Raw genomic sequence first — 116,769 nt, 5'->3', positions numbered from 1 at the left:
AGGTTGCAGTGTCTGAAGGGGTTCTTGGTCAGGGTTTGAAGGAATAGGATAAGGAGTAATGGATTCACATTCAAGGGGGAAATAGATACACAGAGGGAATTCTTTACTGTGGTGGGGGTGAGGCACTGGAACAGGTTGCAGATGTTCCCCCAACCCTGGCAGTGTCCAAAGCCATTGAGCATCCTGGTCTAGTGGATAACAAAAAATTGCAGGGGAAAAAAAAACCCAACAAACCAAAACCAAATCAAACAAACAAAAATCGAAACAAAAAAACCCACCCACCTGGAACTGAGAAAGCGATTACTGGAAACAGGATCAAAATCAAGGGATTAGTATGGAAAAGGATATTATAAATGCATATCATATTCTTGGCTTTTTGCAAGTATTATAATGAATATTATATGCATAAGATTAGAAAATTTAGCTGTAATAATATAGTCTTCTTTATTTCTGTTATTAATGAAACTTAGAAATAGTGGTATAATACATGTATGTTAAGCTATGACACAGCATTAAAACAAAAACTACTTTTGTTTGTGTAACCCAAAGACTGAAAAATATAGCTGGAGATCTTTTTTGCTTTTGTAAACTGTCTTATCCAGATAAAGACAGCAGTGACCAGAACTCTGGGGGGAGGAATTTATTGCATTTCTGGTATCAGGGAATGTAAATCTCGGTGGTGCCAAGAAGATTGATCTATTGGGAAGGGGACAAGAGAAAACTAAACAGAAGAACACCGAAGATCCTAAGAAGAATGTATGAATATGTATGAGAATTTATGGATATGTAGTAGGATTCTGTTTTTAAGGGACAATCCTTTGTTAGTAAGGTGTGCTCTCTTGGCTGAATGCAGACAGCCGGCTGTATCTGTATACTTTATTTTTTTCTCCTAATTGTTTTTTTTATTAAAATTTTAAATTCTATAAAAATTATGTGAACCTCGTTTTTCACAAGGGCAAATCTCACAAGTACAAGCCACCAGGTGTTGGGTTTGTGCCTCTGGGGCCAGCTGGTCCCATGAGTGATGCTCATGGAGCAGTGTGGAGTGATGGAGCCTCCTCCTCACCAGCCTGCGAGGCAAAAGGACCTCCAGATGCTGGCACGGAGATCCCTCCAAATGCCTTAAACCCAAGTGGCCGTGCCTCAGCTCCCTGCTACCCTGTAACCACCCTGCCACGTCCACCAGAGCCAGTCCTGTCCCCCACCCTGTGCCCCACAGTCACCTCTGCCTCCACTACACCTGCCACCAGCACATCCACGTGTCCTGTAGCTCTCTCTACCCATCTAAAGCTTCTTTTCTCCCGGGGAGACTTTCCCTGCTGATGGCAGATTTTAGTCTCATATTGTCTCTTTTTATACCTGTTGGATCTGGCAGTTTCACATGCAGGAAGCTGAGATTTCCCTGTGGAAATGGGATGACAGCATGTGCTGCCAGGAGAGCCCAACGCTGCCATCTCTGTAAAGGTGTGGATGCTCCCACTGTTCACTGCTGGCATCCCCTCCCTCAGGGAAGATGCACAGAGGTGTCTGCAGCTGTGGGAATCCTGCAGAGAATCACAGAATATCCTGAGATGGAACACACACACACAAGGATCAGAGTCCTGGCCCTGCACAGAGACCCCAACAATCCCACCCTGTGCCTGAGAGCATTGTCCAAACGCTCCTGGAGCTCTGGCAGCCTTGGAGCTGTGACCATTCCCTGGGGAGCCTGGGCAGTGCCCAACCACCCCCTGGAGGAAGAATTTTTTCCTAATATCCAAACGAAACTTCCTCAGACAGCTCCAGCTGTTCCCTCGGGTCCTGTCACTGGTCAGCAGTGAGAATAGATCAGAATGAAGGAAGAAAACATCCCTGGGCTTCATGAGCCATTCCTCATCTAAAGGAAAACTCTGCAAACCCCCTCTGTTTTGGTGACATTAAAAAAACCCTACTGTATTCACGGTACCCAAGAATACTGGAATTTCTCCTTAACACCCTTACAGTTACTCAGATCTTTGCAAGGTGGAGAGTGCACCAGGGATGGGAGAGGAAAGAAAAACAAGGTGGGCTCCTGGGCAGAGTACATGAGGAGAGCTGCTGTGCAGGGAGGGGACACATCCCAGTGGGGTTCAGGTGGTGTGAGCGTGGACATCTCCACACCCCACCTTGGAGCAGCCCCTGGCTGCCTGTGATTCTCCGTCTGCCAGGTTTGGAGGTGTTGCTGGGGCTGGAGCCATTCCCCAGCACGATGCTCCAGGCTTTGGTTGCCATAACAACTGGATTCAGGCTTCAAAAATAGTAACTTATTTTTCATTCAATTTGCCTTTTGCCCTCTGAGATGGATCTATTTTGGGATGGATGGTTTGCTTCAGGTGTCCCTTGCCAGCACTCTTGGCTGTGGCCTGGGGGCTTTGGGAATGGGGGCTGTTTTGTAAAATGTGATTTGTCGTCCTTTCTTCTTCCTCTCCTCTTCAGGCCCAGGGAACAGGTACAGCAGGGCACAAGAATCATGACATGGGCTCTGACAGAGCCCATCGTCTGGAGAAGGAATATGAAATAAAATCTTCCCAGCTAAGTGGCAGAGCGTGGGAGAGGTTTTCAGAGATGATCTCACTCTGCATCTTAGCTTGGACCTGCCACTCTCAGCCAGGGCTTGGCTGTCCCAGATACCCTACTGAAGATGGGGTTTATTTTGTTGCCACCAGCCTGGTCCCCGTTGGTGTCCTCCATCCACAATGGGAATTGTGCAGGAAGGCTGAACCTGGGGTGCTTCTTGTGTGCCCTGGAGACACCCCACAGTGCAGCTGCACCTGCAGCATCCCCTGAGGAACTGAGCTGCTTTTTGGAAGGGGTTGGAGAAAGTGCCAGGATTAATTCATGCCTTGAATTCCTTCCTTTTTTGTCTGCTTTGGCTTTTGGAAGACGTACGTGTGCTCGATTTCCCATGGAAACGGCTGTACGAGCACAACCCTTCCCGTCAAGATGTCCTCAGCTGTTCCACCTTCAGCATCACCACGGCTTCAGCAAGGAGAGGTGGTGTTGGGGTGAGCAAGACTCTGCTCCTCCGGTTGTTGCCCACCTCTCCTTTCTTGTCCCTCGGCTGCTGGCCTGAGGGTGCCTGCAGCCCCTGGCACAGCAAGGGCAAGGATGATGCCCATCTGTCCCCAGACAAGCCCCCACCACCTCTTGTGTCCCTTCTCTGAGCTGCCCAATCTCAGATGCACCTCGGGATGTCACCTCCTGTGGGACCCTACCTGAGGGATGTACAGGAGGGAGAGGTGCAGGCTTTAGGGTGGAGATGGGCTGATTTTGGGGTCCTTAATCCTTGCCTTGCTGTCGTGCTGCTTTACCCCCCTTCTCCTGAGCCAAGAGGGATGCTGGGGTGCTGGAGTTGTGCCCCCATCCAGTGGCACCACTCAGCGATGGGGCTGAGACAGAGCCACCCACCCGAGCTGGGGCCCCTGGAAAAGAATAGGGGAAAAAAAAAATCATTAAAGCCAAATAAATATAAGCAAAGCCAAACAAACCAGCTCCTTGGGGATAGCGCTGCCCGGGGTGGGCGGAGATGCTCCGAGGACCCTCGGGGGGACCCTGTGGTGGGCAGTGGGGCCGTGGGGAGCAGGTGGGTACCAGGGGAAGCGGGCCGACTGCCGGCACTCGGCGCTCTCCCCCTCCCCGATGCTTTAATCACATTTTCAATTCAAATCTGCTGCTATTTGATCCCCCGGGGGTGGCAGCGGGGAGGGTGGGGGATATTTTTAGCTGTGCTTAAAGCTGCCGGGGGGCGGAGGGAGATCGCGCAGGTTGCTGTGGCCGGCAAGAGTTGGAAGGGATTCCCCCCGTACCCCCCTTTCTTTTTTTCCTCCTTCTCTTCCTCCTCCTCCTCCTCCTCGTTGCACATCTGAGGGCGGCAGCGGGGCTGGCTCCCCTCTCCCGGAGGTCGCCTTTGTTTTCCCGGTGTCGCTTCTCCCGAGCAGCCGAGGGGGCGGGAGGGGGCCGGGGCCGGGCTGGGCTGTGCCCGGCTGGGCTGGACCGCCTGCCCTTTCTCCTCCTCGCCCGCCGGAGCTCGCCGAGTTGCTGCCGCTCCCCCGGGCGGCGTTTTCCCCCCGCCCCGGGGCTGAGCAGCCGCCGCCCCCCGGGACCCCCATGGCACCGCCGCGATGTTCGTGTCCCGGCTCCTGGATTTCCAGAAGACGCGCTACGCCAGGTAAACCCGTCCGTGCGGCCGTCCCCGACCCCCGGGGCTCACCGAGCCCCCGGACAGCCCCAAACCCTCCCCGGGCTCGGCTCCGCTGGGATGGAGCCCGAAAGGATCTTCGAAAGCTGCTGAGCGCCTCAAAGCACAGGGCAAGTGCGGGCTGGGCTTTCGGCTACCTGCTTTCCTGCATCCCTAAAGGATTCTCAGCATCCTTGGGAGCCTTTCGCTGCTTTTCGCTGGGTCTAACTTCACTGCCGCTCTCCCGCTGCCGGGGGAGCAGGATCCTGCCTTCCCGAGGGAACAGACCCTGGCGCTGGCTCCGAACCCCCCTTGGAGGGATCATTGAGCTCCGGGGTCCCGCTGCAGGCAGGTGAAACCCCCTCGGGGTGGCTCTCCCAGCCCGGACCCGCAGGCTCAACAGGGCTCCCATGGGATGCACCGGTGCTGGATCCTTCTCTCCCCTCCATGAAATCCCCAGGGAGGTTTCCCAGCAGCAGCTAGGACTTGTTTTAACAGCTCAGGTGTAGCAGGAAACCTCGCGGCGTTACCTGTGCAGGGGGAAACCTGAGGATTGCTGAGCACAGGTCAGAGGGCACTTGGCCACACGCGCTGCTGCGGGATCAGATGTGGCCTTTAGCAGGGAGCTGGCAGGTGACACGGGGACAGCATCTGCCGGCAGCCCGCTGTCCCCCGGGTGGCCGGGATGGGTCCGATGGCACCGGGTGCTGCACAGATGGGGACCAGGGAGCTGCTGGGGGTGCTCAGCTTTGCACCGAGGACACGCTCCCAGCTCCCTGGGACTGGGCTGGGGATGTTTTACTGCCTGTGTAGGGTCCCACGGAGCTGGCACAGCTCCTGCGGGCACTGAGCTCTGTGCTGACACTTCCAGATTCCCAGTGGTCCTGTCAGGGGCAGATAGCAGAGAAAAACTTGTGTGAAAAGAACTTGTGACAGTGTTTCTCGCCTGCTGCAGGCGGGATGATGTGTGAGGGGTGTTTGTCTGGGCTGGGTAAGGAAAGGAGACCATCCTCCGACCCCCTCCAGCCATCAGCTCCTTTCCTTCCAGGTGTCCCATGGGGAAAATCCATGCTTGCATCTCCAAAAACCTGCCTGAAACATGGCCACTTGCTCAAAGACCGTTTTGATGCTGTAGCTGCCTCCTGATAAGCTTTGCTTGGGGGAGAGGCAGGAGGAACCCAGCAGATCTGCACAATGTGCCTGGTACAAAACCTTGTGAAAAATGGAGAATTCAAGACTTTCCCCCCCACCTCTCAGCTGGCATACAAAGGACAGAGCTGGGGGAAATGGAGCTGAGCAAAGCTCTGTACCCCCCAGAGCAGGAGGAAAACCATACCTTTACCCCATGGCAGGGGTGCAGAGGCTCTTTGGGAGCTGGGCAGAAGATCAGGGGCTGCTCCACTGACACCAGGCTCCCCCAGCAGAACCCACCTGCCAACCTGTTGCTTGATTTATCCTGAACCAGCTCCAGCCTTGCTGTGGTCCTTTCTGGAGACAGATTGTTAAATGGGATGAGGCAGTACAGGGAGCCGTGCAGGGACGGTGCCCACATGCGAGGCAGGGGCTGTGGGGCACGGGAAGGGGCAGATCCACAGGGAATCCTCCAGCTCTCACTGTGTGCCAGGGCTGGAAGGGGAGCAGCAGGAGATGGGTGCTCCCTTGGATTTCACCCCAAGAAAGTCCCCAGCACGTGATGCTAACCCAGGGCTTCCTGTATCATCGCAGAGATCCTCTTAGCCCAGTGCTCAAAAATAACAGTGGGATAATCCCCGTCCCCCCCGCACTCTGTGCACACCAGCTCTGCTCTCCATGGAAATGCTCTGCTGGGGAATATCCCAAAAGAAACCCTAAAGCTGCTTCTTCCTTTGTGCCAGGGATGCTCTTTCAGCTGAGCTCTGAGGTGGGAATTGGGGCAAGCAGAAGCCAGGGGACTCACGGTGGCACGTGTCCTTCATGGCAGCAGAAGCAGCTCAAATCCTGTGTTCGGTTTGCACTACAGGAAAGATGTTGGAATGCTGGAACAGGTCCAGAGAAGGATAATGGAGCACAAGCCTGATAAGGAGCAGCTGAGGAAGCTTTGGGGGGCTCAGCTTGGAGAAAAGGAAGCTCAGGGGAGACCTTCTCACTGACCACAACTCCCTGACAGGAGGGTGAAGCCAGGTGGGGGTCAGGCTCTGCTCCCAGGGAGCAAGGGACAGGATAAGACAAAATGGGATCAAGCTACACCAGCTTGAGTTTAGATTGGATATTAAGAAAGATTAAAACAGGCTGCCTAGAAAAGTGGCTGAATCACTATCCCTGGAAGTTTTCAAAAACCATGTGGATGTGGCACCTGGGGATGTGGTTTAGGGGTGAACATGGCAGTGCTGGGCTAATGGTCTGACTCCATCTTAGAGGTCTTGTCCAACCTTAACAATTCTGTGATTCCATCTTGCAACATCTTTTCAGAGAATGTGGCCTTGCTTATGGTGTTCCTTGAAAAAACAAAAAATATCAAAGTTTTCCTTGTGATGGAAAAGCCTGGAACAGGCTTAACTTTTTTTTTTTTTTCATGTCATTTTATCTAATTTTGAGTGAGGACCAAGAAGGGAGGAACTTGGCCATTGATACATCCACCAAAAGGAATAAATAAAACAGTGTGGTGGTGAAAGACCTGTTGTGTGAGAACAAAGAGATGAAAAGCAGTGATCAATGCGGGAACGTTCTGTGAACTGCCAGGAGAAAACTCAGGGCTGGAGGGTCACTAGGCTGTCTCCAAATCCCTCCTGGCTGGGTTTTGGAGGTGCAGAGGGGAAGGAAGCAAAGGGAGGAGCAGGGTGCAAGGCACCATTTGAGCACTAAATGGTTATAAATGAGAAACTCGGTGGTTTCTGCTCTGCTGTGGGGCCCAGGAGGCTCTGCCATCACTGACACCACGGAGAAATGGAGTTTCAAAGCACAAGGTTTCAAAGCTGCAAGGTTTTCCCTGTCACTCACAACCTGCACCCTGACCAGCAATATCCATCTCCTGCCCAACAGGCTGGGTTTAACCAGGACACCAGCACAGCACAAAATGTGAGCTGATGTGATTCCTCCTGCTTAATCCTGCACTCCCCCTCTACCCTTCCTCCCAACTCACCAAAACAGTGTTGGGTCCCTCCCAGACCAAGGGATCAGACCAAACTGCAGCTTTATCACCAGGCTCATTGGTCAGGTTACACTGACCTGGTAACCAAACCCTCCTCGCACCTCACCACCAGCTTTGACCCTATTTTGGCCCAGTTTTAACTCAAACATGGTCTGGTCCTTCCTGCCCACGTAGCTGCCATGGGGCTGAGTATCTCCCTGTGGGGACACTGAATGCTTCCCAGACTTTGGCCATCCAGAGCTGTAATTGGAAGGAAACATGATTAATCAGGGAGCTGCTGTATCCGGCCAGCTTCAGCATCTCTGGAGCAGCAGTGGAGAGGGTTTTGCTGGGAGCTGCAGGGCACTGAATCATCCTCACAAACTGATAGCAGCTCCTTTGATTTGTTCATGTAAAAGGCTCCAAACCTTGCTGTGTTTGTTTGGCTTGCCCTGCATGGAGTAACACAAAGAAGAGCAGACGGGAAAATCCACATTAATGTCTCAGCCCAGGAGCAGGGGCCTCTGGGGGGATCTCTGTGGGTGCATGGTCCAGGCTTGTCCTCACCTCCCTGTGCCTGCAATGCAATCATTGTCACCTCCTCACCAGCATGAGGGGATGGAAGTCTGAACTGTACGCTTGCTTAAACCCAAATCCTCTGAATTTGGGGAAAGGCAGCTGTGAAGACCTTCCTTGTTTCTCCCTGCACCTGCAATTATTGAGCAAGGAGACATTCATCAACAATTCCACCATCTCTGGCCAAGATAGGAAGAGGAGAACCAGCAGAAATAGGAAATGTTGGGGTGCTCAGACCCCAAACACAAGGAAACCACATTGGGGAGACCTGTTCCCCATTGCTTTGCCATGAAAACGTGAGCAGCCCTCGCCTGCTTCCACACACTCCAAGATGCTTCCCAAGAGCTCTGCTTTCCCCACAGCCCACGTGGGATGAAGCAGTGAGAGGGGAAATGCTTTCAGTGTTGATACCACAGCCTGAAGCTCCTCGAGGGGCAGGGGCTGCTCACCTTGCAGGCACCAGCCCCATCAAGACCTGTCTGTCCCCAGCTGGGCAGACAGAACCCCCCGATGCAAAAGGCACTGCTCCAAGAGATGGGGAGGCCCCCAAAATACCTGGGAAAACCGGGATCAGCTGATGTTACCAACCAGTTCCATGCTGGTTGCTTTGTGGAGCCAGGTTGACTGAGATACCCTCTGAAAATGGCACCAGGAGTTACCCCATGTAGCTCAGGGTGCATAAGTGGAGCCAGGCATTGAGGACAGGCTCAGGTGGGGGCCACCACACTGAAGATGTGCATAAATGGGAAAACCAAGCCCCATGCCTTGTGCTTTTGGGTGAGGGATGGTCTCTTGTCTGCCTGGGAAGCACATGATCTTTCCCCTCCTTCAGCTGGTGTTGGATATCAGCCTGATGTGATTCTTTGGCACAGTTTGCTGTGTCCAGCTTCACGAGGTAGCAGCCAACACATCCCATGGGAAATTCAAGCCACTCTCCAGCACAGCAGGTCAGTGGCTGTGAGAAATGGGGCTCTGCCAGGACTGCTCCTGGGCTCGCCTCCCTCCTCCTCCTCCCTTCCCACACCCCCAGCTCCCCAGTGAGACAAAGCCATGCCAACAAGTACAACTCCCAAAGAAAGGAAGGGAAAAGAGCACATCTTATTCCAGTCCTCCCCTCCTGAGGGGTGCCTGGCTGCAGCTGCACGAGGAGTTTTGTTGAGTCCCCAGAGATGCTGCTGCCAGGGGATGGATGCTCAGGGCTGGGTCTGAGAAAGGCAGAAGAAATGTGGCCAAACACAGATCAGGTCTCTCCAGGTGTGACAAACTCAACATTTTCATGCAGTGGGAGTCCAGGGCCTGCTGGGCTCTCTGTGATATCTCTGCAACCTCTCATGATAACACGATACCACAGTGTTGTGTTCCTGGTGGATGAGTCAGATACCACTGAGTTGAGCCAAGCAGTGCTGACCTTCAGGAGAATTTGGAGTCAACTCTGTGCTCCTGTTCGAGTTTACAGCCCAAGTTTGCTGCTGCTGAGCAAAGGATTTTATGCAGAAAGAGATCATCAGGTCAGGGCAAGGAGCTGCCTCCTGTCTGTGCTGAGCAGCACTGGCTGGCACAGCAGCATTAGACACAGCCCTGCTCTCTGTTGTAAGTAATACTAATGGGAATCTTACTATCTGCATGCTTGGCTGGTGAAGTACATGATTTTCCTTCTGTGCCTTCGCTGTCCAGAGGCATTTGCTGAATAATTTACAGATATGATTTGTACTTGAGCAGCCCCTGGAATTTGGAAGCAGAATCCAAATGAAAGCCTGGCTGTGTCTCTCAGGCCATGCTGTGGGGAGATTTTATGAACCTGGGACACGGTCACCCGCTCGTGTATTTCACAGTGACAACCAGGGTCAGAGGCTGGGGAAGCTCCAGCCCTCAAACCATCCAAATCTACTGCCAGCAGGCACAGGATCCAGTGGTCACACTCACTCCTGCCCACCTTGGGCTGTTGCAGTTAAATAGGCAGAGCCAGCTCAGGATTTATCCCACTAACTCCTTGCTCAAGGCAAGGCAGCAAGGAACATGCACAATGACTTTCTGAACAAGAAATTAATGAATAATAGAGGGTTTGCAGTTCTGGAAACAGTCCTTCCAACAGTCACAAAACACCTGGGACATCAGAGTCATTTTGTGACTAATCAGCTGTTGTTGGATGTCTCATGAGTACCAAATGAAACAAGAAGTCCCAGCTCAGAAAGTAATTTGGGAAACACTCACCAATCCCATCTGTTGTGCATAAACAAACAGCTCTGCTGTGGTTGCAGGGTCATGAATCGCCTTGGAAGAGTTAGAGATACCATCTACATAGAGAGCTGGGGGGAAGAAGAAATATCCCTGCCCACAGGGTGGGAATATGGACAATTAGCACCCTGTTGGGAATTATTGCTGAGTTTCCACCACCAGCCAAGCCCTGCTGGGTGTATATGGGCTCTTGTGGGTGCAGAAATGGTCAATGCCTGCATCCAGCATGGCTTGGAGCCTCCTGTGCTTGTCCCTGCTAGGCTGAGGAGCAAGAAAGGAATTGTGTATGCCCTTGGTGTGTTCAGGGGAAGAGCAGCATATTCCCTCCTGCACCCTCTGAGGCAGCAGGATGTGTCAGGGGGTTGCCTCCTCTGTCCCTTCTCAGGGGACATCTGTGCCTGTGGCTCAGAGCCAGGTACAACACGGACCTGGCTGAGTGCACGGTCCCTGTCTGGGAGCATCTCTCAGTCAGCACTTGCTCATTGTTTCTCAGGGCATGCAGGCTGTGCAGGGCAGGGATGGTCTGCAGCCAGCCCAGGGTGCTCACACACGTCATGGTGCTGGGAATGAGCAAAACTGGGATGGGAGGAATGAGGTGATGGGAATGAACAAAACTGGGATGGGAGGAATGAGGTGATAGGTGACAATTTGATCTGCTGCCCTGTTTTGAAACAGGGAAAGCAAGGCTTGCACCAGGGGGATCTGGGTGGGTTACTCCAGAAATCTGGTAATCTGCTAATTTACCCACAAGAAAGATAGGAAAATGCTGGCTTAGATAAAATACCTTCCATTTCCTGCTCCCTGCCAGCTCCTTGGGCTAGGAAGTGTGACAAAGGAAAACACTGAGTTGTCCTGCCCCTCTCCCAGGGGATGGGCTGGAGTCACAAGAGGGGCTCATGGACAGGTCTGCCCCATCTCCCCTGGCCCAGGAGCTGACCCCCAAGCTTCCAGCAGGCACAGCTCAGCTTTGCCAGGCGTGGGAGCGTGCAGGCACTGAGCAATGGGCATGGAAGGGAGGTTTCAGCTCCCAGTGGGTGCCACGCACGTGCAGCGTGGGTGGCTCTGCAGATGGCAGGGCTGGGCAGCCTCGGTGTTCCTGCCTCCCATGGCAAATGGGCAGGATTCCCACGTCAATGGGCAGGAAGGAAAAGAGGGATTTTGCAAGCACTCCTGGGCTGGATAAAGCAGTAAAGTCTGGGGGATCTCCTGGGCTCAAGGTGGGCCATGGGTGTTTCCTCGTGGTCTGAGCCCTGTGATGGTGTGCTGTACACAAACAGCAGCCAGGCTCCACGCCAGCACACACCGCTCCCCAGGACCCAGCTAATTACAAACCACAGAGCAGCTCAGGGCATTGAAGCCTCTTACCAGGGATGCAGCTGGAGCGTGAGCAGAGTCCGGATCAGAGGCAGAGCACTTGCCAAGCCCCAGCTTACGGGGATGCCACCACAGCAGCTCCCACGTGAGCACGAGCCCAGGACCAAGCCCTGACACCTGTGCTGGGTGTGCAGCCTCGGGGCTGTCAGAGCAAAGCCAGGCCATGCACTGAAGAGTCAGAGGCCAGTCTGCCCTGCAGGGACTCATCTGCTCCATCACTGACACCTCAGGCATCACAACACTCGTTCTACCAAGGGACAGCCCCAGCAGGACTTATCACTCACCACTGCTGATCCAGAAAAGCCTCAAGCCTTCCTCTCTGACCACCACCAGGATCTTCCTCTGTTGCTTTAGAAGCAGCTGTGACATCCAGTCACAAGAGGAAGGAGAAATAATCTCACCTTGCAGCCAGATCCCAGGAACTTCCCAGCAGGGAACACACTTTGGAAAAGCCCTTGTCCTTGGGCAGGAGGGTAGATGCACAACAAATCCATCTCCACAGGCATTAGGCCAACTCCTGAGCAAGCCCAGCCCTTTTATAAGCCATTTTCAGGTGAAACCTGTTGAGGTGAGCTGCTCTGGGAAGATCTGTATCACCTTGGATAACCTTGGGCTTGCTGACTGCTCTTTTGTCCCCTTGGCACCCAGCCTACAGTGCACAAACACATGCACAGCCTGATTTATGGCAGGGCTGGGGAGGGCAGGTGTTGGGCCAGCTCTTTCCAAGGGCAGAAGCCCAGCTCACACCTCCCCATCCACACCTTAATGGTGATTTTACACCCTCCTCACATTATCCACCCACTGGCTTGCCCAAAGGATGTCAAAATTGTTATCCTCACTTGGAGAGAGGGGAAAGGGGACTGAGAGGGACATGAAGAGATATGGCAGAGGCCAACCAGGGAGTTGGGTCAAAAGGCAGGGCTGAACCCCATCTGTCCCAAATTGCAGCCTGGCTTGGGTCTCCTTCGGGGCCATTCCTCACGTGTGCAGGGACAGCTTTCCTGCAAGTGTCCTGTGGCTCTGCTTGGTGAGCATGGAGTGACTGGTTCAGGTTCTCTTGGTGCCCTCAGGAGAGCTCAGATGGTCCCACGTGAGCTCTCCTGAGCAATAATTTAACTGTATCCCTTTCTTACCTTCTTTCCATCCCGGCAAAAACAAGAGCCACGCAGATCTGCATGATTTTTGAGGCTGGAATTTTGTTCTTGGATAGAAGTCTTTTAAAAACCCAGTAAAAACCCCTAAAGCTGTATTACAAAAACCCCAACCCAACAGAGTGGGAGAAAGAGCAGGAGAAAGGAACAGGCCTGGGAAGCCAGCTCTGTATTTTGCCCCGGTGCCCAAGGACAAGGGGCTCTTTGTTTCCCTGGCCAGAGCCTGCTGTACTGGCCCTTTTCAGGCTCCCTCCCTGGGAAAGGGGCCAGGGGAAAGCAGGCACAAGCAGGGCAGGCAAAAACCCTGGGGCTGCTGTGAATAACCCCTGGTCAGACCCTCAGCAGCCTCCCCTCTTCGTACAGGCAGTTGTAGGGAGTCTGCCAGGAGCAGCACCGGGAGGAGAAGGTGCCCGGGAACCCTTTGGCTCCCTGCTTCCCACACCCCATCCCTGGAAATGAACATGCTCCTGTTCCTGCTGCTCAGCTCTCTGTGGGCTTCTCTGTGTCTCTTGGACTTTGCCATCCTGGAACACCTGCTGAGCTCTGCTGGAGCACCCAGTGGTGTGTACACACCTGCTCGTGGCTTGCTGGACCCAAGAATCACAAGTGCTCTTTCCAAGTGTGTCCATCTGTCTGTCCAGGCTGGAGCTGTGCTTTGAGGCTGGTTCTGCACACTGGTGTCTGCAGGATGGGGATGCTGCAGTGCCCTGCCCTACAGCCACGCCAGCGGGAGCAGGGATGACACGAGCTGGGCCATAAAATCCCAGGAGGGTAGGAGAGGAAATGGCCTCTGTACCCCTGGGAAATAAGGTGCAGCCAGGGATTTATCCTGCTTTGCCAGGAGATGTGCAAACACCAGCTGATCCCATTTCTACAGAGCACAGAGGACCACAGAAATGTGCCAAATTAGCCCCAAAACACAATGCAGGTCTCAAAAGCAGGGCTCAGGTTTACCCAGCACGGTGCAGCCAGGTCCCACATCTGTGATGTTCCATTTCCCACCATCCACAGGATGATGCTTACTAGAAAGCAGGGCAGGAAAATAAGAGCAATCTCTCCATAGGTAAAAAAAATGTTCCTCCTCAAAGCTACTGTCCCTCTGGGAAAAGCAGGAGTTTGTGGACTTCAGGAACATAAATGCTCCTCAACCTCATTACATGGGGATGGCTTGGGTGGTCCTTCCCAGCTTCTATTTGGATATTTGCACCCCAGGGACACCTTCCCAAAGGGTCTGGGTGCTCCCCAGCCCTGGGGAGAGGGCTGTGGAATTGGTTCTATGTTGCTGCTCTGATCAGCACCAGCCAGAGCAGAGGGGAGATGGAGCAGGCTTTGTTAAAATCAATAAATTCAAGGAAAAGGCCTTGAATGTGTTTCCTCAGCAACTGTGACGTCACGTGGACGTCTGGCCTCCCCTTCTTCCCCCCCTCCTTCTTATTATTACAAGGGAAAATAAAGGGAAGCAGACAGTGAAGGGGAGCTGGGGACAGTCTCCTGGCAACGCTGGGGACAGCTCCATCCTCCTGCCAGGGGGACATGGCTCCAGCACAGGCAGCCCTGCCAGGCCTCGTGGCTGCACTAGTGGCATGGGGAAGGCATCCCTGGTGTCCCTGGGGTGGAGGTGACAGTGCTCTGGGCACAACCACGTCCCCAGGGATGCCCAGCTTCTTCCCAGCCCTGCTGAGCCCAAATTTACCCTGTGTGAGTCCTTGGTGAGCAGAGCAGTGGGGGCTTGGGGCCTGCATTCCCCCTGTAAATTGCAGACATTTTTTGGTGATGAGGACCATGAATCTCCCCACAGTGCCAGGGTCTGGCAGGAGGCATGGCAGGGCAGGGGACATGGCCCCTCTGTGGGCTGTCACTGACACCTGCTGGGTGCTCCTCACCCTGTTGTGGCTGCACAATTCCCCCCACGCCAAATCCTTGTCATTTGAGCTATTTAACCCACCCTGGCTCAGTTTTAACAGGCAGTGGCTCAGGGAGTGGGGCCAAGCAGGAGAGAGGTGGCAGAGGAGTCCACACAGGCGTGGGTGGCTTGGGGACAGGGAGAGGGGACTTTTCCAGCCTTTCCGAGCATCCCAGACCGAGGCATCCCCCTGTGCCCAGCAGCAAGGTCGTGCCAGCCCCTGAGCCCCTTTGCTGGGCTCAACTCAGCTGTGAAACACTGCAGATGGTGCTGGAGCTGGGGGCAAACAGGGTCACAAAGCAATTAGCCCAGGTCCTGCTGAGCAGCCCCACTCAGCTCGGCTGTCCTGACCTGAGCCACAACAGGGAAAGTCTTAAAAACCCTGATTCTCAGGACCAGAGAAGGGACCCTCTCCATTTCCCTGTTTCTCATTCCCTTTGCCAAGCCTCCACTGCTGTCTCCTGCTAGAAGAGGGTGGTGAAGGAGGCTCTGCTCAGAGCTCTTGTCCCGGATGCACATTTAATTTGTTGTTACATACCCAGCAATGGAGTGACACTATTTTTTATCTCTGTGTGTTGGCCCAGCAGGGGAAATCAATACATTCCTGTGAACGCCAAGAGCAAGCTGATGTCTCCTAAGACTAAGAGAAACAGAAATAAAGATGCAGGCTTCCAAGGGAGGGCAGTAAGCTTTCCCTCACAGCAATCTGTGTTGGGATGTGCAGCCCTGGGGGTGGATGCAGGTGGTACCCAGAAACCAAAGGCATTGCAGGGATACCCTTGTTGCTGGGGCTCTTCCCACCTCTGCCCACAGCAACTGGTAGAGCTGGCTCCTGCCTTCTGCTCTCCCAGGAGCTGCTTGAGCCTGAGCCATGGCTGAGCAAGACCTGGGGACCTGGTACTTGGGGACAGCCAGATGGACACGCTGTGCTCTGGTGGCACTTCTGCAGGGCAGCTGGAGCAAAGCTGAGCCATGGTAGGGCTGCAGGTGGGGGGTGGGCCTGTGCAGACCCCTCCAGAAGGGTTTTGCTCCATCCCTGTCCCCTGAGTGTGTTTCTCTCCCCGCTTCTCGCTGCAGGTTCATGAATCACCGTGTCCCGTCCAACTGCAGGTACCAACCCACGGAATATGAGCACGCAGCCAACTGTGCCACCCACGCTGTGAGTCCCTGGCCCTGTCCCTGGGTGAGGGAGGATGGTGCTCATCTCTCTGGGGATCCACTGAGGAACCTCAAGGGACACCTAAAAACGTCTGTGTTCAGCCCTGGGGCAGTCACTGGGAGTCTGAGGGCTGTGATGAGGCAGAGGTGCTCCTGAGAATTGGGATGTTCTCCCTTCTCCTGCCCTGGGAAGTTGATATGCATCTCTCTTGCTCTTACCCTCCGTGGCCCTGTGTCCCTGAGGAAGCTGGCTGTGGGCTTGGTGGGGCAGGGGTATTTCAAAAGCTCCCTGAAAATGGATTGTTTCACAGCAAGAACTGTGACAGCTGCCCATGGGGCTGCAGTGGGAGGGACCTCTCCCCCCATCAGGGTTTCTTTTGGGAGCTGGCAGTTCCCACTCTGAGTCCTGGGAGATGACTCAGAGACAATCATCCTCCTTGTGCCTTCCTCCTCCTCCATACCTTCTGGACAAACTATTTTGGAGCTGCACCACGCAGGGAGGGACCCTGCCTGCCCCTTACGGGTGGTAGCTTTGACCAGAAGCTAAAGAAACACCTAAAAGGAAAAGTGGAGGCTGCTCAATGGAAATGCAGAATCAAGAGTGAGTTTGCTTCCCCTTCCAGTTCTGGATCCTGCCCAGCATCCTCGGCAGCTCCATCCTCTACATCCTCTCTGATGACCAGTGGGAAACCATCTCAGCCTGGATCTATGGCTGTGGCTTGTCCAGCCTCTTCATTGTCTCCACCATCTTCCACACCATCTCCTGGAAGAAGAGGCATCTCAGGTATCGTCCTAGATTGCTCAGGGCTTGGGAAGGGGGAGAGGGTCCAGATGCCCCCAGTGCTGTGACCCATCTGTCCATCCTTCAGGACTGTGGAGCACTGCCTACACATGTTTGACAGGATGGTGATCTACTTCTTCATCGCCGCGTCCTACGCTCCCTGGTGAGTTGCTGGGGGCCTTCACCTGGCCCCAGTGAAGGGGAAAAAATCATCCTGGTTCCAGTAAATAGAGTTTCCCTCTCTGGCTTTGCTTCTTCTTGAGGCTGTACCTTAACCTCTTTCCACAAAACCTTCACCTTCTGTAGATTCCAACCTCCTGAAGCTGAAGTTACAAGTTGGGAAGACCCTTTGGTGGGACAGCCATGGGGGTGAGGGGGTGAGCCCAGCCCAGGGTCCTGTCTCACCACAGCCCTGGTTCTTGCAGGTTGAACCTGAGGGAGTTGGGTCCCTGGGCCTCCCACATGCGCTGGATCATCTGGATCATGGCATCCATCGGGACCGTCTACGTTTTCTTCTTCCACGAGCGGTGAGTGCCTGCAGCCATCCCCGAGCTTGTGGCTGTGTGGGACCCGGGACACGGAGCAGGGATGTGCTGCCGTGAGGTGCTTCCTCCACGTGGTGGCACCAAATAAAAAGCCAAAGGCCCCAGACATCGCCCCGAAGTCCCAAGTGCCCGGTCCCAAGCCAGTCCACACATGAGGACATGGGACCTGCCGTGATGGCACCGCCACCCCTTCCCCTCTAGCGCTGCTGTGGAAATTGCGAGTGTAAAACTCAACCTCCCCGTGTCCCTGCCCCAAGCTGCCTCTCTGTCTGCTGCAGGTACAAGCTGGTGGAGCTGGTGTGCTACGTTATCATGGGCTTCTTCCCCGCCTTGGTCATCCTCTCCATGGTAAGCCCCTGCTGGGGAGCACTCGAGCTCAGCGTGAGGGACAAACCCCAGGAGGGATTTGGAAACCTGGAACAGTTTGTCTCCAGGCTGTGTGAGGGATAAAGCCATCCCTGGTACCCCGTGGCTCACCTTGGTTTTACAGGTGCTTTGGGTGCCCAGCAGGCACCACCTGCATCTCTCCCAGATCTCCTGCCTGGGCCCCATTGTTTGGAAATTGTAGGATCACAGAATCATAGAATGGTCTGGTTCAGAAGGGACCTTAAAGATCATCTAGTTCCATTTCTCCTGGGCCTGCTGGGTCCCTGCTGTCTTGCTGGAGAGGAGGGGGTAGCAGAAGGCAGAGAAGTCCAGAGCTGCAGCTGGACAACCCTTCTGCTCTTAACGGGGTGGTGGGGAGAGGGCAGACGCCCCTTGGCCTCACTGAGCGTTCCCTGCTCCCAGCCCAACAGGGATGGCCTCCTGGAGCTGGTGGCCGGTGGGTTCTTCTACTGCCTGGGCATGGTGTTCTTCAAAAGCGACGGCCGCATCCCGTTCGCCCACGCCATCTGGCACCTCTTCGTGGCCATCGGAGCTGGCATCCACTACTACGCCATCTGGAGGTACCTCTACCGGCCCGGAGCTCTGGACACCAAAACCTCCCGGTAGAAGCCTTAAAGACATTGTTGGTGCCACCTGGCACGTGGGGACACGGAGGGCAGCGGGGACACAGCCTGCACCGTGGGCTCACCCCAAAGTGCCCCCTCACCCCATGGACAGCAGCCGCTGGTGCCCTTCCCGCACAGACAGGAGAGCCCAGAGGTTGATTTTAAATGCTTTTCTTTTTTAACCTCGGGAACTGTTTATTTTTTTAGGCAAAGGTTTCAGAACACAGTGACTGACTGGGCTGTAGGTGATAGGGGAGTGACCACTCGCTGGGAGCTTCGCTCACTCACCCGCTCTTGAGCATCCCACGGGACTGGGAACCTTGGCCCCACATGCCCCTGGCTATGACACCCTGGCTTTGGCTACTGGAGTCCTTAGTGTGTGCCACTGAGGGGACTGGAGGAGTCAGGATGAGGGGAGAGACCCAGTGGTGGAGAGGGATGTGGTGACATCCCTGCACCACCCGGACTGGCTCCTAAATCATCCCAAGTCCTGTCAGCACTGCCAGCTCCATCCCAAGTCCTTGAGGGGATGGTCCATACTCAGCAAGCCTTACAAGAGATTGAAACTTGAATCTCTTCCAGGGCATCCCAGTCCCTGAGCACTGGGAAACCCTTTCTCTAAGCCAATATTAAGTGCACAACTCACTACATCCCTGGGATCCCCCCATGGACATTTTCTCCCTGGTTTTCCTCTCCAGCCTCGGTGCCAGTGGCAGCCTGGAGCACAGCCCTGCTCCCAGGCCCTGCTGCACGTGTGCCTTCAGCAGGGAGCAGAGCAGGGACCTGGCTCCTGGCATCTCCCTGACTGGGGTCAGCCCCTCTATTTCATCCCTTTCTCTTCAAGGGAGGGAAGTGAACCTCCTTGGACTGGGATCACGGGGCGAGCTGCCTTCCCTGCTCCCATTTTGCTGATGAACCTACTGCTCATCTGATTTAATTCCACTTTTGGAAAGATTTCTGGCATTTTCAGGATTGCTGCAGGGCAGGAATGCATCCACAGGAAGCCTGGATGTGAGCTGGGACAGAGAGATCCTAGTGATGCTCAGTTTTAAAATGCCTAACCATGGCCACAGGCCAATGAGACATGGAACATCCATCCAGCAGAATGGGAAAACCACACCTGATGCTGCTCCCCAAACACCCTGACAGAGCTGCTGGAGCCAAGGAGGGTGTGGTGCGTGCTGGGCTGTGCCTGCACCTTCCCCATCAGCCCCCAAAAGAATCAATCACCTCTTTTTGGCCTTTGATTAATCACAGCCTCTGGCTTGATGTGGCAAGTGAAGGAGATCTATGGCCACCATCCCACATCTTCTGTTTCTCCAGCAGCATTCCAGGGAGCTGGGCAGAGCTTAGGGCCCCCAGCCTGTGGCACCCCAGGACTGGCTCTCCAGGGCTGTGCCATTTTGCAGCAAATTACCAAAGAGGAAGCATCTGGATACTCACTCCCCTCCTGATGTGCTGCCTGTGGTTGCCAGGATGGCAAAAATATCCGGAGGGTTTTCACTTCCATGGGCAGAAGGTTCCTGTAAAAGGCTCTGGGAGCTGTACCCAGCACCCCAGCCTGACTTGAGGCTGCTGGGGGTCAGTGCCCAGGGCACCCCAAAGCAGCCTTTGGGCTGGGGCTGCCCTCGGGGTGATGGGTGGTCTTAGGGGTGGGGGTGCACGAGCTGGTGTGAGCCCAGACTCTGCTGCTGCCTCTGCCCAGCCCTGGCCCTGCCACCTCCTGCAGATGGAGAGGTGGAGAAGGACAAGCTGTGAGTAACCAGCAGTTGATGGAGCATATCTGGGGTTGGAATAGCAGGATACAGAAGTCCCAGAATGGGAGATGCCATATTTTCTGTCTGGCAAGTCATTGCCCTTCTCTGTGCCTCAGTTTCCCCATCTGGAAAATGGGGGCAAAGACCCTGACCTACCTCACAGGGCTCGTGTGAGGACCCTGTGAAGCACTTGGAGGGCAGCCAGAGCTTCACAAACACCTGCTCCAATTTTCACTGAGTCTGGGGGGAGTAGGTTCCCAGAGCCACCGCGGGGCACGGTGACAACCTCGGCTTAGTGTGCCTGGCTGTGCTCCCTCTCTGTCACCAAATCCCACGGGGAGCCACCCTGGGGCCAGACCATGCAAACAGCAGTCCCAGCCACAGGCAAATGTCCCCAGGCAGGAGCTGAGGATGCCCAGGGACCACCAATGTGTTTTGCCCGTGGGCTTCATCCCAAGGGATTTATCTCAGAAACTGTTTTGCCATTGTGGTCTTTTGGCCCTAAATCTGTCCCAAGGGCTCCCGAGGCACAGGGAGGTGCCAGAGGGACCTTTCTGAGGTGGCTTCATCTCAGTCTCCTGCTGAAAATCCAGGGCAGGAGAGATGCCCGGGCAGGAATGGATGGTCGGGCTCTGTGGGGAACATCGCCACCCTGCCTTCAGCCCGGATTTGCAGAGTGAGCTTCTCTGTAACTGAGAGGCTCCCCCTCTTCTCTTGTTCCTAAATCCTCTCCTGGCAAAGCATGGGGGACACAGAGCAAGTTCTTGGATTGTCCTCCTATTTTATACTAATTTTAAATGACTCGTAACATTCAGGGTGTTTGTGGAGGAGGGCTCGAGGGATCTTTTTAGCATCTCATGTTTTCACCATCCATCCTTGTTCAAGCAGTATTTTATATTTAACACAGTATCGGGTCAAACACAAACAAATGTAAGGAAGATAACGCTAGTGGATATTATTTCGTGTGGAGTAGGATTGAAATAAAAACTCAAGATACCTCACTCTTGCCTGCTTGTTAAATCAAAATTAGTTCCCCTGCAGCATCTGGAAATAAACTCATTTTCTGTCTGACTCATCCCACATGGTTTTGCTCCCTGGTGAGGAGGGGAGCCACTCAACCAGCTGCAGGGTGCTGGGATGCTGAGCACTGACTCACCTTGGTGCAGGGATGGCATTGCCGGCTGCTGAACAAACAAACAAACAAATAAATAAATCAGTGAGTTTGCTGACGGTGCCCCTGTGCCCAGAGGTGGTGGCTGAAAGACTCATCAGCATCTCATCACAGCAGCTTCAGCACAGAGCCTTCCACGCCTGCTCCAGCCCTGCATTTCCCTCTCCTCTGTGGCTGAGTCAGAAGTCGAGGTGTGGAGCCCCAGGGCGGGCACTGGGGGGGATGAAGGATGCCAGAGCCACAGAGGAGAAAATCCGTGCCAGACTGGGCAGAGGGTAAGCACAGCTCACTGCTGATCCCACAGAGGGAAACCCACCCAGCAGCTCCCATCAGCCTCTCCCGTGGGCACTGGCTCCTCTCGGAGGGGGAGGATTTACCTCAGTGCTGGAGCTGCCTGCCCTGGCCTCTGCACATCCACTGTCTGCCCTCTGCCATAATTACACCAGGCTCAATTCCCCCAGGCTGCCATGCTCAGCGGCTTTCCCAGAAAGCCAGGAAGGGTTCCCTGCTTCCAGGGGCAGCCGAACTCACCCCAAAACCTGACCCACAACTTCCACCTCGCCCATCATTTCTTTGCTGCTGGCAATTGGGCTGGACTGGGAGGCCTCCTGACTTTGCTTTGGTGCTGTCATTCCCAGAGGGTGTCTGGGTGGTGGAATTGCTTTCCCACCCAGAGCACCCCTGGACAGGGAAACACCCCTTCACCGAAAGGAGACATTTTCACCAAGGAAAGCAGAGCATCAGTGACCATCTCAACTTCAGCAACTGCCCAGGGCAGTGAAGATCCATCCCTTCCTCCTTTCAGGCACCATCCTGTGTGCAGCCTCAGCAGTCTCCAGGTCAGCTCTGGAGCTGGTTTGATAAAACCTGTTTGGCCAAAGCCAGCCTGTGCAGCTGAGGTGCTGCTGCCTGCAGAGCCCTGCCTGGCTCGCTCCTGCCATTTTCATAGAATCCTAGAAAGGCTTGGGTTGAAAGGAACCTTAAAGCTCATCTTCCAACCCTTGCCATGGGCAAGGACACCTTCCTCTAGACTGAGTTGATCAAAGCCACTTCAAACCTGGCCTGGAACACTTCCAGGAATGGGGCAGCCACAGCTTCTCTGGGCAGCCTGTGCAGGGCCTTACCACCCTCACAGGGAATAACTTATTCCCAGTATTCCATCTAACCCTGCCCCCTGTCAGTGGGAACCCATTCCCCCTTGTCCTGTCACTCCATGCCCAAAGTCCCTCTCCATCTTTCTTGGCGTCCCTTTAGCCACTGGAAGAGGCTCTAAGGTTTCCCTGGAGCCTTCTCTCTCCATCCTGATCACCCCCAGCTCTCCCAGCCTGGCTCCATAGGAGAGGTGCTCCAGCCCTTGGAGCATCTTCACAGCCTCAGTCCAGCAGCTCCACATCCTGGCCTTTCCTACACCCCGACCCTTCCCCAAATCCTGACTTTTCCCAGTACCGACCCTTCCTATATCCCGACCCTTTCCCAGTACAGACCTTTCCCTCATCCCTTCCACATTCCTGACCCGTCCCCACATCTGACCCTTTCCCGCATCCAGACCCTTTCCCATTCTCGACCCTTCCCCGTTCCCGACCCCTCCCCGTTCCCGACCCTTCCCCATCCCCGACCCTTTCCCCGTTCCCGGCGCTTCCCCGTTCCCGGCTCTCTCCGGTGGCAGCGGGCGGTGCCGGTGTTTTCCGCACGGGGGAGCCGCAGCCGCGGTCGCTCCGCCCCGGCGGGACGGGACCGGCCCGAGGTCCCCGCCAGCCCCGGCGGCTCCGGGCGCTGCCGCGCCGGGGTCGCGCCGAGCCTGCCCCGCTCCGACGGTGAGTACCGGGGCGGCGGGGGGAGAGGGAGGACCCTACCCCAGGGACCCCCCTTTCCTGGGGGGCAGATCCCCGCCGCTGTGTCCCCGGACGCCCTCGCAGCGCCGGGAGGGAGCGTTTGTTTCTCGTCCCCTGGGAAGCGGAGGCGGGAGGAGCGCGGAGCTCGGGGCTTGTCCGGTTGCCGTGGGAGACCCGCGCTGCCCTCGGAGCCGCACCGGGCACGGCCGGCGATGCCGGGACCCGCAGCTCCCGAGGGTCCCCGTCCCACGGCCGGGAGCCTTCCCCACGCTGCCTGTCCCCGGGGATCCGTGTCCCATCGCACATCCCTCGGGATCGTCCCCGTTCCATCCCCCTCGGGCTCCTTCTCCCCACTGAACTCTCCTTGGAATCCTCGTCCCAATTCCATACCCCTCAGGATCCTCTCCCCACTGCAGGCTCCTTGGGATCCCCTTCCAGTCGCATCCCCCTTGGGCTTCTTCTGCCCCTTGCACATTCCTTGGGACCCTTTTCCCCATTCCAGACCCCTTGGGATCCTTCTCCCTGTTGTGTGTCCCTTGGGATCCTTGTCCGCTTGCACAGCCCCTGGGATCCCGCTGCTATCCCTCCATTTCACCTGTATCCAGCTGCCCGCCGCTGCGGTGGCATCCCAGCCCGTGGCAGGGAGCTGCTGAGATGATCTGTGCCCCTGTGAGGCTGGAGCAGTTTCATGCTGAGCTGTAACTTCAGCAGAGAAAACTCAGGGGAGTTTGCTACTTTGCTTGGGAAGTGCTTATTTTCAGCTCTCTCCAGGACCAGTTAATTATCACTGGAAAAAAAGAAAAAAATTATTGCTAAGATCTTATAATTAGGCAGCCTACAGAGACTGTGGAGCTCGGGAGGCAGCAGAAAGCAAATGCTTTTTGTGCAGTGTTCCTGGGCTGTGTGAATTGAGCTGCCCGGGCACAGGGCTGGCATTTGCGCTGGTGCGTTACTGGAGAGCTGGTGCACGTTGGCGGCTCCCTGCAAAATAATTACAGGGAAAAACAAAACCAAGAAAAGAAAACCTGCTGAAAGGACTCCTGTTGTCCTTGTGGAGTCAGGTCCCAGACTGTTACAATGTTTGTGGAGCTATAGATGCCTTTGGGACAAGCTGTTGGTGTTTGCGGGACCGGGGCTGCGGGGTCCAGGCTGCTGCGGGGTGCCTGCTGCTAATAATAACATGGTAAGGAGTTTACCCACCCTGATCCGGCTAAAGACGGCACCGGGGCAGGCATGGACATCATCAGCCTTCGGTCTGCCCCTAGATTAGATGGATAAAACTCGCACAAGGAAAGGCTGGGCTCGGGAGCGGAGACTTGATCCCGAAGGGAACAGAGTGGGGGGCTCCGCTCAGGGGTTTGGGTTTGCCGAGACGGGATCTGCAGAGGGGCAGGATTTGGAGCCCAGGGCAGGATTTGGAGCCCAGGGCAGGATTTGGAGCCGAGGAACGCACGTCAAAGCCACCGCTGCCAGGGCGTTCTCATTTCCTTTGCTCTCCGAGTTCTAATTTGTTCCACATTGCAGTGCCGGAGCGGCCTCTCCCTCCACTCGCAGCATCCAAGCTGCGGTCACTGCCGTTAGTCCGAGGCTGCCACTCCAGCGGTTTCCATAAAAAAAAATAAAAATAAAAGAAAGGCAGAAAAAAGAAAAAGAAAAAAAAAAAAAAAAAAAGAGAGAAATTTTTCAAAGATCTGAGGAAACAGCTTTTCTGGTTCCTGTTCTGGAGTGGTTATAGCTGAAATCTCACCACCCATCCATGTGCTGGGATGAGCCCCGGGGAAATTCCAGATGATTAAAAGGTGGTTTAATGGTGTTGTTGCTCTTCCCAAAAGGGAATAAGATGACCTGGTAGCTACAGGTTGATTGGCTTGATAGCATCCCCTCAGGGATAAGAGGGAGAAACCTGGCTCGGGCTTGAATTGATTAAAGACTTCAGCACCAGGAATAAATTCCTGCCATCCAACGTGGCTATATGGAAAATAACTCCTGGCAAGTAGAAATTATTTCAGTCTCCAACATGAGAGGTGACTCTCTGGCTGTAATACACTTCTGAGAAGCATTTGAGTTATGAGAGGTGATATTCTTGTAAAAATCTGCACTTTCCAGTATTAAAAAAGTCAATCCAGTCCAGTATTTAGAGCTGACATTGTACAGTGTCAAGAAAGCTGGTATTAAATAAACGTGATCCATTCTCAAGGCAGTTATCAGGGAGATTATCACTGCTGGGCACTGCTAGCTGGTAACATGGGCTTGGTGTTTTTATCACTAATCTGGAAGAAAGGAGATAGAAATGATTTCTGGAAAAACCTGGATCTGACCCAGAGCAGCTGAGTGTTAATGGTTTGTACAAATCTGGGTGGTAAGCTGAGAGAGGGAAAGGCATCCTAACTGGAGCAGAATGGAACATGGAAATCTTTTACACCCAAAAATAATAACTGTGGCTGTATGTGGTTTCCTGTCCCTAATCTGGATGGTGAATTTTCAGCTGGAGCTGCCTGCAGATGCTGGGAGAGGCAGCACAGGGGTTCACCAGGCAGCAGTTTGGGGAGTGGCTGCCTGTCTGTCCCCATTTCTGCACCAGAGAATTGAAAATTTTCAGGATAACATGAAATTTTCTCTAGGGAAAAAAAAAAATAGCAGTTATTTGCATTTCTGGTCAGAACTAAATTTGGGCTTATGGCAGCTCCTTCTCAGCAGAGGAGATGTGGAATCCCAGGGGAAGGGACCAAGGGGCTGCAGAAAGGGTCTTACAGCTGGAGAGGAGGGGGCCATCCAGTGAGTCCTCTCATAAATCAAATCAAAGAGGAAAGAAGAGGGCTTGGCAAAAGCATCTAAATACTCTCGCAGAGAAAGAAATACACAGTAGCCAAAATCTCGTTAATTAAGCAGAGAAAAGATGGCAAGAATCAGTATCTGGCAGCTGAGGGCAGGCACGTTGGAAATAAGGCATAAATATTTTACCAGGAGGAGAGATTAATCATTGGAAGACACGTGGAGCAGCAGAGGTGGGGTCAGCACCTCTTTGCCTTTTGCATCACCACTCGCAGAGTTTCTGCCACAGCCCCGAGGCTGGGCCAGCAAGAGGGACTGGATCGAACCACACTGAGGCCCTGATTAGGTGATTTAATTAGAGGATGATGCATTTATCTTTAATCATGGTGGAGCCATGGAAAAGAGTAGTTCTTGTGCCCTGATGGCTCTTTCCCAGGAACACTTGGCAGGGGCTTCGTTTAGCTTTGTCTCTTGGTCACCAGTGGTTGTATTCTTGCAGATCTGTGGTGGGAAGGTGAGGGGACAGTGCTTGGTGGCTCTTCTTGATGTCCAGAAAAACAGGCTGAGATTCAGGGAGACAAATCTCAGCAAGCACCCAGCATGCTGCTCACTGCTCCAGGGCTTGCTTGTCCACCCGTGGGTCAGAGCATCCCCAGCCTGGCATCCCTGGGGACACGTGTGCTTAGGAGAAAGAGATAAAGGCCACAGGGCTGTTGCTGGTTCCATCTCCTCCCCTTCTCCTTTCCTTTCTTTTCCTCCTGCTTCCTCTCCTTTCCTTTCCTTTCCTTCCTCCTGCTGTTCTCTCCTGGTCTCCCACGTGATGGGGTAGGTGCTGTTGGTTAAAGGGGTATAGATGTGGTTCAGTAGCCCACGTGCAAACATCAGGACCGTGTTGCAGAACCTCTGAGAGCAGCTGATGTCCGTGAGCAGCCCAGGACCTCTCCTCCTCTTCCTCTCTCAGAAACGTGACAGACGCCTACACAGGATGATGCACAACGAAGGGCAAAGCTTGTTTTGAGAAGGAGGATGAATGGAAGGGAAAAAGGCACGTGAGAAGGATGGCAAGGTAGGGAGAGGCTTTTCCTGAGCGCTGGGTGGGGGCACTGGGAAGGAGCTGCTCACACATTATGGGAGCAGGAACCTCAGGCCCGAAGGAAAGTCCCTGGTGGTTGCAGGGTCAGGGTGATGGAAGGACATGTGGTGGCCACGTGAGTACCAGGGGCATTTGTCACAGCTCTGCAGAGCTCAGACAGACAGAGCTGGCTGTGGAAAAGGGCTGGTTTTGGTGTGGTCAGGCACTGGCTGTGCAGAGGTGAAGGATTCCTGACAGACCTCGCTGGGAGGCAATCCCAGGCTTTAATTCATGCGTGGCTCTTAGAGAGGCAATGCCCTGAACGCTGGAGAAAGGGACTCGTGGGAAAATCAGGGTCATGCTCCGTAGCTGCAGGCTCGTGTCCTTCCAGGGAACTGTCCTGCAGTGAGAGCAGGGCTCAGCTGGGCTGGGGATGCCCAGGAGAACGTGTCCCACTGGCCGGCTGGATGATGTGATGCTCTTGCTGGCTTGTCCCCTGGCAGCTGGAGCATCCCCGCTCCCGCAGCAGGGCTCAGAGGGACTGCACGTACCAGAGATTTCCTCCTGGTGGGAGATGCCGGTGCCCAGCGTGCCTGAGCGCACGGATGTGGGAGGAGCGCATTTCGTTATCACCTTATCCTGTCCATCAGAATCCTCAGGGGGATTAACACCCGCTGTGTTCAGCTGGCTCCAGGAGAAGGTTGTGAATTCTCAGGTCACCCAGGCTGGTGCCCGGTAAAATCACACCGGTGCTGCTCTAGGTGCTGAAAATTGGGGTGATCAGGCTGGCACCTCCTCCTGATCCAGGCTTCTGAATTTTCCCTGTGAAACGTCTTTCCCCTGAACTCTGTAGGAGCTGCATTTGATAGAAAGAACAGAAAAATAGCTGAGCTATAAATAACACATTCAAAACCAGGCAGGGACCTGCAAGAAGCAAGGATGGTGTCTCTGTGATGTGGGCTTGGAGGAATGATTTTGTCACCAGCAGATGGTAAAAGGTTTCCCTTTTGTGCTGGGGGTAGCTCAGGGTGGAGCAGATTAAATCGGTGAAACCAGTGATTTGATGACAAAGTTTTGTCTTTTGCATCCTTGATGACAAGGTCCTGTGGGGACTCTGGGGCAGTTTTCCTTCTGGTCAATGTTAATGAGGGCTGGCAGGGCCGTGCTGCAGCCTGGGGCAGCTGTTCCTGAGCACTGCCAGTGCCCTGACCTGCTCCCCAGGTCGGGGCTGCCGCGGCACTCCCAGGAGATGTCACACAGCAAACATCAAGGGATGTCCCCAGGGATGTCCCCAGCGGGAGCAGCAGCTCCGGGCTCAGCTGGAGAGGGAGGAGCAGCAGTGTGGGGGGAGCCAGAGCCCCAACCCCATCCTTGCCTCAGTTTCCCCACTTGCAAGGCAGGAGCAGGAGCAGCCTTACCTGAACCTGGCGAATTGGGGTGGAGTTCTGGGACAATATAAAACACAAGGTCCTCAGCCCTGCTGTCCTGTGCTGGGACTCCTGCCCTTCAGCACACCAGGAGTCAGTTTTGGAACCAGCAGGTTGGGAAGAAGGACAAACCCCATCATTTTCATGTTCCTGGTGGGGCTGGAAAAGGGGAAAGGGGTAGCATTGCAGGATTACGCAGCTCCCAGCCACATCCTTAGCACCTGCTGCCTCAGTTTCCCCATCTGCAGCATTCCATGGGCCTCTGGCTGCAGGATGGGGGGATGCACATCCTGCAGCCAGCCTCCACGCACGGCTGGGAGGTGGTTTCTGGGTTAGAAGGTGACCTCTTCCATTAGCAGCAGGGACGCTCTTTTTTCCTGAATTAGATGGTGGTTTGGAAGCTTTCCAGGCCCGACATCATTCTGCCTGATAGCGCTGAGCTTGCTCTGGAGGCGCGGCTGTGCCCGAGCCAGTCGGGGCTGCAGCTGTGGGAGGCTGCTGGCACCTCGTGTGTCCCCACGAGGAACACCCAGATCACCCCAACTGCTGCCTCCAGGCAGTTGGAAACACAGAAATATCCCCAGCTCCGATAGCTGCGGATGGGACATTTTGGGGTTTCTCTGGGTATGCAGGGAGCCCCTGCATGTTACAGATCCCGAGGTGAGGGAGATCCCAGTCCTGTCCTGATCAGGAATGCTCAGATTGTCTTTGCAGACCTCCCTGGCAGCAGGGGTGTGTTATCAGCACCTGTGTGTTATCAGCACCTGTGTGTTATCAGCACCATGCAAGCGCCAGGCACTGGTGCACCCAGGATGGGATTTCAAAGCCATTGGCAGATGGTGACAGTGACATCAGGCAGGAGCCCTACCCACCTAAATCCAGAAGTGATCTGTGACTCCTGGTCCATTCCAGGGGGTTGAGGAGCACTGGGAGCTGCCACACGGCCTTGGCCACATCTCCTCCGGTCAATGCCCACTCGGGGCTGCCCTGGGCTAACGTGACAAGGGCAGCCTTGTCAGTGATGCCACCCTGGGCCTGAACGTCCTCCACAAACAAGCAACAGCCAAGAGATTTGCCGGAGTCAGGACATTTTTAGAAAGGCTAATTAAAGCCCATTTTCACCCTGTGCCTCTCACTGAGCAAAAGCATTTAGCAGTGACCTCAGAGTGAGTGAATTTGCACTTGAGCTTTCCGTTTCACCTCTAAAAAATGGGATTGCTCTGTAAACTCGTTAGTGAAAGTAACTCCTGATAGTTTGGCTCCTCACCAGGATGGGCCCTGCCAAGTCCCACCGGGCTCTGCTCTCCCCCCACTGCATTTTGCCTGAGTAAGAGGGACCTCTTGGTACACACAATGGACAAATATGGGGTGTCTCCAAGCTGTGTTTTCAGAGGCAAATCGAGCTTTTCCACTGGTGTTTTGGGCTACACAAGGGAAATGGCCCTCCCTTGATCTGTCACCTTGGAGGTGACAGTGGCTCCTCCGTGGCCACCAGCTCGCTCTCCCCTGCTGCACATCTGGCCTCCAGAGCGCTCACCTTCCTCTCTGTGCTCTTCCCTGCCCAGCTGTGCTTCATGACGACCTCTCGCACCATGTTTTATGGGCCGTCCTCCACCATGGCTCCGCCGTCCAAGAACCGGCTGAAGCGCCAGAGCCGGCTCTTCTCCCAGGTCCTGTACCGCACCCTGAGCTACAAGGACCGCGGCTCAGCCTCCGCCTCCCCGGCCGCCGCTGAGGACGACCCGGCCGAGCTCTCCACCCAGCTCTCGGCCCCTGGCATCCTGAAAATCTTCGGGGGCAACATCTGCGCGGGCACCAACTACAAGAGCGTGCTGGTGACGGGCAGCTCCGGCGCGCGGGAGCTGGTGAAGGAGGCCCTGGAGCGCTACGGGCTGAGCCAGCTCAGCGCCGGGCAGTACGCGCTCTGCGATGTCATCGGCCGCTTCCAGGGCCCCGAGAAGCAGTGGCAGACAGAGGGGCTGAGGGTCCTGGGTGACCACGAGAAGCCGCTGCTCATCCAGGACCTCTGGAAGCCCAGGGAGGGCTTCTCGCGCCGGCTGGAGCTGCGCAGGAGGGCGGAGGTGGAGGAGATGGCGGCCAGGGACGTGGACACCACCACTGCAGGTCAGAGCTGGGTGTGGGGCAGGGAGAGGGGTTGGGATGCACCCCCAGACCGGCAGCTTTCACACATGGTTTGGGTGCAGGGGGTGGTGCAAGTGGGAGAGTGGCCACATTTCCACATTTTAGCTGCAAGGCTCCTGTGTTGAGGCAGGACTCGGCGCTCTCCTGCATCAGTTTGGTATCTGGGACCTCAAATATTTACCCCAGCCAGTTTAGGGGTTAATAACAAACCCTGCCCATGGCTGGGGAGCAGTAGGCCAGAGCATCAGTGCTTTCCTGCTCTTCCCATCAGTGAAGCAGAACCCCAGCTTCGTGCTTGGCAGAGCAATGCCCTGCTCCCCTGCATCCCCATCTCCCTCTGGGTATCCCCCAGGCCTCACCCCCCAGGCAAATCTGCAGGAGCAATTAAGGAAAATGAAAAGCTAATGAAGAGAGAGCAATGTAGGGCAGGAGAGCCCCTGCAGCGGTGCCTGATGGAGGCCAGGGCTGGCAGGAGGAGATAAGTGCATCATTAGGAACCAGCAGGTTAATAAGCGACCCCAGCACACAGTAATGAAGCTTTCCTCCTCCCACCCTCAGATAAAAGCCCTGTGAGGACGAGGGCAGAAAGGTTTAAAATCAGATTTTTACTTGTAGAGTGTGCTTGCTGGGTCAGACCTGCTGACAGAGGGGTCTGGACCAGGCTCCAGAGGTGTCAGCCACAGGGTTTTGCTGGGATGGGCCCTGAGCATGCAGCAAAGGGCTGTTATTGTCAGAAATAAACTGATGGTGATGCAGGATTACTCTGTGTGCTTGTCAAAGAAGAGCCAAATTTCTGCCCCACCAGCAGCAGAACAAATGGTCCAGCCTGTCCCACACCAGGCGGGAGCTCCTCTCCCACCCACCCTAACAAAGGCTGGAAGGAACCCGAGCACACAGTGAGGGAATCCAACCACAGGCATTCCAGGGAAGAGCAGAGGCAGCTGGAGCCTGCCCAGCTGCAATTTTCAACTGGGATTTCACCTGGTACTTGAGGAGACAGGGCTACCTCCATCCTCACCATGTCCAGTCTGTGGCTGCTCAGGGAGGAGATGCCACAGGTGGTCCCACATGTGGGACACAGAGGTGGCTCCTGCCAGAGCCTGGGCCAAGGAGGTGGATGCTCTGCTGATCTCTTCAGCTCTTTCTCCAGCCAGGATCAGAGAGATGTGAAGCACTTTGGGAGAGCAGTGACTCTAAAAACAGCTTCAGTTGAATAGAGGGAAGGGCAAGAGCCCTGTGTGGTGGTTGCAGCACATGGTGGGCAGCACCACGTGGCAGCTCCCTGCCAGAGCCCAAGGTCACATCCACTTGGCCTCAAATCCTCCCCCTCAGATGCAGAAAACAACTTTCCTCCCTGCGACCTGGATCCTGGGTGGGATGGGAGCCATGGGAGTGCAAGGCTCCCACACAGGCAGGGGGAGCAGCAGGGTCTGGGCTGCCCAGCACGGGTCAAACTGGCCTGGGACTGGCACCCTTCGGTCATTTCTGATGGAGGAGCAGTTCCTGATAGGATCCTGTGCTCTGGATCTGGAGATAAGCCCGTTATGTTTTCGTTATCACTTCATTTGTTTCAGCACTCCTGGGTGGGGCTGTGGAAATTCCTCATTTTTTAACCTTTGGGCATTTTCCATAGCTGACCAAGCTCTTCCAAGACAGAAGCTACACCCAGTCAGGCTGTCTGCTCTGCAGACTACACAGCCATAGCTGCCTCACCTGGTAAAATCTCACTCCTGCAGCCCTTTCTTTTGGTGGCCCCAGGGGCTCTGTCACCAGTCTCACCCTGTGCTGGTGGCCCTGGGACCCCCCTTTCCTGCCTCATCTGCAGACTGCCAGGAATGAATGTGAGTGATGCAGCCTGTGACTCAGCACCCCAAAAGACACAAAATTCCTGCTGTGGGGGGTATTGACTATGAGTGCCCTTCACCAGGGTCACCCTTGTCACCAGGCTCGGGCTGGCAGAGGTCCCCATGCTGAGCAGCAGCTGCCTGCCCAGGGTGGTGAGGCACTGGCGTGGAAAACACAACATCTGTGCAAAAATAAAGGGACTTTAGGCTTGCAGCTCCCTCAGAGAAAAGCAGAGGGGTGCTCAAATCATCCCCAGGGCAATACCTGCAGGCCCTTCTCCACACAGGGCATTGCTGGAGCAGCAGGACTGGGATGACTGGGACCAGTGGGGTCATGCAGGTGCATCACTGGCTGGGGGAAAGGCTCCTCATCCATCCATGACCTGTCAGCAAATAGCTTAAGAGTTTTATCTGCTCAGTTACCCATTATCCTAATTAGTTTATTAGCTGCTTCCCAGTGGGGAGGATGGTGCTGGCTCCTCATGCCACTAATTAGCAGCACAGGTAGAGCCCTTCTCTCCCTGCTACCCTCAGCCCTGCTCCTTTCGGGGAGCACAGAGGCAGCAGTTATGGAGGTGTAGGGAAAACACCCACAAACTGTGGGGTGCTGGAGGGAGGTGCAGCACTTGGCATCTCAGTGACATTCATTTTCCAAAATATCCCATTTTGTACCAGGTCCCATCCTAAGTGGAGCTTTCCCAAGAGGCTGGAGGCAGAACTGCACACACAGCTCCAGAAACTTGGGATTTGAGCCTGTTATTCTCAAAGATGCTCTGGCAAGTGCCTTTGAGGATCTGGCTTTGATATACCTTAGCACAACTGCATGCAGAGAAGATTCCCTGCAGAGTCTGCTGAGCAATTACATTAGGAAGGACTAGCCTGGTCTTAGTCCCTCCTGGGTATCTTCAAAGCATTTCTTCTTTCCTGGGGCCCACAGAGTTATTTGTTGATTTATTTCTCAGCCAGGAAAAGCGAACCTCTTTCCTCAGCTGGAAAAGAGGCAGATCCCAGGCACCACAACTAACAGCTTTCACCCTGGGTTGCAGGATGGGTTTAGAGGCAGCAGCTTGGTGGGGTCTGGTGGGTGCTGCCCACGGGGTGCCCAGCTCTCCCCGAGGATGAGATCCAGCCCTGTGTTAGGATCTGATTAGTGAGAGATGCCTCTGCCTCAATTGAGGTGCAAAGGAGACAAATGCTGAAGTAAACAATACAGATTTTATTAGCAATCAATGTGAGGTAGAGAGAGAGGGAAAAGAGGGGGGACAGAGAGAGCACTCTTGTTTTGAGCTGGTGGTTTCTTGGGTTGGTGGTTTTGATTCTCCCCCTGCCAGAATTGCCTCTTACCCAGTCAGGGCTGATTCAGCACAGTTGCTGAATTGCTTCTATTAGTTTCTTCCTTATCTTGGGAGTTCTGCCAAATGTCCTTGTGGCCTGTAAATTCTGTATTCTTTGTGCCCACTATCAGTGGTACATCCTTTTTCCCAAGCCTTGTTAACCTCCCCCTTGGCCTGAGATCATTGGAGCTTGTCTAGCCCTAAACTTTAGCAAGGCCTAACATCCTGACAGTAGAACCCCCTTTTCTACAGTCCAAATCCTGGCTATCCAGGGAGAAATGTAATATTTGTGGATGCTCTTTAACTCCTTACATGCTGTTCCCATCCCAATCTCCATGTGGATTCAGCAGCTGCTGCCTCTGCCCTGGTCATGCTGCACTGGAGATGTTCAGACCGAGTTTTGGGTGGGGTTACCTGCACCTGCTTGGGAGGACAAAACAGTACCAAAGGATGAAAAAAACCTAACCCAGTTTTATGGAGGAACTTTGTTATACTCAGGAAAAGAGCTGTGTTTATCTTTCCAGCTCAGCCCCGGGGATAGTGAGAGCCTGTGACGGGGGCTCTATCGGGAGGGAAAAAGCAGCTTTTTCCTACACAAAATAAATACAGAAGTTTCCTTTCCTCTCGATAAGGGGCTGGTGCTGGCCTGTCTCTGCAGGCAGTGGGACCCCAGTCCTGGCAGGCCCTGCTCTGTCCCACTGAGCTCAGCAGAAGCTGCTCCCCAGGATCCGGCCCCACTGCTGCCTGCTCCCACAGGGATCTGCATTGTCCCAGCCGTCCTTCCTCCCTCTGGCCCATTTCCACACTGTGGGTTGGGGTCAGGGCTCCTGGGGGGAGCTGAGCTGTCCTGCAGACACGTTTGGGGTGGCCTTTGGCATCCCCAGCAGCGCGGCTTGGGTGGGCTTCTGGTTCTCCCTGGATGTCCCGTCCGTGCCGTGGCCGATTGCCTTTTTAAGAAGGACACGGGGCACGGGACTTTGGGGTGGCTTTGACTGTGCCTTGCCCTAATCCCAAGGCATGTAAACAGCAGGGGCTATTTTCTCCCTGTCCCACCCCCCTCCCCATCCCCATCTCTTTGATTTTCCCAGCAAAGGAGCGCTCCATTTAAAACAAACAAACAAAAAAATGTATTTCTGAACCAGCAGCCCATTCCTCACCAAATAAGGCAGATGATTTTTTAATTTTTTTTTGGGTCTGAGCTTGTGAGTGTCCCTTTAAGCAGCCCTGGGCACCGGGCTCTGCTTTGCCGTCCCCAAATCCCTCCGGCTGTCCCCAAACCTCTCTGTCCAAAGCCTCCTCCCTGGTCAGCCGAGCCAGGAGCGGGGCTCTGGCTCCGGTGCTGCACCGACAGCGCTGCACTGCTCCTCCTGCAAGAAAATCCTTTAGGTTTTTTCCCCTCTCTTCGTCCTCCCCGAATGCCAGGAGGCTCCCAGGACGCTGCCCAGCTGAGGTACGAGCATCGCCCCTCGGACACACAACTTCCCATTTCTCCTGCGGAGCTCAAGCCACGCTTGCAGCGCGGAGGGACCCGCGGGGACCCCCCGGCTCTGGGGGTGCCATGTGAGGGGCTGCTTTTGCAGCTCGCCCAGGCCTATTCATTCACTCCGGCTCCTGTTTGTCTCACGGAGAGACAGCTCTGCCCGAATTGATGCTTGGGAGAAGTTAATTACAGCCTGTTCCTGCTGCAGCCGGGCTCCACTGCAGCTCCCATGCCTGGCTGATGCTCCGGGGAATTGGGGGGGGATCCCTGCGGTTCCCACTTGCTGCTGGCGACCGAGTGCCGAAGGGCTGAAAGACGAATCCGGGCTTTTTCTTTTTTTTTTTTTTTTTAGCAAAGATTGAGTGAAATTTCTTTTTCGGAGGGATTTCCTCTCCCCCCAGCCCTGCAGTGTGGCCAGGGCAGGTGAGGGATACTATGGACCGGCTGCTCTCCCTTCACTGAGGTTTGGGGGGCCAGGGAGGGCTGGGACATCCCCTTTTCTAGCGGTGGCATTAGGACACTAAACTCTCCGCGCCGGTGCCTTGGCGTCACCTTTCGGGGAGGGCAAAGGAGCAGGGACATCGAGGCAGGGTGGGTGCGCAGCGCCGGGAGGGCTCCGGCTGCTCCATCCCCGCTCGGAGCCGCAGCATCCCTCCGGCCGCGGGGTGCTGCGGCGGGGCGGGGGTGCTCCCGGGGGGGGCTGCAGGGGCTGAAGGCCGCTCTGTCTCCCCCCCATCCCCGCAGGCATCAACGCCCAAGCGCGGAAGCTGCAGCGGCACCGGGCGCGGGGGGCCCGGCGGGCGGCGGGGGCTGAGCGGCGCGGGCCCCCCCCGGCCCTGCGGCGCAGCCTCAGCGAGACCAGCCTGGGGACCCCGGCACGGCGGGCAGGGAGCGGGGCCGGGGCCGGGGCCGGGGCCCGGCTCCAGAGGCACTGCTCCACCCTGCCCGGCAGCCCGGCGGCGGCGCGGAGCGGCGGCAGCAGCATGCGGTACTCCCTCTACCAGTCCCCGCACCTCCTGCTCCTGCAGGGCTACAGCCAGCAGCATGTAAGCACCGCGCCGCCTCCTGCGCACCCCCCCCGCTTCCCTCCCACCCCCCAAAGCCCCGGGGAGCGGGGCTGCTTGCATGGCCGGAGCTGCTGGGGTCGAGGGAGGTGGTGGTGGTGGTGCGGATGAGCATCCTTTAGGAAACGGGCTTGGGACTTGCAGCAGTGTCCTCAAGTCTGTCCCCAGCCTGTCCCCAAGTACGGGGGACACGGAGGCAGGAGCCGTGACCCCCTGCGATGCCCCAGAGGGATGCGAGGTGATCCCCGAGCAGCATCCCTGCCCCGGCCCGGGGGAGCCCTGGTTCTGCGGGTGGTGGCTGAGCTGCCCCGTCCCCTGTCCGGCTGTTTCCTGATGGGATCAGGGGCTGCAAGGAGAACAGTGCGTCTGCTGGAGGCGCTTGGAGAACTGCAAAGGACAGGCTCGGCTCTTGCAGTTAATGGCTACTTTGTGCCCTTTGAGTATTCGGCTGTTCCAAGCTCCTTGGCAGGGTGACACCGGCACTGCGGGCATCCCGTTGGTGCTGCTGGGGAAACTGAGGCAGTTTTCTGGTGGTACCCTGAGCTGCAGGGAGGCTGCAGGGAAAGGCAGGGCCAGGGGTGGATGCTCTGACCGGGGTCCCACTGTCCCCCCGGGCAGGGGGTGCAGGCATCGCTGCAGTCTGGGGCGAGAAGGTGGGAAGGAAAAGCAGATGCGGAAGGGATGAGGAGAGGTTGAAGGAGGGCTCCATCTGCCCAAAGCAGCCCCATTTACTGCATTCCCAAAGTCCTTGTACCCGTTTATTGGTGTGCCCAAGGCAGGGATCCCAAGCCCAAGGCTGCTGTCCTGCTTGGCAGCGAGGAGAATAAAAAAAAAAGAAATGTTTTTGCCAAAAGAAATGTTTTTGCCATGCAAAGGTGCATGGGGGACAGCTGGGAACAGTGAGGGGACAGCTGGGGACAGCGAGGGGACAGCTGGGGACAGCGGAGGCTGCAGCACTCACTGCATGGCAGGGAGGACGGTCCCTTCTCCCCCCTCCCCGGTTCATGCTGCGTCTCCTCGCTTGGCAGGACAGCCTGGTTTACCTCCTGAACCGCGAGCAGCACACGGTGGGCCAGAGGACGCAGGCGAGCAAGCCCAGCATCAGCCTGTCAGCCCCCGACATCCTGCCCCTGCACTGCACCATCAGGAAGCTCCGGCCTTCCCGGCATCGCTCCGAGGAGAAGCTGGTGCTGGAGCCCATCGCCGGCGCTGGCATCTCTGTCAACTTCTCGGAGGTGGCCCGGACGGTGGTGCTGCGGCACGGGGACCTGCTGTCCCTCGGCCTCTACTACCTGCTCCTCTACAAGGACCCCATGAAGGCGCAGCCGCTGCCGGCGCAGACCCTGCTGAGGCTGCGAGCCCTGCACCCCGAGGGTCCCCACGTGTGCGGGGCGTGTGGCAGCCTGCTGAAGGACAAGGAGGCTGCCAAGAAGAGGGGCCCCTCGCCCGCCGGTGGCCCCAGGACACCCCGCAGGCGGCTGCAGCTGGAGTTCGAGCCGGCGGCCGAGGATGTGCTCCTGCGGCGCATCATGACCCTGATCGAGCCCGGCGGGGACGACCACAAGCTGACACCCGCCTTCCTGCTCTGCCTCTGCATCCAGCACTCGGCCACCAACTTTGAGCCAGGAGACTTCGGGCAGCTGCTGCTCAAAGCGGCCAAAATGATCCAGAGGACGGTGTGGGTCAGTCAGCGGTGGGATGGGGTGTTTGTGGGGTGGGGGTGTTGCTCAGCCCCTCCCTGGGGGATTCTCAGCCTGGGCTCTGGTGGCAGCGAGTGCTGATGGGGGTGATGCTCGGGCCACCCCATCCCGCTGGTTCTCACCGTGCTTTCCCCTTCTCTCCCTGCCCAGGAGCGGACACGGGAGCTGGCTGAAAAGCAGTCTCAGCAGTAAGTGTGACCCTCCTTGTTCTGCCTCAAAACGGGGAGAATTCAACCTGGTTCTTCCTCCATGAGTGAGGGAAGTCCCTGGCTGGTAAAAACCACATTCCCAGCCTGTCAGCAGCAATGCATGATGAGTTTTCCTACTACATCCCACACATTCTGCTCTCTGGTCCTTTAACCACAATGCCTGCACAGAATGTCTGGGTTTGGAAAAGCTCAGGAGAGAACAGGACCTGCAGCAGCTCTGGGGTTTTCTCTGATCCAAGACCTGGCCAAGGCTTTGTGGCTTCATCCCTGAGTGATAGAGTAGGAATGTCCCTTATGTGTGAGCCTGACCTTCCTCATGCTGGAAACCGCTCAGTGGAGCTGAGAGGGAGCTGGCACTGCATGTGTGCATCCAGGGGTGGTGGCACAGCATCCCAGTGCCATTCTGGGACAATCACAGTGGTACAAGGAGCTGTCTCCCCAGCCATTTCCAAAATGCCATCTCTAAACCAGTATCTGGAGAAACTGTTGGTGCTGGCTGTGAACCCTCCTTTAGGATAAACTTCATGGATGATTCCCAGGCCCTTCCTATAGCAAGAAAAAGCAGTTTAGCAGTTGAGAAATTTTCGCAGATGCTTTTTATTTTATTTTTGACCAGCCCAGGGCAGGTGAGCTGAGTTTAAGTGTCCAGAGCACATATCTCTGGGGAAGGGCTGCTCTTCAGACACAAGTATTTGGTGCAGTTCATCTCTATTAGGGGAAGTCTGCCCCAAAAGTGGCATCCCACAAAAGCCAGGTGGCCTTGGTGAGCCCAGTCCCCACAGGGTCCCCTCTGCCACCCCATAGAGCAGAAACCACAGAACTTTTCCTTGCAAAGGGTCCTTCTGTGGGGAGTGTTGCCTTGGGGGTGGGGGGATGTGAAAGCTCTCTGGCATTGCCCCAGGCTGGCTGTTTCCTCCCCAAAAGCCTGAGTGGGGATGCTGAGGAGCAGCAGGTGTAACACCTGCTGTGTCTCCCCAGCCAGGACCCTGCCACCCTGTCCCGCTTCACCATCACAGACCTTCTCCCAGACCTGCAACACATCGTCTTCTGGATGGCCAACGCCATTGAGATCCTCTACTTCGTCCAGCAGAAATCACCCACCTACATCCAGAGCATGGAGGAAGAGCTGGACATCAAAGGTAAGTCTGGATGCAGCATCCTGCCTGTTTTTCCAGCTGGAGCAACTCTGCTCTGCTAATCCCCAGTCACAGGTGGTGGTCAGTGCCCTCGAGATGCTCCATTAACCCTCTGTAATCCTCATCAGCAGGGACATCTCTGTGCTGTGGGCTGGGGAAATCTGTGGGAGGAGCAGGCTCACATGCTGCCGTGGTGCTGCCTGGCTGCAGAGCCAGGTTGAGTTGTGTTCACACACAAGGATCCCCTGCCACCACAGCAGCTTGTGGTTAATGACCTGGGGAATTTCTTCACCCTGGATTTGCAGGTAGCCCTGCAGAACTGCTCACTGGTGAGCCTGTGTTAATGCCAGCAAAAGGGGAAAAAAAAAAAAAAAGGTGTTAAACCAGCCTAAGAAACTTTTTGGTCTATGCAAAAAGTTAAAATGTTCTTAGGCCAGGCAGGTGCTGGAAGGAAGGCCCGAGCTGCCAGCAGTGACGGGAGCTGTGGGGGATGACAGGTGGGAGCTGCCCTGGGCCAGAGGAGCCTCTTTGCCCTGTCAAAGGATTCTGTGGGGATAATACAAACCTGGAAATTCTCATAACCCACACCCTGCGAGCTTGGGGGCCTTGCTGCTGCAGGATTGCTCCCTCATCCTCCTCTCCCTGCAGGCTCCAAGGAGTCCCTGTTCTCCTCGACCATCACGGCCAGCGAGGAGGCGATGACGGTGCTGGAGGAGGTGATCATGTACACCTTCCAGCAGTGTGTCTACTACATCTCCAAGGTACAGGCCACACGGGGCCAGCACGAGCATCCCCAGGGCTGTGCAGGAGGGGTTTTTTTAAGCTTTTACTCCTTGGCAGTTGCACCACGCTGAGGTGTTTTCCTTCGGGCTGAAGTGCCCCGATTTTTGGTCGCAGCCCAGGAAAAGTATTGAATTACTGCGGCGCGTTTCCTTGTCTGCAGTGCAGCGGCTCGGGGGAGGTGTTTGGGGAGGGCTGCTTGGCTCAGGCCAGTGCAGTATAATGGTGTGATTCAGGGCGTGATGGAAAGGGGCCCCTGGCCCGCTGGACCGCGAGAGCCGGGCGGCAGCAGGAACAGAGCGGGCAGTGTGAGGCACAGAAAGGCTGCCCTGTGCAGGACAGCTCCCTGTCCACTGGCACACGGGGGCTGCTCCTGAACCTCTCCAGAGCTGCACCTTCCTGCCCTGCGCCCTCCCCTTCCCTCTGCCCTGGCAGAAGCGAGTGTGAGGCACTGCTCTCCCATTTAAGCAATATGGAAAATCATCCCCATCGATGCTCATTTCTCTTTAACCCTCGTGCCCAACTGATTGGTTGCTGCCCTGGCTCACATCAGATTTTAGCTGCCATCACACACCATCTCTTCCAGCTGCTAGAAGTGACCAACATATTAATTTTTATAACTTCTTAAACTTTTGTACAACACCGGAGCCCATGGAGGCAGGGGGTGAATAAGAGCAGCTCCTCGCTGGAGCAGCACTGGCAAGGTTTGCTTGGCTTGAGGAGCTGAAGGAAAGGCTTGGCTCGTGCAAAAATAGAAAAACCCAACAAAGTGAGTTTGCTGTGAGCTTGCTGCTCTCCCTGCAGTGTCTGTATGTGTCACTCCCTGCCCTCCTGGAGTGCAACCCCTTCCAGAGTGAGTGCCGGGAGAGCTGGAGGGGGACCCCGCCGCTGCCCGAGGAGCTCCGCAGGGTCGTGCTCATCTACCAGGCTGTGCTGGATCTGCTCCACCAGTACGAAGTGCATGCTGAGATCACCTCCCAGATGTTCGCCTACCTCTTCTTCTTCTCCAACACCCTGCTCTTCAACCAGCTCCTGGAAAAGGGTCAGTCCTCCTTGAACTGGGTAACACGTAGGGGACTGAGTTATGGGGACGCCCTCCAGTCCATCCCAGTGCCACCTGAAGGGGTACAAGGAGGGAGCTGGAGATGGGCAGATCTCAGCATTGTTACAGGGAGGCCAAGCACAGACTCAGCTGCTAGCTCCCCATTCCCAGGAGAGACTAAACCCCACAAGGATCCCATCCCTATTCCACTGCCCCTTCTAGCCTGAGCAGAGGAGGCTAAGGGCAGTTAATATGGGCAGCTCATTAATAAACTAGAGCAGCCTGAAGTGCTCATTAGCCCTCATTAACACAGCTGCCCCATTTTAAGTGCCAGGCAAGGTCCAGCCAGCACCGGGAATTACAGGCACAGGATGTTGGGGACATTAACCCAGGGCTGGGGGACAGGGGGGGCTGTTCCCTCATATGGCTGATGGATGCTTTGCCTCCTCAGGCTCCTCTCTCGGCTGCTACCACTGGTCTCAGGGGGTGAAGCTGCGGGCCAGCGTGAGGCTGCTCCTGGAATGGCTGCGCAGCGCTGGCTTCGAGCAGCTCTCCCAGCAGTTCTTCGCCAAACTCGCCAGTGTGGCCAACCTGCTGGCCATGCCCGGCTCCCAGCTGGTGCAGGTGAGCAGTGCCCAGCCCAGGGCTCGTGCCATTGGGATAGGCACGGGCAGGAGAGCTCCTGCTCAGTGTCTGCGGGGTCCCTACACTGATGTGTCCCTTTTGTGACCTGCCATCAGCTGCCCTTCCCCAGGGTCCCAGTGGGCAGTACCCCGGAGAGGATGCTCTGGTTCTCTCCATCTTGCCTGACCTCTCCCTCCTGTGCCCCCTGCAAGCTCCTGATCCTCAGAGGAAGCAGTTTCTCATCTCTGCCATTTGCCTCCTGCTCTGTCTCCTCACACAGATGACCTGGCCATCCCTGCGAGCCGAGTTCCCCGCGCTGAGCCCCGCGCAGCTGCACCGGGTGCTGAGCCAGTGCCAGGCAGTGATGGACATGGGCTGCATCTCAGCGTGGCAGCCCAGCGAGGAGGAGAGCCCGGCCACCTTCCAGCCCGGTGAGTCCTGCTCAGCCTGCTCCAGTCACACCCCAACAGGTAATTCCCTCGCCCTTCCTGGGCAATTGGTAATAACCATAGCCCCGAAATTCAGATACTGCAAAGGATGCAAAGTGCGTGAGGCTTTTTCTGCTGTCCCAAGTGAGGGATGCTGCTGGCTCAAGCTCACTAAATCCCTGATCCCAGTTGGGAGACCGTGCGTGGCTGAGAGCTGGGAGGCAGAAGTGGGGTGCAGCCCGAGCCAGTGCTAACCTGCATCCCTCTGCCTTTCAGATGAGATGCTGGAGTCCTTCGACAACCACCCACCCATCATCCTGCCCAGCGGGGGCTTCAAAGTGGACCTGGAGGTGGAGACATTGGATGACAACATCTACAGACACCTCCTTTACATCCGCCACTTCCTCTGGAGCCTGCAGAGCAGGAGCCCCCACACCAGCGAGGGGCCAGCCTCAGCACTCCCAAAGGTAGCCCGTGTCCCACGGGGGGGTGTTCCTCTCCTGGGTGGGCAGGAGGGTACTGGGTCCCTCTGCAGACCCCTCCAAGCCCAGGGCTAAGGGCTTGCTGCCCTCGCCTGCAGCCTGGAGCTGTGGCAGTGCCCTCATGGAGAGCTTCTGGAAGGATTAGTGCTGCTAATCCCCCAGCATGGGGGGCACGGGAAGGTGAGCTGGAAGGACAGGCTCTTCCCAGCAATCTCGTTAGCAGGGAGGAAGGGGAGATGTCTGTGGGCAGAGCTCCCGTTCTCCCTGTGTGTTCCCTGTCCTCCCTGCACTGCACCCTGCCTGTCCCCAGCAGCCAGGCTTGCACAAAAGCACTAATTAGCTAATGCCTGTAAAGCACAGGGAGGGTGATACGTGCTGTGGGTGCTAAGCTCAACAGCCATGTGGAGGCTGTCCCTCCTGCAGGTCCCCTTCTCCTGTCCCATCCTGTCCCCGTTCCCTGCAGTGCTCACAGGCACCGCTGCCTCCTTCTGTCACCCCGGGGCCACTTTGCCCAGCCCTTGTGACACAGGAGGAGCTGTGCTACCCCAGTGTCCCCTTCCAGTGGGATCCCCCAGCAGGGACATGAGCAGGAGTCCTCTCCTGCCTGGCTGTAACATCCCCAGCACTGTCCTAGCCACCAAATGGGAGCTGGGAGCTGTGCTGGGAAGCCAAGCCAAGCCTGGCAGTGTCTGAATTGCCGAGGCTTTGGATGGATCTGGCAGCCGGGAGAGCAGCAGGGTGGTGGGGTACAGGTAGGGAGTGAAAAGCGCACGCAGGGAGTTCCACAGCATTTTCCTCCTTCTTAAGAAAGAGGCATGCACGACGCCGGAGGTGCTGGAGGTGAGCGAGGGCCCGGTGGCCGCCCTGGGGAGCCCCATTGCCCAGGAGGATTATCGCTCCCTGGGTGGCTGTGCCGAGCAGGAGGGGAACCCCCAGCTCTGCCTGACCCCCAGCCCCTGTGAGCCCCCCGCCGGCGAGCCCCAGCTCCAGGAGAAGCTCAAGCAGCTGCAGCTGGGCAGGAGCCCTGTCCCCAAGGCCGGCACGGCGCCCACAGACTCCTCGTGCCTGCTGACACCACCCACCACCCCCCTGAACTTCGACTCCGGGAGCCCGGGGTCCCCGCAGGGCACCGGCAAAGGGCCGCAGGACCCCCGCAGGAACGGGATGAACGGCACCAAGGGCAGCACCCCCGAAGGTACCGAGAGCTGGCGCTGCCCCCGGGGTGTGAGGCTGGGTTTGGGCCGTGCCAGGGCCGTAAGCCGCTCTCTCCGCTGCCAGGCTGCTCGCCGACCCCCTATGACTACCCCACGCCGGAGTCTTCCAGCCGCAGCTCTGCCACCGACGACTTCTGCTACGTCTTCGTGGTGGAGCTGGAGAGGGGACCCATCGGGCTGGGGATGGGGCTGATCGATGGCGTGGTGAGTTCTCAGCTGCTGCCCCTCACACAGCTGGAGTGGGACATGTGGGACGTGGTTTATACCCCAAGAAAAGCCAGTCAAGAAGCTGATGGCTTCTCACGGGAGCTAGGCTGCTTCTCCTGGGGACAAGGAGACACAGAGGGATCTCTCAGTGGATCTCTACTCTTAGGTCACTGTGCTCTGCATGCAAAGTCCACAGCTGTCCTGCAGCTGGGAAAAGCAAACACGCTCAGCTCTCTTGTGGAAGGAGAATGACTCAGCCGAGGTCTTTCCTCCACCCTTCAGAGGTGGCAGGAGAAGCAGAGAAGAGCAGAGAGGCTTACAGGGTGTCAAAACAGCTCCTCCCTTGCATAAGGAGAAATCTGGCATTGTGGGGTGGATCATATTTTTAAATGGTCAGTAGGAAACAGAGCATCACCGAGGCCTGGGACAGCGTGAGCAGAGCTCCAATCCCAACATGGCTGCAGGTTAACGATGCTTCCTTTACTCTTAATTAAATTGAACAAGAGCAGATTGCCCCCACATCTCCTGTGTATAAATTGTTATAAAACTAAAGGATTTAGGTTTTCCTTCCTGTTACTGTTAGCACCATCCCCATCATGTTCCTAAGCAAGGTCCCCCTTGCCACCAGGCTTGGTTGTGAGCCCTGGGGGAGAGTTACCCTGCCTGGCAAGCTCAGCCCCTTGGGTCACATAAATCTTTGTGTCCCTTTTTTCACTCGCTGCCTTCCCCTGCCAACAGCACACCCCTCTCTGCTCCCCGGGGATCTACATCCGCACCCTGATCGAGGACAGCCCCGCGGCTGCTGACGGCAGGCTCTCCATCGGGGACCGCATCCTGGCTGTCAACGGCACCAGCCTCATCGGGGCAGACTACCAGAGGTGAGCCTTACCTCTCCAGAGGGCCTGGGGTGGTACCAGCACTGCAGGAGTTACTGTCAGGTCCAGCTTTCCGGCTGTTTTGCTCTGAGAGTTGCCAGCGCTGCAGTCCTGAGGATGCTGCGGTACCAGCAAGCTGCAGGGAGAGGAGTGACCTGCACAGGACACCAGAGAGGGGGCAAGGCTGTGGGTTTGGAAGAGGGATTACAGAGCAAGAACTGGGAAGCATATATGGGAAATAAATAGAGCTCCAGAGGTGCGTGTCAGCAATGCAATGCTGCAGCCCCATCCCACCCCAGGTTTCCTCTTGAAGGTGTTGGGATGGGCCAGCTCAGAGGCAGAGCCCAGGTGCCCACAGCACAGAGCAGCTTTGGGCTTGTTTGGCTTTGTTCTGGCACCACTAACCTGGAGGCCAAGCTCTTCACAAAGCTACAGGCAGGAGAGAAACAGCCCCTGCTTGTAGCCCTGAGCAGGGTGATTGGCAAAGGGGGGTGTTTTGTGAATGTCCATGGCTCAGCAGGCTCCTGAGGGAACCAGAACTCACCTCTGTCCCTGTTGCTGCTCCCTGCAGTGCCGTGGACCTCATCCGCTCCGGAGGGAAAAAGCTGCGGTTTCTGGTTGCCAAGTCGGACATTGAAATAGCCAAAAAAATCAGTTCCAGCTCCTCTTCCTCTTAGTCCTTGTGGTACAAGGATCCTTCTGCAGCAGCTTGTGGCTACAGCTCTGGTAAAGGCTGACCTCAGGGAGCCTGGAGTGCAAGAGGGAGGACCAGGACTCCACAACAGCTCTCAATGTGCTTTTGGACACTTTGCCCCTGCACTGCAGCAGATGAAAGGACATGCAAGGATGGTGCACGCTTCTCCCACTGCACAGGCTGGGAGCATCGTTCCTGATCCATTGCCCAGCCTCACCTGATACCCAGCACCATCCTTCTCAAGAGTTTTCCTGTTCCTTTGTCCCCTCTGGCAGGGGGAGGGAAGGGAATGCTCCCACCATGGGGACTTGTAGGCAGGCTCCTCTGTTCCTCTAGGCTGGCAGCCCTGTGTGATATTTTATGCTGGCATGCAGAAGGTTTGGAATACTTTTGGGTTTTGGAGAGAGCACTTGGGGCAGGCCTGGGCTGTGCTGTGGCAGTGGCCACCTGAGGTGCTGGCACATCAGGCTGGAAAAGTGTGCCCAGCTCTGGGGGTGGTGAAGGCAGCACAAGCACCCGGGAGTGGGATCCCACACAGGATGCATTGCCAGGAGTTAATTCCCCTGGTGCCATACACTAGCTCAGGTGCCTTTCTGCTGCTGGGCTAGAGCCCTGCTTCAGGATGGGAAGCAGCTACAGCAAAGGGCTGACACCACCAGCAGCTCCTGTGAGAGCTCCCTGCAGAGAAGGACTCCCTTGCTCTTGCTCCACAGATTTATTGCCCGGCTCTGGCACCACAATCCCAGCTGAAGGCTGCCAGGACTGATGGCAGAATATTCCCACAGAGAATTGGTGCCTCCAGGAACCGGAGTGACCCAGCAGCACTCGGCACTGCCACCAGCCCAGGCAGACAAATGACAGCTTGGCACCACGTCCTGCTCCTCCTGCTCCAGCTTCGCCAGCCCAGGCAAGGCCAGCCTGTTTCGTGCCCTGCTCGGAGCATCTCCCAGGAGTGTGCTGCTGAAATATCGACAGGTGATGAGGGACAGCAGAGACTCCCTTTGGGAGGACACTTGTGAATACCCCAGGAACCGCTCTGCTCCTGCTGCCGACCCCGGTGTCGGCTCAGCCGAGGGCTCAGCTCCATCGTGTGGCTGCCCAGAGCCCCGCACAGCCGGCTCCTGCCCGCCGAGTCCTCCCTCTGCTTTTAGCACCATTAACGGGATAAACCCGACCTGATTTCCGCATATAGACAGATACTGAGACCTAGTTTATCTGAACCCTATTAAAACAGCCTGCAGCAAAGCCCTCCATCACACCCTGCCCGGTCCCGGCTCTGGCAGTGGATCAGATACTCACATGGCATCTCACAACAGTGCTCTGAGGATTGTGATGCTAAAACAGGGTTGGCTTTAATTACGCCTCGCTGCTGCAGTTTTGGTTCCTGTGCTCAGTCTTGCATGTCGCAGGAGGAGAGAGATGTCAAAACACTCCATGCAAGGGAAATGCTCCACTACTGGATTTCAACACAGCCTGGCCTGCTTTTCTAGGCAAGAAGGACCAGGCACCTTCTCTGAGACACGAGTGCCTTGCTGCTCTGCTGGGCCATGGGGTGCTGCCCCAGCACGGACTGGGAGCAGCGCATCCTCCTGCTACTGACTCAGCTCTAACAGGCAGGTGAGCAAAGGCTCAGGGCTCCTGGTGATTCACTTCACTTTCAGTCAAGTAGGTATGCTGGCCTGTCATCCTCCACAGAACTTGAAATGGGCTTCCTAAAGCCCCTGGGCAAACTGCATGCACTCCTTACTCCCCTCTGCCCCGGAGCCAGGGCTTGGTGGGGAGGTGTGGTTTGCACTAGACAGTGCTGGGGCTGCATCCTGGCACGTTGCAGCGGTACCAGCGCAACCCACTGAGCACCCCTGGAGCTGGAAAACAGCCCCAGAGCTGTGTGTCGCTCACAGTGCAGTCAGGTATGGAAACAGACTGTAAATAAACCCTGCTATTTACTAGTGTGCATGAGGGCTGGCTTCTCCCAGGAGGAGCAGTGGGATGGATTGACTTCCCTGTGTTAATACTGTACAGCTGAGATGTGTATAAAGCTCTGGTGCAGATACCGAGCACAGCATGGCGCCTGTCGGACACGGTGGATGTTAAGAAATGCTCTGTGTCAACAATAAACTGGATCAATAAATCTCTCTAAGCCCTGCTCTGGCAGCTGTCTCTTGGATCTCTCCATGTTCACTCCAGTGGTGAGGGCTCCCAGATGTGGTGGAGTCAGTCCTGCTTCCTCCAGCTGACACAGGCCTTTGCCTGATCTCCTGCAAGGAGAGGCAAGAAAAGCAGCACGTGCAGGTGTAGTGAGAAATACATCTCCCTCCAAAGGAACAGGGTGTGCTGGCAGGGTATTAATGCACCATTCACTCTCCTGCAACATTCACACAAATCCACCAGGATTTTCAATGCGTGCTCACCAGGAAGGGATAAGACAAGCTTAGGAGATAAAAAAGCAACAGGCACTAGGACACAGAAATACAAACAGCCTCAGCTCTCCTTATTCCTATTCTCTGTTTCATTCACAAACATTTGTTCCTCTTTTCCAGTTAAGATCAGGGCCTCAGCCTTGAGTGTCAGCGATGTCCAGTGATTTACTCCAGAAACCTCCTGCCCTCACACTGGCATGGAGCCTGGAGCAGGCTCCAGGAGCTGGGTGACCATCCTCAGGGCCAAAGGGAGGGAGTCATTCACGTCCCTCTGAAACTGTGTGCTGGCCATGGGAGGGGTGAACACAAACTGAGCCACGCTGGGCATTTTCAGCAGGTTCATGAGCTCTGTTGCTCGAATGAGGATCTCCTCAAGGTCTTCCTCACAGTAAACAGAGGTGACAGCAGGGCTCTGCACAAATGTCCTCATCTTGGACAGGAACATGGACACTCTGCAGGAGAGAAGGACACAGACATCAGACAGGTATTTTCACCCAGAGAGGTCACTACTTAAGTGTGTAAACTCCAACAGACTAGTGCAGGTGACAGAACATCAGCCAGCAGATGAATCCCAGTCCTCCAAACTGTGCCCTTCCACAGCTCACCTCTGTCCTTTTTCAGTTGCCAGCCTCAATTATTAACTACCACCACCAAACCCACGTTTGCACCCATGAGACCTGCACCTTTCAACCCTCTGCCAGTGCTCACCTGGGGATCAAGTCCTGGCTGCGGGCTGCCAGCTTGGTCAAGGTGGCCATGAGGACACTGATGGCACGGGGGGCACAGCTGGGGGTGCTGGCCTGCGGCCGGAGCTGGGTGATCTCAAAGAGCACAGCCTCGAGGGTCTCGAAGAAGCGCGTGATCTGCTCCACTGTGCAGCGCTTGTCGTAGGACACCGACAGGTACTCACCGATAGCCCACACCTGGGGCCAGGGCACAGGAAAGCACAGGAAAAGGGAATGGAGTGATTTTTAGGGAATAGAAAATCAGGTTAGATAATGCTAGGAGAGAGGAGGAGAGGGAAGGTGAGCAGCTGGGGCAGCCCTGCTCACCATGTGGGTGAAGATGGCCTCCTTGCTCTGGATGTTGCTGACAGCTCCAGAGAACTCCAGGATCTCTGTGGACAGTTCCACCACGAGCGCAGGGCGCAGCCTGCAGAGCATTGCCAGCTGGGAGCCCAGCACCCTGGAGCAGAGAGAAGGGCACAGCTCAGACCAGGAAAGGTGGTGATGCCCAAAGCCAGGAGGAGCTGGCAGCACCCAGCCACTGGCACAGGGCTGTATCCTCAGGATGTTCCCAGCTGGGATGAAGGTGCAGCCCCCATTTTGCACCCTTCAAAGATATGTCACAGTGGGGACTGGGCCAAAACTGAAAAGGCTCCTGGGCTGCCCTGGGATGCCAGGAGGAAGGGCTGGGAGCTGGGCTGTGCCTCCTGTCTCATCTCACCTGTACACATCCTCTTTGAACGCTGGGATCTCATAGAGCTGGTCACTCCTCTGCAGCAGCAGCACCACCAGCTGGTTTATCAGAGACTCATCTGCAAACTGAAAGCCAGCCCTTGTTTCAGCAGTACCAGTGACATCCAGCAGTCAAACCCCAAAATAACCAGCCAGGTGAGAGCTGGCAGGGAAACTGCCTGATCTAGGAGGGGAGCAGTGCACAAAGCAGGTATCAGGCTCTCACTGTGCCCTCATCTCTCTCCTTTACAGCTGGCTGAGAGCACAGAGTGAACCTGACACTGCTCCACTGAGCTCTTCAGTTCCTCTGGATCAAGTGGCCAGCTCAGTGCTGCCTCATGCCAGTACCAATCCCACCCTCCCCTCATGCACCCCTCTCTTTGAGCTGCAGCATCTTCACAAGTTTGTTTCTATGACTGCTCTTCACATAACAAGAGATCCCTGTGGCATAACTGGGAGCCAAACTTCCCCAAAAGGACCCACCTCTGCCACCACCCTGAAAAAGAGCTCCAGTAAGACAGGGACAGCCTCTGCACACTGCACCACCCTTGGGCTGCCAGCCAGGGATCCCAGCAGCTGCCGAAGTGGAACCAGACTGTGGGCAAAAGAAGAGTGACTGTTGAAGGTTTGTTCCCAGTTGCCCTTCCCTATTCCCCACAGGGCCTTTGAGTGCTGGCAAAGCTGACAGAGGGGAGAGAAATCCACCTCAGGCCAGCTCAGAGCAGCTGTGCCTCTCCCAGTAATCCCAGTGCTGCCTCCCAGAGCTGGATGGCTGAACCACACTCCAGGCAGGCTCCTACCTCTCGGGGGCATCCTGGGGAGCAGACTTGGTGCGGAGGAGATACTGGAATATGCTCTTGTAGAGGGGATGGCGAAAGGCCTCCAGACACGTGGCTGGCTTCCCAGCTGGGTCACCCCCAGCCTTCTCAGAGGCAGGAAGAGCAGCTGCCCTAGCAGGGAACACACAGAATGTGCTGCACTGTGAGAATGGGCCAGGGCAGAGCTGGGATCCTGAACACTGTGGTGGTTGAACATAAATTGGTCTAATCTAGGCTCTCTGGAAGCCAGAGGGACAACCTGATGAGCTCAGGTCCCCCATATTCAGGCAATAGTTCCAGACTTGCTTCTGTGTCATGCCTGGAAAAGGGAAAAATGACACTCTGTATCCCTCAGTCATCCAAGCCCACCAAATTCTGCCTCTTTTCTAAGCACTTGAGAAAGAACTGTAATGTCAGGAGGACAAGGTAGAGCAGAAGTAGAGCCAGTTCCAGTCCTACCCCATCTTCATGGAAACTCACAGCTCATAAGATCTCAGGAATTTAATTCTGTGTGCCTCCAGGAAAACAGAGCAAAAAACAGGGCTAAGAGCAGGAAAGGAAGACCAGATATTTCACCTCTGTATTGAGGTGGTAGCTCATGGAAGCCTCAAACACGTGGCAATCATTTGGAGTTGGACAGGGAGAGGGGAATAGTAACAGAGACAGACCAGTACTGAAATGTGAGAGCTGGTCACCTTCTCTTCCCATGTACAACACATTACTAGGAAAACTGGCTGACATCTGTGCAGCCTTGTGTTAACCTGACTGCAGTGATGTCTCTTGCTCTGTGACAGCTGAGGCTCAGAAGTGTGCACTGGGCTTTGGTCAGTGGTATGATGCTGATTAACAAGTGAAAGGAAAGGAAGGTGCATTACCTCTGCTGGATGTCCAGAGCTGCTGTCAAACAGGGCAGGTCAAGCAGCAAATGGAAGATCTCAATGGTTGTGCCTGGATCCAGCAGAAATGGGAGAAGGTCCACAAACTCAGAGATCAGAGGTGGGCTGTTCCACGCCAGGAACTGCAAGGAACAATCACAAACTGCTGCACTATCCCTGCTGCTCCATCACACACCCAGACAACTCCACACTGTGACCAGATGGGATGGGGAAGGGAAAGTCACTTCTGAAAAGCAAAACCAGAGAAGTCTGAGGGTTTGGTCAAAACCCAGGAGCCTGTTAGAAGCTCGACACAGGCCTCTGGCAGCTGGTTCAGTGGCTGGCAAGCTGCAACTCACTCAACTTTTCCAGAAACAAAGTGCTGTGTCCTGTGTTCACTGTGCTCCCCAGCCCTCTACAGTCCTGCCAACCCAGACTCTTCTCTCCTGGCAGTGCTAAACACACCCAGAACCCTCCACCCCTTCAAACTCACACTCATTTTGTAACAATCCTCCTTGCCTCTGCTCTCCCTAGCACTGCCATGGAGGCACATGGAGGGCTCTGGGGTGCAAAAAGGAAGTTCTAGGGCACAGAAGGGGATGTGAAGCAGACTCTCCCCTCTGCTGCTCCAACACATTGTACCTTGAAGAGATTTGGGAAGCTCTGCCTGAATATGCTGGAGGAGTCTGTGAGGAGCTGGCTGTTGTCTCTGCAGAACTGGACAAATTCGAAGGCCAGTGATGGGTTGTGGAAGAGCTGAGCTGGGATATCAGTGAAGAGGTGTTTGTAGATGGCATCCGAGTCCACAGCTGCCAGCTTGCCTGGGAGGACACAGCACCTTGCTGAGCACAGCTCACCCAGCAGCCTTGCCAGGGCTCCAGGGGCTAAGAGACATCTGGGTTATGTTCCTCTAAAGAGCAGGGGACTCTCCAGCTCCTGGGTCTCCTGGGGTGGGATAATTCATACCAGAGCACAGGCAAGACTGCCAGGACAAAAGGCTGTGCTGGAAAAGGCATGACTGAATTGTGGAAGAGGGGGTGGGAGCTGAAGACTTACTGTGGTTCAGGAAGAACTGGGCAATGGGCAGCAGGGCCCTGGCATAAGTGGCATCCCCACAGATCCTGCTGTGCAGGGTTTTCAGGAAGGAGACAGCACGGCACACGTAGGAGGAGTCCTGTTTGCAGATGATGTCCATGATTGTCACTGCCTCAATGAGACACTGCAGGAGAGCACAGAGTAAGACTGGAATGGGGGAAGCCACAACTCCCAGAGTTTGAGCCCCACCTCTGTGTGCTTACAGCTTTTTGCAGGTCTCCATCTTCTTTTTTCAGGGGTCCTGCAGGAGAAATGAGTCCAATTGAGCCTTGAGCTCACACAGGAATATGAGGCTGTCAGTTTGAGCACTAACCCTGGCTTCAGGGCAGGCAGGAATACACACTGATCCTACATTCAGGCCAATGAGAACCAAGTTCCACAGCCTCCCCTGTGGGAGGCAGAACATGACTGCTGCCTCCAAATCCTTCCCAACACCCCAGCTCAGGGCTGGACAGTGACTTGCCCCAGCAGCAGGCCCCATTCCTAGGAACCGAACTGTGGATTCCAGGGAGTGAGATCCCAGCCCAAACATGCAGCAAACCAGAAATATTTTGGAGAACACTCCCAAGAGGACTCCCAGGAGGGCTCATGGCAAGACTCACGCCGGTTGCTCTGCTCGATGAGGCGCTGGCAGTACTCGAAGGCTTTGTCCCGCAGACGCTCCCTGGGGGGAAGCAGCTGCCCAGCCGTGGCTGTAGTGGAGACCAGGGATGTCACACACCTGTCCACTCCTGCTTTGTCACCTACACAAGAAACATCACACATGTCAGCTCGTCACTGGCAATGTCACCCACGCAGCAGCCCAGCAACAGAAAGGCAGCTGACTGTCCCCAGGTGCAGAGTGAGGAACAGCTGAAGGAGAAGGAAGTGTTACAAGAACACTAAAGAGATGCTGTATCCCACCACCCAGGCCTTCTTTCCTAGGAATCCATGGGGCTTTGTCTGAAAACAGGAACTCACCCAACAAAGAGGGATCAATAAGTATCAGTCAGGAGGTTTAATGATATTCCTTCCCAAAATTTCCCTGCTCCTAGTACAAGATCTCTGAACTCTTGCCCATGTTCCTGTCACTTAGAATCACAGAATGAGAGGATGCTTTGGGCTGGAAAGGAATTAAAACTCATCCAGTTCCAAAGCTCCTTCTAGGAGCAGGGACACCTTCCACTATCCCAGGTTGCTCCAAGCCTTGTCCAATCTAGTCTTGAGCACTTCCAGGGATCCTGGGGCAGCCACAGCTTCTCTGGGCACCCTCTGCCTGGCCCTCCCCACCCTGAAAGGGAATAATTTCTTCCTAATATCTCATCAGTTTGAAAGAGAGATTGCTGGGTTGCTGGTACAGCCACCTCATACGACATCTGAGAGCACACAGCCCTCCTGGGGCTGCAGACCACAGTGGCCTGCAGACCTTCAATCCCTACCTGAATTGAGGGTGCTCAGCTCCTTGCCCCCATAGCACAGCAGCCAGTTTCTCAGCATGGAGAAGGTCTGCACGTTGAGCCACTGGTCCTGTGTGTAGTGCTGAGCCACTGAGAGCACTGTGAAGAAGTCTGTGGCAACAGAACCGTCCATCTCTGTGATAGGAGCAGGCTGAGAGAAAAGATGCAGCAGGTCAGAGCCCCAGGAAAAGGCTTAGAGGGCAGGGAAAACCCCACTGAGCCCACAGAGACAAGTAGCCCTTGTCTGGGTTCCAGAAGGAGGGCAGGTATCCAGAGAGAGAAAAGGCAGCTGTGCTGGATCCTTCTCCCCAGCTGAAACACTCAACTTTGCTACTTTGACACTGGTCCCAATCACCTTTAACTCTGAAGCACACGGTAACTAAAATACCCTTCTCTAAAAACTACTTCAAAGATTAAAGCTCTGGCTCTACAGCTGAACTCCTAAATCTAAGAGCTGTAAATCCCCCTACTTTGCTTTCCCATGTGTCTCAATCCCACAAAAAATGCTGAAGAACAGCAGCACTTCTAGGCTACTGTTTTCCAAAAGAAATTCCAAAAGAATTCTGGGAACCCAAACCAGCAAGTAACAGACTAACAAATGCCCTTGTGAGGTCACCATGGCAACTCAGCACTCACCTGTTTGGTTCTGGGACTGGAGAAGAAGCCTCCAGAGGGCTGAGCCATTCCTTGCTGAATGCTTGCATACCTCAGCCAGTCAGCCATTTTTTTACTGACAACATTGGTCTGCTCTGTACAAGGGAAGTGACAGGGTCATTGCTAGACTGGGCAAAGAAGCAGCCTCTGCAATATGTCCCTGATAACCCTCAACTGATGGGCTTTTTCTCCAGCCTGCATCACTCTCTCATCCAGCAATCCATAAAGAAATTGGTACCCCAAGGTGGATGTCCATACTCCTCACACTACCTCAGTCAGGGAATCAGTGCTGGAACCAAGGACTCTGCTACCAGATCACTCAAGAGATGCTTGTTCCTTTGTCTCCATTCACAGCTGCTATTAGGAGGAATGTGCAAAAACACTGTCACTTTATTCAGGCAGTGTGTGGCTTCAGCATTGCAGCCAAAGGCACAACTCCCTCGCTGGGAACTCACAGAAGCTGGGACAGGTGATCCTTCCTGCTCTGCCAGCCCATGCACCCAGCCCAACATCCTCCCCAAAGCTTCTCCAGCACACAAAACCTCACAGGAAACTCCCAGAAACTCATTCTTGCTCACAACTCCCCAGCATTTTAAGCCTGGGATGCTCTCCTAGGTTAACTCACCACTACCCATCCAGTGCTGCCTCTCTGATGAAGAGCACCTCTAGCTGTTTCTGCTTCTCTCTTGACCAGATGCACAGCCACATCTCTGTTTCTCTCTCTCTGCTTGATGCTCTTCAGGACAGCTACAGTTTCACACTCCTGCTGCATCTGGAGACCTCAGCTAGAGTACATGATCCTGTCATACAAATCCATGGCCAGGATTTGCAAGGCCCAGTCACAGTTCTGTGTGGTGGAATACATCCTACCCAGTAAGTTCCCTTTCCTTGTAGCAGAGATGTCACTTTTGACAGCAGTTTCCAGCTGAGAGCCTTCTGATCACTACCCAGATCACAGCCAGGTGGCAATCTCAGCCCTTCCTATAGATTTACCTTCTGTTAGAGATTCTGGTGAAAGGCTGATGACATTTGCCAGGACAGGAAGAAGGAACCGAGCACTCTGACCCTCGGGCAGTCTTCTTTCAAGGACTTTCACAACATGCTGCCCCACAGCTGCCATTTCACCCTTATTTTCCTGAAAAATAAAGCAGAGGTAAAGATTGATAATTTACCATTACTAGAGACCAATCTCCTCCATCAGGCATCGATACCAAAGTCAAACACATAAAGAACTCAAAGCACAGGGGATTTTACCACATTTTACAGAGATTCTCTGCAATTTGAATTCACAGATCCCAAACTATAGGGCTGCTTACGTGTGTTTTTACACTGGGGAACTGCAGGACAGTTTCAAGGCTGGATATGGGAGAGAGGAGCTTTGTGAGGCAGCATATAAGTAATACATTGCTGGTTCCTGTTTCATTTCCTTTAGTTAAGTAGACTCAGATGAATGTCACAAACACTGGAGCCATTTCTAAGCACACAGTGAAACTAAGAACGAGAAGCTGCACAAAAATATTTTAATAGGTACAATTAAAGTAAAAGAAGGAGAGGAAAAAGAGTAGTGCTCAAAAGTAGGAAGGTCCTCATGTTTGGTTCTCTCCATGGAGAATCTGGACCTTTGAAGTGTCATTTGCATTTACAGACTTACATGTTTTATAGGTTCCGTGTATGTTTTTTATATGTGAACATGAAAGCCAATATCATAAGAAGAATAAAAAGAATATCTAAAATATTTTTCTTTCCTCCCCAGGTTCAAGCAGCCCTCATTTGAAATCTATTCCAGTAGCCAGCTCTAAAGGATTCTTTTTTGCTTCCAGGACCTCAGTGTCTAAACATTTCAATTTTAAGCAATTTTGTTGTTAAGTGCTACACACAAAAATTTGCTACTTTTTTTTCCTATGCAAAATAGAATAATGAGATCCCTTAAATGAAGATTGAAATGCCTCTGCTTTTTCTTACATATTTCCAATTGATTTTCACTCTCCTTGAGCTCAAGAGCAGGGAACAATCAAAGAGCAAATCCATATTGACAAGGGAAGATCTCTGACTTGACAGGTCATTTACCTGAGCCAGAAGGACGGAGGATACCAGGCTCAAGAGCTTTGTATCTTGAATCTCATCACAGGAGAGGATAAGATCATTGCAAGGTGACATCTCTCTCAGGATGGCAGCACATAACACCTGGATCTGCTCAGGACTTTTGGGTAAGCACAGCACTGTCTGCAACAGCTCCACAAACTTCCCATCAAGCCTGCAAGAGTCCCAGTAAACATCACGGCAAGGCGAGAAAAGATCCAGATGTTTATTTCCTGCATATTTTCGGCTTTGGGATGATCCCCCTTGACAGGGACTAATGCCACTCATCACCTCCATTTCTGAGTGCTGCTCCTCAGTGCACTTCGACAGAGGGCTCAGTGACACCAACACTCGTTAATTTTGCTGCAAAAGGAGATGGGCACCTTCTGCTTAGCAAGGGGGTGAAAGGCAAAGCGAGGCGTTGCGTTTAAACTGACCTCAGGATTTTCAAGGCAGCGTGTTATTTTAAAAGCCTAACCCACGCCCTTCCTCTCTTTTTGGTTAGGAAGGTATCGCTCTGCTCCTCTGAACACCCGAGACACACAAGGGCACTCACTTGCGGGGGTACTTGGTGGCGGCCACGGTGAGGTGCAGCCTCTGCAGCCCATCCACGGCCTCGGGGCCCGGCTCGGGGCCCTGCAGCAGGGCGGACACACGGGCGGCGAATCTCCGCAGCTCCTCCTCCTGGATCTCCCTGCCGGGGCACTCGGGGCTGTCAGGAACCCGGGCCCCCATTCGGGAAGCTCGGGGCTGGAGGGTTCGTACACACCGCCCTCCCCTCAGCCCGGCTCCCTCCAGCACCCCCGCCCGGCCCGCGGGCTCCGAGGCGCTGTCCCGTGTCCCCCCGTGTCCCCCGTGTCCCCCCGTGTCCCCGGCACACCTCGCCTGCCTGAGGAAGCTCTCGGCAGCCGCCGTGAACATCCCGGCCCCGCCGCCGCCCGGGCCCGCGCCGCGGTACGCGGCCAAAGCCGTCCCCCATGGCGGGCGGTACAGCCGCGCCCGCTCCGGGGACACGCGGCGGCTGCTGCAGGAAGGTTCCGCCCGGAGGGAAGGCTCGCAGAGGCGAGGGGTGACCAAAATCCTCGCTGGTGGCTCCTCACGGACTGCTCCAGGTGCTGCTGTCATCATTCCCCACCTCAGGAGCATGAGGACAAATCTGGCTGCGAGGCCACCCCGCCCTAGGCACTCAGACCTATGGAGAACATCATTACACAGCAGAGATGAGGGTTGGGGCTTCTAAGGGTGTGATGGTAAAAGACGATTTATTTCCCGCAACCTGTTCATAAAACAGAGCTTTCCAAAACAGGTAGCAGATGTTAAACCCAGCTGCTCCGGTCTTCAGCACTCCCAGAAGTTAAAGATCCACCAGGCCCTTCTCTCCTGACTGATAACACGGCTGAAGCTCTAAGCACCATGCTGAACCTGCAAGGAGATGCCAGGGGATGGAACTTGGCACTTTGCCCTTTGGTAATTCCCTGCTCTGTGCTCTCCTGGCATTAAAGTTCATTAACATCATACCTGGGTAATCAGCCAGCAGAGCAGCAGCATGGGGGGAGCCCAAGATAGGATAATTTTAAAAGATGCCCCCCCCCCAAAAAGGGCTCTGGATGAATATAATTGCTCACTGTGTACTGTTATTAAAGTTTTAATTAGTTTGTCAATTAAAAAAAATCCTCCCTGTAAAAACTGAAGGGAGGCTACAAGAAAGATGGAGAGAAACTTTTACAAGGGCATGGAGTGACAAGACAAGGGGGAATGGTTTCAAACTCAGAGGGCAGAGTTAGATGGGATTTTGGAAAGAAATTCTTCCCTGTGAGGGTGGGCAGGCCCTGGCACAGGTGCCCAGAGAAGCTGTGGCTGCCCCTGGATCCCTGGAAGTGTCCAAGGCCAGGCTGGAAGGGGCTTGGAGCAACCTGGGATAGTGGAAGGGGTCCCTGCCCATGGCAAGGATTGGAATGAGGCAATTTTTAATGTTCTTTCCAACCCAAACTGTTCTGTGGTTCTAAGATTCTATGAATTACAGCTACTTTATGTCAGTTGAGGCCTTAGAAGATATTCCTATTTAATTCTGGAGCTAAGAGTGTTAGTCAAAATAAACCCAGAACTTAAATTGTAGGTGCATTAGGAGGACAAAGGAGGAAAAGTCTAACCACAAGACAGATAAAGTACTGCTTTCTCTCCTCACAGGTTTAAATGAAAACAATAATTATAAATTAAAGGGGAACGCACTGGAATAGTTAAACTTTCAAAATAACAATGTTTCACTTCATGACAAAACAAAAGCTGGAGCTGGAGGAACAGTTTATAAGCCCCAGGGGAGGCATCACGGATCTCAAACACACAAGTCCATATGTTCACTCTGCTGTGAGTCAACAGCTGCCCAAATAACTGACAAGGGATCAAAAGTGGGGTGTCTGAACTATAAACAGTGCAAGGTGTGCAGACACACACTTCCTTCCTACATGGACAAAAAAGGAAAAAATATTAAACATAGTCCCCTCACTGCTGCAGGAAACTCAACTCCCCTATGATGCCACACTGGAAGGATCCAAGTCTGTCACCCAAAAACAGTGAAGCAATTTCAGGGCATTTTCTCTTTCATATATAATTTTATTTCTGGTTATAGAAACAAATGCTAAGAGGAGAAGCAACATTCCCCAACCACATACATCAAATTAAGGTAACAGAACAGTTAAAATAAATGAAAAAAAAAAAAAAAAAAAAAGTAGAAATTTAAACCTTTGTTATAGCTTTAAAATATTAACGTTCTCGATACATTAGAAATCACATTCAGATCTCAAGTTACTTAAAAAATGTATGGCTCTATATTAAAAAAAACAAACAAACAAAACCACTGTATCCCATTTGATGTGGAAACACAGGTCCTGCTCCTCGGATGCAGGATCCCACACACTGGTGGGAGCCACGGCTGCCTTGGACATCTCACAGGAGCAGCGCTGCAAACATGGCCAGAGAAAGAACATGAACTTCACATCCACTGCCCCACATGGAGCTTCCCCCCTTGGGATACACACCTGCTTTTTAAAAAGCACTGATAACGAAAACAAGTCACAAAAAAAAAAAAATTAAAATAAAATAAAACAACAACTTTTGATATCAGCTGTAAAAAAAAACAACCCCACAAACCTCGAAATATCTGGCTGGAGGTGTCTTGCACAGGCAACACCAGGAACTGAAATGCAAGCATGGCTTTAGTTTCCCCTTTCAATCACCTTCTTATTTTATAAAATAAGTGCCAAACTGAGGTGAAAGGGGTAAGGCTGGCCCAGATCTCTGTAGCAAACCCTTCTGTGAAGCCATTGAGGTATTTCAGGTTCTCCTCTCAGCCTTCCCCGGGGACTCGGTGGGAATGAGCATCTGCAGAACAGGGGGAGAGTCGGATTTTTCTGAATTTTTTGTTTTTTACTAAGAGCAATTATTCAGAGTTGGATCTGAATTTCCAGCTTTACCATCCATTGCTCACACACAGCTTTTGATTTATCCCTAAACAGCTTTTATCAGTCCTTTGGATAACAGTCCTTTGGATAGCTACAGACTCTTAAAATGCTCTTTTTGGCTACGTGGAGGTTGGCTGGCAGGCTGGACAAGGCCAGCCTCCCCAGCACAAACTGCATGTCCAGAACCCAACACAACATATGGTCTTGTAAGATTTTCATATTTTAAAGCCATTTTCTGTATCACTGTATTTGAATGAGTTTGGTTTTGCTTTTGTTGGTTTTTTTTTTCTTTTTTTTACATTCTGTTTTCTATTAAAGCAAAAAGATCTTACAAACAATACTCTGGTTCCCTCTACTTCAAGCCCATTTGAGGGAGAAAAAAAGGAGAGATTGAGCAAGTTCAGGTTTACAGTAATTCAATTGCTACAGAGCCAACTTAGCAGCCTGCCCACCTCCCAAGAGCAGCATATAAATCAGCAGAACATCAGGATGTTCTGCACCAGACTTTTAGCAGCAAGACAGTGAAACAGAAGGAATTCTCACTTTTTCTGCTCCATTTAAATCTCATTTTTCTTCAGCTACCAGACATTTCTCCTCACTGTTGCCTTTAGCTTTAAGGAAGGCTCTGCCTCAGACTGCTTTAAGTGAAACTGAGGTGGGGCAGAAGCAGGACAGAGATCCAGATCACAGCATAACTTGGCAGCAGACAAGAGGCAACAACAAAATATTAGGGGAAGTCTGGGTTTCACAGGGGCTGTTTTCTGCTGGATGAGGAGGAAAGCTGCTTCCTTTCACTGCTCCTATTCTGGTCACTCTTCCTATCACCAACCCTTGTCCTCCCTGAAGCCCCATCAGCAGCCAGTGATTGCTGAGGTGAAGCTTCCACTCAGATCCTCATAGAGAATTTCTGCTTCTGGAAGAGCAATTAGGATTAGTCAAATATCACCTGCTTTTATTCTAAAAAGATCCAAGTGGTTCAAAATACACCCTTCTGTGAGTTTAGTGATCCTTGTGGAATTAAACCACACCTGAACTTTGGCCAGTTCAGTAAAATTTACTCCCTGTGAATGGAAACATTAGAAAAACTCTTCTGTGCTTGTTTTTAAGGGGATATAGACACCATCACCCCACAAAGAGACAGAAGCATGATAAAAGGAAAATAATCTCACCACAGAGGAAAAGAAACTATTTCCTAGTGCCCCATTGTTAGCTTAGCCACCTGACAGGGAGGAATTCCTCAGCCTTACAGCATCCTCGTGGACCACCCATCAATCTCTTCTGTTAGAAATAAGGTCCCATTACTTACAGAGCAGAATCTGTAAAGAACTCCCTGATACTGCATCTAGAGAGAACTGCAGACAAAAAAGGATTCCAGCTTTCACTAGTGCCATTTGAGGGTTTTCTTGCCAGAAAAGCAGCATGGACTGGGGTTGCTGAAAGCAGGACAAAGCCAGAAGCAGGGATCCTACACAAGGAAGATGCAAGTACCAAGTTGCCTCTTCTGCTCTGCGAGAGGAATGAAAGCAATCACTGAAGTAAAGCTGCTTCCACTGGCTGCTCACATTCATTACAAAAATAGGTTAATCGTTCTTTCAGAGTCAGTGCCTGGTACAGGAATTTACCAACACACTGTATAAAAGTCTGTGTAAGTACCATTTAAGAGAAAGAAATAGTCATGGACCATTTATATATCTACATTGACACACACGCTTACACACTCACACATTAATAAATATAGATTTTATGTTTACACAGATCTAATTTAATATTCTCTGAAAAAAAAAAATATCTAAAGGGTTTCTTCCTTAGCTGCCACCCATGAATTGTCAATGGTTTTTTTTTTTCTGTCTTGAGAGCAAAGGGTTAGATTTGGCACAACCACCCTCGTGCTCTGAAACTTAAAGTGACACATAAGGAGAGGACCAACCATACATTCTGAAAGGTTTTAATTCAGTGTTGGTAAATTGAAAAGGTATCAAAAGAATTTTCCGAACATATAAATACAAATGTCAAAAATTGATTCAAAATTTGGAATTTAAATATAGTGCTCCAAGAAAACCAAGTATTTTTCAAAATGTCTTGCTCAGGCCAAAGTAAAACGCTCCCTGGTGTATTATTGCCCCATGAAAGACACCCTAACAGAGAAAGCCCACCCTCACAGCTATGAAATTCCCACTGCTGATTATGGCATGGGGATATATCCAAACCTGCATGCACAAACACGTGCACTGAGCTGCAAACAACCCACCCAGCAGAGAGAGATGCTGATCTAACAAATCACAGCCCAGAGATTCCCCAGCTGTGTTTTCATCAGGTGCAGATCAACATGCAAGAAGGCATCGCCTCCCAACCCCATCAGCTCCAGCAATCCAGATGACCTTGTAGTGTAACTGTTTTCTGCAGCACAGCTGGCTCCATTGCAAGCTACACTTTCCAGCAGTAGTGTATGCTATAATAGCAGCAGCTAGGGCTTAATTTTTCACCCAGGACACAAGAAGTTCTACAACAGATTGTTTACTCATGTAACAGCAACCTAACACAAGAATCCTTGCCAGATGCAGACCTTCAAGCAATGGAATTAAATTAGGAGTTGGATTAAAGGACTCTGGAGTTGACAGACAAATAGAGGGGAAAAACTGATGAGGAGCAGAAACAGGAGCTGCCCAAGAGACTGGCTGGCAAGAGAAGACAGATCATTTATTGAAGGATGGCATTTACAAACTTGAAAATTCAGTGTGCAACTAAGGAAAATTATGAAGCAAGTCTTGTTCCTTTAGAGGTTCATTCTTAATGCCCTAGTCCAATTTATTAGCAGCAGGACCTAAAAACCTCGAAGATTTTGAAGCAGGTAGAAACTCAAGGCAAGTTCCACATTGGATTGAAACTATCACTTGATAAGATAAAGCACAGATATCTCTAAAAGTGATCAGGATCCTTCAGTGCTGCTTCCTGCTCAAAAAGACCCAAGCTAGGACTGTCCCTTGGAAGAGAGGGACAACATGGTAACATCTGCACAAATGAAATCCAGTTCACTCTGTGATTTGTTCCTTACTCTTTAAACTTGTCTTGCAGCAAGAGACCAAACAGGTACTGGGCTTTACTGGCAAAAGTGTAGCTATCAGGCCAAGAAAAATGATTTTCTTCCAACCCATCCAGCATTCTCCAGATCATGTCTGCAGCACTGCCTCTGTGTTTGGGCTCCCCAGTACAAGATTCACAGTGACCTCCTGCAGCAATTCCAGCTGATGGACAAGAACAGACCAAGACAACCAGGCTGGTTCAGCCTTAAGAGAAGGAAGCAAATTGGAAAAAATCTTACTGGAATCTTCAAGTACCTATTTGCAACATGCAGAGGAGGCAGAGCTGGGTTCTCCTCAGAGGCAAGGAACAAATGCAGCTGCATGGGGAATTCTTCTTATGTTGCTGAGAAGTTTTTACCTTGTGTGTGGATGCTCTAAGGAAAGGTACAGAACTACAGCTAAGTGAAAACTTTGTCATCCAAGATGCCCAAACCCAGGTATAGCAGGGAAACACTTCTCCTTTCACCCTACATTTTAACATTCACCTACACACTAGCACACACCAGTGATACCAAATAAATACCCCCTTGCTAACACAGATGAAAAGCTCAAACACCAAGTGAACATCCCCAGCAGGCAGGGAGAAGTGCTCCACACCACACTGCATGAGAGCTCAGTTCAGATGCTCTCACTTGCTTAGATACAGGTCCCTAGCCCTCTGTGCTCCAAGTTTCATTCCACTGTGGGCATATCCCTACTGAAAAAGGAAAAAAAAAAGTGGAAATTAACTCAGAATGACAACTCTAAGTCAGAACACAAGACCAAACATGCAAAATCAAGTTTACTCCCCACAAAATCTGATGCTAGACCATGACATTGATGGCAGAAGCACTGCAAGAGCTCGAGCTATTATTTTGTTCATCTTACAAAGCTTTAACATGTCTCTGAAAACACTCTCCTGAATAAGCTCTGCCCAACAGTAACATGTCTAGAACACTGCAAGAAAATTAATACCAGGTAACCAAATTGACCTTTCTCAACCTGCTCTGGAGCTCCTTGTATTCCACAGGTATTTTCATCCTTGAGTCCTCAGGTAGAGCTTAATGCAAGGTGCTGCTCCTGTCAGTGGATAAAAATGACTGGATATGCTACAGGGGACAGTGTTAATGGTATGGGGGAGGGAGGAGTATGGGAAGGAAAAAGAGTTGAAAAGAATATATGAGCTAATCATGAACTTCAATTTTGTGCTCAGCACTGTGCTGTGTTATCACTAAATCAGATTAAATTGATCTTTCTCTAAAAAGCTTTCAGTATCATAAGTGCCAAGGTCAAGACAAACATAGTGGAATTCCAGTGGAATAAAACAAAGAACAACTGCATTCAGCTCTTGCAAACTGGAGCAAAGAAAGTTGCTATAAACTAAGTGTGATCAAAGTAAAATTAGTCAATGTCATTGCCTAAGGTGAAAAAAAAAATCAATAGGGATTGGTGGAAAGTGAATTCATACATTAAGAACTTGGCTTTACAGTTTTTCCAGGTCTAAATTATGGCAGTTTAAATATTCAATATGCCTTGACCTTCATTACACAGACAGCAGAAAATCCAGTGAAGCCTCCACCTTCACTTCCCCTCAAACCTTCTTTAGTTAACATCATCAAAGATGAGATGCAACTTTTTAGACAATAAAAACAAGTCAGATTATCAATTTAAAATAATCCATGTACTGCTTATAAACATTAAGGTAAACATTTGCTTTCTAGCTGAAGACTTAATTCTACCACTACATTGATTTTCATGCCTCTGCAGTCTGGAGAATCAGGACTGGTATGAAAAAAAGAATGGTGCTACCTTCCAGACTGAGTAGTGTTGAAAGAATTCATCTGGAGGCCTGAAACAAGATGTAAAATGGATGAGGACCACACTTTTCCACAGCTCTCAACATGATTTAGCAAGAACAGTTATTTTACCTGGTACCAGGCAATGTTTAGGCAAACCTACAAAAAAAATTTGCGTGGCAGGACTGCTCCCTACAGGGATGCAGCAGACTGATAAAGCAAAAACCTCCTGACAGGATGAACTGACAAGTTCCAAGCAGAAAAGGTGACCAGAACAAAGACATTTGCTTATCCTCAACTCCCATTTGAACCAGCAGGCATTGTGAGCCATGAAAAGTAGAAAGTGTTACTCTATTCTAAATACTCAGGAGGCAGATCTACCCATGCAACCTGAGGACAGACCTTCAAGAGGTATCTATAAAGCAGCAGCTTTATGGTGGATGAAAACACTGTCACTTAGCTGATATCTTTGGTGCTGGATTAGTTTACAGGAGGTCAGGGCTTAATTATTTAGACTCTTCAAGAGAAAAGCATCAGTGAAGAAAAATCCACAGAATCTTGGCAGCTCCACATCCTGAACAGTTTTCTGTTGGTTTTTCATCTTGCTCTGACTCACCCAACATTCTGGAAACCCAAGGACTCTTGCTCTTCCGGAGTGCTCCCAAGCCTCGGGGCCGTTTCAGAGGCGGGCCTGTATCTAAACCAGCAGTCACCCCAAAGTAATGATTCACCACAGACAGACTGTGCTGCACTCTCACTTGTGCCTTCTGCCTTGAAGTTCATTTTATTGGCTCCTGGCTGTGCAAAGGCTACAGAAAACAGAGCTAATCCACGTGCTTTTCTGCTGCGCCACACCTTGCCTTCCTAGCGGGAGAAGGGACAGCTGGAGGCCAGCCTGCTTCAATTACTTTGTGGTCTCCAACAATCCTCCTTCACAAAACCATTTCAAAGCACTAAAATCCCATCTAATAACTTGTCACTAAGGGCACACACCTGAATCCTGAAAGCCCAGCTGAGATAAATGATCTGTCATGAATATTTTATGTGTCTCTCTCCGCAGAAGTAACCGCAAATCATGAGACCAAGAAATTCTTTCCTTCTTTCAGCAATATTTCTCACAAAACAATGGACTTCAGAATTAAACATGTCTGGGTTTTATTCAAGTGGTGGGACTTGGTTATTGAATAGGATTTGGCAAAGACAAAGGAAACCTAGAAGGGAACAAGTGATGCCAGCTGTTACCTTGTGGATTTCCTCTCCAGATTCCAGCAGGCACTGAAGGGCTGTGCCTTACCCCTAATCCCCATGGATATGCTGACAGTATCATTTACTGCACATTGGAGAAGGCTTTCTGCAATGTTTCTGCAGTGGGTTTTGCCTCTCTGCCTTGTCAGACTGCACAGAACAGATGGGGGATAACCCACCAGAGGCACAGCCCACCCCTCTCAAGTCTCCCTTGCCATTACCAAAGCTGTAACATTTGCTAAATTAAACAATCTCTGCTGTGCTGCCAGAAGACATGTTAGCCAAGGGGACTGCAAAGGGTGTAAGGCCAAAGGGGTTTGCTGGAGGCTACAGGCAGGGGTGGATTTCTTTGCCAGTCTTAAGGTGTCACAAGCACCCAGTGCTGCACATTGGCTGAAGTGAGTCAAATCTGCCTTCCTCAAAAGACATCTTTGTACTACGTGAGGAGCCTGGAATACAGTTTGAGTAAAGGCCTCCTCCTACTGGCCAACCCCAATGGTCCTCAAGGCAGGAGCGACTGCTTTAGTGCAGAACATCACCAATATATTCTCAAGTTCACAAAGACAGTGGCCATGCCTTCACTATAGTGCTAATTTGAGCAAAAGCTGGTGCTCCACACAAGCTGTGATCAATCAAATGCACACAGAACCCCCTGGAGACACCCTTCCCCACGTGATCCCCAGGCATCACGATACTTCGGCTGTTGTCCAGAGCAAGTGATGAATAATTGTAAGAAATTATTTGTAAAGATACAAACCCCTTTGTTTTTAACATCTTTACAGGAACCAAGTTAATACAGTTCCTCTGGCATCCTATTTATTCTCCCTCAGAGGGAACGGAGAGAAATTTCATCTGGAAATCCAGGTGGCTGAGCCCTGTAACTCTTCCTCCTGAATCCCCATATAAATAAACATTTATATTCAGAATTTTCTGGTTTTTTTTTAAGCTTGGTACCATGTTTCTTTAATGTTGTTGTGAGATACTGCACCCATCTTTCAGCATTTGATTGCCTTAGGTGACCTTTTTAAAATGGTCCTATGGTTGAAAGCTCTCAAAAGTGTGGTATTAAGGCATAGAACGTGAGGAGTTTTCTTTCCAGGGAGCAGACTGTATTTGTATTACATTCCTTTAGGTTCTGAACTGCAAATTCCATCCCCTCAGAGCCAAAAGGGGAAAAGACAGTTAAAAATATCCCAGCAGTCATACAATCAGTTGTCTGTCTTTTTCTGAATCTTAAAAAAAAAAAAAAAAAAAAAAGAGAAAAAGGAAAAAAATATCCCGTAAGTAGAGACAGAACAGAGTTCCAGATATGGGTTCTTGGGAGGGATTTTTCCATTCTTTTTGGCACCTTGTGATTCTAACAGCTGTTGCCCTCCCATTGAAAAACCTGCCTTTAAAAAGAGCTCTTTATCAGCTGTGTTTTGAGCTGTTACAGTTGTGGTTGGTTTCCTGTGAAAGCTGCTTTAGGGCTCCTGCCATCCCATGCCCACCCCGCCATCACTCCAGCTCCTCCCACCGGTTCTTCATTCACTGGTTGCCTGTCCTTGTGGCACTGTGGATGTGATGACTCCAGTCTGGGCTGGCACTGCTCCACTGGGCTCTTCTATCCGTGCTCTTTTCACCTCAGGCTCACTGGAGGAGGCTGCTGCCGTCTCTTCGGTCCCTGGCTCGCAGACCCGGCTGACTACAACAGGAGTGGACGAGCTGGCCTGGGCTGCAAGGAGCTGCAGTGGATTTGTAAGAGCTGGGAAGGAGGATGAGAAGCAGAATTAGTGGGGTGAAGCAGAACAAGCATTTGCTATTCCAAGAAAAGCAGGAAAACAAAATCACACCATCAAACGTGACAGCTGGCACACGGACAAGTGTTGTTTCCCAGTGCATTTGGAAAAGCCTGGCTTGCCTTGTCCTTCCCTTTCCCCCTCCACAACCTCAGCTTTTCAAGTTTACCAAATCAACAACAACCCCTCTCACAGGAGAAGTTCCTTCTTCCCATCCACTCTTCCCATCCACTGCCAAGCAAGGCATTGCTAGCTAAATACTTGTCCCCAGCAGGGGAGGATCAAGCTCTAGTTAAAATTACAGCACATCTCTCTGAGAGGTAGCTCTGATTGTAGGTGGCCAGAGAATTTCTCATGAACTCCACCATCCATGTGCTGGGCCTTTTATCTGGAGGTTTGGAGTCTCTCTTGAGCCCTGCTTGCACAAGAAGAACAAACCAGGCTGTTGGGAAATAGAATCCAAATACTGAGTGTACTGACATCCCACTTGTAAAAGGGGCAGGAAAGAGCTTACCCTAGACAGCCACATGTATTCCCATCAGAACTGGGATCAGAACGTAGGAATTTTTGGCTTCCAATCTTGTATTGCAGTACTGACACAAGGTCTTACCCTCCCATTAATAAAAGTGGTAAGAAAAAAGATGATTTAAGTAGCAATTCTCTGTAAAAATGTCTACAATTCCTAGTTCCAGACAGAGAATGTGCTTACACACTGACTTTGGCACACACCACTGCTTGGAAAACAAAACACATGCAGTTTTTGGACTCTGCATCAATCAGAGAGGAAGCCAAAGGGGACTCAGGAAACAGCACATCCTCTGCCCTCCAGACTCATTTGCAAAGGATGGAATGACTGAACATCAGTGCTGTGTTCACTGCTAAATGCATGAAAAAAAGGAGCCCTAGGATAAATAAACAAAGCCAACAGAACAAAGGCCCTCAAAGCCCAGTAACTTCTACCAAGACATGAGAAGAAAGCTGTAGAGTATCAAGAGGATGAAGAGAAAAAAAATAGGGTAAAGATGAGGGCAGTCAGCAATTATAGATTAGTGACTTAGGGAACTTAAATCATGTAGCTGAAGAGAAGTTAACTTAGTACAGATGAGAATCAAGAGACTCAGGCTTTATTTTGTGAACCAGAAAATTTACTGCAACTTACAAAAAAACTCAGATGCAACTGGAATACTTCCCACTTTGATGAGAGTTATAAAGTTTGGTGAAATCAAAATATTTTAACATAAAAATGCTAAATAAAAAACTGTGTGATTCTATATTAGACAGATGCTACTACTGGTTAGTAGAAGCTTGACCTATCTGATCTATTAATATCTTATAATAATTGCATAAAAATCTTATCATTATCACTTTTTTCATAGTTCCAATGAGATTCTTGCAATTCAAGTGCATGCCAGGTGATAACTGTGAAGAGTTATGGCAGGAAATTCTGTAGAATGCCTCATGAAAGGCATCCAAAGCCCAGCAGTGCCCTTCATTTTAAACTCGCAAAAGCACCAGCCTGAGGCAGCAGAACTGCTTGGCCTCTCAGTGAAAAAAGCTGTGAGAAACCTGGATATTCCCATTCCCAAATTAATAAAATCTGAGGTGCAGAGCAAGCAAGAGGAGGCTGCCAAGACATGGCTTGTATGGAGTTTCAAAAAACCATGCTTGACAAATGACTAGAACACATCCTGTGTATCCAAAAATCCTACATTTGTTCACCTGGTGAAATAGATCTTGTTTCTCTCAGGCTCTAAGACTGTAAGATGGGAAAGTATGTTATTTCTTATTACTCTACAGAGTCATGTTTCACAAGATCTAAAGACCACCATGGAAATTTCATTATTTGGCATGCTGCAAGCAAAGGCTGTTGGTCAGAAGAAAAGAAATTAAAACAGGCTCTCCACAAGAATCACTGACACTTTCAACAAATAACCTCAAGTGGTAGAGAGTCTCACTAGTAATAACACAAAGGAAGGTCAGGGCTTTTCTGCAGAGAACAGAGCTTTTCCCCCAGGAAAGGGAGCAGAGGTGGACAGAAAGGAACCTCCCACTGACTGACAGCCCTAGAAGTGGAAGCATTGCAATACCTTTGAGATGGACACATGGAATAACTCGACACACAGAAAGCAAGAGGAGAAAACACTGGCAGCTTTACACCCTGGCTGCTGAGCTCGGGGAGCAGTGCCAGACCCACCGTAGGCGCTGCCGGCGATGCTGTTGGTGGGCACGGCGTGTTTGCCGTTCTGGGTGACCGCCCGCACCGGGAGCTGGTGCTGGCCCAGGGCCACCGGAGCTGCCTGCTGCAGGATGGTGACAGTCTGCCCAGGGACACCCTGGGCCATCTGACTGGCCACGGTCTGGATAACACGGCTGGCTGTGGGGATGGTGGCAAACGCGATCGTTGGCTTCTCGTCCATGCCTGCGGAAGAGACAAGGATCAGCCGCTGCCCTGGCTTAGAGGCAGGTTTTATTCTCATTCACACTTCAGCAGGAATACATACACCAGGATTACAATACCTCAGCACCACAGAAGGTCAGGGATGAGTATTTGGAAACACTGAAGTACTCTCTAGTACACATTTACTCTATCAATATTAAGAACATTTTTCTTACCACATAAGCCACAAGAAAAAATAAAAAAAAAAAAAAAAATCAAAAAATCAAACCCATCAATTTGACCCTTTGCCCTAAAAAGGCAGCACCTCCCTTATTGGCACATCACAGCTGTGATATGGACAGCAAGCACTGCAAATCTCATAGCTTACTTTGCAATTTCAAACAAACTGGCCTGACTTTCAATACCACACAGCAGGAGAAGGCATTAAGATCTTAAACAATGCCTGGAGCCAAAAGTCTGCAGCAGCTTGCTGTCAGGCCTATATAGAGGCTGACTTACAAGGAGGTCTTCCTACAATTGCCAGGTTTTTGCTGTGGAAGTATAGGAAAAAAAAACAGGATGGAGGAAAAATAAAAAAATAGAAAAAGAGTGCAGAGTTCCTAGGCAGAGGTAACTGCTTGAGAGCACTAAACCACTTTTCTCACTTCCCAGGATAAGTAAGGGGTTAATTCAGCAGGTATGCAACAGATACAGGCATGCAGGAAAGGAGAGGAACCACTCTTCCAGGGGCTCTGTGAGTCTCAAAAGAGAGAGGGCAGGAAGCACAATCTCATTAGTACTGCAGGAAAAGAAGGCCTCTCTCATTTTTACATTTGCACACAAGAGTGGGACTAAGCACTGAGCTGAAACCTGCAGGCAAGCTGATGGGAATGGGGAGAGAAAAGGCAAGGAAAGCAAGGAGCTCAGGAAGGAAAATGCATCAAGCAAGGAAAGTAGAGACTACAAAAGGATATGAGTGGGATAAGTAGGGAAAGAACAAGTAACAGCAAGAACCAGTAAATGAAAGAAGGGAGCAGGTGACAGGCAGCTGCAACTGCTAGTGCTTCAGGAACATGTATGGGATCCAGACAGGAATTTCTACAGAATGCAAGTGAAACTCAAGCAAGATAACCAGTGCTGAACTAAAAATGCCAGTGGTCCTGCTGCTTCAAGAGGGGGAGCTCTCTGTCATTTTTTCCTTCCCTTAGAGAGAAGGACTACTGTCCCACCACCCACAAAAAAGCAGTCAGAGAAACCAGCCTTGCTGCTGGTACAACATATACTGACCTCGTGGCACTAAGACCTTCTGAAATGGGGAGCAGACAAGGTGTTGTCTAGATCACAGCAAGAGAATATTTAACTCACTAAATCCCCCAAGGCTGGAATTTCCAGCTTAGGGACAAAAAAAAGCCCTTTGTTCTAACTGGTTTTTGAAGATTGCTTTAATGGGGCACTGCCTGCACTTCCAAAAGCACATTCTTCCCTCTAGGAATCCAGGCCTGTAAAAAAGAAGGGCTCAATCATTTATTTACAAAGCCATCCTGAAGCAGAGTTGCAGCCTTTCCCAGCCTCTCTCTTTTGGCTGGAAAATACACACTCTTTCATAGCCAATATACAGGCATGATATTGGTATTTGGGATAATTACAAAAAAAAATGGAGAGACAGAACAAGGGGGAATGGCTTCAAACTGAAAGACCAGGTATAGATGAGATATTAGGAAGAACTTCTTTCCTGTGGAGGTGGTGAGGCCCTGGCACTGGTTGCCCAGAGCAGCTGTGGCTGCCACATCCTTGAAGTGTCCAAGACCAGGTTGGATGGGGCTTGGAGCAACCTGGGATAATGGAAGTTGTCCCTGCCTATGGCAGGGGGATTGGAATGAGATGATTTTCAAGGTACCCTCCAATTCAGATCATTCTATGATTCTATGGTAATAAGCAAATTTTAAGCACTGTATGTTTTCTCAGGCTCCAAAGTCTGTTAGTCTTGTTCCCCAGGAGACACGGGAACACAGTTTTTCTGCTCTCTGGTGGAAACAAAAAATGGATAAGCTCTCATTTGGTTTAAGTTTTACCTGAAGAAACATCTTTTTTAACGGCTCAGTGCCTACTGAGTGAAAATATTCAACCACTCTCTCTCCTAGCCTGCTCCAGACTTATTAGCAGAGTAGCAAGGGAGGTGAAACGCTACCTCGGTGGTCAGCAGCTAAGTCCAACACTGCTCCTGCAGCTTCATGAGCTCCTCCTGCTGTGCCCTGGTTTGTGAGGATGTATCCATTTGCAGAGTTTGCAGAGGAGGTCACCACTCGGACCATGGTAACTGTGGGAGCTTGTTGAACGACGTGGATTGCGTGGCACGAGGGCTGCTGAGAAGTCACTATGGATGCTGGCATGTAGGCCACTGGTTTGGCCACCAGGGTGGATGGTCGGGGAGGAACAGCCATAATCACTGGCTGGGCACTCACTGGAGATCCTGAACAGAAAAGAGAAGCACATGTAAACAGGAGAGGCAAAAATACCTCCATTTATTTCATCTGTGCACTTCCAGTCTACTCAGTGCTTCAGCACTGGCAAGAACGAAGGCAGAAACAAACAAACAAAAAAAATCAAAGCTTCAAAAATACCACCTTCAAACTTCTCCCTCACGTACAAAAACCTTACTTGTCATCTTGTATTCTATGAATAAAACCATACTAAACATTAAGAAAACACCCCAACCCAAGCTTTCCTTAATGAGCTCTGCCTTCCAACCTCATGCTACACTCCAGGTCAGCACAGACGACAAGCAGGTATTTACCAGGCCCTGGCCACAGCACCAGAGCTTGGTGTAGCCAAGCTGATCTTATCCAGAGGCTGGTAAATGAGAGCAAGTGAGCTGTGTGCTACTCTGCTGTCAGATCTTTACAGCCACGTAGCTCAAGGTTAGATCAGCTGTCTCTACACATTCTGCCCCTCATTCAAAGTGGAGTAAGAAAAATGGGTTGAAGTTGTACTTGCACCATCAATCTATAACAACAAAGTGGAAAGTGAGTCCTGGATCCTCCAAAAAGCACTTGCAGGAGCCTTCCTAGGGTGTCCTCAGCATGGCACAGGGGGCAAGTGAACAGCCAGCCTCTGGAACAAGAGCTACTCACCGGGTGCACTCTGGGAATACCGATACTCTGGAACTGAGGCTAACTTTGACCCAAAGTCGTGATCGTGTGGAATGGGTGAGCCCTCCCGTGACAGGCACTCTGGAGTCTGTAGGCCACTAGAGTGAGGGGACAGCAGGCCAGGGTGAGTAGGGGAGGCAGGAGCACTCCTGAAACACCAAAACATAGTGTTGAAAAGTGCAGATGCATTTTAACCACAGGACAGCAGCAGAGACACAGTTATGTCCAGTACAGGATTCTCTAGGAAGGACAGCCTTTCCTCCACACCACCCACTGCAGTCCTGCTGGGAAGAGATGAAAGGTACACAGGGACCCCACAAACACTCCAGCTCCAAATACTGTTGAGTTATTCCTTGCTGAAGGAAACTGGAGCCTTCAGAGAAGGGTGAACCTTTCATTGTTAGACCCACTGCTGACAGAGAATCCCCAAATCTGAGCCACATGCTCAGATCAGTTTTATAACTTGAAGTCATTCTCAAAGAATCTATGTCAGACTTTGAGAGTGACAGGGAGGAGAAGAAAGATGCAAGTAGAGTCAAGTGTCTGGTCCTGCATATGCTTACAGAGCAGTTGCTTCCCCTTCTCCCCTGTTGCCTCCCTCCCCAACCCCTTGGTTCCCATCTCTGGTCTCAAATATGTGAGGAATTGTACATTTCTTTAATGACAAACCAGAATAAAAAGCTGAAAAATTCTCCTCCTGTTTCCCCCATATTTTAACAGAGAAAATAGGAGGTGTGGGAGGAATGTTCCATGAAACTTCTCCAGCTAGTGCTGAATTCCAAGTCTTCTCCTCACAGCTACAGGGCTCAAAGAAGCTGTCACTGCACAAGGCAGCTGAGCTGACTGGAGCAGCCACACACAACTCCCATTGCTTCACTGCTGACAACCACCATCAACATGATCTTCCCTATAGGAGAGTGTTTTAAATACCACAGAAGTTATTCCCACTATGATCTAATCCACATCTAAACACAGCTTTCCTGAAATCAGAGATTGGGATCTGAAAACACTCACTCCAGTGATAACTGCTTTGAATTTCTTTGAAACGATGCCAAAACAGATATGTTATTTGATGCATTTTTGCAGTTTGAATCTGGATTTTTTTTTTTATTAAACACTTAAGAAGTCAGGACAATTTTCAGATTATGCTTCAGGACTAACTATATCACCTCTCAAACTATAAAGAGAAGCAAAGTTTACTCACTGTACTTCAGGAGAAGTTTTAGTTTATTTCCTTTGTAATGAGTTTGGCAGAGAGATGAGAGAAAACTGAAGTTACCTGGAGGAGAGAGGCCCAAAAGGTGTTCGGAAGCAGGACACTCCTCTTTGCCTTCTTTTTCTAAATGCTTGTTCTACAAGTTTGGCTTCAGAGGCAGGGTCAATTCGCCAAAAGGAGCCCTTTCCAGGCTCTTCTTGGGAGCGTGGGACTTTAATAAAGTAACGGTTCAAGGAGAGGTTGTGCCGAATGGAATTCTGCAGGAAGCAGAGGAATGAGGTGATTATTTTGCCATGTAGAAGTATGTAACAAAGACAAATGGGTTGCACCACACAGCTTGGAAAAATAAATCCACGCTGCCAGAATCAGTGTTGAAGGTAGAAATAAGTCACTCAACTCACACGGCTCCAAAGTCACAGGGGAACAGCAGGAGAAAACGTGGGGGAAAGTGTCAGAGTTTCTCCTAACCAAGCTGAAAGATGGGTTTGCTTGGTGCTAACCATTACTTAAATACATCTGGAGCCAGTCAGAGCAGTGACTTCTCTGTGGAAAGCCATGAAAGCAGAGCTTTTGCTGAGGCAGGGGGAAATCACTGTAAACCACATCAGAACTCTCTCAAAAGACAGGCTTTATTCTCGGCAAGTGGAAAAAGTTGTCTGAGCCTGTGCTAACTGCTCACCTGCCAAACGATTACCAGGGTGCCCAAACATGCCCTAGAGGACACTGCATCTCCCAGTAATCACAATGCAAGGCAGCCAACATGCCCTCAGCCAGCTCTGGGAGGAATCCATGAGCTCTGTGGCACTCTGTAGCTCTCTAGATGATACAAGACTGTTTATCCTTTCCATTGCAACAGGCCACCTCTGACAGGGTGTAGTGCTGCCTTTTGGGGCTGGGGAAGGGCTCAGCAAGCCCCTGTGTGCACAAACTCATCCCTCTTCAACTCTCAAAACAAAAATAAAGCTTTTCTAGCAGGTTTAGACAATCTCTTCACTGATGAAGCCTTACAATGCCACTGGAGGGGAGAGAAAAAGGCAACTTCACTCCCTACTGAAATACAGCTCTCTGAAGCAGGATGCAGCAACTGGTTCACAGAGTGCAACTCTGCAGAGCAGGTTAGGGCAGGAAGTGAATTCCACAATTAATTAGAACTGCAGGGAAAAGCCAGGGAGGCAGAAATGTATTTATTCCAACTGCACTCAAAGTGCACCAAGCAGTTCTGCTCCTGCCAGTTGCTCACAGTGAAATCAGCAGCTGCGAGAGCCTTTGCAGCTGTATTAGTGTATTACATTCAAATGCCAACACCCATGGCAGAGGTGTGATGCCAAGAAAAAGTCTGAAAGCAGGTGGAGTTGAGGCTCCTGACACTTTGGAAGCAGCCCTCAAGTGAACATTGAAGTTTGATTTAGCATGTGCTAACTACATCCAAGCTCTCCTCTGAAGTTGCTCAGGTTTCCCTGAGTACCACAAGGAGTGCATGGACTCCTAGTTTCCCAAGTTCCCACTCAAATTCAGAACTTGCAAACTGTGACTTAGGCAATGCAGTTGATACACTGGGAAAACAAAACATCTGTAATGATTTAAGGTGCTATAATTAAACACTGGAGCCTCAGTTTTAGGTTGGATATCCACTGCTTGGAGAAATCAAGCCAAAGATGAGGTGAAGGATTAAGCAAGTATCTGGCCAGAGGAGTGACAAGCAAGGACGTAGGGAAACCAAATACAAAATGAAAGACACAGGAATACAGCATTAAAAGAGGAACCAGAGAGCCCAACAGTAACACATTACATTGCCCTACAAAGTATTCAAAAAAACCCAACTAATCACCCACAAATGAACTAGTCAGCTTGTGTTAAACAAATTCACTCTGGGAACAGTCAAAGCAGCTCTATTCCCAGTGCCCCAAATCTTTAATAAATGCATTTCAAAGCAGATAAGCCATGTCAAAGTAGTTTAAAAGCTTGTCAGTGTCAAGAACTCACCTGCCAGCCTTTGTCAGCAGTCCTGTAATACGGATAATGCTTGGTAATGTGGGCATAGATCCCACTTAGTGTTAATTGCCTGTCCTGTGCTGAAGATATAGCCTGCACAATTAGCTGAGCATAAGAATAGGGTGGCTTGGATTCATCCTAAGCAAGGAAAAAACCAAACAAAAATTTAGTCACTAACAAAGAATTCTTACACTGCAGTGTACCACAACGCAAGCTTAAAAAGCACATTGGGCTGTAATTTTCACTGATGCCAAGAGAGCAGCAGGGCAAAGAGAACATCAGCTCTCCCACTGCTGTTTTATGCTGCCACCACCCCATTTAGCACAAGCATTTGTGTGCAAACAGAGCTACAGGGCTGAGTCAGATGAAAGTATCTCCTTCCATCTCCCCACAAACACACATAAACCCCAACTTCAATCTGATTCCTTTCCCCACCAAATTTCCCACACATGCTTACACCAGCACAAGGAAAGGGGTCAAGACAGGCAATTGGAATCAAGAAATAGAGTACAGGTACACTCATTGCTTTCTGTGTTCATGAATTAAAGCCCTCAGTTCTGCCCAGCTACAGCTCCACTCTGTTAGAAAGGTTTCAGGCAGTATGTTATCAGCCCTCCTCCCAGCAACAAGCCCAACATGAAACCTGATGCCACTCCTTCCCTTCTCCAGCAGGATTTGTTTCATTCTAGGAACTTTAATTTGCTTGCTAGATCTCGTATTTCCAACTCTTTGCATTACTTCATCAAGAACAACCCTTCTTGTCTCAAGGGAGAATTAAGTCTACCAAAAAAACCCATCTAGTAGTGTGCTCCTCCACCCAATCCCAAATCAGGTGGTTTTGGATATGGAACTTTTAACTTTGATCTGAAGATCAGCTCACCAAAATTACATTTTATCATTCTAAGTTATTTTTAAATCTAAATTCCACTTGCTACTCTCCTCGTTTAACGCCTACTTGACAGGCCTTCATGTTTCTTTCAAAGTCTGACTACAGACTTCTCATAACAAGGATCTGGGTTTCTTCCCCTGCTTCTGCTTTCTCCAACTGTGTTTTGCAAAATACCATTAATTAAAGAACAAAATGAGATGTTGAATTTTATGCGCCTCCTCTTTATGGGATCTTGATTTATCAAATAAGCAAAACAATTATTCTTGCTTAAACACTTCAGTGAGTGATTTGAATACATTTTGGGCAGCTAAGCAAGCAGAGACTACCACAAAGCCAAGGACAATTTGAAGGAATGACCTCAAACCCCTGGAGGATACTGTACACAGCACCCTTATGACCAGGGTGTTCTTAAACCCCTTTTAACTCTAACCAGGACTAGCAATAAAGCCCCAGGTTTTAATAATCCTCCCAAGGAGCACTGCTGGGTAAATAATGTTTGTGTGAACCTTTGGGCTGTCCCCGCCAGATGCATCTGCCTGCTGCTCTGATGCTGCCTTTGCCGCATACTCTGCTGCCAGCTGCAGATCCGAGGTAATGTTGTGAACAAAACGATATCCTGAGGATCCAGCACCACGTGGACTGGCTGGGCAAGAGTTGGGAACACTGGAGAGGCAAAAAAAAGAAAAAAAAGAAATACAGTTGTTACTTCATTTATTACCAAGGCACACAGTTCTTACTCTCGAAGGTACAGTAAAGCTCTCTGGCCATGGAGAACCAGATGCAATGGCCTTACTTTTACCCCTTTGGCTTATCCAAAGCCCAGACAGACTGAGAAAAAAAAACCACCAGAGATAAAACTGGAATTTCTACAAAATCCTGACACTCCCCGCCATATACACTTCCTGCAATCACAACAGAGCAGTGTTTCAAAGTATTAAATAACTCCTTTGTGTTTAGAGAAGCACTTAAAAGTTCAAACAACACAGAGAGTATCAGGGATGAATATTTAAGTAAATGAAGAGCTTGTTATTATGGAACAACACACCAATCTTGAAACACAGATCATATTTAATCAATCCTTCTAAAAGACAGTTCTACAGCATCAGAGCTAAAGCACCCAGAGCAGGGATCTGCCATGAAAGTCTCCAACATCAAATCTGAGCTTCACAGGACCATACCCTGACACCACACAGCTGGAGACGGGTGTTACCTTGATTCACCCCACACTCATGCAGCCAGCAAAGGGGAGCTGCACTCACTGCCTCCACACAAACACAGCCCAACATCAGTTTTGGCTGGAAAAGGCACATTCAGAGTGGCAGGGCCACCACAAGATGGCATTACAGGAACGGTGACTGAGCACTACAGGCTGCGAAAGGTGATAAAACGCTACAAACACATAAAAGGGGGCTAAAATTTGCAACAATCACTCAGGCACACAGAAATGAGTGCTACAAGATGAGAACTAATTAGAAAGGCTTGTCTAAGGATCACACGTCCTTGATTTGTAGGGTAGGAAGAATTAAAGAATGGCTTGGATTGGAAGAGACCTTAAAGATCACCTTGTTCCAACCCCCTGCTGTGGGCAGGGACATCTTCCACTGGACCAGGTTTTTCCAAGCCACATCCAACCTGGCCTGGAAGGATGTGAAGAGAGGGATGAGTCTGGGAAGCTGAAATTCCCTTTTTCTATCTCTCCCTTGTCCTGTGCTGTCCAGAATTGAGAGATTCAGTGCCAGAACAGCAGGATGCACAGCCAAATCCCAGGATTACAAATGTCTTCTAGGAGCAGAGAAACAGTAAACAAGAAAGCAAACCAATACACAGAAGATTTACATAGCAAAACAAGCAGTTCAAATTGTATGAAAAGATGCAAATTGAAGCTCACAGCTGGAACTAGAATTCAGTAAAACTGGCATAAACAATCCTCTTACTGGTGAAATGCCCAATAACTGACACACAAACTGACAAACAAATGCTGACACTCATCAGAGCACTGCACCAAATGCTGCATGAAAAAACACAGAACGTTGGTCCCTTCCTCAAAAGATGACTGTCTGGATAGCTTCCCCCACATGCACACAGGGATGGAGAGGAAGCAGTGAGACAACCCCTGTTTGCTCAGTGGGCAATACCTTGGGTGCAGAAGCAATTTGTCAGTGTAAGGAATGACCATTTCCTACCACAGTCCAGCCTGTAAACTGAGAAGTGCTGCTTCTCCTTGTGGTGTCTCTGCAAATGGCTGCAGTGCTGAGCTCAGCACAACCCAGACTGGTTTCTTTTAAAAGTGAATTACAGAATGGAGAGGGGGGGGGGCTGGAGGGCAGAGGAAAGGCAGCACAAATATCCAGCCACAACAAACCCTTCCAACAGGGAACCCAAGCTCACCCCTGTCCCATATACCAGCTTTGTACAGCACCTGGTAACCCTTTCAGTGCCCACCAATAGTCCTGGACATTCATGGGTGATGCTGTTCAGGAGCACAGCACAAGGTAAAGCATTCAGCTGGTGCAAGATATAAAATGTGGATGAGCCCATACTTACAGATCTCCCTTTGCCAGCAATAAAGGCATTTCTTACCCAGCCTTTCAAAGAGCAGAGACCTATTTGAGCAGGAAAATGAATGAAAATTTGCTACTCCAAGCTTTGGAAGTGGGTAATACTAAACCACAGAAGACACTCTTGATGTCTTAGTATTCACATGAGCAGTTGGTGTGAATTTAATTATTCTGCTGTCATTTTTCAATAGCTTCTTCATATACACACTTCTTATAATGTGCAGATAATTACAGCTGAAAGCCATTTTCCTACATGAAACAATGACAAACCAAAAACACAGCGATTCTTTTTGTGTTTGGCACCCGAGCAATTATTGTAACACACGGGCTAGAAATGGAATAGGATGAAACAGAGTTTTCTGATTTTGTTATTTGTCTGCAGAAATACACAAACAGCAAACCACAAAGACAGAAGCCAAAATTCAGGACAAAGATATGGGAGAGAAGTTCTCCAATAAATCCATGCTCTGCAGAGCTGTATTTCTTGCTTTTTATTTTCCTTTTTAATAAATACATAAATAAAAATAGATAAAAGAATTTATTCCTTTATTCTAAATCAGCAGAGCAAGCAGCTCAGTTTTTGTCTCTCCAGCTCTACCTTCTGCATTTTAAGAACGATCTCTTGCTTAAAAAAAACAAACAAACAAAAAATCAAAGGGAGAAACCATCCCTTGCAGGACTGTGATTCTCTGGAGTGTTGACAGAGCCCCTCCAAACTAAAGTGTTAATAACTTGTAGAAAAGCCAGCTGCCCCTTGGGAGAGCCACAGGCCAAAGATTTGGAAGAGATATTATCTTTTATCAGAACGAAGCACTTTTGTCCAGGTAGATCTGCTTCCTTTCAGCCTGGATCAATGAACAAATCAAGAGATGTGGGGACAGAACAAACACCAGCATTTAGGCACTCTGTGCACAGACAGGGTAACACATGCTGCTGAGTGTTCAAGCTCTCAGTCAATCATCACAGCTCTTCAGAGGGGAGGCAGAAAGAGCTGACTACTGGAAAAAACAAGGAGACACAATCTGTTCCCCTCCCAACATCGGACAGAAGGAGTGAAGAAACAGTTTTACTAAAAATACCCCTCTGAGGGTTAAGTTAAAATTAAACATTAGTGCAGTCAAAAGAAAACAAGCAAACACAATGCAGTGACATCAGTTTCCTGGAGTTCCTGGAATTCTCCTCACCACCCAAAGCCAGGGGCTGGCCAGGGATGCTTGCATGCACTCACACCCCCTTTAAAAATATTATGAAACAAAGAGTTTTCCCTACAAACACCTGTTTGTGCTATAAAATAAAAATCAACTGCAAGGACAGTAATAATGATTTGTTGGATATTAACAGGGCATCAATGCTTGGCTATAACTTGATCCATGTTGATGCTATAACCTTTCACTGAGAAAAGCACAGCAAGGTCTGCAATTTCACCCTGCTCTGACATCCTACCACACTGCTGTGATCCATGCTCACTGTCCATGCTGGCAAACCTAGCTTACAATCAATCCAATCCAATTTGGGTTAAGATTGCTTGTTATGGAAGAGAACATTCTGGAGAGGAAGGAAGTGTTTTACACCACTGAAAGGCACACAGAGCATGGAAGCAGCCCAGCTGCAGTTACCCAGTCTTAATCCCATAGTACCATGGTTAATGCCCCAAGTGCCAGAGATCTTTGATATCCACTGAGGATTCAGCATCTCAACTTGAAACAGTGACTGCAGGCAGCCACTGAGCCACAGTTCTCTAAATACCACGCTGAGAACTCAGCTTTAGAATCAGACTACAACCACGTGCTGAATCACACCAGACCTCTGCAGCATGTTTTCCACTTCAGACTTAACCCTTCTTTGGCAGGAAGGCCAGAAAGATGAGGGCTAAAGGCAGTGTCTGCAATACACTCACCCATGTAAGTGGAAGGATGCCTTTTAAACACGGGGCTTGAACGTTCTTTGTAACACCACGATTCACTTTCAACTCCTGCCAAGAGGAACCCGGCCTGTAAGTTCACAGCACTTGCTAGCAGCAATTAACTCTAAGCTGCTGGAGAGTGTGTACAACGTGCTGCATTGCTATTGGAATGTCTACAATCAGTTTGTTTAACCAAACAATCGGCCTGCAAAAATAGGGTGTACCACTGTGTGCATGGTGCATTCACACCAGGACACCGTGTGGTGCTTGTCTACTCTCATAAAAAAAGAAATGAAAAAGGATAGAGCAGATCTAGAGAAGGTACTGACAGGGCTAAGTAGGATGATTAGAGATATAGAATGGATTTTGTACAAGAAAAAATTGTTTAAGACAGAAGCTGAGGTGCAAAGTGACACAGCTATAAAAACAAGAGGAAGTGTTTAGCTCCAGACCTCTTACACCAAAAGAGATGGTGAGCACAAAATGAAACTAAGCAGCATGTGCAAAACAAAAGAAAGTGCTTCTACTTCTGTGGCTACACTGTGGAGTGACATGCTGTAAGACAGGGCTGGTGATAAAGACTGTGTGAATGGAAAAGACCCATACACAAGTTCTTAGGGTGAGACAGGGAAGTCACCAGGGGCTTTAGAAAACAGGTAGTCAGAAAGTCCTTGCTTCAAGGCAGTCTCCTGTCCAAGAAAATGGAGGCAAACTACACCTAAGTCAGCATTACTCTGTTTTTTGTGTTCTTATATGATCCCCAAGATACCCATGTCTGAGGCAGAACACTGCTAGAGGGATTTGTTCCCTGGGCACACTGAGATTCTCATGTAAAGACTTCCACAGCCTCACAATACTAGGCACGTTTTATGGACTAGGGGGTAATAAAAATAAAAATGAAGCAACAAGTGCTTACATTATTTATTTATTTATGGTCATATTACAAGTCTGTGAACAATCTGGAAACCAAAACACTCCCAAATTCCAGTGCCAACTTCCCCAGAAGGAGAGGCAGTAGTAGAATGCAGGAAAGTTGCCTTATTACTCAATCAAGGGATCAAGCTATAAAGGATAAATTTAAACCAGGCATAAGGAAAAAGTACCTATCCTCTCTATGACAAAGAGAGGATGGGACCTGGGGTCCCATAAAAATTTGTTTACCTGACTTGGAATCTGCACTGCTAAAGAAGAACAAAACCATTGCTGGTTTATGATATGGTATTCACATGGTAGTGCCTTTGAAAAATTCCCACATGCACATTTGTGAAGCAGGTACAGAGACAGAGCAGGGATAAGAGTTACAGCCTTGGTAATGCTGCCAATATACAGATTCCAGTCTGACTGAGCATTTTTTTAAGCCCCTGTTGGGCACTGAGGAAAAAAAAAAATATCACCATTTCTTAAAATCCTCTCCGGTCTCTTCCTCGAGTGCCAGCTGGAGGTGTGCTGCCCTGGGCACAAGGACTATGGTTAGGGAAACAGAACAAACCTCTGACTTCATGAGTACTCCACTTCATGAGCCTGCAAAAAGGGGCACAAAGATACAGGGACGCTTTTTATGTGCAATAAGCAAGAATCAGGTCAAAGTACAGCCCTTGGACTTGCGAAACAAGCCTTTCCACGATACACCAATCAGCAAGAATGGCTGAGAATCCTCCACTGCTCTCACCTTCCCCGGCCTAGCCCCAAAATCCTAACTCAAAGAAAGGCAAGTTCTTGCACGTTGCGTGTTTCAGACAGGTTTCAGAAGCAATCACAAGTGGTGAGACTGCCAAACCAAGCTGGATTTTGATGTGAAAGGAGAAATCTGAGAGCTGCCTGCTTAATGCTGAAGAAAACCAAAGCTGTCGAACAAGCCACAATTGAGAGAAAGTGATCTATCCACGAAAGGTGAAATTGTTATTACTCTTCAGTGCTCCAGTAGTTCCCCTGGAAAGGAAGTGACTTCACTCTGACTGTGGATTCAGTGAACATTTTATACTCATTGGGGAAGAGGAAGTGCTCCTGTAGCTGGTGACATCTGCAAGCCTTCCTCCAGCACATGGCTTGGCACATCTCCTCTAGCACTCAGTCCATTATCTGCAATAAACATGCATAGGAGCTCCCCAGCCCAGCACAGACTGTTGCTTCTCTTATGTGATGTATATGCATCATCCTCCTTGGCTTGTGGTTTGGAGACTGGGGTGATTAAAAATAATCACCTCTCTGTCCAACTGTGGGAGTTGCCTGAGCTGTGCATTCTGCCTGAGTGCAGGAAGTAATGTATAACTGAGACAATGCAAAAGAGCCTGCAAAAAACCTGCCTTGGAGCTCTTCAGCGGCGTTTCAGTTCAATGGCTCACAGTGCTCTGGGAAGAGGCAAAGCCTGAATGAAACAGAGCAGGGAATATTTATGCATCCTGCTCCAGTGAGTGAATGCATCCACTGAAGCCAGGCTTCATTCAGCCTCCCCCTATACACACCTTCAGAGTAAATGTGCAAATGCAGAGTAAATCCCAAGGGTTGTGAAACAGCAGTGCATGGCTATTCTAGAGCCTATAAAAAGCACCCCCCTTTTTCCCAGCCAAGTCTGGATCAAAGCAGAGCCAGCATTTGCAGGTCTGCTGGAACAGGGCTCACACAAACTCTTGTCATGCTTTATGGAATAAGAGCTCAATACATAATTTATCTACTACACACGCTTGTGAAGTAGTAATTACACTACACATGCATAAAAATCAGACAATGAATTTAAATGACCTGTTAAAGGCCACAAAACAAGTTGGTGGCTAAGTCAAGATAATTGCAGCTACTTCTGAGTAATCTGCTATCAGAGCATGCAATGCGTTACTGGACTCATTTCTCTTAGTGAAAAAAGTACCATATGAAACCAAGCAATTCAGCTCACACCTTCTGGTTTACTAATCAAGCTTATAGAACAAAAGAAGTTGATCTTTCATTATTCATACCATTAACTACACTGTAAACTAGTTAACAACCCTTCTAATAAGAGCCAAACATGGGCAGGCATATTAAGTACAAACAGTTAAAATACAAATTTGGGTTCACACACAAATATTTACCAGCTTAGCTGTTAACACTGAACCTCACTTTTCAAGCAGTGGCTCTCACAGGGCCCTAAGGACTCTTACTCCTACATGTCAGAAATTTTTTTACTGATAAAGACTGTGTTTGTGAACTAAGAATCCATGCCTTTTCTGTGAAAAACCCAAACAAGTACAAGACAAAACGTTCAAGCCCGAAGTTATTCTATTGCAGAGATAAGCCAAAAGAAGCACTTGTAAAATGTGAATAATAATACCGACCTTCATAGTATGACATTTAGTATTTCTGTATTGCAGTGTGTGTATCTATAAATCTATCTAGATATATATCTGACTGAGAACACAACTGCTGTTTAGAATAGGGAAGCAAGTACAAAGAAAGAATTTAATTTTCAAATATTAAAACCATCCCAGCTCTGAGGGGCAAGGCTGCAGAGATGCTATTTGGTAAACTGAGTTAAGTTACTGCTACAGGGCCATTAATAATGACTGGACTATGGTAAAAAAGAAACTAAACAATATAAATCTGAACTCCAAATCAGCAAGACTTTGAGACCAGGAATAGAGTCCTGCATCACACCTTGTCTCTGTAGATCTGATAATAACCCAAGCACAAGCCACTCTGCACACTGGGTTGCAACAGAGTGTCACATACATGTAGATACTGTGCATTTATCACAAAATCAGGTAAAGGTGTTTGCCTATCACTAAATCAGGCAAAGCTAAGTGTTTGCAGCATAGGTTAAGAAACTCTGCAGAAGCACTGTCACTCAAAGAGGATCCTCCAAATCAAAGGTGCAGAAGCTTAAAGCCATGTACTGACAGTCAGTTCCTTAAATCCGGAAATTGTGACTCAGTTTTATCTCCCAAAAAGTCAAACTGAATTCAACCAAACCCCACATGATTTTCACAGAGCCTTTCAATGCCTTGAACCTACTGAGGAGTGATTTGGTGCTACTCTGCCCTTTCATATGTTGTGTAAAATGGCAGGCTGCTTCTACTGAGTTCTTACAACCACAGTGGCCTTTTCCTTTCTGGAAGATGCAAGTCTGACTTTTTTGAAAAGGAGTTTTGAACTCAAAGCAGGAAGAAATAATCCATGCCTATTCGTAACCCTCACAGCATGCTGCCAACCAACATTTTCCCTTACAGCTGTACAACAGCATTCAAAACACATCCACACACAGCCCCTCCTGGAGACAAAACACCTAGCTGAGAAAACAGTGAGCACATTTCTCCCCAGGAATAAGCAGGAATCTTGCTTTGCAAAGCTGCTGAGGGTGGCAGGTTTGGTTTTGTTTAACTAAAGCTCATTCCCTCCCTAGGCACTGCACTTTGCAGAGGGAAAATAAATAGGCTGGAAAAAACCCAGAAGCATGCAGGGGAGAAGCTGCAGGGAAGCAAGCTGCAGTGTAAACAGGGAGGCAGAGCAGGGTTGGGGGTCAGGAGGGCAGGGCTGGATCTGGTGGGGGGAGTGCAGGTACAGCCCCTGCCCTACACCAGGGTGGAGGCAGGAAAAGGGGGCCAGGAGCCACTTTCCAAAAAGGAAATTTCACCCTGCCCAGGATTTCCAAACTGCAATAATTTTCCATGGGCCAATCAGGGAGGAGCAAGGCAAACGCACCAAATTAGGAAAGTAAATACTAGAAGGGGGAGAGGAAGGAGGAGGAGGAGAACCCAGCAACCACCTCCCAAAGCCAGCAGTGGGAGAGGGGTCTGAGTTTCATGCTAAGCCCCGCCAGCCCTCCCAGCTCTGCCTCTGGGAAGGAGGAGAGGACACTGTGCCAGGCTCACCCAGCAGTGTGAAGCTACCAAGAGAGCAAAGAACTGCCCTGGAAGTCAGATGGCCAGAATGCATAGCTACATGCTCCCAAAGGAGCATTCCCTTCTCAGGCAGAAACACCCAAATCACTTCCCAAAGCCTGGCCCACAAGAGAGAGCTGCAAGATCCTGCTGGGGGAGAGGGGAAGGCTGGAGGGGCTGAGCAGGGATGTTTACAAACGTGTCAGCCCCTCCTCTGTAAGAGGAACTCGGAAATGAAAGGGCTTCGGCAAGCGAAACCTCAGATGTCTTTTGAGGTTTTCTGAAGCCTTGGCTGGATTAGCTTCTGCTCAAGACAAACGGATGCAATCATTAATCATCCTTAGTAAACACTGCATTAGGGGCTGAGCACAATTCAACACTACTATTTCCACTTTCTCCTTATGCAAAAGAAACATTCTCAGGGAATCAAATATCGGTTGCAGGCATATGCCAGAGTCAAAAGATACAGCCTCTGTTAGTAACACAAACCACACTGTGCTGCTTTGCACAAGATGACTGAATGGAAACTAACTACCATATGTTGGCAAAGGAACCATCCCCCTCCCCTCCCAGCAACAAGCTTCATCTAAAAAGAGAAGGTTAAATATAAACTAAAAGCAGTCCCTGAACAGAGGACTAAAACCACAGCTACCTCCAGCCCCCTCTTTCTAGAATATCTGCACTGCACATCTGTGCAGCTCTGTAAGACGGTCGGAAAAACCCAAACAAGCCTCCAGATCATGCAAACCCAAACTGGCTTCATTGTGACACTGAAGTCTCGGTCTCAGCCACGCAGATTTGAATACTACTCACTGAATTAGTGCTGTCAAAAGAGATTTGCATATTATACCTTTTTACAAATGTACAGACAAGAAAACAACCCAAAGGCTACTATTATTACCAGGCACACTCTTGCTATTTTGATGCTCACACGTTTTAAAATTCTAATGTATCATTCTATACCGCGAGTCTCCTTTACTTTATAAAACGAATTATACTTCAAGTAACATATTTAACTTTAAAAGATTTCACTGAAATGCTCTTTCCTGAAAAGGAAGGAAAATATTCCATACAATAACTTGATGTTCAGCTGATTTCTACTGCACATCCACGGATCAGATCATTTACAAAACAGGATACTCGCCCAGATGTACATTTAGATTGCTACAGCCCCTCAGTACATGGTCAGCATCCTACCCCCATTTCCTTCCATTCCCAGGAAACTGCGTGCCAATGGCCACCCTTGTCCCTAACGTCAGATAACAGCAGCACCACCCAGCAACAACAGAATATTACTGAGATAAAAATAAAACAGGCAGTCTTAAGATAGAAAGTATATGCCTGCTTTCTTTTCTCCATGCATATAGGTAGCTCTCAATAAATATTTCTAATTCCACTGCCAAAGATAGACTCTATATGTAACTCTATAGTGTGAAACCAACACTCACGTTTACCCTTGAGCCCTCTGAGCTCTTAAACAACTCTTAAACAAAACCCTTGTGCCCTACTGCCAGCCACCATAGTGTATTTTAGCAGTCTTCCATTGTTTTGAACATCAGAGATTTAACCATCAGTTGTTTTTAATGGGGCATTTCTTGCACCAAGGATACCAAACAAAACAAGGGCTGACAGACTGATGCAAGAGAACACATTTTTTGAGAATTAACATCTTACCTGATAGTGCCTGTGGGGGATGGGAGGGGACTGACCACGCTCCGGAGATCCGGCTCCGGGATGTGAATCTTCAGAGGTGAAATTTGAGGGTAAAGTGGCCGAAGGGGATGTGTTGAGGCTTCCTCTTTTACTTCCTCTTTATGGTATAAAGATGTGAACTGGATCTTTATAACCGTGCTAGGAAATCGGAAAGTACATCTGGAAGGGAAAAAAGGAGAAAGTCAGTTTCATACATGATACTGAATGTATTTAAGAGGTTTTGTATGCAGTTGATGCATCATTAATTAAAGTCCACCATTCTCTACTGATCTTTCTGCCCAGTGTCTTGGGCAGAATTACTGATCACAGTAAATCATGGGTCATCTAGGGATGAGATGCAAGCTGAAGGTTAGGGTAAGTTCAGTGATTTCCTCAAGGCCATGTATTCAATCAGTGACTAAGCAAGATGCACTCCTGTAACAACAAACTCTTGGGTTCCTTCTATGTATCAAGCACTAGGAACTATTTTCAATTAGCTCACTGCACACATCTCAGGAAGATCCAAGTCACTAAAAGTATGAAACCTCAAGCAATAGGGAGCAAAACAGCCATGAAGTCCAGGCAGAGCAACAAACAGCCTCCAGGTAAGACCAGAGAGCGCTATTTAAAGACTTGTCTCTATATACTGTATAATTATTATCCATTTATATTTGTGCACATGATGTTAAAGGATCATCTAGCAGGTTTCAGATTAAAATGCATTCAATTACAAGTGCCTCCCTTTAGGGTTACAGCTAGCAGGTTTAGAACAGGGCCCCTGCAAGCCTGTGGGGCCTCATTTTTTCTCAAAGTAACACTTCTTTCCAGTTGTTATTTAGGAAAAAAAAATAACCACACATCTACAAGTGCAGCCTTCAGGAGACACTTGGAAATGCAAAAGGAATTAAGCACTGACATTTTCCATATTTGAACAGAAAGCTTTCTAATTTATGGTGTCTACAATGAGCACAAGGCTGTAAGAGCGAGTGTTCTGCAATTCTTCTTATTGCACTTTAATTAGACAATCATGTGCAATCAATACAAGCTTTCCAGGGATCATTTCACTGATACTAAGGTTAAAGCAGCAGGAAATATAAACCAGGTTTCACCGTGGGAAAGGCCACAGAGCACAGTAATTGCGCTGGATTCCAGCATCTCGCCTATAGAAGGAAAGGAAGGGATTTGGTGTTCTAGCACTAAGTGCTGGTGTGGGCTAAGCAGAGATCTTGTAGCCAGTACATTATTGAATCCTTCCAGGTAACAGAACAAGATGACAAGTAAGTCAATGTGTTTTTGTGACCACCTTATCTTAATGCTTCTATTGACAGAAATGCAGCTCTAAAACACGCTTGCTCTTGGTTCTTTGGCACAAGCTGGTTGTGCTGTAAGGTAATGCTCAAAATTATCGTTCAGGCATGGGAAACTCATTCCCATCTCCCACCTCATCTCTCAAATGAGCTGGCTCAGCATTCAGTGGCTCACAATGGCTCTGCTAGTACAGCAGGAGTTTGCATTGCATTTAATTCACTTCAGAGGTCCTGCCACCTGCACTCATTAATGCATTAAATAAGAACATCATTGCTGGCAATGCAGCCTAATTGTGTTTATCTAACCCTTCTTAACAGGGTTCCCTGCAGACTCAACATGAAGGCACAGTTCAAAAAAGCAGTGTTGGTGCCTTGCAGTGTCTGCCAGCAGCAGGCACCAACCTCCTGAGATGAACTTGAAACAAAGATGTTGAGCCACTGCCCTGGATTTGAAGTTCTGTACTGCTACATGGATTTGCTTAAAGAGAAAAAGCTCAAAGTACATATATTTGCAATAAGCATCACATGGACTAAGGCTCAAAACCAGTATGAGCAAAGCTTCATCATTTCTCAAGCCCTTATCAGAGAAAAGCTGAGTTGCCTGTCACAGAGCAATGAAATTCTCTGCTGTAACACCAACTGCTCAGCATTTTCCAACACCTGAGTCAAGGACAAATCAGTCTCTGTTCAGCAGTGCTCAGTGCAATCCCAGGCAGGCCAGGAGATCCCCCACTGCAGCTTTGTACCAGTAAGGAGCTCTACCCCACTGCCACTTATGTCTTCCTTTTTAGAAGGACCCAGTGATGCAAGATCCATAGCTCCTAAATTGCTCTGAGGTGATGGTAAAGTAACTCCTTAGCTCCACTTACTGATGCTGCAGCAATATTAAATAAAAAGTGATACGTGCACCCAAACCACTGTGAGAGGCTGTTCCATCAGCCTGTGAGTGTGGACAATCTTAAGAAAATCTGTTACTTTTCCAAAATGATGGCTCAAGCTGAAATGTGAAGTCTAAACTAAGGCAGTAAACGTGCTGCAAAGGCCCATCCAGCACTGCTTTTCCTGTGAGCCTCCCCAGAGCCACCCGATCCAGCCATGTGATTTACCCGCAATCTCAGCCTGCAACCAGGGACAGAAACAGAGCCCGGGCTGACTACACAAGCAAACAATTTGTTGGCTGCTGTGATTTTGTTTTTGCAGACAGGCTTCTCAGTTCGCTGAAGCAGAACCCAGGATGTACAACCAGCTTTCATGGATTATGGTAACTAACACGAACATGGCCATTTTGTAAGGAACTAGTCCCAGGAAAAGCGGGGAGTGGATATATGCAAGAGTGCTCACAGCTTTAGAAAGTCCTGCAGCCTGCTCTGTGCTTCAGTACTGACATGGCCTGCAAAGTCAAGCTGGAGGTGATGTAGCCAAAGTTATGCTTTTCCTTGTCTTGGGTTGCAATGCAAGATGTAACCAAAAGTATGTATTCCATTACCATCTGTTAAAAACAGGCAGTGTTCTTCATCTCTTCCTGCAGCCATCCTCCCTCCAGGGGGATATCTGCTGTTAATGAGCCATTGAGTCTCACTGCAGGACTGATAAAATTACAACATCTCAGGGGGAGGAGCCAAGCATTCCTACCTGGATATAATCTGAGACTGGGAACACCACAGGCAGCCTTTCTCCACTGGATTCCCAGAGCAAGACCAGACCCATCTGCACCACCACTGGACCTTCAGAGGAAAACTACTGATCCTTCTGCAGGGTCACTGCTTCAACAGAACCCCATCTGTCACCCCAGGAGGACAGCAGCCACCATTTAATCAAACTGCTGCCAGCACCCTGACCAGCAGGGTGTCAGATTCTATTCTGACTGTGTCTGTGGGTTGTTTTTGTACAGCAGCATTTTTATTTTAATTTTCCTAGCAAAGATCTGATATTCCTATTCCCATATCTTTGCCTGAGAACACCTTGATTTCAACATTATAATAATTCAGAAGCAGGGGGGGTTTTCACATTTTTCCATTTCAAGGGATGTTCCTGCCTTCCTCAGCAAACACCTGTCTTTTCAAACCAAGACACTGATGTAAAAACCTGCAACCCAAGAAATGGAAATACAATGCAAAGCAGATTGTAAATTCCTGCGGAACTCCTCCCTTCCCTCAGGGGTGAGAAGGTGCCTGAGATTAAGGTTATTGTTTCAGTCTGTCACAACCACCACAGCAATGCAAACAGGGACACCAGCACAACCCAAACCACTGCTTCAAATCAACACAGTCTAATGCTGGGGACCCCTGTCAGTGAGAAATCAGAAAAAATATGATTTTTGGAAGCATCTTGTCATAGGAAGCTTACTTTTAATGACATTGAGCCTGAATGCAGTTTTAATAAACTTTTCTCTTGTTCCCTTAATTACCCTCTTTCCAACCAAGAGGATAAACTTATCACGTAGTCCTATTTAGGAATGAAGCACATTAGTGCAGGACTTAAACCTTTGAGAATTGCACTTCTCAAGAAGATAAGCAGGACAAGACAGACAACTCAAGCAGAACTGAGCATGCATTCCTTAAGATAACTATATATTTCAGGTTATTTAAACTGAGTTATACTATTTGATCCATGTTGCATGATTCCTATCAAAGATGCAGTAACAATTTTTACTCCTGCTTAACATTTTCATTATGAGAAAAAGATCAAATCTGAAAGCACAGATTAGCCTAAACGTAAAAAGCATAATGAAGTTAACTAATATTTCCAAGGGTGCCCAAGAGGCAATTCTTTCAAGCACCTCTGAAATTTCCAGCTGATCAGATGGATGAATTAATGGTCTGCAAAATCTTTGGTCTTGTCAGCAGCCAGAAGAGCCTGCCTCAGTTACAGATCTGCTGAATTTACTCAATAACCTGCTACAAACAGGTAGGAGCTGCAATCAATCCCTGGCCATAGAAGTCATATGGACTGAAATCGCATTTATGGTATGGCACATACATCAGCTCCTTGTGGGAAAGGGTTCCAATTTCTCTAGGATGCCTTGCCAGGCAGTGAGAATAGAAAGCTTTTTTTTTTCTTAGTGTTGAAACTCAAAACACACAGCCTCCACAAACTGCACAGATACAGTTCTTGCCTTCTTAGACTACAGGCAGGAGAGAGTCATAGAAAATGGATTGCTGGCTGAGTGCACAGAATCCATAGCAAGTGGCTGAATGCATGCTATATATACATGGGAGACGAAGGGGAAGAGGAGTGCACATTCCATACGTGGTTACAGTCACATAAAAGATGTTGCTAGAATTTTGTTTGCTTGTTTTACACAAGACAGATTTTTCCCAAAGTTTCCTGGGTGAGCTCCTCCCACTGACAGCACAGCTCCCATGCTATTAGGCATCCTTCATGTGGTGAACCAGTGACAGTGACCACAAGCATTTCATCTACATAAAGTCTGAAAATAAAGTGCTAGGAAACACTAGACTTTACATAAACAGTCACCCTACAGCAGACTTCAGGAAAGATGGTTAGGAAACAAAACCCAACAAAATGACTGCACACCCTGCATGGCTCTATAAAAAGCAGACATTTTCCTCCTCCTCAGAGCACCTTTTACTCACAGATGCAAAGGGAACGGAGATGCATTTGCCAAAACATAGTACCAGGTTCAATAGAAACCACTACAGTCACTGACTTCTTTGTTAAAGCACCCTGAGTGCTGTTAGCACCAAACGACTTTTACTAAGATCTGCTGCATGACAGCAAGAAAAGGCTATTTAAAGATTTTAAAAGGACTCAGGAAACTGTGCTGGATTTATGCTTTTACATTTATACTGAGGAAAAGCACAGTGACAAAAGAAGACAAATCTTGAGAAAGCCAAGGTGAAACATATATATAAAATATACATATAACACGCACATATAAAACTTGAAATTATATTCCTATATATTATGTTATATGTATAAAAACATAATGTAGTATGTTATGCTATATATAAACATCATTCCAGTTCATCATGCAAAAGAAATAACCAGAAAAGTAAGCTGGAACTACTACACATGTAATCAGCAAGTTGGTACCATCTTTGTCTACTTTATCTCACCATAAGTTATGAAATCCTGTTATTCCTGAATGTTGGGGGTATAACTGCACCAGTAGCATCTGTGCTACAGTGCTGAGATGCAGGTTGAGCGAGAAACACTGTAGGAGGTGCTCTGTTAAAAATATCACTTTTTACAATTTCAATCAGACAGTACCAGAGACCCCAGGTTTCATTCAAAAACCTGCTGAAGCATGATTGTCTCCCTTCTGTGCAACAGCCTCTTTCCTTCTTAACCATGCAGTTACTGTAACCACTGTGTCTATCACAAGAACCTCAAGCCTTCCCTCCATCACTCTGACTTTCTATCAGCATAGGAGCAGCAGAACCAGGGCAGGGATTGTCCCACTGTGAGGTGAGGCTGCACCTCAAATGCTGTGTCCAGATCTGGGCCCCTCCATCCAGGAAGGACATTGAGGGGCTGGAGTGTGTCCAGAGAAGGGAACAGAGCTGGGAAGGGTCAGGAGCACAATGTCCATGAGGAGCAGCTAAGGGAGCTGGGAAAGGGGCTCAGCTTGGAGAACAGGAGGCTTAGGGGGAACCTTCTGGCTCTGCACAACTCCCTGCCAGGAGGGGACAGCTGGGGGGATTCAGGCTCTGCTACCAAGTAACAAACAGGACAAGTAGAAATGGCCTCAAGCTGTGCCAAGGGAGGTTTAAATCGAACCATTTCTTCACCTAAAGGGTTGTCCAGCACAGGAACAGGCTGCCCAAGGCAGTGGTAGAATCACTGTCCCTGGAGGGATTTAAAGGACCTGTGGATGTGGCACTTGGGGACGTGGTTCAGTGGTGCCGTTGGCAGTGCTGGGAGAATGGCTGGACTCAATGATCTTAAAGGTCCTTTCCAGCCTAAACAATTCCGTGATTCTGTGATATGTGGGGACAGGCCAACTCTTGAGAATGAGGCAGTTATCTCTACAATCAGTAAATACCTTGGATTCAGCAAAAGTGGCCAGCCAGAGCTCTAATCACAGCATGTCCTGATAATACAGAACTATGCCATTACTGGCTAGAGTTTGACCAAGAATGCCCACAAAAACCCTTGTAAAAGAGAAAAAAATCTCAAACAACCCCCATGAAACAGCTGTTTCTCTGTTCCCTGTAATTTCTCTGAAAATCATTTTTGTGCCAATTGCACATAGCTCACCCCAAAGAATACAGTACTATTTCCATGCACGAAATTCCAAAATCATGTTGAGTTTCTCAGTACAAGTGAGAATTTGCTGTCAGTCATCTCTGTCAGCCTATTACCCTTATCAGCTATTTCAAGATACCTGACATAATTCTGCTGGAGGGCAAGATGGATACTTGTCATCCTTTCAGTGAATGCATACCATAAACACCAAGATTTCAGGCTACAATCAATGTGCAGGTGCTGTACAGAGCAGCCATTACAGAAAAGTTCCCGGTTACCTCCTGTAACCCATTTTCTTCATCTTCTGTAACCAGCTAAGCAAAGCACCACAAGCCTGCATCTATGAAAATCCTAAATCCACTCCCTATTCACAAAACTCTTTGAAGCAGTGTGAAAGGATGTGCCTTGGACAACATAAAAGACTCACTGGGAAAGTTTAAGCACTGCGCACCAAAAATGAAACTAAATTTGGTTAGAAAAAGATAAACAGTTTACTTCACTTAACTAAACATATATCTAAGCCCTGAAGGTCTGCCCACAGAGAGATAAGCAAATTGAGACAAGAACAACTACCTGAGATTCTAATTTCTTCTAAAACAAGGCTCTGAGAATTGCTGTGACCTCTGCAATAGCTGAGCTGGGAGAATTTATTGCCCAAGACTTGTTGCTTTGTGATGCTGCACTCTGCCCAGGGACAGCAGTGCTTTTCTATAGCACAAAGCCTCACTGCATCACCCAGTACAAAACAAAGCACTTCAACTGCAAAACATTTAGAAAGATGTCTTCCATTTCAGTAACTAAAATAACCAAATCAATGTTCTCTACCTTCATAAAAATAAACTCGACCCTTACATCCCAATGGGAATAATCAACACAAGTACTTTGCTCAAAATGATTATGTTGCTGGAACTAAGCTGTCTGAAGCAGCAAAGTGGGCAAAAGCACAAGTACAAAAAAACACCTTTAAATCAAAAGTGAATTAAAATGAGTATTAGTTTGAATGATTGTCATAAAACCATACAACAAACTCTGAAAGCTGTCTGAGCTGTCACCAGAGATTAGATACCATTCACCCCTCCTTTGCAATAAAATAATAACAATAATAATAAAATTATCCAACATTTCCTGTTCCATTCCCTACCCTACAATTTTTTCCCCCTAAACAGCACTTAGTAAGCAATACCAATAAGAAACCAGTTATATCATCCACTTGGGTAGTGCTATCTCCATTCCAAACACAAAAGTTAATTGCACTGAGGCTAGAGAGGTCTGGAGGAAAGATAACAGATCCATTTTATTCCTTTAAGTCTAAATACACATCACAAAATAAGCATATGACTATCACCATGGTAATTTAAGAGTTACTATAAAGCTTTTCCTTACACATCTCTATAGGCTACAGGACACAGGTAGTGTAACTAGCACAGTTTTAGGAGTGTTTGGTTCATTTTGGAGATTACTGCAGTCTAAAAGTAAAGAGTTTTCTGTATTTGCTATTTCCCTTTCAACTGTTCTACTGCTCTGAGCAGTTTTAGCACAGAAATCCTACCGAAGACTTACCCATAAAGTCCTTTATCAAACACACAGAGAAATACCTCATGCCTGGTAAAATCATTTGTTGTATACATGAAGAGATAAGCAAAGGGTCTGCAAGTAAATGGTGACGTCCAGAATCCACATTTGTTCTTCCTGTAATGAATCAACTCAATCTGAAGAAAAGCAAGACATGCACTTGGCCAAATAGCAGCAGGCCAAGAAAATAAACTGCAGAGCTGCCTGCAAAAACGCCTCTGGTATTATCCCCTATTGTTCAGTGAGAGGAAAAGCTAGAAAAATCACTGTTACTCTTTGTAACATAACTGACAGAAAACTAGATTTAAAATGTACTGAGATCATCTGCAAATAAAGGAGTACAGAGATCTCCCCCACTGCTCCAATGATAGAGCAACCCATTGTAATGTTTGGTCATAATTATTCTGTAAGTCACCACATGAGTTTAGATCTGGAGGACTGGTTCCTAACCTCAGAGTTACCCTAAGCTCACAAATCACTTGCCTTGCATGCTTTGTAGCACACTCACTGTATTTAATATATGCTGTCATGCTTAACACTGCAGATACACAAAGGAGTTCATCTGTCAGCCAAGACTGAACCAGAACTGCCTGTGTGCATATGTGAGTGAGCTCATGTTTGAAATAATTAGTTCAATTCAGAACACAGTGGTTTTACTTCTACTTCATGAATTTAAATTTTTTTCTGTTGGGAACTTCTTCCAGAAAAAGCTACAGCAACTATTTCCATTGCCACATTCTACCAGATGCACAAATAGCTGAACATCACTTTTCTGGGGTCCCTGGAATTACCCATGCATTAGGTACTGCTCCTGTACTAGAAATAACATAAATCCAGTTTTAGTAAAGGCAAACTCACATTGAAGTCATCAGGAATTCCTCATACCCAATCCAGTCAAATTATTATTGACTACCCTGTAATTCCAGATTACTGGAAGGATTTTCTGTCCTTTCCCTGAAACACATCTGAGTTAGCTGGAAATCCTCATCTTTCTTGGACTTGCTGGGATGAGTAATGGGAAACTGGGTAAAATTCTGTCTCACGTGGATGGCTCACTAGTTTCATCTGCCTCAAAAATAATCTCCCCAAAGAGATATCAATTGTGTCACTAAATCTCATGTAGATTTATTTTAACACAATTCAAATCTGATTTTGTTCTGTAAGAGGCATTTCTTTCACTCTACCACCATTCCTTCTCTTCTGCCATTTCCTCTCGGTATCTCCCTCGTGCCAACAGAACCACCCAAACCTCTGCACAGCAAGGCAAACCAGGTAGCTGGAATAGTTATTCATCTCCTTTTTTGTTGGGAATAAATTGCCAGGCAGATCAGATCCCTTAGCTTGCCTTCCAGATGGCATCACCAACACAGAGAAGGTGGAGGGGAAAAATATCAAGCAGAGAAAGGAGAGAAGAAGGTAACAGGAAAAGTGTTGCAGATTTTTAATAGACTACAAAAAAGACAGAGCATGTAACCACAGACTCAGATTTAAGCATCACATGATCCAAAGACTGCATTCTCCTTTCAGAAAACAAACTGCAATTCATTCATTTTGAGAAAAGCTCTGGTCTTTTTCAGGCAAATCACATCAGCCACATGCTGATACTCTCAGGCTGGAAATTTTCAAGACTTCCTGAATCACAGAAGTCACCATTTTTTTTTAATATTCAGCCTAATTATTTCAAACCCCAAGTCACTCAGCTCTGTACAAGAGGACAAAACAAAGACCAAAAATGTTTTCTGCATTCCAACAGGAGCTTCCTGTGGCCGTGTACCCATGGCAATCCTCCCATGGCAACTGGCAGGGTCCGTCTGCAGGAGCGGGTTTGTGTTTATCTCAGATGGGATACACAGGCTCTGCACGCTGCAAAATCAATGCTTTTTAATACCTTTGTGCTTCCTGAGCTTATTCACTGAATGGCCTTGAGAAAGCAAGTGCAGTAAGATGGCTGAACAAGGACAATGCTTCAGGAAAATTCAAAATTGCCATTTCTTGGTCACAGACAAGACCTTTTCTTTATGCTCCTTGTTACTGTTTAGCTGGAATTGTATGCACGATAAAGGACATTTTCCTTTAATGAGAAGGCACCCAGGTTACACTGGGATTTGCCTAACACTGCAGATCACCAAGCTTAAAACAAGGTTTCCAACACAGGCAGACAAAATTTCAGATGGGCAAAGAGCGTGTGCAGGCAAGTGTATCTACTTAAAACAAATACTACCAGCAGCATCAGGCAAAACCACAACATATGAATAGTTACGTCTCTTAAAAGCACCAAGTAAATTAGCTGTAATGAATGTTTCTATTGAGCACAGTTGCACAGGGCTTCCCTCTATGCCATTTCATCAAGGTTCAAACAAATTGAGAAACACTTCCACATACAGGCAGATTTTCAAGTAGGAATTTTAGCAAACTCTTTTTGAAGCCAGCAATGTTCACAGCAAAGTTTGGCTAAACTTCTGGGATTCCTCTCCCTGCCAGCAGCAGGCACACACAGATGTACACAGAAAATATTTGTGATCCTTCTGTCCCTGCAGACATCCCCCCTCCCAGCAGTGAGAACAGCAAGCTCTCGGCCACTGCCCATCCCAGGAAAAGGCAGCGAGTGAAATTCAGCCAAATAGATGGTGAGGGGGAAGGAGTATAAACACCCCCAGGCTGATAAGAAAGACTAAAAAGGAAAAGAGATCCCAGAAGCCCAACCCAAAGAACTACAAAATGCTGGCTTGGTTCATATATTATCTTCTTTAAAAGCAAACAGAAGTGAGCATTTTGGTTTTAGGCTCCAACAAATGGATGCTGAAAGTAAAAGCTTCAGGAGGGTTTGCACTATAGATATCATGCTGTGAAACTTCAACAGTCATTTTATTCTACACATCTTCCCCACAATTTCTTATCTTTCTTAGCAATCTTTTTAATTGCTGTCAGAGAGCAAATGGATAAATTGATTCAGTTTTTCATTCAAGTGAGAACATTGAAGGCTGTTTCACACTGGAGAATTAGCTGTGAAGAGCTGAATTTTTGTACATATGTCTTTATTTTACATTCCTTACATCTCTTTATTAATGTTCTGATTTCACTCTTTGAAAATTATTTGAGACATCAAGCGCAGTTTCACTTTCAGATTCTCCCCTTTGAGTAAAACAGCACAGAAAAGGGAAAAAAGAGCAAACCAGGTAAGATATTATAGATGCCGCTTTTTCAGTGTAATGAAACACCGCAACAAGGTCAGGGAATAAATTCATGGAGTATCAAAATAGCAGCTCACAGAAGAACAGGGGAGAAACTGCCAAAACTGCTGAGAAGGGTGTTTCAATCTGCTAATGGAGAGCCAGCAGGAATAGCAGGAGGCTCCCTCTGAAGTTGCCACCCTGCCTGGAGAATTAACATTATTGACAGGTGTTCTCCAGATTCTACTATCCCCAGCTTGGCAGGATGCATCTTATAATAATCCTGCTCAGTTCAATGCAAAAAAAACCCTACCAGAAGCTGCTCCAATGTTCTCCAGAGAGTCATCAAAGTGCAAACGGTCAGGAATGTGCATTTTCAAAAATGACCTTTCTGAAAACTTTTCAGCAGCAATTGTGAGCCAGCTCTGTCTGTTCATTCACCTTACTGCCTGCAAAAAAAGCTGAAGGATGTTCTCAGAATTCCACCATCATCACCAGTTATTTACAAACTCAATCCACACCAAACTAGGGATTAATTCACTTACCTATTTAAAACATAAAAAGCCTCGACTACTAAAACTATTATTAAAATTGATCCAGAAAAATCTTGACAATTATTTCCAGACAAATGATAAGCAAGATGATGCCTTGGTATAATCAAAAGGCTATAATTAATAGGCTTTTATAACAAACACCATTAAGATGAAGGGTCTCTGTTGAAGCCCACCACAAAAGTCATCTCTTAAATACTCGTGACAACACAACATGGCTGTTACTGGGTGCCCATCCAGCGGGCAGAGACAAACAAAGAGGTGGTGCTGTAATTGTACCTCCCTCAGCTTCACATTTCAAAACATTGGAGTCAGCTTCAAAATATGCCATTCATTCCAAACCAGGAGCGCTGGGCACAGGGCTGCCTATCAGAAGACAAATTCCTGCTCCCTTCCCAAGTGCTCCTATTCCTTTGCACACCAGCACGCTGCAGGTCAGCAGCACACAGGGCACATTTCATGGAGTACAGCCAGTGAAGATCTAACTCGAGTCTGCCAAGGTGCTAAATGTAGGAGCCTTAGAAGGTCTTGCCTACACCCACAAAAATAAGATGTGATTTTACATCAATATAAATTAATCTGCACCAATGACATCTACCTTTTGATCAATACTGGGTAGGGGTTTTGCTTGATTTTTTTATTAAAGGTTCCCCAGGGTGAATTCTGGCCCCACTTCCACCACAGCATTACAGAAGCTGCTCTGTTCTGCTGTCTAGTCCTTACTATAAACAACTTCATGTCTCGGAGCACAGTTGAGTTACAGTGAACTTTTTTCTGTGTGTCATATGGCAAACCACATCTTCACCCAGCACCACACTGCCAGACAATTCCACTCTCTCATTTATTCTGCCTTTCAGCTTTCCAGTGCTGAAAAGCCCTGCAGTTGCACTCCCAAGGGTGTTAACAGACCTTCAGAGAACATTTAGTAAAATGTCCTAAAAGGCTAAAATTAACCATAAAGCTGCTGTTTATTTTGAAGCTTGGGAACAGGGAGTTGTTTTATGTGTCAGAACGAGTGGCCTGACATCAAAACCCTGATATGAAAGTTTGCCACCGAAGAAGTGGGCTGGCACAAAGAGCAGACGAGGCTTTTATTTAAATGAAGTTGGCTGCCAGCACCAGCAAGTTTCACTATCAGCACTGCAGATGCCTGATACCATCTGTAACACACAGCAAGCCTATTATGTTATTTTGTTGTGTGTGTGGTTGTATACATAAAAATAAGGAGAGTTAAGAGACTCTATATAACACACAACAGCCTGTGTAGCACGGCTGCTCTAATCAGGTATTCCAGCCTGTGGAGGTCTAGATCCAATCTTAATCATTTCTCCACCAGCCAAGAAATATTTGATCTTCAGAGAAAACGTAAACTACGTGCAACACGTGTGTGTATCTCACTTGTATCATCAAATCTTATAAGTGCAAAAATCCCTTTCCATGTTAGGCTAATTAGTCTGTTAATTTTTTAGTACATTGTCAATATTCTGATATAATTTTTTTCTTAAAATTGAAAATTATCAGTATGTGTGACTTGCAAATAAATAACCAAAACTTAACATGTGACATATAGACTCTCCAAGAGCTAAATAGTTATCTGATTTGTACATAGCTAAGAGAGGCCAGGAAACAAACTGGTTTAGATCCAGAGAAGGGTTTTTTAAATGAACTCAGTCTTTTTAACTCCAGTATTTCTGTATTTTGATTTATTTTTCTAAATAATGCTCACTTTCCAATCTTCCATTTTGAACTTCCTTGCATTCCTTATAACAGCGTTGTTTTTCAAGATGTCTTTTTAAAAAGATCACGGCTTAAAACTCCTGTTGGTCACAACCCCTTTAGCATGTTTCAAATCCTGATTTCTCTCCGTGGAGATCAGCAAGCCTCTACCACCAAGAGGAAAATAAAATCCCCTCCTTAAGAGCCATGGGATGTTTCCAGAAGGCCAAGCTGAAGAGAAAGGAGTGCATCACCTACACAAAGTGCCTTGCTCGAGCTTTTACTGTGTCACACAAAGGGAAAAGGCTGAGCTGCCAGGGATCAGTCCCCTGGCAGTGTTTTTGGACAGCAGCCCCTGGGACACACCACGGCCACTGCACAGACACGTGGATGTCAATAACATCACTATCAGCTGCAAGTAGACACAGATGACCAGTCAGCCACTCCCTCCTCCCAGCCTCCTTTGTGTCAATAAATCTTAACCTAGCTGTTTGAGCAATGTTTAATCATAAACAGTTGGGAACATGCTCCAGAATATAAACAAAGGTGAGTAGGAGAAAAATGGAGTGCAGAACCGAGAATCACTCACCACTTGTTGCTGAGCCAGGTAACAGAGAGCAGAGAAACAAAGAACTGCTGGGGAACAGCACACAAACACCTGGTGCTCATTTAAAGCAATGACCATGCAACAACATTAAAGTATCCAGAATTGCAGCCACGGAAGGATTTCAAGGACTAAATGCATTAACATTCTTGGTTCTCATAAAAACAAACAAAAAAGAAAAATTAAATTGCTTAGAACACCCACTCAGATGCATGGAAATAAACTACCCTCATTGATCTCATCCCACTGCCATTTACAACAGTCATCTTGATTCCCTTCTGTGTTGCTAATCAAGCTAAAATTAACTCCTCTCCTGCTTACCACACACGCTAGAGCCACAAAAATCAACACAAGGGGATTCAAATCAACAGGAAGCAGGATGAATTGTTTCTCTCTACAAGTGCAGCCCACCTTGCTCATGTGGCAAACGTGTATTTGGGATTTACAGGATCTCTCCAGGGATTTTAACCACATTTATCATGGGGTTGTGTAGCTGTTTAGGCTGGGTGACAGAATAAGTAGCTGTACACTTCAAACACTTCTGAACAACTTCTAGTCATTACTGGCCTCTATGAACCTCTGTAAAACAAGCTACAAGAAAGTGGGGATTTCAGTCCTGTTCAGCCCGTGTCCATCTTAGAATAATCAACATTACACTTGTCACTCCTGCCCTGACGGAGAGCTAAGACGTGTCTTAAGGCAGCATCTCCACAAAGCCCTGGAGGACTCTTCATTCCCAGAAATTTGGGGCTTATTCAGAGGACACAGAGCTTCATTTATGTGGTTGTCACTCTACCAGTACTGGTAAAAAAAAAATAAATATCATATCCAAGTGTTCAGTTCTAAAGCAGCTCTTCATTTTAGATCCCAGTGTGATGTTTTAAAGGAAAAATACTACACCAAACCAAAATCCCAACCCTACCAGATAACAGCCATTAAACAAAGGTGAAGTACAGATCAAATTGGCAGAACTATGGAGTGGAACAGAAGTTTCAAAGAGAAAAACACTCCGTGAAGATAAATATACTTCAAGTGTATGCCTGACAGCAGCCAAGGTTTTATGGTATTGGAAAAATACAGAACAGTGATAAACAAGGTTAGTCCATCCACCCCCATAGTAACTTGGTGTCCTATTAAGTTAATTCAAGTGCACAATGAAAGGCAGCTCTTATGAAACAATGCAGGATGACATTTAATTCTGTGTTCTGCTCTGGCCACCTCATCCTGCATCGATCCTTCCTCAGACACTGAATTCTACAGTGTAAGGCTGAAATGGCAGACACTGCATAGTCCTGGGTCGGGAGCACGTTCTGCTCAGCCCTTGCAAGGGCTCAGAGCTCTGACGTCTCTCACCTTCCAGTAGGATTTCTCATTTCCCACTTTCCCCAGTCCTAATGGAGCACTGCCAAACCACAGTTCCCAATCCCAATGACAACATGTAGCCCCTGGCTGCTTCGAGACTCCTGGACTGTGGCTGACATTGTTTTCAGAGATGTCACAGAAACACTCAACACCAGCTCTGGAATATACACACACATTTACCCATTTTCTGATGCAGTGCACCAGAAAAAGCTGCCTAGCCCCCATTCACACTCAATTTTTCCTTGCTCCAAGATAAACCGTAAGATAAGAGCCTAAGTCTGGCTTCCATTCTACCACAGCAGAGACCACAAGAAGTGACTCAGTCTCTACCACTACCTCTCATTCCTTCCCTGCTTCTGTGAAATTCAAGAGCCCTTCTGAGAGGCTTTCCAAGCCTCTGCTGGTCCCACTGATCTTGGTTAAAATGAAAAAGGTCAATATTAACTATTTTCCTTCTTTGCTCATCTTGGCAGAAACACTCAACTATGTTTCCCCCTCAGTCATAAACCACAATTAACACATACCTCATTGCCAAAAGAAAAAGCCCCACCTGCACCCACGCTCAAGAGGAACTTCCCTAGACCAACTTCTACACACAGTTCTGTTTTCAATAAGAAATTAAACAGCACACCAAGAATTAAATATGTACTGACAGTATGGAACTAACTGCAGGGCTACAGTTGGCCTCTACAAGAAGCACTGGTTATTAATTTCCATACCTCACTCAATACCAAGAATTTTAAAACTTTGCTTAACTGCCATGGAGCTTTCAGCTGCCTGCAGATCCTGCCTCTTTCACCACACAAATCTGGCCACTGCTGCCACAGGCAAGCAGCAACTTCAATTCTACCCCCATTTTCATCCTATTTCCTCGAGAAGACTCTTCCTTCCTTACAAGTATCCACACTCTTGAGAAATTTTTGTACCCTGGAGAATAAGAGGAAACTAACAGTTTTAAAATAGCAGTTCATAAAATCTCCTAATAACCTTTTCAGAGAAAGGCACTTGTTTCAGCATCTTTGCTGGATACACTAGAGCAGTTTGATTCTCATGTAAAATCTCATTTACAATGCCATCAACTTTCTTCTAATGGGCCATTCATCATGGTAGGATCTGCTTTCAAGTAGCCAGCCCAATACCTTGAAAGGTCTCACACAAGTCATTTAGCAGACTCACCCTTCCAAAGCCAGGGAACTACCTATAAACACATTAGGAAAGGCTGTGCAAAACAAAATCACCTCAGTGAAGCTCAGGAAAAATATCCTAATTTCCACATATATATGCCAGAAAAAGCCTGTGTGTGGGATGGTACTAACCTTTGAATTCAATCAGACTCTCTAAGAGGTCTCTAACATGCAGAGCATGGCTATGATGTATTTTCCTTTGAGGCTGGTTCAGCTCATTTAGAAAGTGATTTGGAAAAGCTAATGTACTATTTATGTACATTATAAAAACTACCCATATGGAGTTAAAACTTTGCAAAATGTTCACATAAGTCCGTTCCACTCCCTCTGAAGACATTTCACAATCCATTCAATACCCAGTAGAGGAAGCCAGGATTACTGTTTTAAAACAGCTCTGAGGGTAGTTTCGATGTTTTAAAAGCTGACAACTTCTAGACTGAGAGCCAAATAAACATTTGGGGCAACAGAGAGCCTCTTACACAAGTGTCTACAAAGTGACATCCACCTGCATCCTTCCAAATACTGATTTTAAATAAAGGTTAAAAGAGAATCCCAGGCACAACCTTCCCTCCTACTAAAAAAGAGAATATTTTTACTATGATTCAGATGATGATGTACTGAATTGACTTGTGAAAGACTACCTAGCAGGACGTGGTTAAGACTGCAACCAATAAAAAACAATCACAAGATATCTAAGGTTTTTAAATCCTGCCAGCATATACAACTGTGCTGAGGGGTTTAATCCTTGAAAAGAGTTTAACCAACTGAAGTGACAATGACTCTTGAAAAACACAGCACATGTGGAAGTTGTCACCCCAGTGGTTTCATTATTTTTAAATTAGGAAAATTTTAGAGAGTTATCTTGTCATATTACTGGCATAGTTTAATGCTACCTTTCCTTTGTTTCAGGAGAATATACAGAATTAGGGAAACATTTTACTTTAATGGATGTACCTTACCTGGAAGATTTATATGAATTTCAGAGTTTGCAGTATCAGCTTTTTGCAGAACAGAATTCTGGCCATTTTCTGCTATAGTTTTTTGGGGTTTTTTAATAGGAATGCTCATTCTTGCAATGGAGAACAAAGCAGGAAGAATTTGAGAAGAAACTAATCCCTTGGAGAAGAGGATGCATCCACTCGGTGACAAGAGACCTCAGATTCAGAATCAATATCCACCAAAACAAACTTGTTTCCCAACTTCATCCTGTGGCTGTTTGCAGCGATTTTTACACAATTGTAAACAGATGATATGCAAGTCTAAACTACTCGATTTTGCCTATTTTCAACAGCCAGCCTGCATATGCCTTGTTTATACAAAACACACAGCAAAAAAATGATAGCAATTCTTTTATTGAACCACTAGCAATCAGGAATCTTCTCCTAAGAATTCCTACGCCTGAAGGAAACTTCACTGCTTGTCTTAATATTCCATAAAGGCATCAGCAGCAAAGCTTGTGCCAGCCTTTGACTTCCTTTGCAGGTCTTCCCAGGACTAAAAGAGTTTCATTATCTTGTCTCATTAGAGGGTGTCTGAGGGAGCCATGGGAAAAGAAGAGCTATAGTAATTACCCAGCAGAATGGACAGGGCAGAAGGAGGCAAAGCCACCCAATTGCCAGGCTTGTTGACAGCCAACACCCCTTTACTCCTGGTGGGCAGGCAGCCACCAGCACCACGTTATGCCAGCCATGAGACAATTGAAAAAAAGCAGTGAGATCAATAAATAAATAGCAGTTGGCACACCTCCCACACCAAGAGCCTACCCTTACTAGCTCGGGCTACGCCTCAAACTGAATATGAAAAGCAAAATCACTTTTGGTCTACCCATCAGGTAGAAACAAAATTTGCTTTCTGTGTCTAGCCCTTTTCTCCTCCCACGCAATCAGGATTCCGAGTGTGTAAGAGTCCAGAGTTCTTATGCCCTCGAGAGAGGAAAGGCCTGAAGTTGCTCAAGAACAATTCCTTTAGCAAGTGCACAAACTGGCTCTGCAGGGAGTCCAGTCCTACTTAGACAAACTGTTGGTAGCTTCTGTATGTGGCCTAAAGGGAGATAGAAGATTAAAATAGTTTGTGTGGGAAGATTTCCCAAGGCTCTCCTTGAAGTGGCACGAAGCAGAAAAAAGGGGTACAGCTCCAAGGTTGTATTTCAGAGAGAAAGGGAGGGACATCCTTTTCCACAGTGCTTAGCCCACCTCTGCAAGGCTTTTTGTCTCCTCATTCTGTCCTAAAAGATGAAGTGGACTGTACTTGCACATGAAAACAGGCTCTTACTCTAGAAGATTCTTGGAGCAGGATAATAAGTGGTAACAATGTGCTTAAAGTTTCCTTCCACTTCTCCTCCTATCCTAATTACACAGCATATATTAACAAAACCAGACAAAGACTGTCCATCTTTGCTCCTTCAGCTAAGGCAGAGCTCCTAATTAACTTCAACATTATTTCTCCCCAACTGTCAAGATGTCCTCAAAGAACATGAAAATTACATATCTGGTACATTTAAAGAAGGGAGGAAAACCACCAAAGTAAATTGCACATGCACAACAAACCAACCCAAGAAATTAAACTCGCTTTTAAGTTACTAAAAATAGACAGGATGGGAGGGAAGGGACTATCAATCAAAACTTAGAGTTGCTGAATATTCAAAGAACAGCCTTGTAATAGACTGCTCTCTCAAGATTGCTTGAAATTTTTATGATAAAAAATGCACATGAAAAAAGGAGCAGAAGGATAACGAAGAGCAAAATATACATGACAGAAGTGGATAGAGAGTATTAATTAGGCCATTAAGGTACTTAAATGTTTTACTGTCCAATAAAATATGTACTTCATAAAAATTAAGTGCCATGCAGAAGGAATGCACACATTCATTTACTGAGTTGTTCTGAAGAAACCAAAGATGTGAATTACTAGCAAAAAACATTTGTGAACAAGAGTGAATAGACATTAGTAAAATTGTATTTGTACTATGAAAACAAAGAATTTACAACTGGATAGAAATTTTCACTCACATTTACTTAAGGGAGAAATTCATCTGCTCTATAAGCATCTCATCAATCTGCTTTTATGAGGAGTCTGCAGTCAACTGAAATAGGGAGACTTATAAATACTTGAAAAAACGGTTCAGTGATTAATACTGAATTATTGACTGAAGTCAATGCATTAAGACCAGACAATAATTTGTACTCACAATTAGTCGATTAACCATGTCTGGAAGTACATCAAGATGTCTTTTCATAGCCCACATTCAAGAGACAGAAAAAAATGCTTCAGCTTTTTCGTCTTGCAAATTTGTCAAAGAAAAAAAAAAATCATTGCAAAAACGACACCCAGACCTTCAGCTCCACATTTTCCCTGGTTTCAGTCTTGCAATCAGTTACATCAGGGCCCATCAGCCATTTCAGATGCATAAAACAACAGTTTAACTGAAGTTTACCTGTCACAAAACACTGCAGAAGCTCAGGGGACTTCTAAGGCATTTGCTGCAAAGCATATGCAACTGTAAGAGAACAAAGACCTTCACCACCCAATACACTGTGGGCGAAGCTTTATAGCACATTTCACTGCCATACTTTTCTTTCTTTATAGTGGATATCCCAGTCATGAGTCTGGAACCTCAGGAAACTCCTGAATGTACAGGGACTGAACCAAAATAATAAAACAAAGCTGGTGTTGGGCATGGCTACATGTGAGAGAAGCCTCTGTGCTCTGGACAGCTATTAAGGAAAAGGAAAGAAAAGGGAAGGAAAGAATCTGTACTAAAAGCAAATGAGAAGTTTTCTCCCTTTTCATTAACATCACCAGCTCAAAAGCACATGATTTTTCTTTTTTTAACCACATTTCCACTTGGATTGGAAAGGAAAGCTGTCTCATCCATGTCTAACCATCAGTGAGGTGAAGTTTTTGCTCTGGGAAGCATTTCTGGTTACGGAGCCCCTTGGCTCTGACGGCAGAACACCCAGACACCGCTCAGACACTGAGCTAGAAGGAATTCAGAGTAAATCACCACATGCCAGAGGAGCTGATATGGAGCTGAGTGCTAGCAGAGATCCCCCCAGAATAGGAAAACCAGCTGGAGGGAACTCTGAGTGGTTTAACAAGCACCTCACCAGTCTGTGTCCCCTTTGTCACCTCATGCTGTCAACAGAGCAGCCCCATAACCCTCGCTGGCCCTGCGCTCTGCCATCGCTGCAGCAGCTCCTCTCAAGAACAGACACAAATTACCACACCTGGGCCAGCAATTAGCCTGTATTTGCACAGCATAAGCGGCAAATTCGAGTTCCCTGTTCTCTACCAACATCCTGTTGCCACATCTACTCCTCCAGGAAACTGCAACACCAAGAGAGAGAATTTGGCATCCCACAGAACGGCTCAGCCGCCAAATGGCCAGCGGAGCAGTTACTGGGAGCTTGCTTACAAAGACAACAGGCACATTAATCTGCTTGTCATTTATGCTTTCATTTATTCAGTGCAAGGCTGCTCATCACGTTTACTGAAGAGGGAGGGTAAAAAACAAAGCAAAAAGCATTATTTTGATTTGTTACCAGGACAGATGCTCTACAGTGAGTACGCTCACACAGCTGGCACCAAAGTAACTAGGATATGAATTACCACATATTTCATCATTTTTATTCCCCATTTTCAGAAAAGCAAAAACTTTCACATTCATTCATCCTCTAGATTTATATGAAAACACAAGAGTACCCACAGGAAGGAATCCACAGTCACCTAAGGATACGTGCCAAGATTAAGAGTTTGCTAGCACAAAGAAGTTACACCAGCACAACTTGAATCCACATTTATGACTTTATAGCTGAGACTCCACACAAAACTCTACAAGACAAGTGTGGCATGTTCTCGTTAATCTTTTCACAATCAACACATCAGCTATGCTGAACCAAGCCTGGTTTAAAAGAATCCATAAGGACATATCCTGAGTTTTGCATAACCTTAGTTTATATTCACAACCTGGCTTACAGCACAGCTATTTTTGAATCAACAAATTGAGCAGCAGTTTCATATGAGAGAAACTTTTCCTTAAATGTTTAATATAACTCATGACAAATTGAGCTGCTTAGCCAAAAATTACTACTTGACATAAATTCCATAATTAAAATCAGGTAATCCTTTATCACATCTTGCTATGCAACAAAAAAACCTGTTCTCAGACAGCCTTTGAAATTAAGTAAGAGCATGAAAAATACAAGATGAAGCACTAAGAAAGCAAATCTTTAAAGGGTTTCTAGCAAGAATAAAAACCACCATCCACAAGCTGTAGCACAGCAAACAACATATTTCAAACAAAGAACAACAACAACAAAAAATAGTTGCAAATGCAGATAATGCAATATTTAAGAAGCAAAACTACCTGAGGAGTTACCAGAGACAACATACATATGCAGCATTTCAGAAACAACTAGTTCTGCAGTGGTGGTTATGTGGTCAAAGCATTTCCTTAGTGTGTGCACACAGGGTGTGCAGCTGCCCCCAGATGTAAGGACACCCTCCCTCGTACCCACCGTGATGGCATCACTCCAACCACGAGAACGGAGCTCGAGTGCTTGGTGAGGTCACCAAAACACTGCAGTGCATTGTGCACATCTCCGTTTTTCTAGAAGACAACATTTTTTTAAACTTGAATTAGTACCTTGAGTTTCTGGCTGTATAGCCACATTCCTTAGAAACTGGATCTAATTCTGCATTTTCTGATTGCTAAACCCTCACTGTTGCTGAGACACCCCCACTACCCAAATACCAAAGGGAACTTGTGTACTCACAATATGGAAAGATTAATGCACGTGTAAAATTCTGCAGGATCAGCACCTTGGTGTGTGGTCAGAGTATTGGACTATTTATTTTTGTCAAGTTTATTGAGTACCTAGAAAAATCCCATTATAAATAAAGCAGCATGCTCTTAATAAAACTTGACATGCATGCTAAGTTTTCAATTTATAATGGGGCTTATACACATTTTTTTTTTAATTTTAACTCTATGTTTTAATTTTATTTCATACATCCATATATTCACTTCCCTTGTATTTATTCTCAAGCTAAAAAAGCTCCTCCATTTATTTCCTAAATGCTAAAAGAATTACAGGTTTAAAAACTTTTTTTATGCTTAGAAACCTCATACTGAAAGAACCCATTTACACTGAAAAACACCAACTTCAGGCTCCATTAATTATGCTACTGCAAAAATTCTAAATGGTCACAGAAGCAATAAGCAAATATCCCATGAAACATTCCCAGACAAGCATCATTTTCCAATCTATTGAGCTCACAGTTCAAAAAGCTCAAGTGCTATTATCAGGCTATGCTCAAGCAACATTTGCAGGTTTAGTCAATAGAACTTTTGTGTTTAGGAGCATCTGAAGACCTGACTCATAGCTACTTAAAATTCAGGTTAGCAAGTTTAACTTTCAACTGTTACAGTTCCTTCTGTTCTGGGGAACATAATAAATAAATAACTAAACAAATGCTTATTTTAGTTACTGGAAGTGCATAACTTGCTATTGCAAATTATTTTTAAAACTGAGTCAATTTTGAAGACAACAAAGAAAAAGTTAATAATTCATCATTAAGGTGATCTTGTAAACACCTGATTACACCATAAATTTGAAGAAATTCCTGTCTTCAACAGGAAAAAATACTCCAGTTAATGGTTCCTGCTCTTACACTTTTGCTAGTATCAAGAGTTTTTAAAATCTAGTGTGTATTCTCCTGGTAACTTTGACTTCCTCTTTTGTACAGAAAAATAACCAGATATTTATCCACAGATTTCCAGCTTCTACCAGCACAGCTAAAAAACACCACAAGCTATAAAAACAGTTTCTAGCAAATCCTTAATTTGATTTGAAGCACTTATTTTTGATGTAAGTACTTCCATCATTTCATCTTGATTTATATTTGTAATGTCTGCTGTAGTGTAGCACTTATTAATTAAACTGATTAAGGATCTTCAGCTGTACCATAGGTCCTCCACTCTTCCACCCACTTTGTTCCTAACTGTCATTAACCTCTAGGAAATGTCCTCTTTGTTGGTTATTACTGTTTAATTATACTGTATAGTTATGTCATCACATCTGTGAAATACAACCTCCCATAACAACACAGCTGTGGAATATGATACTCCTGCCCAGCAGTAAAATCCTGGTTACAGCAGAGAATCCACACACACCACGTTGATGGAGGAAGTGATACAAACCTTTTCAAAAGCCCTTGATTTTGAGTAGGGCTGTTAAGACAGGAGTAAGTACAGCCTTCAAGAGAGGTCTCAAACTCCCCCTCTCTCCTCCCATCCCTCCTGACAAGATCCTCTGTACATTTCAGGAATTACTTCTAAACTTAGCAAAGAGAAGTTCTATACAGAAACAGTGAAGTGAGAAGGAACCTCAGGAAACAGAATTTATGAGCTCACCATCTATTTTTTAACGAATAGTATGAACTACAACTGAAAGACACTTTTTCCTGGAACCCTCTGCTCCATTCATGATCTCATGATGCACAAGCATTTCCTTTTGTAATGTATTTGCTTGTAACGTAACAGCAGCAGTGACTGCAGTGGTCCAAAGAAAACAGCACTTTGCCCATTTCTGCCATCCTTTACAGGTGTGGAGGGAAAAGGGAGGACAACCACTCAAACAACTGGTTTTAGAATATTACCAGCAAGAGCTCCCCACATCACAAGGACCTCCCTCTAAAACACTGGATGGAAGGATCACTAGTTCCTGAAATTTAACATAAACTGTACATTCTGCTGGTACACGGAAAAGGTGTGGCTTTACCAAACACAGCAGGAGTGTTACCATAATATGCAGAAAACATTGTGTATGTGTACTACAACCTGTCCTCACTTTGTCCTCCTTCTGACAACATTAGCTGGCAATAAGCACACAGGCTTCCCTACAGGAAAGAAATGGCACTTTATATTTACTGGGGAGAGATTTGTGTGTGTGTGTGTGTGTGTGTGTGTGTGTGTGTGTGTGTATGTGTGTGTGTGTGTGTGTGTGTATGTGTGGAGAGGGTGACTGGGAGAGAATTGTCTGTTTTTTCATGAGTGGAGATAACAAGATAACAGCAGACAGTTTCAAGCCTCAATCAAGACTGGGTACACCAAGCTTCAACAAGATTTTCTTTTTCCTGGTCTGGGTTACAAACCCTTGACTGGCCAGTAAGGAGTTGTTTACCTGACAGAAGCAAGGGGGCAAATTCCTTTAGATTGATGCAAAACATTTTCCTTCTCTGGAAGTCAGAAAGGGAGGAGCACCAAGTTTATTTATGTAGCTCAAACAGCAGCCAAGCTACGAGGATGCCTTATTGTGTAGAGTTCATAAGTGTACATTAAACTCCTCCCTTTAAAGCAATGCAGAAGGAAAGTTGCCATTCCCACTCCAAGGAGCAAAGGGGAGAGAAATAAGCAATGAAGGTGCTGTTTGACATAGTTTTCTGTCACAATGCTTATGATTAACCAAGTGAAGAAACAGAATGACAGGGAGGAGAGAGCTTGCACAGACACCAGAGTCAGAAGGAATGACAACAGAAGTGCCCAGGGCTTTGGGTGGTCTTGTTTTACAAAGCCAGATTAATTAACCAGACACTAAAGGACATCTCTTTTAGAAAATGAACACGTTAGAAACCAAAACGCCTAAGAGAGAGAGCAGCTAGGGAGCTATAACGAAATTACTAAGTACAAAATGAAGCAGCCTGCAGAGGAAATGAGTAATTAAAAAACCCTCCCCTGAGCGACAGGCTGGCGAGAGAGGGATAACTCCAGGACCCTGGTGCTGGAGGTAAACATTACCAAAGCCAAAACGTGACAGATGAAAACAGATGTTTTATACAAACAACAACCCCCCAACCTCCTGCCTTTACAGCACACTCAGAGATGGCATTAGGCACAGTCAGTCTGGAACAACCTGAGGAGATGCACCCAGGAATTACATCACCCACCAATATCATTCTGCTGCCCTGGGGTGAAGCACTGCAGTCGATGGACAGTACTCAGCAACTATAAACAATGCTTTCAGAGGAAAAAATGGGTTAACATCAACCTCCTTCCTCCTTCTGCAAGAGAATTTAACAGAGCACCTGGTAGCACAGTAAACCCTTCTGCACTCCTCTCCCCTTCCTTAAGGAAGCAAAGATGCTTTGGGCACCTGCTGTCCTGGTGAGCAGCATCACCTCCAACCTGGCCTGACTCCTTTTCTGCTGCTCCAGAGACACCAGGAACAACACCTAACTTGCCAACCCTTAAGTAAGCAATTCTGGCAAAGTGGTTTCCAACTTTTTCCGCTAGATCTTTTCCAAGGAAGACAAACCTTGGGCGTAGCAAGTTTCTGCCCACTGAGAATCCTTCCTTCTTCTACGCCTTTTTGAAACCCTTAAGAGCCACCAGTTGAACGTGAGTCTGTCTGCAGGCAAGCACGGAGGATGATGACCATGGGGGATAGCCAGAGGCTCACACTTTTCCCCAAACATGGTTCCCTCAGAGGGAGTAGCCCCAGTCCCAATGAACACCATCCCCTTTCTCAGCCACGGACCGCAGCAAGGCCGGGAAGGTGAGGACATCCCACGTTGATGCTGAGGACTTTCTCAGGCAGATGTCCCTCACCACCACCTCAGGCCCTCCACCAGGTGAGTGTTCCTCACCCACTGTGACCAACTTCACTGTCCCCTAAGGCTCTCTGTGAGCAGGGGGATCCCTCATCGCTATCTCAAGTACTCCACCTTCTTCAGAGACAGACTCTCACCATCCTCTCAGACCCCTGGTGGCCAGGGAGACCCTTGACCCCTATTTCTTTCATCAGCTGTGTCTCCCCACCATCACCACAGGCCCTTCTCCGGGCAGACACACATCCCCTGCATGGGACACGGGCAGCTCATCGTCTGCTCCGTGGGGCTGGGGACCCCTCACCGTCCCCTCCTCGAAGAAGCCCCCGCTCCGCCCAGCCCCACGTCCCCTCCCCGGGACAGAGGGTCCCTCTCCGCCCCTGGGGCCGCTCCTGCCCTGCGGAGCGAGCCCGGCCCCGCCGCCCCCGGCCCCCGGCACTCACTGCGGCGGGAGCTGCAGGGCCGGGCCGCCGCGGCGCTGGAAGGCGCCGTCCACGAAGACGCCGTTCTTGCCGAGGCAGCGCAGGTAGAAGTGCGGCTCCTGGAAGCTGAGCTGCAGGTGCCGCCGCGAGATGAAGCTGGAGTGCCCCATGTTGACGTCCACGGAGCCCTGCGAGGAGTTGCGGCCTATGGTGACGGCCGGCTGCCGCATGAGGAACTCGAACTCGCGGCCCTGCAGCCGCGCCAGCACCGGCCCGGTGCAGGCGGCGGGCGGCGCGGCCGGGGGCGGCGGCCCGGGAGGGGGCGCGGCGGCGGGGCTGCAGGGCGCCGAGCGCAGCGCCAGCAGAGCCCGCGCCCCGCTACTGTCCTCCCCGACTTCGGCCATGTTCCCCGGCAGCGAGCGAGCCAGCGTGCCGGCCTCCGGGGCGGGGCCGGCGGGGCGGGGATGGCGGGGACGCGGGGCGGGGCGGGAGCCGCGCCGGCCGCCGCCTCCCCCGGCAGCTCCGCCGGGCGCGGCCGCCCCGCCGCGGTGCGGGGCGCTGGGCGGGGGCGGCAACGGCGGCCGCGCGGCGCCGCCTGCGGGCCAGGGCGGGCAGCGCAGCGCGGGCAGGTGTGAGGGAGCGGCCCCGGCCCGGCGGCTCCCGGCGGTTAAACCGCTCTGTGCCCCCCACAAACACCCCCCGAGCCGCGGGCTGCCCCCACAAACACCCCCCGAGCCGCGGGCTGACCCCGCAAACACCCCCCGAGCCGCGGGCTGCCCCCACAAACACCCCCCGAGCCGCGGGCTGACCCCTCCGCACATCGGTCGGCTCTGGGCTTTCTGCGGGTCTGGGGCAGGTCCGTGCCACGGCACGGTTCTGGTCACTGACATGGGCTCGCTTCAGCGGCCTTTTGCTGCATCGCCATGGAATCATAGAATGGTTAGGGTTGGAAGGGACTTTAAAGATCACTCAGGTCCTGGCCCTGCCATGGCAGGGACACCTTCCACTGTCCCAGATTTCTCCAAGCCCCGTCCAGCCTGGCCTTCGACACTTGCAGGGATCCAGGGGCAGCCTGTGCCAGGGCCTCCCCACCCTCACGGGGAAGAGTTTCTTCCCAATATTTCACATAAATTTCCACTCTCTCAATTTGTACCCATTACTCCTTGTCCTCTCACTGCAGTTCCTAACAAAGAGTCTCTCCAAATCACCTCATCAACAGCTCCCTGTGCTGGAGAGATGTCCCGAGCCCAAACCAACCTGCTCCAGGCATTTTGTGGGACAGGGGCACATACATCCCCTGGCTGGGGTCTGGACTCTGACATGAACTGGGTTCGGTGGCCTTTTGCTGCCTCTCTATGGAATCATAGAATTTTGGCTTGGAAGAGACATTAAAACATCTGGTTCCATACCCCTGCCATGGGTAAGGACACTTTCCACCAGACCAGGTTGCTTGTAGCCCCATCCAGTCTGGCCTTAAACACTTCCTTAATAACCCTGTACTGCTTGCCAAGGCTTGCTGAAGGGGAGATTCATCCCACATACACAAAGGTGTGAGGTGTAAAACACCTTAATGCACTTTTATAGAGGTTATATATATATATATATAAATATATACACTCATATATGAATGCATATAATCATATAGTGTTTTTATATAGCTTTATACTCATGCATATTTTCATTATAAGGGACTGTGTAGGTTGTTTAGCTTGCATTACAGCATTTCTTCAAATTACTTTTTTATATTTCTGTATGATTATTTATTGTATTTCTGTCTATATTTATATTAATGATAAAGGTCATGTTCTGTGCCACAACAGCATATTTTTGGCTCATATATAGTCTCTACTATACGTACATATCCATATATACATACATCTAGATTAAAGAGATAAAATGTTTCTGTATAGGTGAGCTGGTGATACTTTGCAGAATCCTGAATAGTTAAGTAGTCAGAAAATACAATGAA

At 49.1% G+C, this 116,769-nt stretch overlaps 4 protein-coding genes across 5 annotated transcripts; 2 read left to right on the top strand and 2 right to left on the bottom strand.

Moving 5' to 3' along the window:
* Positions 1 to 3,765: 3,765 nt before the first annotated feature.
* MMD2 (monocyte to macrophage differentiation associated 2) lies at positions 3,766 to 18,782 on the top strand. Its single transcript, XM_058849268.1, has 7 exons — positions 3,766 to 4,186; positions 15,618 to 15,699; positions 16,322 to 16,482; positions 16,568 to 16,642; positions 16,905 to 17,006; positions 17,303 to 17,372; positions 17,814 to 18,782. Exons 1-7 carry the CDS (start codon positions 4,140 to 4,142, stop codon positions 18,015 to 18,017), a joined length of 741 nt encoding a protein of 246 aa, XP_058705251.1. The 5' UTR covers positions 3,766 to 4,139; the 3' UTR covers positions 18,018 to 18,782.
* A 3,918-nt stretch (positions 18,783 to 22,700) lies between these two features.
* On the top strand, positions 22,701 to 47,442 carry RADIL (Rap associating with DIL domain). Of its 2 annotated transcripts, none has more exons than XM_058849328.1 (15): positions 22,701 to 22,758; positions 29,613 to 30,171; positions 35,592 to 35,893; positions 36,940 to 37,593; positions 37,762 to 37,799; positions 38,799 to 38,959; positions 39,605 to 39,717; positions 40,541 to 40,778; positions 41,230 to 41,402; positions 41,683 to 41,833; positions 42,107 to 42,297; positions 43,120 to 43,507; positions 43,591 to 43,730; positions 44,472 to 44,611; positions 45,180 to 47,442. In XM_058849328.1, the coding sequence occupies exons 2-15, from the start codon at positions 29,622 to 29,624 to the stop codon at positions 45,283 to 45,285; spliced, it is 3,345 nt and encodes a 1,114-aa protein (XP_058705311.1). In that variant the 5' UTR covers positions 22,701 to 22,758; positions 29,613 to 29,621; the 3' UTR covers positions 45,286 to 47,442. The 2 variants fall into 2 exon arrangements, with proteins under 2 accessions (XP_058705311.1, XP_058705310.1); XM_058849327.1 differs by lacking the exon at positions 22,701 to 22,758 and adding an exon at positions 26,508 to 26,614.
* A 229-nt stretch (positions 47,443 to 47,671) lies between these two features.
* Positions 47,672 to 57,781, bottom strand: AP5Z1 (adaptor related protein complex 5 subunit zeta 1). The gene is made up of 17 exons (XM_058849329.1): positions 57,017 to 57,781; positions 56,693 to 56,830; positions 56,125 to 56,311; positions 55,051 to 55,192; positions 54,040 to 54,152; positions 53,386 to 53,554; positions 52,570 to 52,710; positions 52,171 to 52,208; positions 51,929 to 52,091; positions 51,515 to 51,693; positions 50,873 to 51,015; positions 49,980 to 50,129; positions 49,663 to 49,774; positions 49,169 to 49,266; positions 48,775 to 48,907; positions 48,431 to 48,645; positions 47,672 to 48,174 (listed from the first exon to the last, which is right to left on the bottom strand). The coding sequence occupies exons 1-17, from the start codon at positions 57,280 to 57,282 to the stop codon at positions 47,910 to 47,912; spliced, it is 2,652 nt and encodes an 883-aa protein (XP_058705312.1). The 5' UTR covers positions 57,283 to 57,781; the 3' UTR covers positions 47,672 to 47,909.
* Positions 57,782 to 58,725: 944 nt separating this feature from the next.
* Positions 58,726 to 115,231, bottom strand: FOXK1 (forkhead box K1). Its single transcript, XM_058849331.1, has 9 exons — positions 114,822 to 115,231; positions 88,078 to 88,275; positions 77,602 to 77,758; positions 76,198 to 76,344; positions 74,278 to 74,471; positions 72,981 to 73,147; positions 72,038 to 72,319; positions 69,667 to 69,891; positions 58,726 to 67,438 (listed from the first exon to the last, which is right to left on the bottom strand). The coding sequence occupies exons 1-9, from the start codon at positions 115,202 to 115,204 to the stop codon at positions 67,218 to 67,220; spliced, it is 1,974 nt and encodes a 657-aa protein (XP_058705314.1). The 5' UTR covers positions 115,205 to 115,231; the 3' UTR covers positions 58,726 to 67,217.
* Positions 115,232 to 116,769: the final 1,538 nt, after the last annotated feature.

This window comes from Poecile atricapillus, chromosome 14 (assembly GCF_030490865.1).
Source record: "Poecile atricapillus isolate bPoeAtr1 chromosome 14, bPoeAtr1.hap1, whole genome shotgun sequence".
Taxonomy (NCBI): Eukaryota; Metazoa; Chordata; class Aves; order Passeriformes; family Paridae; genus Poecile; species Poecile atricapillus.
Note: the sequence above shows the minus strand (reverse complement) of the source record. Positions and strands in the feature narration are given on the sequence as shown.

What these genes read in the sequence shown, in the direction of transcription:
- MMD2 (XM_058849268.1), top strand. Translation starts at nt 4,140, where the DNA reads ATGTTCGTGTCCCGGCTCCTGGATTTCCAGAAGACGCGCTACGCCAG. An exon ending in CCAACTGTGCCACCCACGCT is followed by an intron (nt 15,700 to 16,321) that starts GTGAGTCCCTGG and finishes TTCCCCTTCCAG; the next exon opens with TTCTGGATCCTGCCCAGCAT. An exon ending in GCCGCGTCCTACGCTCCCTG is followed by an intron (nt 16,643 to 16,904) that starts GTGAGTTGCTGG and finishes TGGTTCTTGCAG; the next exon opens with GTTGAACCTGAGGGAGTTGG.
- RADIL (XM_058849327.1), top strand. Translation starts at nt 26,579, where the DNA reads ATGGAAGGGAAAAAGGCACGTGAGAAGGATGGCAAG. An exon ending in CGTGGACACCACCACTGCAG is followed by an intron (nt 30,172 to 35,591) that starts GTCAGAGCTGGG and finishes CCATCCCCGCAG; the next exon opens with GCATCAACGCCCAAGCGCGG. An exon ending in GGAAGAGCTGGACATCAAAG is followed by an intron (nt 38,960 to 39,604) that starts GTAAGTCTGGAT and finishes CTCTCCCTGCAG; the next exon opens with GCTCCAAGGAGTCCCTGTTC.
- AP5Z1 (XM_058849329.1), bottom strand. Translation starts at nt 57,282, where the DNA reads ATGCTCCTGAGGTGGGGAATGATGACAGCAGCACCTGGAGCAGTCCGT. An exon ending in CCAGTTCTTCCTGAACCACA is followed by an intron (nt 51,694 to 51,928) that starts GTAAGTCTTCAG and finishes GTGTCCTCCCAG; the next exon opens with GCAAGCTGGCAGCTGTGGAC. An exon ending in GCTTCCCAAATCTCTTCAAG is followed by an intron (nt 51,016 to 51,514) that starts GTACAATGTGTT and finishes TGTTCCTTGCAG; the next exon opens with TTCCTGGCGTGGAACAGCCC.
- FOXK1 (XM_058849331.1), bottom strand. Translation starts at nt 115,204, where the DNA reads ATGGCCGAAGTCGGGGAGGACAGTAGCGGGGCGCGGGCTCTGCTGGCG. An exon ending in CTGGCGGGGACAGCCCAAAG is followed by an intron (nt 76,345 to 77,601) that starts GTTCACACAAAC and finishes TTCCTTGCTTAG; the next exon opens with GATGAATCCAAGCCACCCTA. An exon ending in GTATTCCCAGAGTGCACCCG is followed by an intron (nt 72,320 to 72,980) that starts GTGAGTAGCTCT and finishes TTTTCTGTTCAG; the next exon opens with GATCTCCAGTGAGTGCCCAG.